General features: G+C 38.5%; 5 protein-coding genes across 8 annotated transcripts; 1 reads left to right on the top strand and 4 right to left on the bottom strand.

Moving 5' to 3' along the window:
- Window positions 1–34697: 34697 nt before the first annotated feature.
- Window positions 34698–40634, bottom strand: LOC124159830 (G-protein coupled receptor Mth2-like). The gene is made up of 4 exons (XM_046535736.1): window positions 40170–40634; window positions 39446–39618; window positions 38392–38560; window positions 34698–34995 (listed from the first exon to the last, which is right to left on the bottom strand). The coding sequence occupies exons 1-4, from the start codon at window positions 40184–40186 to the stop codon at window positions 34725–34727; spliced, it is 630 nt and encodes a 209-aa protein (XP_046391692.1). The 5' UTR covers window positions 40187–40634; the 3' UTR covers window positions 34698–34724.
- An 11682-nt stretch (window positions 40635–52316) lies between these two features.
- Window positions 52317–56185, bottom strand: LOC124159829 (probable G-protein coupled receptor Mth-like 1). The gene is made up of 4 exons (XM_046535735.1): window positions 56108–56185; window positions 55586–55764; window positions 54140–54308; window positions 52317–52691 (listed from the first exon to the last, which is right to left on the bottom strand). The coding sequence occupies exons 1-4, from the start codon at window positions 56134–56136 to the stop codon at window positions 52346–52348; spliced, it is 723 nt and encodes a 240-aa protein (XP_046391691.1). The 5' UTR covers window positions 56137–56185; the 3' UTR covers window positions 52317–52345.
- A 312-nt stretch (window positions 56186–56497) lies between these two features.
- Window positions 56498–61965, bottom strand: LOC124159701. The gene is made up of 3 exons (XM_046535611.1): window positions 61943–61965; window positions 60080–61530; window positions 56498–56685 (listed from the first exon to the last, which is right to left on the bottom strand). The coding sequence occupies exons 1-3, from the start codon at window positions 61963–61965 to the stop codon at window positions 56498–56500; spliced, it is 1662 nt and encodes a 553-aa protein (XP_046391567.1).
- Window positions 61966–69885: 7920 nt separating this feature from the next.
- Window positions 69886–81242, bottom strand: LOC124158920 (G-protein coupled receptor Mth2-like). Its single transcript, XM_046534344.1, has 5 exons — window positions 79798–81242; window positions 76588–76666; window positions 76065–76243; window positions 74419–74587; window positions 69886–72971 (listed from the first exon to the last, which is right to left on the bottom strand). The coding sequence occupies exons 1-5, from the start codon at window positions 81221–81223 to the stop codon at window positions 72626–72628; spliced, it is 2199 nt and encodes a 732-aa protein (XP_046390300.1). The 5' UTR covers window positions 81224–81242; the 3' UTR covers window positions 69886–72625.
- Window positions 81243–81844: 602 nt separating this feature from the next.
- On the top strand, window positions 81845–111418 carry LOC124158919 (G-protein coupled receptor Mth2-like). Of its 4 annotated transcripts, none has more exons than XM_046534343.1 (7): window positions 93339–93465; window positions 95750–96593; window positions 98270–98348; window positions 104091–104275; window positions 104429–104591; window positions 107831–108011; window positions 111167–111418. In XM_046534343.1, exons 2-7 carry the CDS (start codon window positions 95759–95761, stop codon window positions 111248–111250), a joined length of 1527 nt encoding a protein of 508 aa, XP_046390299.1. In that variant the 5' UTR covers window positions 93339–93465; window positions 95750–95758; the 3' UTR covers window positions 111251–111418. The 4 variants fall into 4 exon arrangements, with proteins under 4 accessions (XP_046390297.1, XP_046390299.1, XP_046390298.1 ...); XM_046534342.1 differs by having other exon boundaries at window positions 93340–93465; window positions 107831–108140; window positions 111167–111253; XM_046534341.1 differs by lacking the exons at window positions 93339–93465; window positions 111167–111418 and adding an exon at window positions 81845–81913 and having other exon boundaries at window positions 107831–108617.
- Window positions 111419–112090: the final 672 nt, after the last annotated feature.

Genomic DNA, 112090 nt, shown 5'->3' with positions numbered 1-112090 from the left:
TTTCACTGAAAATAGGTTAAGCTATGCTTCATTGCCTTTGATTCATTAAAAAAAAACAATTTTTAAAATTATTTTTATTTAAGATTAGTTAAGACTAGTATTCTAGTCTTGCGGAAAATATTACGTTTTACTTGACATAACCCCCTCTCCCCCACGTGAGATTGGGCGATAAACGGCTTGACCCCCGATTCCCCTGAACGCCTCACATAATTAATGGATGCCCCCTAGTCAGGGCATGGTTGTTTGTGGTTGTCCTATGTTAATTCTTGTAAAAGTTCCGATCTAAAGGCCAAATAGTGCTGTTTTCGGGGCGATGGAAATAAAGAAAGAAATATTCAAATGTTTCTTATAATAAGACTTCGCCTCTGTTTTCTTCGCTTAGGTCATGTATAACAAGCCTTGGAAAATGAGTCCTATTTAATGCCTTCAATTTTTAAAAAGTTGTCATTAAATTTTTAGAAGTTTTATTAGAGAGCATTAGAGCATTTGGATCAAGTCCAGCTAGTGCTGTGGTTCTAATTGGGTGGATGAAATCACAATGGGGTGTGGGAAGTAGAGTTAACCATGTGTATACGCAAGCGTCATGCCCCTTTCAGGTTAGTGCTGTTTATCTATTCCAACTGGTGCTTTGGGTCTAGTCCAGCTAGTGCTGTGAGTCTAGGCCAGCTAGTATTGTGGATCTAGTCCATCCAGTGCTTCGATTCTTGTCAAGCTAGTACTGTGGATCTAATTGTGGATGAAATCGCAATGGGGTATTTCACTAAGATCCGAAGTCGTAATTTATGTAAAAAATTCAGTGGCTTTAAAGGGTAGGGTACATCACGACAAGTAAAGAGTAAATTTTAAGGGTCGTAAGTTTAGACGAAAAAAAGTCTTACCAGTCAGGCATTATCCCTTCATAGCTGTGCATGAAATAAGTGACATTGTATGCAGTCACTCGCACAGGTGCAAAGTCATATACACCAAGGATAAAGTTAGCGATGAAAAAATATATGGCTTAGCTTTTAGAATTCGAACCTGGTTAGGTATCCTAGCCAGTTACACCACCAAGTCGTCTTGTCAGAGGGAATGTAAGGCTTAAAATAAGAAGTCGGCTAAGTTACTGCCGACTTTTCAAGAGTTAGTGACGTCATCACAGTTGAGAAATTGCTTATATAAGCGTCACCACCCTTTAGGGCTAATCTTGTGGATCTAGTGTAGCTATTGCTGCGGATCTAATTTTTGATGAAATCGCAATGGAGTATTTAAATCAAATAAGATGTCACATTTCATTTCAATTATTATAAAGGAGAAAGATAAATTTCTATCGGATATTTTTCATTAAGTTTAAAATAAGAAAACTCGAAAATTGGCGCCCCTTTGTCAGTAGTTGGTGACGTCATTGGCGTTCTGAATAATTAACTCTGACAAGGAGAGCCTTTCTTTTAAGGAAGAGATCGTTCACCGGATGTAATCAACAGCAAACCACATGAGGACCATGCACATGGCCGTGGAGTAACTGAGAAGCGGTCACCCACTCGGCGTGAGTCCGTGACGTCACCGCATTTTCTTCAAAAGGGTTGAGACCATCCATCGGAAAAGTAGGCGAGGCACAATGGCCTAGGATACCCATTTCCGCGGACAAAAGTCGATTTTTCGTAGTTGTTCAAACTACCAAAACAATATTTTGGAGAGCCTAAAACTTATATTCATGACAAATTAAATCTTTGATCTTCCTTCACTTCCCATTTTTCTAAATAAAGGAATGATTCTAGCGGAAGTTGGTCATGTGAAATTCGTCAATTTGTTAACCGATGAATAACTTTGAAATAACAATGCGTTATTATAAATGTTATAATTTTCTCTGAGTATTGTGAGCTAGTTTACTTCTCAATGATCCATTTACAGCATGTCTTATGTTATTATGCTGTCCTTTTTCTAAGGATTACGAATTATAATATTGTGCTATTTTTTTATTTCTAACAATTGGAGATATTAATATACCACGGGAAACCACAAAGTACTAGTATGATACAATGTAAAGAAAACACTCCCCCTGAAGATTTTTCGAAGTAATTATCTACCTTCAGTTGCTACTTAATTTTTATTTACAAGCCCTAATTTGTGTAATAGCGATTTGGCTACCGTAACGCCATAGAGTAGGGACCTGCGGAATATAATAGTAAAAATGTTTATTGTTCCACACAAATATAAATGTTAAATAATACATGGTTGCAGGAGCATAGGTACCCTTTGGAGTTAATGCTCCATTTTGGGGTTACCGACTCGCTCTTCAGTTAGTGCTTTGGTACATATTACACAAAAAAATGTTACCATGCTGGAAGTACGTATTAAATATGAAGTCACTAACTAAGACAATCATTGCACCTCATTCCATTCATCACCATACCTCATTCATCTAAGCGAATGTGAAACATCATTATGTGCAAACAACCTCATCTTTACCCTTTTGCAATATCTGTATTCATTCTTTTCGTCAGTTATGTATTTTGATGACTTACAGTAAATTTTCGGTCCCAAGAATAGGACAATTTGTTTAAATAGTTACATTCTTAGTCTGGGCATGTGAACAGTATAGCAATGACGGATATAATGTATTCTTGGTAAGTTCTTTTCACCACATCTAATATAAAATACCCTAAGAAACTTACAAACAAATAAATACCTCAAAGGCAAGATGTTTATTTTTTGAATAGGGGAAAGGAATACGTTAAATTTGATGCCCTCAGCATTTCTCTTATCACCTTTTTCTGGGATACCAGGAGTGGTTTCAAATTAGTCAAGTATGCTCCACCCCAACTCACAATTCCGTATTGTAATCTTGAACTAACTAAGGCATAGTACACCATTCTGAGAACAGGCACTGGACAAATATATCTCAATAAGTAAAGTTTCCTAATTATAGATGTCATCTCTGCTCTTAATTTACCAGTGTGCTGTTTCCAGATAAATCTTTGATCAGTGTAAATTCCCAGGTATTTAATACAATATGATAAAACCTTCTCGGAATTGGCAGCGTGTAAGGCTGTTTAAGGCCAACGTTTCGATGAGAAGCTCCTTCATCGTCATCAGGGCTAAGATTGACCGTTGAGCTTGGTCTGGGTATTTATATTGAGCTAGCCAAAGGGCGGTTAAGACCCATTGTTGGCCAGGCGATTCAAGTTGGCTCAAAGAGGGTTGGAATTTTTATTGAGCCCACGATCGTTGCACTTTATATATATCAACGGTCTCCGTATTTGGCTGATGTTCTGCCGGGAGAAAAACGTTGGTTTTTATAAAAAAATATTTAAATATCGTTATATTATTATCTTTAACATCCTGAATAGTCTGTCCTACGTAACTCATTCCGGGCCGTACCTTGCCCTTCTTCCCACCCTCCCCCCCAAAAAAGACTGTCGTCGGAATCAATCACACAGACCCATCAGGGATCACGTGATTTCGGTTTCCGCCATTCTCATCTAGGTCGCATGGGAAGAGTCCGAAAATCGCCATCCTTTATTTGTACTCGGAGCTGACCGCATCCAAGCTGACTTCGATATGCTTCCCCTCACCAAACTAATGGATGAGGTGCTCTTCACATCCATTAGTGGACGCGGCATTCCAAACTCTTTAGTGACCCACTCACTCTTGTCGCACCAAAAACTTTCAGGCTGCTGAGTACTGCATATTGTTCCGCATTTATACTCACGCTGTGAAATTAAAAAAATCAATGTCGCTGCAAGAATGTGGAGTTGCGTTAAGTGCTCTCGAAGTCATTATTACTGAGTAATGACAATGTTCTCTTTATTCCACGAAAAGTTGCCCATGAGTTCGTTCAACCAAAAAAGATATTTTAGCTTCAGTGTGTGCGACTAGCATAGAAATGGAAAGTACTCGCATAGCCAGTTATATCCCTCCCAGTTATATCCCATGTTATATCCCATGTTATATCCCTCCAACTTTCCAGTGACTGAGAATGTTGCTGATTGGTAGTCTCCGTCTACAGTATTCTTCGATTTGTGGCGGTGAGTTAATTTCAATTTATTTTACAATACTTGAAGAAAAACCATTAGATAACCTCTAAGTAACTTTCAATTTCTTTTTTTCTTCCATTCAACTTGAGCCAATTACCAGGGGAATTAAGGTTAATTCCTAAAGCGAATATTTTCTGGGGCAATAATAAAGATATCAATACTTTTACGCAAGAAATAAAGATGGCTTTAATGAATGTCATCTGAAGTTAACTTTTAATTCAAAGGAAGGCTCTGCTATCATGGAATAAAGATGGCATATTTGACAGAAATTATGACGCTGTACTTCTATACCTGCGCACAAACAGGCCTCGAAAAAATACTTCGTTTGGAGGAGACTTATAGGTGATTGAAGATAAGCTCGCAAAATTAATATCTAAACATTATAAAGAGCCTCGCTTTGTTTCTCAATTGATAAAAAGCTTATAATAAATTTTTTATTATTTTTTTTTGAAAAAAAAGCATATTTTTTAATAATTGTCCTTGCTATAATTTTATTTTTTACGTTTTACTGTTTAATCATGTAATTGATTGCACCAAATCTGTCAAATAAATATTTTCCAAAAAATTGCAACAATTAAGATGCCAATACTTAACTAGCAATCAATTCTCAATTTCTCCTAGACAAAATTCGAAAGTATAGAAGGTTTTGTGCAAAAGTTATTGGCGTCGTTTGTCGCGTCATTCTCTTCGGGAGAGCTTTCGAAATTTAAGTTTGCGATGAATGCATTCATAGTTTGACTAATATTCCATTACTTATCAATTTTTTCTTTCCTCGATATTATAAGAAGACAATAGGGTGGTTTCCTTTTTCTTTTTAATTGCCTAAATCGAAAGATTATTACTCCTGGAGTATTTATTTCACGCTTTTAGACTTTTAGATGACGAAATATATTTTTCGCGATTAAATGAAAAGTGAAAAATTTCAAGCGCATGAAAACGCGACGGCTAAGTATGAACGCTGGGAAAATCCCGTGTGAGGCCACCTCGGTGTTAGGCTATGAGCGTCGCTACGATGCAGGCTGCTACCAGGTAGCAGAGTACCCAGCTGACAGGTAGCGCTTGGCTTAAATAAGGAATACCCTATCAAACGAAGGAAACTTTCCAACCTTAGGCAATTTTAATAGGAAATAGGGTAGTTTCCTTCATCAAAGAAAACGATAGGCATTGATTGCGATTCGTTGCCCACCATTAGTGTATTCATAATACACAAATTATTTGGTTTTTGAAATACCGGTTTAGACGAATGGCAAGGGTCAAATTTTATCCTCATTTGAAAAAGGCCAGATTGGCGCCCATGCGATTCCGCTCCGCGTGACGTCACAGGGACCTAGTTTCTACACGAGAGGATAGGAGTTATACATCGTCTGAGGTTACCAATGCATGCATGAGGCACAGAGCTCAGGGAAACATGTCTTAATAATCACCTATTAAAACTGGCTAAGGTCGGAAAGTTTTCTTCGCTTGATAAGGTATTAATAAACTTTTTTTAAGCCATGCGCTACCAGACAGGAAGGTACTCAGCTACCTGCGTCCTATCAGCGCTCAGAGCCTCGATCAAGGTCACTTCACAAGGAGAGAGGGGGAACCAGAAATGCGGCGCACGGACTTTCCTACTTACGCGTCGCGTTTTTGCGCGCTTGAAATTTTTCACTTTTCATTTAATCGCGAAAAATAGATATCATCATTTAAAAATCTAAAAGCGCGAAATACGTACTCCAGGAGTAATAATCTTTCGATTTAGGCAATAAAAAAATAATAGGAAACCACCCTATTATTAAGAGATGTTTCCCTGAGCTCTTTGCCTCATGCATGAATTGGTAATTTCAGACGATGTAAAATTCCTGACTACTCTAATAGCATCTATGTCCCTGTGACGTCACGTAGAGTGGAATCGCATGGGCGCCAATCTGGCCGTTTTCAAATGAGGTTAAAATTGACCATTAATATTCGTATAACTGGGATTTCTAAAACCAAATAATTTGTATATTATGAATACACTAATGGTGGGTAACGGATCGCAATCAATGCCTTTCGTTTTCTTTGATGAAGGAAACTACTCTATCAATACAGCTTAATAATAAGTATATTAGGCGCAGGCGTGATAAGCCTGGAGGAATTTTTCGGAGAATATTCTGAGGAGTTGGGGTCGAAAAATTCCTGCACAAAAAGACCCAAGTATATTAAGGCCAAAATATTTTAAAATTATTATAGTTTGTACCCATATCAATTATGCAACCAATTTCAATCAACATTTATTAATTACCCTGGTAACCGTTTATTGACTAATTATATTCAAATTTTAATGCTAGGCATTATCGTTTCAAAGAAATTATTATATTTCGGTTTATTTAAAATACACATTGCAGTTCCAACTCTATAAATTATTACGATGGGTGTTCAAGTATTAGGGCATATACACGGTTGCATGTATACTACATCGTACTCATATGGAGATGTTAAGTATTGGAATTGCCGACTTTACTGAGGTGCACGCTGGACTACCATAAATACAGGGTAGAGTGTTCTCGTACGAAGAGGTGGAACTGCTGCAATTATTCAACTCATGGCCCTAATCCCGAAGAAGTACGGACTTTTTGTACTATGAGTGTGACGAAAAGGCAAGCTTGTGAACCCAGGAGGTTTTAAGTATCTGGAGGCGCTGTTTCCAAGTTTTTGGCGTGGTCAAATTTCCGCCATCTTAGCTTGACAATTTTTGGACTTAGTCTCCGACTGATATTTTGGTGTGGTATGGTATTTGGAGGAGGCGACCGACAGCTGAGGTCATTTGCGCCATGAGGGAAGGGTGTGGAAGTAAGGGTGGAGAGAAACCCGGCGTCGGCGTTAGCCTGCTCTTAACGAAAGGCGCCAAGGGGACCGAGGCTTAACATCCCATCCGACGGACGGAGTGTTGCGCTTGAAATGTCCTCCACACAACATTCAAGCAGGGATCGGGCAGTCTCTGAAAATTCTCTCCCACTGCCGGGATTTGAACCCGAGCCCGCCGGGTGGGAAGCCAACACTCTAGCCACCACACCAACCCGATCCCCCACTAATTATTTTAGGTGGCTAAGTTTTGTTCTGAAAATGAACTGCATTAAGTGAAAAATACTACCATAATCATTACTATTTCGCCGGTTATTGTCATAGTATTTTTCCCGTCATTCGCGATACTTCTATTTATGTATAAACTCTGTGTCTGTTAGCCACTTTACTGGTGAGGATATCCTTGAAAATATACTGTATTACTCTAATTATTAATTTCCGTTGGCTATTATGAAATTCAATACCAGTATAAGTGCAGGTTAGTGTCTAGTTTACTCTCGTAAAATTTTATTTTAAGCTGAGCTGGTTGCAGAGCATAACCGTGATGATTGATAATAATTTTTCCCTGGGAAAAGATGTTTGAGTCATAACTTCGCGAAGCCTACCAATGACATAAGAAAAAAAGTTTGAATTGTGCGTTCCATAGTGTATTTTAATTTATTACCGAGTTATGAACAAAAATTTCACCAAATAGTAAGCATTGACCCCTAAGGGATTGTTAATGTTTTGGTCAAAGTGGGCGTGGCTTGTTCTACCCAAGCAACCCCATTCCGGCCACACTTCGCTCCACGCTCGAAACTAGTGGTGCCCCCACCAGATATACACAACTTCCTTGACGTCAATCAGTTTATTTATTCCGATGGTGGCCAACTGGGAGTAAAAACATCCGGAATCAGTGACGTCGAGTTCACTTATCATTCATATTCCCTCAGTTTACCGTTGTTCTCGAGTAACTTGGAAAAGTATTAAATAAATTATTGGATTCGCTGAAAAAATAAGGAAGCAAAAGTATCTGTCTTCGGAAAATAGATATAACTCAATAAATGACTCGAGGATATCTTGATGAATAGGGAAGATGGATGTTTCTGGTGATTCTTTCCTGGTTGAAGTTTGCAAAATTCCGTCGTTTCAACAGCTGACTCAGCGGTCTTTCTCTGGTGGATGTATGCCGTCTCATCATTCAGCGGACGTCATCGGAGTTGAAAAAAAACGACGCTAAAATATTCAAACCAAAACTATTCCAGGTAGAATCTCGAGAAACATTCAAGCCCGTTTTACACGAGGCACGTAATTCCAACACCTAACGAACGCTAGATAGCAAGGAAATCTCTACTATTACGATTCTAAAGTTCTTGCACGCCCGAGTGAAAAAGATGCAGCTTCAAGGCAGGGATGGCAATTGAAACGAAAGGAAAATATTTCCTTTCAACCCGGAGGGAAACGAAAATACGAGTTCTAGGCTTAGTTTCGTTCCTCCACGAAATTAAAATCACCAAGGAGTTTAGTTTCGACCCGGGACGAAACTTTACTCTCAGGAACGAAACTAAATAAATCGAAACCCCGCTGCTCATAGTAAAGTTTCGATCCCAAAAGTTGAGTGGAGGGGGATAAGAGGGAATAGTTTCGACCCATCACGCTTGACAAACGTGTAGAGAGGTTAAAACATTGAGATTAAAAATCGAATGACCAGTTTGCGTTCACCGTTATCCTGTTATTGGTAAAAATATGAGTGCCCCATGCATCTAATGGCGGTAGGCTGAACCTCTACTTAATTCAATCATACTTCGTACTCGGTGTGTGGGTCGAAACTAAACCGTTCGAAGAAATAACACGTGGTCCCTCCGGTGCGAAAAATTATCTGCGTTTCGTTTCGTCCCGGAATTTTAGTTTAATTTCGACCCGAAGTTGTTTTGACTCCGATTTCATTTCGACCCTGCTTTTAGCTCCCTGGGTTTGAATTCGTTTCGTTTCTACATTTCGCTCAAGGAACGAAACAATTGAATTTTTACTGGTTTTGACTTTCGTTTAGTTTCTGTTGCCATCCCTGCTTGACGGTGTGCGATATCGTGCCCAGTATAAAATAGGCTTCACCACTCGAGGACAGCATTTTCCCACGTATAGAAAGAGGAAAAAATGTTCTCTTATCAGTTTTTTTTAGGGGCTGAGACATATTCAGCTTCCTGTTGATAATGTGAGAAAAAGAATCCCGAAGCTTCCTCGAAAGGAATGTTGTGGATTATTCCAAAAGGAAGGGATGTTGCCGTTCTTTAACAGAACAATGACAGAGATTCATGCTATCGTCACGATAAACTCAAAAATATTGAGAATATCCAATTTTAGGGGCTGAGACATATTCACCTTCCGGTTGATAACGTGCGAAGAAGCCGTGAGCTTCCTCGAAAGGAAAAGTGTGGATTATTCCAAAAGGAAGAGGTTTTGCCGTTCTTCAACAGGACAATGACAGAGATTCATCCTATCGTCATGATTAACTCAAAAAATATTGAGAATATCCAATTTTAGGGGCTGAGACATATTCACCTTCCGGTTGATAACGTGCGAAGAAGCTGTGAGCTTCCTCGAAAGGAATAGTGTGGATTATTCCAAAAGGAAGAGGTTTTGCCGTTCTTCAACAGGACAATGACAGAGATTCACACTATCGTCTTGATTAACTCAAAACATATTGAGAATATCCAGGTTGTTAGTTGTGTTTCTTTTTTTCAACTTCATTTTATCAGTCAACCCGATTTAAAGAAAAACAATTTGATTATATGTGATGAGAAAACCGTTTTATATTCGGGAGGCACCTCCTGTTTGGAAAAATAATAGTAACATTACCTCATTCTATAATTATGCCTTGTGTCCTCAGAAAGCCATCTTTGGGCTTTATTTTAGTATTCTACAAGAAGTTCAACATTTTGATTAGATGCGAAGACAGAACTTTGTCGCAATATTTAACATACCAATTTTCATCTATTTTCAGTTTTGTATCTCCGTAGCATTAGGTATCTATGGATCTATTAGGCATCTTTTGTTTCCAAATTCTCTTAGAAACCCAAATGGGCTTGTGATCGACGTCTAAACCGTGTAATGCGATTTCAGAGTCAACCGTAAAAAAGCGATTTTCTATATATACTAACAAAAAAACTTATTGGAATTTATTACAGGTTAAATTATCCTGCTCGCTGGCTAAGCTTTAAGCCACCGAGTGGGTCCACCGGGTTGCAGATCAGGGGGGGTAAACCTCTAGATATAGAGATTACCTGTGATTTAAGCGGGTTTACTTGTCGAATAAGCAGTCGTGGAGAAAAAGCGGCGGCATTCCGAGGTGGTATGGGTTTATCCCTGGGTAAAATAGGCTATCTAAATGATACATCAAACCTGTGAAGATGCCGTGACTTGACGATGGGAGGCAGCCAACAATTATGCCTCACATCACCCGGGGGAGAGGGCAGCAGCTCTTCTTCATATGAGTGAAGTTGGAGACCACGGTGGTCAGTACAGCGACACTCATTTCACTGCAGGCGTGGTAACATTTACTTTAACAGCTGTAGTACTGCGATGTAGAAGGCAAGGGGAAATCACCACATTATTATCCCGAGGAGTCGCAGCTACTACAAATTTAAGTAATCTGACGTGATGGAATCCTCTCAGGTAAAAAATTCCGCGGGTAAACTAGTCCCCCATGTGGATCTCCAGGCGGGGACTACCCGAGAGTGTACACCGGTAAATTGTGGTTAAAGTTATGCGGATAGGTACATGGAACGTGAGATCACTTAGGACTTGCGGTAAGCTAGAAAAGCCTAAGGTGGAAATGCAAAGATTGAATATCGACGTGTTAGGAATCAGCGAAATGAAGTTGATAGAGGAGGGAGAGTTTTGGAGTGGAAGCTAAAGGATTATACACACAGGATCTCTAAACGGTAGCGCTGGGGCTGGGATATTGCTAAGGAAGAGCGCCAGAATGCGTGTGAAAAGCTTCCTACAGTACAATGAAAGGATAGTTATGGTAAAGTTAGAGACTAAGCCGGTAGATACCGTAGTGGGACAGGTTTACATGCTTACGACAGACTACGAAGATGAAGAAGTTGAAGACGTCTACGATGATATCGGAGAAGTAATAAAGCAGGTAAGGGGTCTGACCTTCACTAAAGACACTCAAAGGTGACCTCGAGAAGAACATCATCGTTCCCATACCCAAAAAGAAGAGAGCAGAGAAGTGCGAAGACCTTAGGACCATAAGCCTGATGACACATGCGTCGAAGATTCTGACAATAATCATTTACAGGAGAATAGAACGGAGAGCAGAAGAATTCCTGGATGAGGACCAATACGGATTTAGGAAAAGCAAGGGCACAAGAGGAGCAATTTTGGCTCTTAGGCTGCTCGTAGAGAAGAGAATGGAGAAAAACAAACCGACTTTCATAGTATTTGTCGATTGAGAGAAGGATTTTTGATAACGTGGAATGGATCTTGCTAGTTGCTTTCAGGAAATTCCGCGTAGGTAACCTTTTTTTACTTGACGTTTCACTCCTCCTACTGGCGTGAGAGCGTTTTTAAGAGAATGAGAGGGAAAACGTTCTCGTCCCGGTCTACTATAGGTTTCGTTAACCCATTTTTGATCCGATTTGAATTTCCCACGGAAGGCGATAGCCGTTAGTCATTAGGTTGGTCCAGGAACCCTCTCCAAATGTGGCTGAGGTTATAGCCATCCTCCCTATTGAAATTATTTGTCCTTTACGCTATTTCGTCGGCTTCACATATAAGGCGTGGATGGTAATCTTCCGTATTCTGTATCGTTAAAGATTACTTTATGCCCAGGGCTGGAGGCGTAATGTTCAGCGACCGCTGATATGTCCCGATGATGAAGTTTCATCGCTCTGTCATGCTCTTTAAGCCTTTAGGAGATAGAAAGCTTGCTCTGCTGTAGCAGCAGGGCACCTCATACATTCCCTCATACAGGATGGCTATCCTTCGGTGAAGGTAAGACATTTTCAATTTTCTTCACCGTGCAGAAGCGAGTCTTGATATTGCCTTTTTTGAAGAATTCTAGCGATTCTATTTGTGAGATGTATGGGAGGTAAACGCATGCTAAAGGCTTTTTCTCTTTGTGGTCGTCATCTTGAAGCGGGTGTCTTTATTTCATCGCTCTTTTTATGAAAGAAACACTGTAGCCATTACCTCTCAGTGCTCACATAAGGTGTCGTATTTCACTTTGGATATGCTCCTAATCACGCTCGATTTTGGCTCGGTTCTGGGGCCGTATTCTGTAACTCCAAACCGATCGGTGCGGCACCGATTCGTCGGGTGCGACGTCACACCGACTCCCGGTAAGAAGTCGTGCGATTCTGTACGAACCCGATGGATGCGGCACCGACGAGAGGGCGGAAGATCGTCGGTAGCCGTACCGACAGCAAAAAGGTGTCGATACGGCCACCGACTAGTGGGTTTCATGGGTGCGCATTGTACGTTTTATTTTGTTTTTACCTCATCACCGAGTAAATAATGAGGTTTTCTGCAATGTTATCTTTTTCTGCCCCTTCGAATACGCCTCTATATAATTCACTGTGTCATCATCTATATTAATTACCTTGACAGAAATATAAGATAATGGTTAATAAACATGAGGTTTGCTAACATATAATGACTTTCTCTCATTTATGTTACCACTTAAGTGAAATTTCAGTCGCTTGTAATAGGCTTTATTTCTCTCTATCATCATTTCTTTGCTCCTTTGACATAAAAAAGATATTTTTGATTTAATACGAGTTTTGCCGCAATGTTATCACTTTATATCACTCTGAATAGGCGACTGTTATTTCACTCAATCATCAATTTGGCGTTTCTCTCGGAATAAGATAAGATCTTTTTATTTAAGTATGAAGTTTGCCACACCGGTATCAGTTTCTTTCATTTGTAACAGGCAACTATATTTCATTTCGTCGTCAGCCATTGATTCCCTTGACGATAAAAGAAGATATTTGTTAATAAGTATGAGGTTTACCGCAATATTATCATTTTCTCTCACTTGGAATGCGCAACTTATACATATGTATTTCACCCAATCACAGTTTATTTACTTCCTCGTCATTACACTTCTTTTAATTACACCCAGCTCCATATTTTTATAACAATTTCCTAACTTGTTCCCCTAATATGACATTTACATTTGAATCCTACGTTCACGTTCCATGGTATGTTATTTTCGTCTGCTACGGTGCCAATGGCATAACCTCCCGTTGATAACATTTAGACGGAACTTACTTAATGACAACTATATTACCAAATCATGAATAAATAGCATTATACGGAACCAATATTTAAAAAATGAAACTACGATCTTAAGGATAGTTTCAATAATTCATTCCAGCATCAACAATCTCCATCACATGCAAACTTTATTGTGATGTTGTAATATTGTTTCCTTCGATTCTGTAGGTACAGCATTGCTACCACACATCATATAAGCATTGTTAACAACTTATCCAATATCGATTATCTTAATCTAGCAATAAGTCGTAATTTCCGCAAATAAAAAGATTGAGAATGACGACAACAAACTGTGCCAATGAGTCTTCACTTGTTTTTACCCTTCTTTCATTGGTGGAGACACGTTTAACTTCGGATATATTCGGATTTTCCCTGTTTGGGAAGGAGAGGGAACCGTACCGACTGGATTGAAACCGACGACCTTAGAGAATCGCTGAAAGTGCCGTCGTCGGTACGGAAACCGTTGTCGGTACGGAATGATGTGCTGTCGGTGGGCTGGGAAGGGAAACCGACCGGTGCGGTACCGACGAAATACAGAATACGGCCCCTGAAAAGGGCAAGAGACGGTCGCGAATGAGTGACATAGGACAGGTTATAAATGGCGTAAAAGAGAAGAAATAGGTCGCTATGAAAAAGCTAGCGAATAGGAGAGAGGAATGGAGAGCTGCGTCAAACCAATCTTAGGATTGTTGACTAATGATGATGTCTCTTTCCGCAGCATCAAGTTATGATCTTAAAACTAAAGCTCCCAGGTCATCTGTATCCAGTGGATGTATATAAAATCAGAAATGATGGGTTGAAATCGAATAAAATATATACAAGCTTATATAGACTTACCTTTTTGTTTCCGGCGTATCCTGAAATTTGAATGCCAAAGCAAACCAAATGCTTCAATTATTTGCACAGAAGAAGCTTCTCTAGCAATCAGATTTAATACAATTCGAAGCACAGCACTTCTTCACTAAGCAAATCATTAAATAAAACTGAGTGGGAAATATTCACCACATCCATGCAATGGTCATGGTGAAATAGGCCGTCATCCTCATTCCGTTTTTATATAAGAAAAATAGTGCTCATGCAAGATGCACGCACCCTTGGTGAGTTTACCCGAATTTTTCCCCCCTCATCCCATCTCATCTACATGCACGGGCTGTTGAAATGATCCTGTGAACAATTCTTGGCGGCGTTGGGGCGGCAAGGGGTTTAAGGAGCATTTATTTCTCCCAGCGCCAAGACCTTATTTCGGAATAACGTGCTGACAGCGCTGTCCAGCATGTAAGGGATCTCATCTCTATAAAAATATGAGGAAATTTTTGCAGAGAAAAGCATCTAGCGGTCACTGTAAATTTCTCGCAAAGTGACTTATGTAGTCGCTTTTGATCACGTGTAATTTGTCTTATTGAGAGCATGAAAACTAGCCCACATTGGTTTCATGAATATTTGAAGGAGAGTGTACATACGAAAAGTGTTTGTATGATATGCGTGAAACACTTGAAGCACGAAATCTTGCAGGATGTAGAATTATGTTAAGTATACGCCATGCGAGTTTGACCACCGATACAGGAATATTTGAGCGATAATGTCATTCGGTATTCCGCCGGTCAGCCGCCCTCAGCGGAACAGTGCACCACTCAACTTAATACCCTCTAGATTTCGGATAGGCAAGTATAGGCAAGATTTTTTTCTACATCTTGTTCTATATACTCTTCCCAAGGATTCCGCATAGGAATCTTCGAGGAGCACGGAGGAGCAGAGAACTATATCGACACATTTATCTAAAAATAGGCCAAAAAATAGCTAACATTATAAATAATTGAATATTGTTATAAGAAATACTGAAACGAACAAAACTTACCTTGATATTATGCAAAAATATGCAAAATTATCGGAAAAAAATTGAACGATGAATCCCATGAAATTAAAATAGTCTAACATCCCTAACATGGACTATTTGTACGCGCCGGGCGTTTTGGGCTGAATATGCCCATGCTTGGCGGGTTACACAGGTCAGCATAATAATTACAGAAACCAATCAGGCACGAAATATTGTAGGCCATATCCTGCAGGATCCGAGGACATTATTAAAATCTTCCTTACAAAAAGTCGAAAAATGACTATTGGCCATTTTTTTGGATTTGGGTGCACTGTGCAGCACTGCTAAAGTTAAAGAAAAAAGTACTCGGGATTTACTCGAAGAAAATCCGAAATCTTATGGTCGCATATGAGAGAGCTTCAGGGAAAATCTTCAACCGTAGATTTGTTATTTGTCAAAAATGGTAAACTTGTCACCGAAAATGTTGACAAAGCTAACACGTTAAATTCCCACTTCGAAAGTGTATACACTACTGACGACAATGAATTTTATTTACACATCTCATGTTCTGAGGAACCGATGGAAGAAATCTCTATACAACGCGATGGGATAACTAAACAACTTCAATCGATAAAGAATAGTAAATCGCCGGGTGCGGAGGGAATACCCGCGCGTATCCTCAAGGAGTTCACAGATCGCACCTTGCTTAGAGATAATATTCTAGAAGTGACTATCTGAAGGAAAGTTACGGCTATACTGGAAAATTGCAAGCGTCAAACCGATATTCAAAAAGGAAAACAGACATGACCCAGGAAACTATCGTCCAATCTCATTAACATCGATTATTGGCCAGATACTTTAGCGTATCGTCGTAAAACTATCATGGCTTTCTTAGACACTCGTAACTTCCTCCATGGCTGTCAGCACGTATTCCGAAAAGGTAGATCATGCGAAACACAGATCGCACTCTTTCTTCACGACGTTCTTAAAACTGGTGAATTTAAAAGACAAGTTGATGCATTATTTCTAGATTTTAAGAAAGCTTTCGACACAGTTTCTCACAATAAACTTTTGTACAAATTACAGTCGTGCGGATTAAACGAAAGGGTGGTAAACTGGATAGACGGCTTTCAGAATGATCTTTAACAAAAAGTATTTCTTGACGGAATTAGCTCTGATGTAGTTAAAGTGACATCAGGTGTTCCACAAGGAAGCGTTTTCGGCCGCCTTTTGTTCATCATATACATTACTGACCTCTGCTCCCGAATTAGCAGTAAAATACGTTTATTTGCTGACGACGCTGTCATCTGCCGCGAAATTAGTGATCACTCTGACTATGAGATTCTATCATCAGATGTAAACAACGTTTATCTGTGGAGCCAAGAGTGGGAACTCGAACTTAACCTGAGCAAATGCATGTCGGTGCATTTTTTGCAGAGTTCGTCCACGTTAACCATATTTATGCTGTGGATGGTATTAACACAAAAGCAATAGACGAAGTGAAGTACCTAGGAGTTACGATAACCTCGAACCTCACGTGGGGAACTCATGTAAGGAATATTTGCGGAATAGCCCTGAAGAAATTAGGATTCGTCAAGCTATGCTTAGATTGTCGAATAATTTAAAATGGATATCTTTAAGAGTGACACGGAGAACATAATATTTGAGCCCCACTATATTTCCAGGTCCAACAGAAGCGATAAATTAAGAGACATATTTTGCCTAACGGATAGATATGTGAATTCCTTTTTCCCCCGAACCATAAAGGACTTTAATAAATGCCAGTCGTAATTTTGGTTGAGCATTTCCTTTTAATGTGCAAATGGCTGGTGTCCTAACACCCCCTGCCACACGCCTTTTAATCGGCTTGCTGGGTAGTATGTAGATGTAGATCAGTAGCGGATTATTTAGCATATCGAATACAGCTTTGATGCGGTCAGCTCGGAAGGCGATTTTCGAACTATTCACATGCGACCTGAAAATGGCGGAAACTAAAATCACATGATCCCTAATGGGTCTGAGTGATTGATTCCAATAAAATATTTTTCAAGCGGGGAGAAGGGCATGGCATGGACCGGCTGAGTTACGAAGGACTGGTTATTTAGGATTATTATTAAAGTATTCTACCGATTTAGGTGTGTATGGAGTATTTAGGTATTATTCGGGCAGTCTACCCCTACTTTCATGAACAGCTTTCTTCTATTCGTAATAAGGCGTACTCCAGCACAGAGTAAAGCAAAATAATATCATAATTTCGAAAATCATTTAGCATAATCAAGAATACCGATCTTGTAGAATTCACATGCAAAAACACATTACACTTTATAGCCTGAAGAGCACGTTAATTCGCACCTTGTTGGATCGGTTGGGGGCCGTATGACGGCGTACAAAAAGGCCTGTGCATAGCACGTAAGACATCATCGAAGTAAATTTCAAAAAATAATGGGCCATGTCGCCACGTCAATTTTCTGGTGGCCCTAACGTTTCCCGACAGAGGCTGGTCGCTTTTTCAAGGGAATCTTCCTTCCAACCCGAGAATTGAAGCGGCGGCATGGCATAGCACAAACGTTTTTTTTAACTAACGTGACGATTTCCTACCCGCGAAAGTTTTAACGAAGAATTATACCATTCAAGTTTTAGAGTACGCAAATAATGGTGCTTTAAACTTGCACCACTACATCTACATAATACCGTGCGAGTCACCTCTAGAGTTTTTGGCATGGGGTGATATATCACCAGCATGCAATAGGATTCCCATATGCACACCACGCGGTATAAAAACGTAACGGAGACTAACAAATTATGCTTCTACATTCACGCAAAGGCAAAACTTTCCAACTACTCATTAAGGCAATGTGCAATAAAAATAAAGTATTCCGTGACGAATGCGTAGTACAACTGGAGTGGAGCTCATGGAAATCAAAGCTCCTTTCCCGAAATTCTAGATAATCTGCCGCTAGATAAGAAGGATCTGAGGAAGGTATGGTCGAAGAAATTTTAGGCCTCCGCGGAACATTCTCAATTATTTAATTGGTGCATTCCTTTTTAAGTATCTCTGTCTTTCTGACTTAAGTTTCGCTGTCATTTATGCATGGGAAGGGTCTTTCTATTAGAGTATTCAAAAAAATGGTGGAATATTGTCATAATAAAAAGATATGGAAATCACGCACGTTATCAAAATGTTAACTACCCACTCGATAGTATAATCTACATCTACATAATACCCTGCGAGCCACCTCTAGGGTGTTGGCAGGGGGTGATCAATCACCAGCATGCAATTGGATTCCCACATTCACACCACACAGTCCTAAAAACGTCACGCATTTTAACAAATTATACTACCTAATTACTACAAATTATTATTACTATATTACTGCAAATAATATTACTACAAATTATACTACTTAATTTGTGTGTATGATTGGAACTGGCAAGTGCTAAGTACTTCAAAGTACGTATCATGCCGTGCTCCGAACTTATGTGTTAATGCTAAGAGTTAATATTTTTCGCATGTGTGCCTATCTGGCGCGTTGCCAGAAGTTCAAATATTGCGCCTGAAGGAAGGTAGGGAAGGATTCATTTCGCGCGGCAAAGGAAAACGGCACCCCGCTGTCCTCACAAATGCGAGTGAGACTACACGGCGCGAATTCTTCGAAGGGCCGACTTATAGCCTTGCAATGACGTCTGGGTTTTCCCGCTCGACCTGAACCGCCTAAGGCAGGAATGCCACCCGGATAGATTAACTTACCTGCAGTGTCTCGCCTTCCCCGCATGCGGTGTTAAGTAAGGTCACGTGACAGGGAAACAACCTCTCGGCCAAAAATATACCCCCCTAATGAGAAGGGACGATGTCTGTCAACACGACAAACGCAATGGGATATGTATAGATTCATAATATTACAATCCTGAGGATGATGCACCGCAGACCTCTATTTCTCCCTATCACTAACTTTTTCCTTCAGCTGCCTGATGTTCTTCAGCGTTGTGCCGCTTTTTTGTCTTTTTACTTGATGGCAATAAAAAATAAACGGAAGTCAAAGCCAGTAAAATTTCAGTAGTTTCGTTCCCGTAAGCGAAATGTAGAAAGGAAACGAAATGGATTTAAATCCGGGGAGCTAAATCGGGCGAAACGAAATCGGGCTCAAAACTAGTTCGGGTCGAAACTAAACTAAAACTCAGGGACGAAACGAAACGCAGATGTTTCGCACCGGAGGGACCACGTGATTCACCCTCGAACAGTTTAGTTTCGACCCACATCGAGTGCGAAGATTGGTTGAATGAAGTAAAGGTTCGGCCTACCGCCATTAGATGCATGGATCACTCATATTTTTACCATTAACAGGAGAACGGTGAACACAAACTGGCCATTCGATTTTTAAGCTCAATGTTTTGACCTCTACATTCTGTCATGAAATGGGTCGAAACTATTGCCTTTTCTCTCCACTAAACTTCTGGGAGCGAAACTTAACTATGAGCAGCGGAGTTTCGATTAATTTAGTTTGGTTCCCGGGAGTAAAGTTTCGTCCCGGGTCGAAACTTAACTCCTTGGTGATTTTAATTTCGTGCGGGAACCGAACTAAACCCAGGCCTCGTATTTTCGCTTCCCCTCCGGATCGAAACGAAAAATTTTCGTTTCGTTAACCTTGCCCTCTTTCCCTGCACCTTTTATTCACTTTTTCCGCACTGCTCATCTCGTCTGTGAGTCTTGTTTCATCGATGGAAACTTGTAATTGATATTTAAGCCCAGTTCTCATCGTCGGTTCGGCTTAAAACTTTGCGTACTTAATTCTGATGATAATACAATATTCTGTAATCCGGAATTTCAAAATATGCTCTATTGCGTTATAATTAATTAACTAAATTTCCATTTAGAAAAATAAGTTTTAAACTTTCTCAATAAATGGCGGTAGCTATGAATGTTTTGGTAGAAATTTCTTTAATAGCTCTGGTTTAATTTATCGCATGTTTCTACTCTAAAAATAAAATGAAATTAAATTGAGTTTTTTAACACGCTTTTTCCAAATTCAGTATAAAACGCACTAAAAAGCATAAAATTAGCTTTCATCAGTCGGAGAATCAAGCGTGGGTACTGATTAGGTTTAAATTTTAATATTGCTTTCCAATCCTTACGCACCTATCACGCTCTTCGACAGTCATTTTAAATAAACCCAAACAGCACCCACCATTCATTCTTCGAGTGATTAAAAGCTTTTTTTTTTACTTTTTAGTGTCTGTTATACTTTTTTTGGATAAAGCGTATTTTTTTAATATTTATTTATTTCCAAGTGATTATCCCTAGGTCTTCCTCGTGGGGCTTTTCCTTCAATAGTTCACTCCATTGGACGTCTCACGTAATTGCCATGTCTTATGACGTCACCTATCCACCTGATCCCTCTCCGGAGTAGGGTACTCCACAGTTCACATTTTTCTCCTATTTTTTCACTACACTTCCTCGTTTCTCACTCTGTCTGTTCGATCTACTATTACAACATTCGATCTACAGCACTATTTCTGTATGGCTTCAAGCCTTCTTCACTGGTCATATTTTACAAAGTTTTCGAGTTTTTAATCAATTAAGTGGCGCGGCCCACAGGGATATTTTCACGTACTGTTGGTATATGGTATTTGGAGGAGGCGACCGACAGCTGAGGTCATTTGCGCCATGAGGGAAGGGTGGAGAGAAACCCCGCGTCGGCGTCAGCCTGCTCTTAACGAAAGGCGCCAAGGGGACCACGGCTTAACGTCCCATCCGACGGACGGAGTGTTGCGCTTGAAATGTCCTCCACACAACATTCAAGCAGGGATCGGGCAGTCTCTGAAAATTCTCTGCCACTGCCGGGATTTGAACCCGAGCCCGCCGGGTGGGAAGCCAACACTCTAGCCACCACACCAACCCGATCCCCCACGTACTGTTTCCGTGATTCAATTCTAATGGATGCCATGACTCATGCATGAATAAGTTACGACGCTAACATTTCGTTTTCTATTACTGACTGGTATAAATATTTTCATGGTAGCATGCTTATGTCCTTAGCACTCCCCTAGTTTCTGGTGACCTCATCTCGCTATCCTGTGTGCCCGGTAATCGAGCGCGTTACTGATATTATCTTATGAATAAATAAACATTTATGTATAAGATAATATCAGATCAGACAATATACTTCAACAGTCAACTGATTCAGGCGTAAGTATTGAAAAATTGGCACATTACCGAAACAAAACTCAAAAAAATACTTCAAGCATCGAAAAATTTGTATACAGCATCTTGCTGACGGTCTCCTCTTTCAAAGATCTCATCAACATCAAGTTAGTAAGACCTGCAAAATCAGCGTACCACTACCAAGATATCAATAGGTATTTATAAACAGTGAAATAAGATGGCTTTGAATAATCACTTCAGAAGGTAACATTTAATGGGTATCCAAAACCAGGGGGAAAATTTTTGAAAAACAAGGTACTACTAGTAAGTAGAGGGTTTTAAACTAATTTTAACTCCTTTCATAATCGATAAAACTTCGTTTTTCAAAGAAATATTTTTCATGATTTTTTATGCATGCAATTCATGATTTTTTTAGTGTTTAGTTTTCTTTTATGAAGCAAAGTAATTGTGTTTTTGTAATTCGGGGAAGAGGGGGATCTGGACGCCCTAGACCCCCTTCGCTACGCCACTGACTTGGTACATACTGTTAATACCTATATTACATTTACACTGTAGCATGCACGATTTCTGGGTAGTTTCATTTTCATATCAAATTTTACTTTTATTCCAATGATACCTTGGCTTATTATTACGAAGACTGGAGAGGGGGACGGAAAACCTTCGGTATACTCTCTTCCACTCTAGGGAATCGTCTAGTAAATTGTACTTATGGAAGGCTCGTGAGAAGCTATCCCCGGTAGAATGCTGGGAGAAACTTCAACTTAGCTTTATCTACACATTTAATTACTAAGTTCATTTGTAACTAAGCAAATCCTGTTTCTCTCAAAGTTCAATGTTTAATTAGAGCCGTAACTCTAGCCCGTCCCTAGAATAGTAGCTCCGCACACATTAAAATCAGATTTCAAAATTTCCACTTTTCACGAGGAAACACACGACTGAAACATGTAACTGAGCTAATAAATCATTTAAACCACACTTTTAACGCATGTGAGACGTTTGTCAACTAAAAGCGACCACTTCCACAATGGTTAATATGGCGAAAATCTCACTGAACGAGATACAGCTGCACAGTGGAGCCGCCGAATAAAATGCGCGTGAAACGGCAACTTATATAAAACGCTTCGCCGCCATATTCTTAGACCTCCTCTAATGTAGTCCGCTTTGTTTCACTCTCTGCTCCTTGTTTCGTCCTCCAACCCCTCGCCTCACTCTTTTCTTCAGTCAATGTCCTTCTTCCTTTCCAACATCCTACTAATGGTTTCCTTATCCACTCACGCCTCAAGCAGCAAACTCTTCTCCTCTCCCTCATGCTTTAACGAACCCATAAAACCCAATTACGGAGCGCTCTCGCTGCGAAATTGACTGTGTTAATTTACCATTTTAACTTCCCATGACATCATCTTCAATGAAAAAAGGACGCGCACCCGAAAGCGAATGCTTTTTTTTCTATTAATACCTATTTCTTTCTTCTTTATGTCCATTTTACCATGTCCGACGGTCGTAAAGACGTTGTGCGCCGGAATTTTGGGGTTTCCGTGGTTAATGAAAGCAAAGTACTTCCTCAGCAATTCTCTCATCAGTGGTGCTCCGAGTAGAATGGAGAACATACACAATTACGGCTCTTCTCTCGGTCACTCGGTCAGATTTTTTGGAGATCAAAACTGTCTCAAACACTGTAAGAAGGTTTGGTGAAGTTGTTATCATAGCATCAAATTTGAATCTTGGATGGTAGGTATAAAAATTTTAATGCAATATTTGTCGACGTTTCGAACTATTCATAAACCGTCATCAGGGCTTGAAATGAAAATGAGCATATAATTTTGATATGAACGAAATTAAAGGGTTACAGCAATATTTTATTACAATAATTAATATAATCAAAGAAAGAAACATCCATGCACAAGATAAATTCACAAAGAAACATTTGGCCCTGATGATGAAGTGCGACTCGTACCCTTAAACGTCGGCAGCCATGAAGGAGATTACCCGGTGGAGCACCCGAACAGCCTTCTCTACCAAAGAAACATTCAGTTGTAAATTGAAAAAAATTGCATTTCATTTAGGATCTTGCAAGATTCAAATTTAATATTAAATATAGAGGTCAGGGAAAGGAAATAATTCGTTTATTGACGCAATAGGTTACAGGACTCGGAGAGAGACATTTCTAGGGAAGCGTGGAAGTACAGTGGATAGACCGTTGGGATGCTGACCGAAGAGTCCCTGGTTCAAATCACGGAGGAAGCCTTCGGGCACCGCAAACAAAAATCCTCGGAAGTGCTCGGAGGGCCCAGGCCCAGGGAGAGGAACCCGCCCCCTACCCTATCATGTGGTATCAAACGCATGTGGCTTAATCAGGGTAAGATATACCCTCACTTATTCAAACCAACACCAGATTTGTTGAGACGAGAATTTAGTTAGGGCGGTAGGCGTGATAATAACTTCCTCTCACAAACGACCGAGTTTCATCCGCATCTATAATACCCACTGGCGTAATTATGGAGTGGAATAGATCCCCCCATAAGCCTTAGAGAGTCTGAAGCAAATTTTATAGTATACTATTGTTTCCTCTGTTGTGATGATTTCCCTGAATGCGAGTGAAACCCAAATTTTAAGTTCCAAAATAATGTAAAATGTATTTAAAGGCGTGTCATTTTTCAAACATTTTCGTCGGGCGCCCCCGTTGCCTGGGGATTAGCGCCCTCATCCTTATCATTCCCTACAAAGCATATTCCCAGCTACGCCACTGCTGATACCAATTGGCGTATGGTAGGGGTACTCCGAAATTAGGCATCAACTTAAAGAAAAAACGGCTTTTGTTGTGCGATGTGAGTGCATTGTTTTGGACCGAATTTCTATCATTTACTATCTGCTGGAAAAGGTAAACCCCCCTCAACCGGGATAATACTTTGATATTGATAGTTATTCTTAGTTTTGAACATTTTGAGGGATTACATGCAATGAAAACATAGCTGGGGGTGTGTACATTTAAATATATCTTTTTGATGTTCTTCTCTCTAAATAACCATATTAAGTTGCGAGAGTTGCAAAAGTAGCATACTACTACCAAGAATACTTAAAAGCAAAGAAATGGCGTCAATAAATCTCATCAGAAGGTAACATTTAATTCGAAGAAAGGCTGAACTACCATTGATTCAAAATTGAAGCCTTGGAAAACGTATGTCTCTGTACTTCAATACCCAGACACAAACAGGGCTCGACGAACTAGTAAATTCATTTGATTCAGGCGCAAGTATTGATAAATTGGCACCGGACACAAAAAGGGCTTGAAAAAGTTCTTTAAATACTGAAAAATGTATCTTTCTAACAGCCTCCTCCCTAAAGAATCAAATCGATATTAAGTTGATAAGAGTTGCAAAATCAGCACAAGATCGCTCGGTATCCTCTCAGTCTCAGTCTTTTCAATTCGTCCCTTGCCCTTTCAACCCAAACGCCCATCAATAATAACCTTAAACGTCGTCTCCTTTGAATTATATCAGCTGTCTCCCAAACTAACCGATAAGCCCATCCCATCCCAACCCAAGCCCATCCCCGCAAGCCGATAAGAACGGTCATTGCCGCAGGCTTCGACGCAGTCGTTCTGGGGAAGACCTCGCGCTGTTTCACGCCATGCCGGACGAACAAGGAACTCCATTGTTCGGAGGACGCGATATGAATACCATAGCATTCCTCTTCGGAAGCGCCGCCTCGTCACTCGCCACTCCAGCTTCCAGAAAGCGATTGCACGTGTCCCCCTTAGTCGGTTACCGCTTTTAAGGAATTTATTTTGAAGTATAAAATTTTTTAACTGCCCGAAATCTTTTTGACGAGGAACAAAGAGTGAGTTCGTAATATCCAGAAAAACTGTAATGCTGTACCTATAACTTATTAGGGCTCTGTCGAAATTTTTTGACGAGTAAGAAAGAGTTCGCGATATCCATAAAAACAGTAATGCTGGATCTCCATAACTTATCAGGGCACAGCCCATACTTCAGGTGATTATTATTAACTCTTTTCGTGCAATGGGCGTTATTTACGCCATGCGAAACCGTACGATTTACTACGGGTGTTATATTGCGTCACCCTTTCTTTTGAAAAATTGTAGTTTTCCATTTTTTACAAAGCGTTATTAATATCTAAATGAGCTATTGAAATAAAGCAAAAGTAAAATTGATTCTTTAAAATGATACCAAACACTCATTCCTCGAATCAAAGGTTGGTTGTTAAGAAATTGAACTAAAGTATTGAAAATGTACTGCACTAGGGTACAGTTCTACAGTACTAAGATCAGCATGGTAAGTGTTAAAGTGCTCCATCGCTTTTTTTAGGTTTACACTATTACATGCGCACATGATGCATCATTATGGCCTGCCTTCCCGCCCAAACTGAACGTCTTTCATCGATTCACAATAAAGCCATTTCAACTTCTTTCTATCTATAACTCTTATTCTCTTACCCCCTCTCCTCATTACCTTACTCACTTCGTCCCTCTTCTCAACTTACCCCACATTCTTGTCATTAGGGCAGCTTTTAACATCCCCTTCCACCTTAGGGCTCACTCCATCACTTCTTCTAATAGGGCCGTGGAATTGCGACAAGTTCATCCATAATGTGGAGTGTTGGCCTGCCTTGAATTTCCTGAAATAAAAATCCATGGATGGGGTTACATCCGGGCGAGTCTCCCCCCCCCTTCAATGGAACTACGTCAGGTTTCCCGAAAATATTGTATTGTATTGCTATTAAATCACAGCGCGTCTCATTTTCACAATATTCCTACTGATAATATTACATATACCAACACTTTCTTCGCTTGTCGGCCTTGGTGGCGGCGGGGATAAGTCCTCGCCTACAATAACAGAAGGTTGCGGGCTCGAGCCCGCATGGATAGGTTGCCCCTTCCAGGACATGGGTATGTGTGATCGTCTTTTGTTGATTGTTTAAACACCCGATGTAAAAACCTCATTGAGCTGTTTTTGAGGGTAATGGAAATAAACAAGTAAATAGATAAATATTTTTCGAAACTGACCAGAAATCATCTAATGTATCCTCATTATAGCGATTTTCCTGGAATGATTGGCAGTTATTATCATAAAATACCTTGGCTTGTCACAGCATTGAAGATTAGCTTGACACAGCATTCCACTCCGCTCTCCTCTCTGCTAAACTTTTCAGTATGTACGTATTATTTTGTTCCCCTTTCACGTCCGTAATAACTCTTCCCAGAAAAGTCATTTCAGGAAGTTCTTCGCCATTTTGCCTGTCCAATGTCTCACGACGACTTTATTCATCAGTCCTACCTGCTTCCTTATTTCGCCGATTAAAAATTACCATCTTCTTCTTACAGTTTTCCGAAGAATTTCTTTTTCCCCCACTCTTCTGAGCACTTTCTAATTACTTGGTCGATCCATTCTATTTTTATCAGTATTCGTTGGCACCACATTAATTCACCTTTCCTTCCTGACTTTACTGCCGCTGTTTAAGTCCATGCCTCGCTCCCTTAAAAAAATATGCCCAAAATATTGAATGGCAGCATCCATATGAAATTTTCACGTAGGCTCACTCGCACACTACTCCAGATGTACAGACCCAAATTTTCAATTACCAAGGGCTCCCTCATCTTCCGCACCTCCCTAATAAACTCACTCGCGGTCAACACTGACCCATTTTTACTTTCTCCCAACACCTTTACCAGCCGCGCTCTTTCGTATCTTCATCACCATTACCGGTCAACAGTTGTACGATTAGTGTGACGCAGCTCTCCACTCAATTCTCCTATCAGCAGCAATATTTTCACACCCACGTATTTCTTCTCTTTCTCATTCTTCTTTACCTGCTCCATATATTTTATTCGAGGTCTTCCTTTTCCGTTCCTACCATCCACTTGTGGTCCCTCGACGATAGTTCTCATCAGCCCATCATGTTTCAAGATATGTCCTATAAGGTTGTTACGCCTTCTTGTAATATTTTCATGATTCTATTCATATCTTTGTAAATAACAAAGCTTCAAGGAAGGCAATCATGCTGATTAATGTGACCCTGACGGCTAATGAACATTTGCTTGTCACATTTTTGAATTTGCATATGGACAAAAATTTATTTCGGGTGGTCAAGATAAATGGGACACCCTGTATAATACCTCCGCAAGCTATTTTTTGAGATGCGGTTGTTGAATTTGAGCACCGTATGTTTGCTATTAGGAAGTTTTATTATTATTTAAATTTAATGAAAACTTATTAACTAATAATGAACATCATATAATTTCATTAGAAAAAACTATATAACTATTTTAATAAACTTTTCAAATTTTGCCTCTCCCTGAAATCTGCCGCCCGGGGTACGTGACCTCCTTGCCCCACCCTAGTTCCGAGCGTGCGTTAAGCGATTTAGCGAGGCATACATGGACAGCTCTCTATAAGAACGTATAATTTCCCCCTAACTCTTGTCAAGGGTAAAAAATTGATTAAAAAAAACGCCAATGCCCAGAATTTGATTCGGAAAATTATGGTAATAAGTTTGCATTTCAGAGATCATGCCAGTCAAATCTTCCCTAAAGGCCTGTGTACACGGTACATTAACCCGTTCGAGTTAATGTCTAAATGTATGGACGCGTGAATGAACACGAAAATGCACCCTGTAACCACCCAACTTGTGCGAATGTATGAACAGAAAATAGAACCTGTTCTAATTTGGTTCATGAATTCGTACATGTTCCGTTCCGGTCCAATAAAATCATTCATGCAAACAGACATTAACTCGTGCGTGTTAATGTATCGTGTATACAGGTCTTTATAGTCAGGTCAGGAGTTGGATCGGAGGCGGAAGGTCTTACAAACCAGCAAAGGTTTAGGTATTAAAACATTTGGTTGTGCAGGCACATTGAGCATTTCCTCACCACCGCCTTATCATTGCCCTGATAAATTTAAAATTACTGCGGAGAGCAGGTTCAATTATTCGGGGTGAAATGGGTCACAAGTTGATTCCTCGTACACTTGAGATCGAAAGAGCGGAGGAAGCGATTCCTCAGTCCATTAATTACCGAGTCACATCGAGGAAATATAATGAAACAAGGAAATGGTCATGTTTCTGGTTTGGAAATAGAATTTGAAGGCGAGAGATTCCAAAGGAAGTGTTGTGAATACTTATGGGCAAGTAGAATCATGAAACTGACGCAAGTGCATGAATGATGCAAATCTGAGTGTGGAGATGCAGCTGACTTTGTAAGAAATGCCAGTCGCGTCAACGGTGCCATCCTTGGTTTTGCGACACATAATGGTTTAAGATTCCTTCACTACATTATCTTTTGTTTTACTTCTCGCGCGACGATCAGAGCTACTTCAAAAGTATTTTACAAATGTATTTTTTATTTTAGAATGGGAAAATACCAAAATTCGTATTTGAAATACAAGGTTCATGCAGGTCGCGTATTTGAAATACCAAACACAAATTAGAAACGTGTTTCAAATACGTATTTAAAAATACTTGTATTTGAAATACTGCCCAGCCATGCACGAAGCCACGCTGGCCCCCGGACAGTGGTTCAGGTCATTAGATTGTGTAGGTGTTGTAAGCTCATACCGCGAGCATTAAAATAGCCGATTTATGCAGTTTTGAACTCTACTTCAAAAATACAAATCAATTTTTGAAAAATGTAGATTACTTAATACAAAAAAGTTTATTAAAATTACTCTCATTCATTCCAAAAATCTCTGTGTGACTCTATTCTCTGAGTTTTCAACGCTTGGTACTTTCATGGTCCCATTTCCGCTCCTTCTCGCAATGGTAGTAAGGGTCACTGCTTACAATTCCATGAAGCCGCTAGTTAGACGGCCCACGAACCGAAGTTCGGCGCGCATAAATATATATTGGATTGAAAAGAAAAAATAACTAGTGACGTATGCCACTCTTCAAGATTCTTAGTATTTAAATATGCATATAATAATACTGATACGTACTGAATTGAATTGAATCTAAAATCTCAATCACACGATCGTTTATCTTATATGTACTAGTTAAGGGATGGCGGCAATTACAGGTCAAATGATGACTCTCGGACGTCATCATCTTCAGGGATGGTAGTAATGATAGGTATCACCTCATTCCACAATTTGGTACCGTCGAGTTTACCATTGCTGAACACCTACTGCTGCCAATCAGCAGATGAGACCAAATTCATGTTGTTGCGACCCCATTGAGCTTCTTTATAACGTCCTTTATGTTTATGTAAAAAAATTGGCTGAAAACAGGCTCCGCCATTTTGTTATGTATCTAAGATTAATAATTACATAAAATCTTTGGTAACCCTCTAAATGGAAGTAAAAGAATTTTTTATTAAAATCTTGTAGCATTTTTATTCATAAAGCAATCCGTAAAACCAATTGCACTAGTGGGTATAAAGTTAGCAATTTTCAGAAAAGAATCGAGGGTGGTCGTTTTTCGCTTAATTTGTTCAGCTTTGACCTCATGTGTATTGTTAACGGGAAGGCACACGAAATAATAATTTGGGAAAGCTATACACAATTGATTTGAGATTGTGCATGCGAATTTTCAATTTCCTAGCTAAAAATAATCGTTTTTAATGTTTTGGTCAGCTTTTTTCGAATTCAGCCCACTGTGGGACGCCTCAAACGACCGCGTTATACAGATAGTAATGGCTCAAGCAATCATTTTCCCTATCATTCATAAGCATAGCTGAAATGATCAGGCGAAACGTGGACCCAGCGTTGGCTCGCGGTGTTTCACTCCTGAGGGCAGGGACTGTAAGTCCGAGACTTTTCACCCACACTCTTCTGGAGGGGAAGGAGAGAGGAAGGGAAAAGGAAAGGAGGCGCCGCGATGAGAGCCCGATGATGCCTCCTGGGAATGGATAGGGATGGAAGGACTATAGCGTAGGGAATTTCCAACGCCGTCACTAGAGCGACGCGACTTGGGCCACTACCAGCGAAATCATAATTTAATGTTTCTACGGTAAGGAAAGATTTTTCTATGGAGAAGAAAAACCAGACGATTTTCCGTTGATAGCTGCTAGCTACTTTCCTATTTCGAGGCGAGTCGGTTGATGGCAGTGCCATGGATAAAAATGCCAATTGACCGCCAAATTGACAGTGGTTCACTTTGGAATATGGGTCATCGGCATTGGGTGTTGGACTGAAGAGGAGCTTAGTCTGAGAAAAATGGTACGTGTCATTTTCATAAAAACTATGAAATATGTTCAAATTATACCCAATCGACTAGCCATCACGAGATAAAGGCTTTATTTCCCAGAAACTGTTTGATGAAATCCTCATTTTTATAGGTTCTTCCGGCAACATTCGTGTACTCATACGGGTAATATTGATGGATGTAAGGGTGGCCATTTCATTTTGCCACAACTCTGATACACTTTCAACGGACTACTTTTCGGCTCTTTATCAAATAAATGCTGAAATCAAAGTCAAATCACGTTTGGTACCTACATGAAATTGGCGCTAGGGTGGGCTCAAATATCTGGAAAATGTGCTAGCCTAAAAATGAAAGAACTAAATGATCCTCATTATTTAGGGGTGTCCTTTTTTTACCTCAATGGATGTTGTTCAAGGGGGCAAATTATACTATAAACAGAGAAAAACATGTTATTAGAGCGCAGTTGCAAACCAACCTTCGATTTTCCAAAAAGCGAAAGCGTCGCGACTGACTCCCTCGTTGATTCTGAATGTTTTTCGGGCTTCCACTCGGGTAAAGCCGGAGAAACATTCGGTGCTTACATGCGCAGGAAAAGAGTGTCTTTATGTGCCACTGTGGATGATTGAGTGTCGATTGCGAAATTATAGTCCTAAAACAGCTTGAAAAACATCATCACTGGTCACCAATCCTAAGATTGATTTTGACGCAGCTCTCCACTCAATTATCCTATCAGCTAATCTTTTCACGCCTACGTATTTGTTCTCTTTCACATCTTTCTTTACCTGTTCCATATATTTTGTTCGAGGTCTTCCTTTCCTTTTCTGCCATCCACTTATCCCTCGATGATTCTCTTCATCATGTCTCAAGATGTGGCCTGTATGGTTGTTCCGTGTTCTTGTTAAGGTTTTTCATAAGGCTTCTCTTCTCTGCCACGCTTCTTAGGACTTCCTCGTTACTAACTCGGTCGATCCATTTGATCCTCATCATTCTTCTGTAGCACCACATTTCGAAGGCCTCTTTCCTTGTATTCTCCGCTGCGGTCATTGTCCATGCCTCATTCCGTATACGAGCATACTCCAAATGTAGGTTTTAATAAATTGTTTCTTTACTTCCATATTTAAGTTTCCCACTGTAAGCAGGTCTCTCTTTTGGTTGAATGCTCTCTTCGCTTGGGCTATTCTGCTGATAATTTCTTTCTTGCTTCTCCCGTCGCTAGTGATCCTGCTTCCCAAATTACAGAATTCATCCACCGCCACCAGTGTTTGCTTCCCTATTTATAATTTGAGTTTTGAGTCCTGCTCTCCTGCTGCATACTGATATCTTGGTTTTCTTTGTGTTTATTTTAAACTGATATTTACCCTATACCCTAACCATATTAACCAGAATATTTTTCAAATCCTTATCCGTATCTGCTATGACGGCTATGCCATCGACAAATCTTACTCGACTTTTTTTCCTTCAGCTCGATGAGGAGGGCCACGTGGTGTGCCGAAATATGGATTCGACCTGTTCCTCGACCCCTTTCTGATCTTTGGCTACGCTCTTCTTTGCGCTATTTTCTCCTGGAATTTTAAAGCCATCCATGGGTGACTGAATGTGTTTGTGTGTGACTGTTTCCCGAATGCGTGTGTATATACCTTTAAAAAACCAGGCAACCTTTGCAGGGTCTCTACAAGCCTGAGAAGATTCGCTGGTTGTAGACCTAACAGCTTTGTAGTTTGGGGCCCTGCAGCTCTCACAAAGGATTCTTGTTTTGGTGCGAAGACTTCCGCGGTGCGATGGTAATGAAGACTGCATTTTTTTGTTTCACCGCGTCGTCGTTGTGATGGAGACTACAGTTTCTTCCGCGTTCCAGTAGGCGTCTTCAGGTCGATATGCTCGATGACGTGCTTTGGCCGCCGTTATATAGGCAACCCGGTAGTTTGTGTTGTCGCTGATTGGTCGCCTTGCGACTAATAACGTGGGAGTATGGGACGAAGAGTTTCCTCTACGTGCTGTGGAGGAGCATTGGGACATATTAACCGGCCATTTGAGTCTTTTCTTTCCATATTTTATACTCGACTCGCTTTTGTTTCGCGACCTGACGGTGCAACGCGAAGGATAATGTCACGAGGAAGTTAGTATTCACTCGGGAATCGATAAATACCTTTCAATAGAACATTAGTCATTTCTACAAGCGTCAATCAGTGGCGGGTACACATGGGGGCGCACGCACCCTCCCCTTGCAGGGCCGCCCGCATTGCCTAACATTGCAGAACCACAATTGTAACTTTTTATTTCATAAGATAGTATTGCCTTGTATAAATATATAATCAGTTTACATAAAAATACATTAAAATTGACATGAGACCTATTTTTCATTAAGATAAAAGCAAAGGTAGCTCAAGATATACTTTGCCCCCTTTTTTCTGTATCCGCCGCGGGCGTCAATTCTCTTAATCAGTTCATTAGAAACGTCACGCTCCGTCTGTCTCGGCTACGCCAACATAGATGGATAATGCCATAGGATAGACCGAAGAGTAGATACGTGGTGTCTCAAAATGAATAGCGGGGTTTTGACGCGTTATTATATTTATTGCACTTCACTTACAGCTACAAGTGATGCATCAAAATAAAAGATAAACTCAAACTGTTTTATTTGTTGTAAACAATGTATGTGCACCCAATGTTTTCGCCGTCATCTTTTAGAAATCGCTAGCAGCAAAGATGGCCACTAGTGAACAGAAAGCTCTTTGTATTTTACAGATTACTAAGAAGGCATCTGAAGTTATTGTGCAATTTTCACTCCGTATTAAGTTCGGGTGTGATTCTCCAGGTGATACTTATATCCGTGCCTCCAGTATTAGCTGACCTTTCCGAATTAAGAAACAGGATTTAAGTAGCTGTTGTAACAATTACTCGAGAGACTCTAATCAACATTTGGGAAGAACTCACATATCCCCTTGACTTGTTCCGGGTGACAAATTTTGCTCTTATTGAACTCTTATATGCGTTGCTCTTTCATTTGATGTCTGTTTTATAGCTGTAAGTTTCTTAGAAAGCGTGAAAACCCCGCTATTAATTTTGAAACACAACCTTTGGCGTTCACTGTGGCTGCGCAGTAACCATAAGCTGTGACTGATCTTGAGACACCAATTTATAATCAAAATTCTTAATATTTCTCCTTCTTTTTGAGTGTAAAATTTAGTGTAATTAAAAAACCAATAAAAATAAACGCCATGGAAACAAACGCTATTGTCGGAGTTAGCCAATCAGACCCGTCACGCGATCTCGAATTTTTCCGCTTCGATCGTGATCGGATGCGCAGGACCCGAGTATTATTATTGTTCTGTAATTACCCATTAGCTGGCCATAAAATTTGTTGCGGCAGTGAACATGGGTTACCGGAATAGCTTTGAACGCACCTGTGGCTCGTCAAATGATGTAAAGCCCATTAGCCGGCTATAAATTTTGCTTCAGCGACGTTCATGAGTATTTTTCACGCCTTGGGTGATGCAATGTTCCTATATCATAAGTGAAAGGTAATTAATAGGAAAATTACAGTTTATCTTGAATAAACCACATTTAATTAACCAATGCTTAGGAATTTACCATTGAAGCACAGCAAGAAAATGACCACATTTGTTAATACAGTTAAATTACTATTACAGTCGAAATAAAATTACAGATTAGAGTTAAATTACCATTGCACTGCAGAAACAAGTGACTTTGTACGCAGTCATGCGTACGGGTGCAAAGTTAAATACACCAAAGAATGAAGTTCGCCATGAAAAAATATTTGATTTAGCCGGGTGACCGACAATCGGGAGATCTGGGTTCTAATCCAGTCACCCAGCTGGGTCAAACATTTTTTCATGGCGAACTTCGTCCATTGGTGCATTTTAATTACCATTGTTTGGACATCACATTGTTTGCATAATGTACACATATGGATGGCACAAAAACCAAAGAAGTTTTATCGTTGCAAGCAGCTACTGTAGCACACATTCACGTCTCAATTTCTTTTTTCGAACAACAGGAACGCTTTCAAGTAAATTCAAAAGAAAAAACTTCACAGCTTTGCTAAAATCTTAGTGACCTCCAGTCTTTTGTGGTATCTGCCAGTTTTCTATGACATCTACATCCAGGCACTTAAATGCTTTCCGTAATTCTTTAGGAAACCCAATACATAATACTCTTGAATTTGTGCCAGAGTGGAGTAGGTATCTCAAAATTATGAGGAAACATAAATTTAAGTTTTATATTCCCTCATGTTTTACCAAGGAAATCTATAAAACACAGGTGATCAAACGAGGCTTGCTATATTTTCTGTTTCTACTTCTATGCGTGTAAATCAACAAAATGTTTTAAATATATGTCACCGATGGATTCAAATCCTTATTTAGTGTATCTCAAGCGGAGGTGAGGCGATGTCAGCCTTACTCTGGGCACTCCCGACTCCGACCAGAAGTTCTCTCTCTGGTCACGATCACAGATATAGACGAAGCTACATCTAGACGGAACTTCTTGTAGTGTGCCCGCTAGAAGATATACTTTGCAGGAAACTGCCTCTCTCGCGGCTCATGATGGAATGAATTCTTTTCTTTATCAACTTCTTTACGTTACTCTTGCATGTAGTGATTAAGAAGATGAAAACGCCTTGTAGAAGGTTCACTGCGTCTGGTAAGAACCAATAACAGTCGGATCCACCAACGGCAAAGTAGATGACCTCCGAGATCCATGAGATTCCCATAATCAGGGACAGTTTGATGTAAAGCTTGAACCTGGTGATGGGAGACACTATAGTTAGATCATTAATTTTTTCATCAATAAAATCAATGCTTATAGCGTAGATCAGGGCTCCCCAAACTTTTCAATGTAAGGGCCACATTGTATATTTCCCGCATTTATGCGGGCCGAAGGAATGAAAAATAATGAAAAAATAAATCAGTGCCAGTAATTTAACTTCCTAAAAATTGGAGTATAAACATGGAAATATTAACAAAATATCGTGTTGGAAAAAATCAGGGTAAACTGAATAGAATCCTACCTTAAGATTTAGGCTACCAAATTAGTGTGGCGAATGATGCTGTCGGTTTGACTTGAAGATTTCACTAAAATCAGCTTTCAGATTAGATGAGCCAATTGTAAGAATTGATTTCAAATTATCATCAGACAAATTTGCGCGTTTGTTAGATTTCACATAGATATGAATAATAATTCACCAGCTTTGAATAATTCAGCGACGCCAGCCGCGCGATAATTATTTTTTCAAGGCCAACACACAAGGATTTGTTTGACGGGGCGGATGAAATTATGTGTCGGGCAGGATGTGGCCCGCATCCCATAGCTTGGAGAGCCCTGACGTAGATTGATTTTCACTTAGGAGTTTCCGTCGCGACTAAAGTGGCCCATACACGGTCGTGCGCCGCACGACTTGCTCTGCCCGCTATGCAATGCACGGCACGCCAAAAACGTTTCTACTATCTACGGTCATGCTACTCCGTCGAATGTGTCATGCCATGGAGTGACAATTTCAATCAAAAAAATAATTATTGCAAGTTTTTATTAATTGATTGTGAGTGTGATGGTGAGCCACGGAAAAGAAAACGGAAGATTTGGTATGAAGGTTGGTTCTTGAAAAAGCATCGGTTCTAAGACGTGAGCTGTTTGGGGGCACTGAAAGAAAACAACCCATTTTTTTGTTTTAGTACTCCTTTAATTTTATCAACCACAAACAGCGATTAATTCTGTATTCTTTCGTGAAGTTCGGCAAAAAAATTTACTGGCATAAATGTGTTAGTCAGTCATGTTTCTAGAAAAACTTCACTGTCACAATCAAGTATCGAGAACGCAGTCACAACTGACCTCTCTCCACGATCACTCCCGCAGGTATGCCTCATAGTAGACCATACACGTGACTGATGGCCCATCATGCAGCGCTCGTCACGTCTAAATTTGTAACTAGTCCAGATTTCAGAGCTGCGCGCCGTGCGGCGCACATTGTACTCCACACGAGAAGATTTTTAATCCAGCATTGCACGAACGTGCAGCGCACGACAGTGTATGGGCCGCTTAAGAATACCAAATAAATGCCAACTAAAATCATACTTTCCACATGAAGACTCCAGTAGTTGCGAAAAGTGTCCCTTTCATTGATGACATCCCTTATCGTTGGATTGCAAATTAGGATATTTATCAGGTAGATATGCCCATGAATATTTTTCAAAATAAGTCCTTTTTCTAGCAGCAACAATTAATGGAGTGAAAACAGTAAAAACCACATCAAAATATAGTTATCACAATTTTCACCTTAGAAAATCCATTAATTCGGTGAGGCGTTTAGGGGGGAGGTCCAGCCAATTCTCACCCTATCTCACGTGGGAAGTTCTTGGCAATATCGCCTAATTTTTTCTCCGCATGATAAATTGTAAGATGTGAGTCTAGACTGTTATCTTAGCAATCTTAAATATTAATCCTAACTAATCTTTGAAGGTATACAAAATAGAATATCTGTTTGTTTGTCCGCTATGCGTTTCCATGCGGCTGCACGGATTGCGACCAAAGTAAGCACATAGGTGTATCTTATGCTTTCTAACCCCGTTGTTTTACTTTTGGTTGTGTCCGACGCGTAGTTTGCGTACTTTTCTCATTATCCTTTGTTACGTGACGTCATACAACTTATGCGGTTGTAGATCCTGCCGATTAGGCATACCACTGGACACGTTCTATCGGAAAGCATAACATGTAGGATTCTAAACTTAACTACGTATTAATCCTCTCGGTGCACCCCTTTTCGGAGAGGTACGCGTTGGCACGACGCTTTTGGTCTGCGTACGCGCTGAAGCATAACGGAGTGCGGTAAAAGCTAATACCGTGCACGGCATACGGAAATAGTTTTTTCCAATGTTTGCTGTTCAATGCCTAGCACTCACTGTCGTACTCCAATTTTCAGTCCACCGCTGGACACTTTAGGGGGGATGCGGTTATCATATATACCTTGACTGTGCTTACTTTGTTCATATACCTACAAATCCTGCCACGAATTCCAAGTTCTACGTTTCCCACTTTTCTGTGTACTATCCTTCCTGAGCAACGTCGGTTGGCCTGCTAGTCTTGAATAAAAATAATAAAAAAATCTTTTTATTAAATACAACGCAATGAAGCGTACATTAACGGATTAACACTGAAAATACGCATTTTGAACAATGTCACGTGAGATTAGAGGGAGGGGGTCGAGCCAAATCTCACAATATCTCATTAAAAGGGGAGGGGGCAGAAAAATCGCCAAAAACACTCATGTAATTCATGGAAACCCCCTTAGTAGTTCCGCTACGATTTACACAATTCCACATGCATTAAGTTACATATAGTACTAAGTAGAATACTAGTTTAGTACTGAGGAATTTTGGCCAACGTTTCAAAGGGGCTATTCTCCAAAGTATTGAAAGTATGAGCAGTTTTTTTGTACATGCATACGTATGAGCCTCGCTTCCTAGAGTAATTCTCGAGTTTGTTGCATGAGCTATGGTGGACTATTGTCCAATTGAAAATTACAGAGAAGAAAAGCTTGAGAGACGCCAAAACCCACTGTTTCAACTTTTATATCGTTACGAAAATCGTGAAATTCATTTAGAAATTTTTGGAGGAAATTCCAGTAGTCTTCATATTGATTAGACAGATTTCATAACTCAAATATACCAAGTATACTCAAATATACAAGCTCTACACTTTAGGGTAAAGGTCGTCAACCGGCGGGCCGCCGGGTAAAATCTTGCGACCCCTGGAGGCTAAAGAAAATATAGTATCACGAACCAAATATCGACACACTCACTACAAATAAACAATGTCAAAAATCGCGTTGATTTTCTGAACTTTTTAACCAATTAACTAAATCAATTAATAATTTCACTTTGAAATTATGTTTTTTAATGTATTTTATTAATGTGGTGGTAAATTAACGTGGAGCATTGTGGCCCTGCGGTCGATGTGAAATCGATTTTTGGCCCTTGCATAAAAAAAAAAGTTGAAGACCCCTACTTTTAGAGCATTTGCTAGAAATAACTAATAAGGATATCATATTTCCAGCAATCGCTGATGGGTGAAAAAAAGTAAAATTCGCTTGAACGAGAGTTGGGCTGTTCCGCTTTTGTTTTGGAATCCATTGCAAGGTGCAGTACCTGGCTTTGTCGTCACTCTGTTGATGCCTCCTACTATCCCCTTTCGTCAGGACTTGAGTTTCTTTTTCAGCTCTTGAGATGGTGCGAGCAGTGAGCAGAAAGAGCATCAAATTTGTCGAGACGATGATACCCATGGGAATGACGAAGTACTCCAGTTTACTAGCCTCCGCTGAAAGAAAAATTATACTTATATCAAATTAACAAGCACATGAAATCAAGAAAGTATGTAAATGTACTTCGACATCTTCATCTCATTCCTAAGGTTTTGATTTTCCGAGTCGTACAACGAAGTAATAGTAGAAAAAATTTATCGATATTACAGTTATTTATTTCATTTATAATAGCTGTATATTGCTTATACGAGTAGTTATTGTTTGAACCAAATCCTACAAAACCACAGTACCTAATGGCTAAACTCAATAGGACATTATCATTGGCTGAAATCAACTTAGAAGCATCAGAAGCTATTTAACACAGTTACTGTTATAACCGCGAGCACAAAAATCAAGCATAATATCTGAGGGAAATATCTTTTACTGACATTAAATCCCAGCTGTGATTTCAAGGATTGAAGGTCACGTCGAAAAGCAACGAACATGACGCCCTTGTTTTAAATTAACGGCAGCAAGTATTTCTGTGTTGAAAACTATGCACAGATAAAATTAGAATAAACATGGCATAAAAATAACAGATTATAAAAATGTCTTATACGCGGAATCGTAGAATAGACATTACTCCACTTGACTTTTTTATAGGGCTGTATCAAGGACAGTCTTCACCACACCATTTGCTGACGTCGACAGATTACAAATTTACAAGAAATATAATGCAAAAAATGAACAAAAACAAAAAATAACTTCGAAATATTACACAGAAATGAACAATTTTCTCATTATTTATTACTAGAATTCGTATTTATGGATAAGGGAAGAAATAAATTTACAAACGAGTACACTTTACTATCTTGTTTCTCTATCGGTTAGTGCTGGTTTTGCACACCTGATCATAAACACAAAATGGACTCTTGGGGTTAGTGACGCTAAAAATGACTCACTGATCCAGCAGTTCCCTTTAAACTTCGGTCTAAGGACCCACTCTGGAAGATTGGGGTAAAACTCCAGGAAAAGGACTATCAGCAGCATGATGAAAGGTATACCCCAAGCATATGCCATGTAAGCATAAAATTTCTTCCTCTGTGTGAAATTTCTTCTTGTGGGCAGCATTCCACTTGAAAAACAACATAAGCATCACTTACAAGAACTGCACATACACATTCAATGTTCATTAAAGCTTCAACAAATATTGCGAGTATTATTTCAGTTTTTTACAGCAATCATGCTATGCAGAGAAATTTTTGAGCATTCGATTCTTAAAAATATAATTTCATGAACGCTTTACCGTATTAAGAACCGCTCAAGTGAAGTAATGAATAATTTACTGGTGCCTGCTATGGAAGCAGTCGCGAAAGCACAAATTGATCGTTTATATATAATAGATTTGTGAAATTATTCGAAATAGAAGGATAGTTAATAAGCCAATAAGCAGCTGTGAAGGCCGAACGTGATTTTATGCTAGAGGTATTGACTCCACATAGTCGCTTTCACATAACACATAGTTTTCTTTCCGTTCATTCCAAAATTTAAAGTATTGGTAAAATCATTACTGACGTAAGAAGTAAACTTAGACATGAAGAGGCATTGATAGTATGTACATGCATGGTTAAAATTTTCTTCTCAAAAATTTAGTACGCCAAACAGATGAACATATTTTTATCTTACCGAAACGCTAGGAACATGTCGATGCACAAAATATTCAGCCATAAAAATGTGCAAAACAGTGCCCAGTAAGCTAAAACTCCTGAAAAAGAAATGGCCGTATTATAGCGTAACCACTATTAGTTCAAAATAGTATTTGTTTTTCATAATATACAAAAGCAGTCAATTTGCCCAATTTAAACACGAAGAATGCAACGCCAAGGATGAGAAGATTTTTGCAAAAGTGTGCAGATGAAAAGCTGACGTTACTAACAAGCTGACATCATTCAAGATGAAAGTTTGGGGCTTATGGGTGTGTCCCTGAAATTACTCTATCACCAGCAGAGAAAAGCGTGGTTTAAGCCCGTACTCGTTCTGTATGAATGATACACCCTCCGTTGATACGGGGATTCCATTAATTACGTAAAGTATTTTTGGATTCCCCTCTCCCTTACCGAGATATCGTGAGATTTGGCTCGACCCCTTACCCCCTCTCTTTAATCTCACGTGAGATTGTTCAAAATGCGTATTTTCGGTGTAAATACGTTAATTCATGCTTAATTGCGTACTTTGTGACGTTCGTTTAATATTATTGTGTTGGAGCTAGGCATATTTTTATAGAGAAACACGTTTTGCTCAGTTCAACCCAGGTTTCTCGCAATTTTATGCTGTTTGCTGCGGAAAAAATGACGTGTTTGTTTCGAGGACTCCCCTTTTCCCCAACGTGTGATTGGGTAAAAATCGACTTGACCCATTTACCCCCATAAACACCTCTCCTAATTAATGAATGCCCCATCAGCATCAGTGCTTGTCTTGCGGTGCATTTAGGAAAGGTCATATGTACTTAACTGCAATTTTCCGCGAGTCTTCGACGTGCAGGAAATTGCGCCGCAAATATTATGATTGGGGTGCTTACGGCTTCACGGGACATTCTGTTTACAAGCTCTCCTCCCTCTAAGCTAATAGACCCCGACTTCTAGATAGACATAGAGCTCTGCACAAATTAAGTCCATTGCAAGTGACTTCAGTACATGACAAAAAGGATGAATTCGATGGCAAGTAATGTTAACACATAGAGCATAGATGAGTCGGCATCTTTTATTGAGCCGCCTTGAATACCAGATTTTGTTTAGAGTATCAAGAATTTTATTCAGTTATGATTATTTTGGACTAAAGCGATCCCCGAATTCCAATATGGAACCTCGATTTATTACCTCTAAACAATTTTGCGACCAACTTAAGCTGTGGAGAGGGTGTTCAAGCAAAAAATATACAATATTAAATAACTTGCCAAAAGTTACGCAGGTTCCTGTGTTGAATCGGTTCCCAAGTCCCTGAATTGCCGCCGAGGCGGTGTATGCTACCAGCAAGCTCACCATACAACAGATGAGGCATTTTCCGTGCATGTTTCGCAATTCTGGCAACCAGCAATGGACGATCAAAGATACGAGGAGGAAAAATACCGACAGGAAGAATGCGACAGGGTAGACGGCGTAACGCAATTTATAGCAAAGACCACGCTGGACCACAAGTGGTTTCTTTCTTCCAGTGCCGTAACACCAGATGGGGATGTACTCGTCGATGTCCGGGAAGTATTCGAGACAGAACTTATCCGCTTTCAGATTCACTTCCCTCTTGTACAGATTCAACGTCCCATCCTTCAGGCTCAGGTAATACTTGTCATCCGGGTAGTCCTTCGGCTCGCCCAATACGATATTCTTGCAAAATATCCCGTACGTCAGCGTGAAATGATCGTGTGCGATTTGCACCACGTTCCCTTCCATGTCGATGGACACATTCGGCCTGAACCACGGCCTCGGCTCGTCGTACCGAATGCATTTGAGGGTTTTGTCGTCCATCGCCTGATCCTTGTCGCAACACTTCCTCAGGCAAGGCTTCCCCAGCCCGCAAGGGCAACCGTAGATCACGGACGTTCCGTTCTCCGTCACAAGCTTCCAGTGAGCTCCCTTGGGATACATGGTTCCCTCCTCGGGGTCCCACGCACTTCCGTCGGGGAGGATCGTTGCATTTTGAAGTTCCACTCTCTCCCAAAGGCTTTTGCATTCGCCATCAGGGGCGGCACGGGCAAGCACGACCAGGCAGAAGCAGCAGATAATCTTCCACTCGATATCCTGAATCATTTTCAACCGTCCTGGTGGGGAATCAAGAGTTGAGATTGAGATCAAAAGCGCATGTAAACTGCATAATTTTAGCAATGGTTGTACATTTTCATCAGACTAAGCATATTGCATTACCATTAAAATGTGCGAAAAACATATTATCTTGCCATGTATCCCTTCTAATTGCATTCCATTGCTTAAAGAAATCAATTAACTCTTTCGTTCACTATTTGAATAATTATCCTTAGAATTATCCTTAGAAAATAAAATAAATATCCTTAGAATTTTGGTTACAGCTTGACATGCAGCTATTGATTAAAGTCATGTATTTAAATGCCTAAGAATATCACATACCGTTCAGCATGTATCACTGTAAGCAGCGCATCCTCTCCGCAATTCTGGTCAAAAAATGGACTCTGATGTTAAACCATTTCCCCGGTACGTTGCATCAAATGGGCTATTTCAAATCATTATTTGGAAATATAATGTCTATGGTCATTTAAGACGTGACAATGCTAGGGACTGAGGGCTGGAGTAACTAAAGAAAAGTACAGGTTTTTTCGACCCTTTCCCTTGCGCTACAACCTTGCCGCGGTGGAAAGGCTCACGTGTTCCAAAGACACCTATAGCTGTGCTGCGGAGTTTAATTCACAGTCACTCCAGGTTGGGCCATCCATGCCATAAAGGGTAAGCGAGGCGTGGGATGAATTGGAAGCTGGAGTAAAAGTGGGGGGATGATTTTTAAATCAGTGAGGTTCGCGAATGATCAGGCGTTGATTAGATAGTCAGCGAGGGGGCTGAAGGCTCTATTCGATGCTCTAAACAAGTGTTGCAATGGGTATGGCATGAGGGTTAATCTCAAGAAGACAAAGGTTATGCGGTTTTGTAAAGCATCACGAGCTTGGAATACGAAATTAATGATAGCAGTAGGTGGGCAAAAACTTGAGCAGATAGAACAATGCATCTCTTTGGGCATCACATCAAAGAAAAACGGAAACAGCTGTAAGGATATCAGGAAGAGAATTGCGCGAGCAAAGGAGGCCTTCATGATCAGTAAGGAGCTTGCGAGAGACTGATATTATTATCCCCTACCATACGAAGATCACGTATTACTTTACCAAGGACCAACCTTACGCTGTATAAACGTTGTTTCTTGTTTATAGGGCCAAAAGTGTACAACTTATTACCCGATTCATGTCTGAAAGTAAAAAATAATAACGTAATTATGAAAAATATTCAGTCTTGGTTGCTTAGAATGCAAAGTGTGGAGGATTTTTTTCTATGATATAATACCATGTAATATGTATACGTACTTGCTTCTATTCAAATATTGTGCTTGCTTCAATTCAAATGTTTATATGTCAGCATGACCCTATGTAAATGATGGTAGCCAAAAAACAGGTTGTCCTTAATGGCTACCTAAAGTTACTCCGTTTTATGTAATTAAATCTATTCTGTACTTTTATTTGTTGGAGTAATAAACAATTATATTATTATTATTATTATATTGTACAAGTTACAAGTTGCAAGAGTTTAAATAAAATGTTAGTGAAGAGTCTGATTTGGAGTGTAACGCTTTACTGTGCGGTAACATGGACAGTCATGAAGGAGGGTGAGAAAAAATTGGAGGCGTTCGAGATGTGGGTGTGGAGAAGAATTGAGAAGGTGAAGTGGATGGAGAGGAGGAGAAACGACGAAGTACTGGACATGGTGGGCGAGGAGAGGCAGCTTTTAGATGAGATACAGAGGAGACAGAAGGTATGAATGAAGCGAGTGATGAGCGGGGAGGGGATGATGTAAACATTGTTGGAGGGTAGAATGTTGGGTAAACTAGGGAGAGGGAGGAAGAGAATAGGATTTTTGATAGAATAAATGGCAGTAGGCCTTACTATGAATTAAAGCGGGAAGTCTATGTAGGGAGCCAGAATACTTCTCAAAAACTCAATGGAAACATACCTTAATCGGTAGAAAGCTTTAATAAAAGGGACTTCATCTATCTTAAACTAGTAGGTTGAGGAATTTACTCATGATTTTTTTGTGGGAGGTGCCAGGATGACCGTACAAGCGGAGCGTCTTCACATGATGTTAGATCTTCCCTTCTTATCCCAATCTCACTGGTGCAGAGACACATGACATTTAACACTTTGAATGAATATCCCTAGTCTGTTATGGTTTTTTAGTATTAATTTCCCCTCCGTTCATCCGACCGAGGATAGATGTATAGTACTAACCTGTAAGTGAATTCTGTGTTAACCCAGGAATAACTCTTCTCACAGCTTACCGACGAATGTTGCTGCTGAAATTTTGACACAATGAAGGGTAACCTTCGTTAGGAGTGTTACATTAGGATGGTTTAAAATATGTGACAAATACTTGAGTGTGACAAGTAACGAGTGGCAGTTAATGAGTAACAGTTCCAGCGAATTATCAATACGTTGTTTAAAAAAATTCGTTACTTATAAAGACAAATATTGTACATTGGACACCTCTACAAAGGGTACTTACTTATTACATTAGAATACGAATTAGTGGGTTGAAATTTGAAATTAGAGGGTAGATACTTTGTACTAACCTGTAGGTAGATTCTACGTATGTTGACCAATGAATTCTCCCTCTCACAGCTGACTCACAAATGCTGCCACTGAAATGCTGACAGAGTAAAGGGTTTCCTCAGCGAGAGCGTTAGATTGGGATGGTTTAAAATATGTGACAAATACTCGTGATAATGAGTTACAGTTCTGGAGAATTATCAATACGTAGTTTAAAAAAATGATTGAGAAGTCCTAGGTTAAAGAAAACTTTTGTACCCATAACATCTCTACGAAGAGTACCTACGAATTGCAGTAGATGAAGAATTAGTGGTGATAAAATAAATATACTTTGTTCTATTCCACACTTTATTTGTGTTGTTCCTAATTTGTTTGAGTTTGAGTAAAAAAAGGAATGTGAATATGTGAATATATAAAATGTTAACTCGTTGGACTAACTGCTAGAGTTTTATTTCTGAAGTGAACCGAAATTTAAAACGTAAAAGTAATGCTAGAGAGGATTCTAGCGTCGTATTCTAACAATTTGAAATAGTATGACCCGGATTTCTGCATATCATGCTATCATCAGGATATATATGATATGCAGAAACCCGGGTCGTACTATTTAAAATAAAGTGTGGAGTAGAAAAAAGTATATTTATTTTATGATGAAGCAGTTCCACAAAGTAACGCCGGAGACCGCGTCTTGCATTAAGAATTTGCCGGTTGAAGTGATGCATCTAAAGGTACTTGGTTAAGGAACTTACTCTTGATTTTTCTGCGGAAGGTGCTGGGATGAGCGTACAAGCGGAGCGTCCTCACGTGATGTCAGGTCTTCCCTCCGTATAGCACTCTCACTGGTACACGGTCTTCACCAGAACTACCCCGCATATATCCCGCGCCCTCTCGCCGGCTCGTGAAATTGCGCGCGGCCAAAGAAGGTAAATATTGGAGAGTAGCCGCCATTTCCTCAGCCAATTTCATATAACCTGTTTACCTCAAGTGTCTCTGCAAGAGTATGCTCAGCGAAACGGCGAAAATAGAATAATAATACTCCCGTAAGAGAAGTGGATGTGATGTTTTTTTCTTTTTCAATTTTTCGTCGAATTTTTTTTTCTCTCAACACGAAACTTAGGGTCGAAGAGGTTTATTTGCTTTCTCTCCAATGTCGCGAACCAAACAACAACACCTCTTAGTGCAAATCCCTTTGCAAAGCGCAATATCGCGGGGGAGTGATTCTATTAATTGAATTAAATGATTCACCGGTTTATGAGTATTCTTATGTCCAGGCGTAAGTACTTTCATTACTTATATCATATCATCAGTTTAGTGCAAGGAGTCATGGGCGTACCCAGCGGGGGACAGGTGGGGGAAACCCCCCCCCCCCCGCGAATCAAAAGTAAATTTAGTTCATAACGAAATTTTTGAACAAATTTTCTCTAAATCCAAGTAATTAATGTAAGTACATACAAATGTAAAACATATAATTTAAATCAAAAAATATTTATAGTACTCGCAAATTATTAAAAAAATAAAGCGCTTTAATAATTTTATTGAAATTTTGGTTTCATAGCCTTTCCTGAGTCACAACTTAAACGACGATTGCTTGACCACCTATAGTTTTTATCCTGGGTGCGTCCTTACAAGGAGGAATGAATAAACTTTATTTGAGCAGTCTTTCTTAAAGATTCTCAATGATAAACATAAAATGGAATTCCCGAGTACCTAGTAACATATTGATGATTGGTTCGAAAATTTTCGCGGCGTTGATCAGATGATATCTCCATTTTCTTCGGGTTCCCACCGTTTCCGTTGCGCCTACGTTGATAAAACATTTCGCTGACATGACGGTAAGCGTCTTCAGGTCAAGCATGTAGAGTAGGAGTTTTTAGCTTCACTCTACTACCGGCGCAAAAAAAGTGAGAACGCTTAACTTTAAGCATCAGTATGCAATTCTGCCGAAGCTCCATAGGGTCGTACAATATATCATTTTACTAATTTTTTATTCGACTACAACAATGAATCATTAAACAGAGTCTAAACGTTTACGTTTATACTCTGTTTATGATTCATTGTTGCAGTCGAATAAACAATAGTTAAAGCGATATATTACTCTATTCCTTGGAGCTTTGGCAGAATTTCATGCAAGTGCTTAAAGTTCAGCGTTCTACCTTTTTTGCACGGATAGTATTAAATTCACTACGGAAACCTTCGACCTGAAGGCGCTGACTGCAATAACAGCGAAACCGTTGTCAGCAAAAGCCAACGGACGCGTTGATAACCGAAGAAAATGCTCAAGTCAGTTACACATTGAAGTTGAAAGTTAAGTTAAACTAAATTGCGTTCTTCCTCAGGACCTTCATCTATATTATACACAGCCCTTTGTGTGACTCACAGTATCTGTATTATATTTATCCTGTTATACGATGCTTGCCATTGTCGCTGTTCATAATGCATGCATCAATCTTATAAATGTTTTTTTTCCATTCCTAACATTATCTATATGATATTTATCCTTTGTAATACTATGAAAATTAATTATTCGTTTAGATTATCTCATAAAATTTACTAAATGTGTTATTATAATTTTGCAAAAGTTGTTTACAGAATTGTTATTGTATAATATTTAATGGGTTATCATACTGTGATAATACCACGAGCGGTTCGATCAATTATTCATATATTTTGCTAACCTAACGACTGAGTGGACCGGTCTATTTAATTAAAGTGTTCGATTGGTTCTTTTGTTTGAGATTTATTTTGAGAAAAAAACTTGTGTTCCAAGTCCCACTCAAAGGCACCAGCGGCGACATATTCCTCCATTGTACTTAAACCCTGGAGTACTTTACTTGCACCTTCTCCAGCATATTCTCTTAAATGATATTCTGAAGATTAGTGCCTTCCCTGAAAATCGTCTTAATTGACATGATACTTCCGCCTGACGCTGTACCATCGCGACTGCCTAGCTGCAAAAAGTACTAAACATTACAGTTGAAATTACTTAAATGTCATGAATTTCAAAGAAAAATGGGAGAGTTAATAGATTAAGCTCATCTCTAGGAAGCCGTTAATTCCAGTTTCCTACGTGTAATTGGCGTATGCCGTTCGTAAGTTAAGGAATTAAGTACACAGCAACTGGCATATTGAAAGCCTTATATCTGAAATGGATGATGCATCTTTAGAAAACATCATAGGAGTTATTGGAAACTAAATTATGCAAGCTTTCCTCTGTAACTTCAGCGTCAATTTTCGAGTCACCCAAACACATAATATTATATTTATTCACATTATATTACCCTTTTCACGAATTCCACTGCAGTAACTAGCAGCACGGACTCACTTTGGTTACTGGAACTACCCACATTTTACTAGTTGTGCCACGATTGAGGTAGTGGTATTGTAAGTGCTGTCATCATTTGACCACGTGGGCGGATTAACATGGTAAAAATTGAATTTTTTTAACTTTTTTACCGTAGATAATAAACATCGCTGAAAATCCCTAATGAACGTTTTAAAATATACAAAAATGAAAACAATTATTGTAAAATAAAAAAGCCTTTATTTATTATGTTTGTTTTAGTCCTATGGTACATTTTATTTCCTCGAGAAATTTAAGAGGAAAATATGCTATTTTAAAGAAGGAAAAACCTTGGAATTCAAGCGAAACATCCTCAAGTAGAAATAATTTCAGCCGAAGTTTACATTTTGCCTTCTTTTTGCCGTGGCCGTCCTTCTGGAAAATGGAGGAGAAATCACAATTTCTCCGGTGCGTTTCCTCTATAAGTTAACGACTGACGGATATTATGGAAGCAGGACATGTTTCACTGTACTTTTAAAGGGTTTTTAATCAAGATTGCCTTGACCTTTTTGGGTGAATCACGGGAATTCCCGGGATGATGAGGGAATCACGGGAAGGGGCTGAAAGTGTAAGTGTTCAGCTTCCCGGCGACCTTTTAAAATGGATGCGGCCCTAAAAGGAGATGATTTCGTTCCATACAAAAATAACAAGGTAATAGCTTTTATTGTGCAAGTTTTTAAATAATATACCCAGTTTTTCATAAATAAGCAAACTATTGTACATTTAAACTTTTACTTTAGTGCCTAATAATTTTGCGCAGAATTGTCTCATTTGAAAGAGTCGTCGTTTTGCATTGATATCATGTTTTCATTTCAAAATTATTTTCCGAATCTCTTGAAAATAATAGTTCAGTATTATTCATCCTAGGACGCCTTTTAAGGGTAAAAGAATCCATTATGGTTTGAGATCATTGATTGATTAACAATAGTAAATGAGTCCATCACAAATAAAAGATGGTGTATTTTACTTTCTTCACGAGGTATCATCCAATAAAAGAGTCTCAAAACTCATAAGTGCTAAAATTGGAAGAGGCGAACACGACCTGTGAATACAAACACTCAGTAATACATCCGGAGGTTTCCTTACTGAAAACATTTTTGTCTTAAATGGCTTAAAAAGTTTTTTTCTCCGAGTTCACCGCCAAATGCTCTTCTATGAGCGCATGGGAAGAAATTCCTCAACGGACTTAACTCTCTTGGGAGCAGTTTACATCTTCTCACAGCGGACATTAACAGCGTGATTTCAGATTAGATTCGTGGATGTCGAAAATGCTAAAATAATGTATGAATTACATTGCTACGCCGTCTTGAAGAAGATCAATTTTTTCCAGTAGGCAACATTTTACAGACCCTTTCTTTTGGTTTGGCAAACCGTTGGAGCTATATCTAGAGCAAAAATTCTAGGCCCATGGAGTCGAAATATTATATAACACCAGAAATAATTACATACCTGACTTCAAAACAGACAATTCAACTAACACATGCAGCAAAATTAGCAGCTATGGCGAGATAAATGGCTGCCATATCATCACAGATGTAGAATCTAGCCGCATGTAAACGACAATAAACTCATTATACTTAATTTCATCATCAACAACATGATCAAGAGATTGTATAAGAAATACATCTGAAGAAAGCCAGATCAATAATTATCAATCTTCAGCAAGTTCATATATGGTGAAGGTTGGGCACTTACAGTGACGTCATGAACTCACATGTCGAGCACGGAAGAGCACTCGTGGTTTAAAAAGAAAGTATCAAAATTTTAGGTTAAACAATATATCTTGAATTGCAGATTTACTTCCATTCTAATCCAAATCTCTTCGATTGAATGAATTTTCAGAGTGTATTTTTCATGTCAAAGAGTCTTAAGCATTCCATTTCCATGGTATTTGACGAAATGGTACGAAACTATGAACACTCCTTCACTGTCTACAAGTTACTTCTGTTTTTCTTTTCTCCGCTAACAAGGATATCACGTCAAATTATGAATACTAGAGCCAATGGCAAAAGCAAATAAAACCTAAGTACAGTGGAATATACGAGGGGCATATGAAAAGTAAAGTCTCCAAAGCCTAGGCGTCCCAGCATGCAGCACTAGGCAAAATCTAGCCCCTCTGTCGTGTCTATTGGTCCTTCCCCCTTTCCGTCACATAAACAGTTTAAAATTTGCAAGATAATTATCGGTGCGGAATCCATTCGCGATGGACCCGATTACGGCTCCCGCCGGGTGTGAACTGCTGTCCGTCATTAAGTTTCTGCATCCAAAGATGGCTGCTCCGATTGAAATTAATCGCCAATTGGAAGAAGTGTGTTATCTGAAGTGCATAGACTCAAAAAATGTACGGAAGTTGAGCAGAAATTTCCTGCTTGCCGCCTCAAAGTTCATGACGAGGAGTGGAATTCTCAAAATCAGCGGTCAAGACTATGGCTACCGCCTTCTGGGATAGAAAACATTTCCTGCTGGTCGATTTCATGCCTAAGGATACAAAAATCAACCACGCGAGGCCAGTGGCGGATACAGAGAAAATTCAAGGGGGGGGCGCAAAAGACATCTTGAGTTACCTTTACTTTTATCGCAATAAAAAATAATCAAGTCACATGCAGAGCTTCAGAAGTTTTAACTAAAGTGATTTAACACACATTCAAGACAATGCCATCTTATGATATAAAAAAGTTAAAATTATGGTTCTGCTATGTTTGGCAATACGGGTGGCCCCGCAAAGGGGGGGCGCGCGCCCCCTGCGCCCCCCATCTGTATCCGCCACTGCGCGAGGCACTATGACACCCTATGCAAACTTCGAAGGGCTATCCAGAACAAAAGACGCGGCAGGTTGACAAAACACTACATCATGACAAGGCGTGAAAGGGACAAGGATGTGGCCCACAAAGACACGTCACTCATCGAGAAATGTGGATGGAAGGCGGATGATCTCCCCTCTTACAACCTATATATCACTCCCTGTGAATGTCATCTCTTTCCGGCCCTAAAAAAGAGATTTGGTGGGTGGCGAAAACGACGACGAGATTCAAGAAGCGGTTCTTGCCTGCCTTCGGGAAGCAGCGGGGCGCTGGTTCGAGGAGGGAGCACAAAATTTCGTCGCACGGATGTGGAAAGTGATCGAGCACAAGGGTGAATACATTGAAAAATAGCTCTAAGTTACAGCTTTCTAACTATGTAATGTGCATTGGCAAAAAATCTCAGCCACTATGAAAACAAAATTTGGAGATGTTACTTTTCATATGTCCCTCGTATTTTGCCGTCACGTTTCAATTCCTTTTATTATTAATATATGTATTTATGTGGGGCATGTTCTATTTTATAAGCGTTTTATATTAGGGTAAGACTCTCACTCATAAGATCCTTATTCCATAACCTCTGGAGCCACCAGGCAGTGGTGTGACATTGACAAAAAATGAGCATCTTCAGCAGAATTCCGCAGCGCATCTTGGCTTCATTGAATATAAGTTTATTATGACATCAGCCAGAGTCTTTCCATTGACGGTTTGTGCTACGTTCTTTATGGTATTCAGTATCTGATGATATCACACAGGTGGTCAATATTTCATCAATTACCAGCTTCAGGGACTGCACTATAAACACCAGTTGCGTAACTAGGAATATGCTCACGGGGAACCTGGGGGACGATCCCCCCCCCTCAGGAAACGGTGGGTCCAGGGGTTAGTCATCGGTCGGTATTCATTGACTCGTCTCACAGCCATGATATTAGTAAATGATCTTTAACTTTGAGTAGTTTCAGTTACTACATGTGAGAACTAGACAATAGTTTTAAATGATTTTTTTATGTATATGAGGCTTTGAGGGGGATATATCCCCTCATACCCCGCCCATCCCATATTTAAGCCCCTGATAAACACCATTCAACCTTTTTGCCTGCTTAGGTTAATGACAAATCAGCCAGCCAGGAAGCAGTAATAGATGAATTTGTACGTAGGCGGCTAAGACCATGAGGATGAAACGTGGTGCTCTTTTTTTAGGTCAGCGGCTTCGATTTGGCGGATAACCGATACCTCCGCATGAAGAGGAAGCCTATAAATTATGAGCACAAGGCCATCGATTAAAACTGTGGACACTGAAACAACCATACCTAGATGCCCACGTCTTCTTAAACAAAAGATAGACACTAATTGAATAGTCTCCTCTTTTTGCTCCATGGTATAAAGTTCACTGCTCTTAGAACCCTTTTCTCTGAACTCCGACGGAACCACCGTGAGAATCTGAGACTGAAGTAGATGCGGTGGTAAGATGCGTGTTCCTCGATGACCGGGCATCGGAGGACGCTGATGAAGTGGCAATATTCCCCCTTTGCCTTCTCGCCAAACTCGGACAGAGCTTCTTGATAAGCATCTCCTTAACCTTCTCCTTGCAGACGAAAATGATGAATATGAAGAGGCCTTGAAGGATGTTCATCATATCGGAAAACATCCAGTAGCATTCCGACCCTCCGATAATGGTGGCTATGATTTCCATGGCCCAAGTAGCTCCCATGACGATGCTGAGCTTGATGTACAGGTTGAATCTGCGCCGGGCACCGTCATGTGTGAGGAAATTGACAAGTTTGAGAAAACATTAAATAGCTTCAGCTTTACGTGGTGAAACTATACATGCTAAAGTGTAAATAACTAATGGTAGTTTCCGCTCATTAATACAACACTCCAACGCCGACCATGGTCGGTAGTGAAGTATAAAAGTATGGAAATCACTATTGGTGTTTACGAGTACCGTTCGATGTTCAAAAAATTGTAAGTAAATGTTTAGTTTGAAATTGCACATTTAATGATAGGCTGTGATAGTTTTAGTACCAATTTTAGACTTAATACAATTATTTAATTAATGCAGTAAAAAACAGAGAAGCTAATTCCAAGGTATTCATAATAACAGGGTAAGCAATTAACAAATATTAAGGAAAACGCTGAAAATAATGAAGAAATAATATTCAACAATATTATCAATTAACAAACTAAGGATGGAAGTATTCATAGGGTGGTGAGAGGAGTAAGGGGAAGAGAACTATGCAGGTGGCGGATAATAAATGAGAGATTAAATAGGATCAAAATTGGGAACACATTTTGAGTAGGAGTTAATGAAGGAAGGGAGTATGAATAAAAAAGAACGTTTTGAGACAGAAAGGTGGGGGGTGAAACAAGGAAATACTCTACCCCATCCGTTCACTAAGGAACATGATGAGGAAAAGATAAAGAAAGTAGATCATCTGCATTCAATTTATACCTATCGTTATCTGTCCAATTAATAAAAATGATTAAAAGAAGCCTTCAAGAATTAAAAACTATGAATTCACCATTGATCTGTAGGTATAGAATATCGTCAACGAAATCATAATCATGGATATTTCAGAACATAGTAGAAGTAATGGTAGCTTATGGTCACATTAATAAATGCAAAACTTATCTGTAATGGGCAACATAAATGGAAAACTTTTAGATGAAAAAAGTTGTAGGTAAATGGACAACTTAAAAAGATAAAATTATTAGATATCAAAAGAGAACAAAATGGGAGAAAATTGAAATAGAAATTAATTTTTTTAAAGCCGTCATCGACATCCCTTTCTAAATCTGATAAATATTTTGGTCTTATAAATAAAGGGAAATTCAAAATTGAAATGCCGATGATTTCTCTTTAATTTGAGCCAATTATTTGACCCAAATTTTGACACTGAAAATTTGGGTCAAATAATTTTGTCAGCTCACTTTATTGTTTTGGTTATGCCCGAGTTCAGACCGATCTCAGTTTGGTTGGTAAATGTTGTGAACGCTGTATATGGTTAATTTTTTTACCAACAGGGCAATAACAGACTCGGCATGTATTAGATATTAAGCTTGCTTTTCTAACAGGCATGAAAAATAAAATTTAAAAAAATATATCTGATGACATGAAAGGCAACGTGACTCAATTTACAGCCCACCAACTTAATAAAATGATTCATTCTCTCAATTGATCTCATCTCACCTGTTTTGGTCTTCCTTCTGATCGTGTCGCTTGCTGTCTCCCTTCTTCAGCATTCGCGTTTCTCTACTTATTCTGTAAATGTTAATGGACGTAACTACGAACAGCACTACATTACTCGTCGTTATGAGGCCAACTGGAATTATGTAATACCATAACTTGCTGCCTTCTCCTGTAAAAAGCATGTAAACCGATCAATTGAAATAGTAATATGGTTGACAATTGCGAAATTAATGTAAGTTATTATGTCCCATTTCTCTGCACAATTTGCTGTGGATTTACTTATTATGAAACCTTTTTACAAGGTCGCATCTGAAATTTTTAAGTGGATACGATTGCATTGACACACAGAAGTTGTTCTTTCTTCAAGACCTAAATTAACCTAAGTGTAACTATGCACAATTAAGGCAGTCTATTATTTATCACAAACTGGAGCAGAAATTTAACCAGACGAATGCAGCTGTTAATTTTAATGACTAGCTCTCCATGAACAAGTTCATACCACATTGTATACCCGGTCATTTACCGCTCAAAATAAAAATAATTGCACAAATTTCATATATGCAAGATGAAAAGCATTTATGCACACTATGTGCAGGGGCTTCCTTATTTCCTGACATTAAACATTTTGAACTCTCATCCCTCAATTTTTTTGCAATGCATCTACAAAATACCTATCAATGATTAAGTGGAAAATTATTAATTCCTGAATTTTACCGTAACTTAATAAAACAACAATCTCTCCTGATCCCCCATTTAAATTCCAATTTAATGATGTCATGGCTGAGCAACAAATGAGTGAGAAAAAGAAAATAATCAGGGTGGTGGGAGCAATAATTTTCACAAAAACATTTTACCCACATAAGGGACATATTAGGGTACACTGTCTTAAACAATGGTCACTTTGATAAAACTTTTCCTTTATTACATGCGGTAAACGGGGTAACTTTGTCCCTTTCCAGGTAACTTTGGACCAGAGATGTAAAGAGATTCATAGTTCTGTGTTTTGCCATTTGTATTGAGTTATCGACTTAGATTTTTTATCAGTTGACTGGCAGCAGAACTGACTTCACTCCTGAATTAGTTTGTGTTTTAGTCTAAGAGATATTTTGTGTGGGTATCTTTGCTCCAACTCGTAGTTTGTAACAAGATTTGTATGCTCTTATTAGGGCCTTAGTTTCCCTAATTCAAGATAACTTTTTTTTTTAATTGAAAAAATTCACCCTAGTTGTTAAAATAGTTAAGAGGATCAATAACTGCCTTTAATTAGAGGTACATGATCAATCATTGATCATTCATTAATTTTAACGACTTCATATGCATTATTTATTAATTTAATTAGATAAGTGTATTTGTTTCTATAAAACAATATAAAGTTGTTACAAAGTTACCCCAGTTGATTGGTATTACTGGTACAATTTAAATGTAATTAAAAGCAAATGTTATTACGGAACCAGCAGGTTTTCTTGAATCCTGGTCGGAGGGCCCAGTGAGGGAGATATGGGAAGAACTCCATGAAAATGGTGATCAACAGGATGACGAATGGAATTCCCCACGCATACATCACGTACAAGCGGAACTTCTTTGTATCCCTCTCCTGAGCATTCCCTGCCATGGGTTTCATGCCACTAGAACATTTCATGCGGAAGTTAAAACATGTGATAAATTACTTTATGACCTCAGGTGACCGAGGTATCTCTTGAAATTATGGCCTCGGTGTATAGACTAAAATTAAGACACCATTAATGTTTAAGGCAAAACATTTAATAAGACGGGGATTACGTATAATTCATTGGAATGCAATAAAAATCATATCAATTCAGAAAGAATATTAGTGAAGAAATTAAAATCTTGGATCAAAGATTCAGATCTAAGATCACAAAAAATTACGAGGGCACATTAAATTATAATATGGAACGGAAATACCTCCAAACTTAATAAGTTTTCGCTATTAAGTGGCAGGAAACTTACCTAAATGCCACGTATATGTCGATACACATTATGTTCAGCCAGAAGAAGGTACACAGCAATGAAAAGTAGACGATAAAACCTGAAAATATGAAATAATTCTGGAAGTAGTCATTAAGTTTGAATTTATTGCGATTGCACTTCACGAAATACTCCAAAAGTCATGGCGAATATAATTTATAAAGTCATGAAATCAGGCGAACTAAAGCAAAATCGAATAAAATATAACGGATGCATAAGGAACGGAAAGCATTAGCATTTTACTTTAAATTCTGTTCAATTTTACGTAAACTATAAAGAAGGTATGATGGAAGCAGTAATTCCTCAATGACAAAGAAAAGAGAGTCATTAGTTACATCAGTTTTATACAATCGCAACCCTCTCACAGTGGTATCACCCGAAGAAGCTTTGTTCGCGTCGCTGCCACTTCTGCACTTTCCTGCACCTTTCTGCCACATTTGAGTTCGCGTCGCGGAAGTTGCACGTGACGAACGCTGTTCGCGTCGCGGGTGCAGGTTCAAAAGGTGCAACTCTTATCTGCACCTTTTGCACCAGCTTCGGAGGTGGAGCAAAAGGTGCAACTTCAGGAATCATGGGAAATAGCAGACGAAAACCGGCGGAAAACAAATGGCCATTATAGAAAATTGGAAGATATTTCATTTTGACGTTACTTCTTCGAAAATAAAACATCTGGTATCTGAAATACATCTGACTGGGTGATATTAATAATAATAAATTTTTTTAAGTGGTTAAATAGTAAACGAATGCAAACTTATGATATATAGTTAAATGAAATGGATGTTTCTCACTAAACGTAGCAAAAGTGCAAAATGAATAAAATATTGCAATGACAATGTTAACTCTATGTATGAAAAATTAGGAATACTTAATTTAAATAATCCTTATAGATATGTATTAATAATAAATAACTATTTCAGTGGAAAACACAATATACATAAGAATTATGCACATAGGATGGATAAAAGATATGTTACTTATTACCATGTTCCTAAATAATATAATAAATACGGAAAGAATGTAATGAGTGGTAAGATACCAATGACACTCAATGGCTTACCACATAGTTTAAAGAAAATAGAATCAACTGAAGAGCTGAAAATAAATACTAAAAATTACCTTTTGAATAGGGAAACATCTCATTAATTCATTTTATTCTGATGACAATACACAATAATTGTAAAACATTTAAAATTATCACCTTAATATTTGTTTAATAATACTTTTGCGTTTTGTTTTTAATTTTAGCTATTTTTTTAGCTTTTTCCTGCATTTTATTCTTATGACAATGCATGTAAAATTGTAATATATTTTAAAATATCACAATTTCTGTCGTTTTTTTACTCTGTGTTTTTTTTTAATGTTAGCTATTTCTCTGCATAAATTTTTTAATTGTGAAACTAGCATGTGCATATGTGTAAAAAGTTGTAAGTAAATATGTAAATGATTCATTTTGTCTCTTGTGACAGTGCTGATACAAATGTAAATATTTTTAATACTATTACCTTATGTTTAAATTTTACTTTTTGTGAATTTTTTTAGTCATTTTTGTGCATACATTTTATAATTGTAAGCATATCCATTTGTGTAAAAATCTGGAACCTGCTGATAGGCAATTGCTTAGCAGAACAGAAAGTTCTTTTTTCTTTTAATTGCTTCAATGAGTGTTTGTATTCATATAAAATAAATAAATTATTAAATTATTAAAAAATATTATCATCATTATTATTATTGTTATTATTAACCTTAAAACCTTATTCTTGATAATGGAAGATGTTGAAGCATTTGCAACTCAATACCAATACAATCAAATAACAAACAAACAATAAACAAATGTGTTCAATATCAGTTCAACCAGCATCATAAGAAACCCGAGTAAATCGTAACAATTACTGGAATAACACGTTATCCTTATCCCGTGGCTGAATTAAAGCTGGGAAAATAACATTTCAGTCTTCATAAAAGTCCTCCTCGACAATGTTTTCTAAAATCATGTCCCTCGCCATTTTTGTTTTTACACAACCGTTCGCGTCGCCAGAGTTGAACCTTTCTGCACCCGCCTGATTTTTAATGCTCCTTCTGGTGCAGAAGGTGCAGATGCAGCAAGCGACGCGAACAAAGCTCTGGTTTGCATTAATGAGGGTAGAGCTCATCCCGGAATTAAATAAACCGGAGTGAGTTTTCAAAGTAGTGGGCAAAGACCTTTCCCTATCCGACCCTCGTCGAAATATTGAAGATCACTGACCCACCGGTGACCTTAATTTTCTTAAAGAGTCGTCCCGAAAAGACTTTCAACTTCCAACCCTCGTCTCAGCTACCAACCTTGTTTAACGATAAGTATACACTTGCCCCATCCTCGACGAAAACTACGGCTCAATTGACTACATCAAAACATATCATCAAAAATAATAAATAACCCCTCTGCAGCATCGGTATACATCCCGATTTACCCATTACGTTGCCCGCATATCTTATTGCTGAGCAGAGGCATCCAATATTTTTAAAAGCTTAGGTTATATTCCTTCTCCTAAAATAAGTATCATTTATCCACCAGCTCAGCCCAGCTCATCCAACAAAACTTCACGGAACTAAACGCCATAGAAAAATGCGCGAAAAATGTTTACTTTATGGAAGCTTTCAAGTAGAGCCTCGAAAATCGAATTAACTGCTCATCCATCAGATCCTTATGGTTAAGACTTAATGAAGGAAGATAATGGGAAATCGATCTTCATAAAAACCTCGCAAAGAAAGGCAGGAAATTTTGTATGCTTATAAGATGAAGAATAATAATTCCTGATGCAAGCATGAATACAAGGGGAAACAATAGATTGGAAATATTTAGTACAAGCTAGTAGTTAGGATGGCCAGACCTCTATTTTTACCATTGCGTGAGAGCCCGGCTGGCGGAATTTCTCTATTTAGCCGTTCTCTTATTTAGGCTTTCTGCCTTTTTCTTAGTATTATTAACCCATTATAACCCAATGTTGCTTCTAAGCAACATCAAAAATATTTATAAATTATCTGCTCTATTTAGGATATATCAAAACCACGCATTATTTTGCGGTGCACATGGTAATGACGGAATATTTAGCTGCCACGATAATCATGATTGAGAGCAAATTTTTCAAGTTTTCAGACTGAAACTTTTTGAAATTTGATGTCTCCAGGAAGGAGCTCTGGGTTATAAAGGGTTAATGACCCTATGCTAATGTACCGCATGTATTGAAATATGCAAGGCTATCTTTATAATTTTTCATCTGTTTATGTGAAACATATGCAATTTGAAGGGAATGCAAGAGAACACAAAATAAGAATTTCAGTCCTACTTTCGAACGATCAGCCGCAAAACTCGCACATAATGCTCTAATTTAGGAACCATTGATTTAACCTTTGATATCACAGCCTAACATTGTACACTAGGGCTCAACTTGACACATTTGCCACTATTTTCAAAGCAGTATTGGGAACTTTCCCCTTCCTGAGAGTAGGAATATTGAAAAACTACATAAATAAAACTTCAAGAACTACTTATGCATTGTTTCCTATGCTTTGATTTGATTGAATTGAAAGAATATTAACATACTATCCGGCTTTCTTTCAAATCCCTTTATATTTTCCTTCGATATTTTTTCCTTTGAAAATGTTTTCTAGGTCATTCTAAGTAAAGCGTTGAGATAGACGATTTTGAGACTAAAAAAGTATTACCTGAAAACTGGTTGTGGAGGATGGTTATATTTTGTCTAAAATTTTCGTTGTCGACTTTGAAATTTTTCATATGCTTCCTTATAAGCTCTCACCAGAGCTGTACTTTGAGCTGAAAATCTATTTAAGGTTCGCAGGGGTTTCAAGAAATGCATTTTCCCTTCCAAAACCGACCGAAAAATAATACTGATTATGGTCAAGCTTTTCTGCTGGAAAAAAAATGAGAAAAAGAGTTTGAAACTGCAATCCACTCACCCGAAGCCCAGCACACACTTTCACCAAAGTGAGTTCCGAATCCTTGAACGGCAGCGAGAGCGACAAAGGCCACAAGTGCACTGATCATGTGGCAAATGAGGCACTTCCCGTGCATGTTTCTCAAGTCAGGCAGGATCAAGTATACGAACAATGAGACGAAGAGGAAGAAAATGGACACGGAGAACGCCACCGGATACAGGATATACCTCACTTTATAGCAATAGTTTATCGCCTTCTTCGTCTCTTCTGTTCCTCCCAATTTGTAGAAGCACTTGTAAGGAAGATAATCATCCACAATTGGATAATATTCCATACAGAATTCATCTGGGCCCATCCTGAGATTCCCCTTCAAGACGTTCAGCGTTCCGTCCGAGAAGTTCAAAAAGAATGCGTCTTCGGGGTACATCTTAGGCTCCAGCGGAAAACCCCAGCAGTAGTTCCCGTAGATCAATGCAAAGTGATCGCCGCTGGCAACGCTCACCTCACCATCGACGTCAGAGGTGACATTGGGACGAAACCAACCCGAAATTTCGTAGTCCACGCTTCTGCCATTCGTTTTGACCCGTGATTCTGCGTAAGGAATGCAATAAAGCTGGTCGAATTCCATCGCTTCATCTTTACCGCAACACTTTCGCAGACAAGGCTTTTCCAAGCCGCAAGGACATCCGTATATAACCATGGATTCGTTCACGACATCTGTCCAATACGAGTCTAAGGGGTAAAGAAGCTTCATACTTTCATCCCATACACTGCCGTTGGGCATGAAGACAGGGTTTGTTATCTCGCTCCTTTCCCAAGCCGGACACTTAGACTCCAGTAGCTTCATATCAGGTTCAAGTGGCTCCAGACACAGGAAAGGCAAGTACGCCTCAGACTTCGGCACGTATTCCAGGCAGAATTCATCCGGACCCAATGCTTCACCCACGCGGTCCGGAAGGTTTAAAGTTCCGTCGGTGAAATTGAGAAAAAATCCGTAGCCATCTCTCGGGTGAGTCAGAAATCTTCCCTCGCAGTGCTTTCCGAATACGAGACGGAAGTGGTCGTTTTCAGCCCTGCCCAAATTTCCTTTAAAATCAGAGACCACAATAGGGCGGAACCATGGCCAGGGATCATCGTGAACCTTGCACTCGTGAGTATCGTAGTCCATGACTTGATCCTTCAGGCAACACTTCCTCAAGCATGGACCTTGCAGACTGCATGGACAGTGGTGAACGGAGAAACTGCTTTCGTAAAGTTCGGCCCAGTAAGACCCAAGAGGGTACAACGTGCGTCCATCCGGGTCCAATACCGTACCGTTTGGCAGAAAGATACTATCTGAAACTTCATTTCTCTCCCAAGAGTTGCAATCTTGATAACTCGATATTCTTTCCGCCGAAATCAAGAAGAATAACCAGAATAAGAGTTTCGAAGTCATCGCATCCATCATCACTGGCACTTCTACCGCAGCGAGGCTGTAAGAGAAAAAATGCACTTAGTTTACCCAATGGATGTAGGTGATGATAATAATAAAAATAATATATATTTTCTTCCATGCTTACAAATGTAGGTACGTATTACGCTTACCATTTAAAAAAAAATTAAGGTGAATGGTTTTATTCAATACGCCTGCAGCTTATGAACCAATTTTAACTTTTCTTCACATAGAATTCTTATCATAAAGACTAAAAGTAAACCAAAACACCATATGTTATCGATGAAAAAGATGGGCAGATGTCATTTCATAGTGCAATATTTTTATGGAACGTGAAAAGAAGTCTTTTTTATGGCAATATACAGTAAATTTAGAGTCCTTCTGCATCATAAAAATCTTGAAATAAATACTTCTGTTTAGTCTAATAAAAATACTTGCATCTGGTGATTCACCTGGACCTTGGGTATGTTCCCATTTATATAAAAACCTATCCATTGCACGTTCACCCCGTCCGCATCACCAGCAACCCTAGCTATTATGGTACCCGCATTCGCGAGCATTGTGTTGCTGAGCAGGTGAGGCAAACCCGCCGGAATATAAAACATTCGAGGAAGACAAGCACACGATCTCATAACGCTCAGTTGGAGAAGACCCCTTGGACTGAACGCTGGAAGGCAGGGCTGTACGTGCAACGCGGCGCGCAACGGTAAAGTATTATCCTTCAACTATCCTTTCTATCTCCATGTTATAGAATTTTTAGTTACATTAGTGATAATATATGATAAGGGTCTTCAACCCGCGGACCCCCGGCTAATTTCATGTGGCCTCCAGAGACTACAGAAAATATTGTATCGCGAACCAAATATCATTACACTAGTCAAAACTAGACAATGTCAAAAATCGGATCAACTCATTGATTGATAGAACTTTTTAACCAATAAATGTTATTGTATATTGAAATTATGTTTTTTTAAATTTTATTAGTGTGGTGGTAAAGTGACGTCTCTTTGGGCATCACATCAGAGAAAAACGGAAACAGCTGTAAGGATATCAGGAAGAGAATTGCGCGAGCAAAGGAGGCCTTCATGATCAGTAAGGAGCTTGCGAGAGATTGATATGAAAGAGTTTAAATAAAATGTTAGTGAAGAGTCTGATTTGGAGTGTAACGCTTTACTGTGCGGTAACATGGACAGTCATGAAGAAAGGTGAGAAAAAATTGGAGGCGTTCGAGATGTGGGTGTGGAGAAGAATTGAGAAGGTGAATTTGATGGAGAGGAGGAGAAACGACGAAGTACTGGACATGGTGGGCGAGGAGAGGCAGCTTTTAGATGAGATACAGAGGAGACAGAAGGTATGAATGAAGCGAGTGATGAGCGGGGAAGGGATGATGTAAACAGTGTTGGAGGGTAGAATGTTGGGTAAACTAGGGAGAGGAAGGAAGAGAATAGGATTTTTTGATAGAATGAATGACAGTAGGCCTTATTATGAATTAAAGCGGGAAGTCTATGTAGGGAGCCAGAATACTTCTCAAAAACTCAATGGAAACATACCTCAATCGGTAGAAAGCTTTAATAAAAGGGTCTTTATCAATCTTTAACTAGTAGGTTGAGGAATTTACTCATGATTTTTCTGTGGGAGGTGCCAGGATGACCGTACAAGCGGAGCGTCTTCACATGATGTTAGATCTTCCCTTCTTATCCCAATCTCACTGGTGCAGAGATACATGACATTTAACACTGTGAATGAATATCCCTAGTCTATTATGGTTTTTGAGTAATAATTTCTCCCCCGTTCATCCGACCGCGGATAGATACATAATAATAATATCGTTTATTTTCGTAGGCACTGGGGCCCATGAGAAAATATAAGTACATCTTTCTACATTTCATATTGAGATAGATAAATAAAAGTAAATAAATATATATACATATACAGTCAATGTGAACAGTGCATATCGCCTAGTACATGAAAGAAACAATACAATATTTTCGACACAAAAAAATAATAAATAATCGCACTTCGATATAACACACTAATTACAAAATTTAAGGTTACAGACAAAAGAAATATGAACAAGAGATATGAATATAAGAAAGTGAATATAAACAAGAAATATGAGCATAAGAAAGTGAACATAAACAAGAAATATGAACATAAGAAAGTGAATATAAACAAGAAATATGAACATAAGAAAGTGAATATAAACAAAAGAAATTTAATTTGAGGATAAGGAGGCATTCTTCAGAAACCCATATGTGCTGTGTTTGAACCTATTGATATTTGTACTGCTTCTTATTTGGGCTGGGAGAGAGTTCCATATTTGTGAGGCGGTTACTATGAATGATTTGTTCATATGAGGCGTGTGATGTTTTGGAATATGGAGGTCAATGTTATGATTTCGGGTAGGTATATCATGAACCTCAGATTTTCTAATGAATTTCTCATACAAGTATGGCGGGTAACCGGTCGTTAAGATACTAAAGGCTAGAGTTATTATGTGAAGGGTGCGACGCTCTTTATACTTAAGCCAGTTGAGGTGATTGTAATAGTTACTGATATGGTCCCATTTTTTTAAATCGTAAATAAACCTTACAGCTGAATTCATGGCCAATTGGAGTTTATTATTGTTTGCGTCGTCTTGGTTAGTGAATAAGGCTGTGCAATAATCCAAGTGAGGGAAGACTAGTGTTTTAACTAATGAAATTCGTATGTCGGGTGTAAGTATTTCTCTGGCTCTGACAAGTTGATGTAGTGATCCCAAAATTTTACGCCTCGCATAGTTTGTTTGAGGCTTCCAGCTAAGGGTTCGATCGAATATGACTCCAAGGTTTTTTACTGTTTCCTCATAAGGTATATTGTGGCTACCGAGTCTTATTTTAGGTAGATTTTCATGGTCTAATTGGGAAAAGAAATAATTGCTCCCTATAATTATTGCTGTTGTTTTCTTGTCATTGAGAACCAAATGATTAGCCTGCGCCCAACTGTTAATTCTCTCGATGTCCTCATTGATAAGTGCGATTGAATTAATAAAATTGGACGGCGATGAATGACGATAAATTTGAAAATCGTCGGCGTAAAGGTGGTAGTCACAATGCAATACATAGTACTAACCTGTAGGTGAATTCTATGTTAACCAAGGAATAATTCTTCTCACAGCTTACCGACGAATGTTGCTGCTGAAATTTTGACACAATGAAGGAGAACCTTCGTGGAAGTGTTACATTAGGATGGTCTAAAATATGTGACAAATACTTGAGTGTGGCAAGTAACGAGTGGCAGTTAATGAGTAACAGTTCCAGCGAATTATCAATACGTTGTTTAAAAAAATTCGTTACTTATAAAGACAAATATTGTACATTGGACACCTCTACAAAGGGTACTTACTTATTACATTAGAATACGAATTAGTGGGTTGAAATTTGAAATTAGAGGGTAGATACTTTGTACTAACCTGTAGGTAGATTCTACGTATGTTGGCCAATGAATTCTCCCTCTCACAGCTGACTCACAAATGCTGCCACTGAAATGTTGACAGAGTAAAGGGTTTCCTCAGCGAGAGCGTTAGAATGGGATGGTTTAAAATATGTGACCAATACTCGTGATAATGAGTTACAGTTCTGGAGAATTATCAATGCGTAGTTTAAAAAAATGATGGAGAAGTCCCAGGTTAAAGAAAACTTTTGTACCCATAACATCTCTACGAAGAGTACCTACGAATTGCAGTAGATGAAGAATTAGTGGTCATAAAATAAAAATACTTTGTTCTATTCTACACTTTTTTTGAAATAGTACGACCCGGATTTCTGCATATCATGCTATCATCAGGATATATATGATATGTAGAAACCCGGGTCGTACTATTTAAAATAAATTGTGGAATAGAAAAAAGTATTTCTATTTTATGATGAAGCAGTTCCACAAAGTAACGCCGGAGACCGTGTCTTATATTAAGAATTAGTCGGTTGAAGTGATGCATCTAAAGGTACTTGGTTGCGGAACTTACTCATGATTTTTCTGCGGAAGGTTCTGAGATGAGCGTACAAGCGGAGCGTCCTCACGTGATGTCAGGTCTTCCCTCCGTATAGCACTCTCACTGGTACACGGTCTTCACCAGAACTACCCCGCATATATCCCGCGCCCTCTCGCCGGCTCGTGAAATTGCGCGCGGCCAAAGAAGGTAAATATTGGAGAGTAGCCGCCATTTCCTCAGCCAATTTCATATAACCTGTTTACCTCAAGTGTCTCTGCAAGAGTATGCTCAGCGAAACGGCGAAAATAGAATAATAATACTCCCGTAAGAGAAGTGGATGTGATGTTTTTTTCTTTTTCAATTTTTCGTCGAATTTTTTTTCACTCAACACGACACTTTGGGTCGAAGAGGTTTATTTGCTTTCTCTCCAATGTCTTGAACCAAACAACAACACATCTCAGTGCAAATCCCTTTGCAAAACGCAATATCGCGGGGGAGTGATTCTATTAATTGAATTAAATGATTCACCGGTTTATGAATATTTTTATGTCAAGGCGTAAGTACTTTCATTACTTATATCATATCATCAGTTTAGTGCAAGGAGGCATGGGCGTACCCAGCGGGGGACAGGAGGGGGAAAGTGCCCCACACCCCCCCCGCGAATCAAAAGTAAATTTAGTTCATAACGAAATTTTTGAACAAATTTTCTCTACATCCAAAAAAGTGATATAAGTACATACAAATATAAAACATGTAATTTAGATAAAAAAATATTTATTGCACTAGAAAATTATAAAAATAAAATAATAAAGCGCTTTAATAATTTTATTGAAATTTTGGTTTCATAACCTTTCCTGAGTCACAACTTAAACGACGATTGCTTGCCCACCTATAGTTTTTATCCTGGGTGCGTCCTTGCAAAGCGTAATGAATAAACTTTATCTGAGCAGTCTTTATTAAAGATTCTCAATGATAAACATAAAATGGAATTTCCGAGTACCTAGTAACATATTGATGATTGGTTCGAAAATTTTCGCGGCGTTGATCAGATGATATTTGCATTTTATTCGGGTCTCACCGTTTCCGTTGGCCTTTGTTGATAAAACATTTCGCTGACATGACAGAAAGCGTCTTCAGGTCAAGCATGTAGAGTAGGAGTTTTTAACTTCACTCTACTATCGGCGCAAAAAAAGTTAGAACGCTTAACTTTGAACATCAGTATGCAAATCTGCCGAAGCTCCATAGGGTCGTACAATATATCCTTTTACTCATTTTTTATTCGACTACAACAATGAATCATTAAACAGAGTCTAAAAGTTTACGTTTATACTCTGCTTATGATTCGTTGTTGCAGTCGAATAAACAATGAGTAAAGCGATATATTACACTATTCCATGGAGCTTTGGCAGAATTTCAGGCAAGTGCTTAAAGTTCAGCGTTCTACCTTTTTGGCACCGATAGTATTAAATTCAATACAGAAACCTTCGACCTGAAGGCGCTGACTGCAATGACAGCGAAACTGTTGTCAGCAAAAGCCAACGGACGCGTTGATAACCGAAGAAAATGCTCAAGTCAGTAACACATTGAAGTTGGAAGTTAAGTTAAACTAAATTGCGTTCTTCCTCTGGACCTTCATCTATATTATACACAGCCCTTTGTGTGACTCGCAGTATCTGTATTATATTTATCCTGTTATACGATGCTTGCCAATGTCGCTATTCATAATGCATGCATCAATCTTATAAATGGTTTCTTCTATTTCTAACGTTATCTATATGATATTTATCCTTTGTAATACTATGAAAATTAATTATTCGTTTAGATTATCTCATAACATTTACTGAATGTGTTATTATAATTTTGCAGAAGTTGTTAACAGAATTGTTATTGTATAATTTTTAATGGGTTATCATACTGTGATAATACCACGAGCGGTTCGATCAATTATTCATATATTTTGCTGACTTAACGACTGAGTGAACCGGTCTATTTAATGAAAGTGGTCGATTGGTTCTTTAGTTTGGGATTCGTTTTGAGAAAAAAACTTGTGTTCCAAGTCCCACTCAAAGGCACCAGCGGCGACATATTCCCCCATTGTACTTAAACCCTGGAGTACTTTACTTGCACCTTCTCCAACATATTCTCTTAAATGATATTCTGAAGATTAGTGCCTTCCCTGAAAATCGTCTTAACCGACATGAAACTTCCGCCAGACGCTGTACCATCGCGATTGCCTAGCTGCAAAAAGTACTAAACATTACAGTTAAAATTACTTAAATGTCATGAATGTCAAAGAAAAATGGGAGAGTTAATAGATTAAGCTCATCTCTAGGAAGTTCCTACGTTTCCTACGTGTAATTGGCGTATGCCGTTCGTAAGTTAAGGAATTAAGTACACAGCAACTGGCATATTGAAAGCCTTATATCTGAAATGGATGATGCATCTTTAGAAAACATCATAGGAGTTATTGGAAACTAAATTATGCAAGCTTTCCTCTGTAACTTCAGCGTCAATTTTCGAGTCACCCAAACACATAATATTATATTTATTCACATTATATTACCCTTTTCACGAATTCCACTGCAGTAACTAGCAGCACGGACTCACTTTGGTTACGGGAACTACCCACATTTTACTAGTTGTGCCACGATTGAGGTAGTGGTATAGTAAGTGCTGTCATCATTTGACCACGTGGGCGGATTAACATGGTAAAAATTGAATTTTTTTAACTTTTTTACCGTAGATAATAAACATCGCTGAAAATCCCTAATGAACGTTTTAAAATATACAAAAATGAAAACAATTATTGTAAAATAAAAAAGCCTTTATTTATTATGTTTGTTTTAGTCCTATGGTACATTTTATTTCCTCGAGAAATTTAAGAGGAAAATATGCTATTTTAAAGAAGGAAAAACCTTGGAATTCAAGCGAAACATCCTCAAGTAGAAATAATTTCAATCGAAATTTACATTTTTCCTTCGTTTTGCCGTGCGTCTTTCTGAAAATAGAGGAGAAATCACCATTTCTCCGGTGCGTTTCCTCTATAAGTTAACGATTGACGGATATTATGGAAGCAGGACATGTTTCATTGTGCTTTTAAAGGGTTTTTAATCAAGATTGCCTTGGTCTTGATGGGTGAAACACGGGAATTCCCGGGATTCACGTGATGCAGAGGGAATCACGAGAAGGGGCTGAAAGTGTAAGTGCTCAGCTTTCTGGTGACCTTTTAAAATGGATGCGGCCCTAAAATGAGATGATTTCGTTCCATATAAAAATAACAAGGTAATAGATTTAATGTGCAAGTTTGTAAATAATATACCCAGTTTTTCATAAATAAACAAACTATTGTGCATTTAAACTTTCTCAGTACCCAATATTTTTGCGCAGAATTGTCTCATTTGAAAGAGTCGTCGTTTTGCATTGTTATCATGTTTTCATTTCAAAATTATTTTCCGAATCTCTTGAAAATAAACGTTTAGTATTATTCATCCTAGGACGCCTTTTAAGGGTAGAAGGATCCATTATGGTTTAAGATCATTGATTGATTAGCAATAGTAAATGAGTCCATTACAAATAAAAGTTGGTGTAATTTACTTTCTTCACGAGGTATCATCCAATAAAAGAGTCTCAAAACTCATAAGTGCTAAAATTGGAAGAGGCGAACACGACCTGTGAATACAAACACTCAGTAATACATCCGGAGGTTTCCTTACTGATGGCTTAAAAAGTTTTTTTCTCCGAGTTCACCGCCAAATGCTCTTCTATGAGCGCATGGGAAGACATTCCTCAACGGACTTCACGTTCTTGGGAGCAGTTTACATCTGCTCACAGCGAACATTAACAGCGTGATTTCAGATTAGATTCGTGGATGTCGAAAATGCTAAAATAATGAATGAATTACATTGCTACGCCGTCTTGAATAAGATCAATGTTTTTCACTAGGCAACATTTTACAGATCTCTTGTATGATGTTAGGTACGATGTGGTGGAAGTTCGTAATATTGTTGAAATGACACATTGCAATATCTCCACTTATAGATTTATTTTACACTACGCGTTTCGTCGTTACGACATTTTCAAGTGTGAAAAAAGTCTTAAATATTTTCCTTATATATCTTGGTGCTTGAAGGGGGGGGGGAGTAAGATGGAGAATGGGGTTTGGGTGACGAGAGGTGAGGATATTGAAGGCTGTGGGGGGGGGGGGGGGGTGAAGGGTCGTTTTTAGGGTCTCGAACTGAAGCAGGGTGATGGGGAAGGAAAGAAAGGTTCTAGGATGGGTGAGGGTACCCCGCGCTCATTCACTGTCTTCTTTTGGGTTGTGGTTGTCCGGATGGAGTCCTCGTCCAGATGATCTTCTCCTCCTGGTTAGTTGACCCCGTGTCCTTCTTCTACTGTTCTTCTGCGGTGTGAAAGTGGGGGTGTAGTGTGGAAAGGGTTCGTACAATAATTTTTTTTTTTAAACCTTGGGATATAGTAACGTATTTTTTCGGGGTCAACTGTGACGGTTGGGAATCTAGGGTCCAAACTCAGATGTGTCAAGAAAAAAGGGGGGGCGGCTGGGAATGGCTTTTGGTGTTTCATGGGAGATCTGTATTCTGTATGTGCCTGTGTTTTTGATATTGTATCGCCAGTTGGCAACCCGTTGGAGCTGTATCTAGAGAAAAATTCTAGGCCAATGGAGTCGAAATAAAATATAACACCAGAAATTATCACATACCTGAGTTCAAAACAGACAATTCAACAAACACATGCGGCAAAGTTAGCAGCTATGGCGAGATACATGGCTGCCGTATCATCACAGATGTAGAATCCAGCCGCAAGTAAACGACAATATACTCATTATGCTTAATGTCATCATCAATAACATGATCAAGAGATTGTATAAGAAATACATCTGAAGAAAGTCAGATCAATAATTATCAACTTTCAGCCCGTTCATATATGGTGAAGCTTGGGCTTTTAAGGTGACGTCATGAACTCACATGTTGAGCACGGAAAAGCACTCGTGATTTCAAAAGAAAGTAACAAAATTTTAGGTTAAACAATGTACCTTGAATTGCAGATTTATTTCCATTCTAATCCAAATCTCTCCGATTGAATGAATTTTCAGAGTATATTTTTCATGTCAAAGAGTCTAAAGCATTCCATTTCAATGGTGTTTGACGAAATTGTACGAAACTATGAACACTCCTTCACTGTCTACAAGTTACTTCTGTTTTTCTCGACTAACAAGGATATCACGTCAAATTATGAATACTAGAGCCGATGGCGAAAGCAAATAAAACCTAAGTACAGTAGAATATACGAGGGGCGTATGAAAAGTAAAGTCTCCAAAGCCTAGGAGTCGCAGCATGCAGCACTAGGCAAAATCTAGCCACTCTGTCGTGTCTATTGGTCCTTCCCCCTTTCCGTCACATAAACAGTTAAATTTGCAAGATAATTATCGGTGCGGAATCCATTCGCGATGGACCCGATTACGGCTCCCGCCGAGTGTGAACTGCTGTCCGTCATTAAGTTTCTGCATCCAAAGATGGTTGCTCCGATTGAAATTCATCGCCAATTGGAAGAATTGTGTTGTCTGAAGTGCATAGACTCGAAAAATGTACGGAAGTTGAGCAGAAATTTTCCTGCTTGCCGCCTCAACGTTCATGACGAGGAGTGGAATTCTCAAAATCAGCGGGCCAGGTTATGGCTACCGTCTTCTGGGACAGAAAACATTTCCTGTTGGTCGATTTCATGCCTAAGGATACGAAAATCAACCACGCGAGGCACTATGACACCCTATGCAAACTTCGAAGGGCTATCCAGAACAAAAGACGCGGCAGGTTGACAAAACACTACATCATGACAAGGCGTGAAAGGGACAAGGATGTGGCCCACAAAGACACGTCACTCATCGAGAAATGTGGATGGAAGGCGGATGATCTCCCCTCTTACAACCTATATATCACTCCCTGTGAATGTCATCTCTTTCCGGCCCTAAAAAAGAGATTTGGTGGGTGGCGAAAACGACGACGAGATTCAAGAAGCGGTTCTTGCCTGCCTTCGGGAAGCAGCGGGGCGCTGGTTCGAGGAGGGAGCACAAAATTTCGTCACACGGATGTGGAAAGTGATCGAGCACAAGGGTGAATACATTGAAAAATTGCTCAAAGTTACAGCTTTCTAACTATGTAATGTGCATTGGCAAAAAATCTCAGCCACTATGAAAACAAAATTTGGAGATGTTACTTTTCATATGTCCCTCGTATTTTGCCGTCACGTTTCAATTCCTTTTATTATTAATATATGTATTTATGTGGGGCATGTTCTATTTTATAAGCGTTTTATATTAGGGTAAGACTCTCACTCATAAGATCCTTATTCCATAACCTCTGGAGCTACCAGGCAGTGGTGTGACATTGACAAAAAATGAGCATCTTCGGCAGAATTCCGCAGCGCATCTTGGCTTCATTGAATATAAGTTTATTATGACATCAGCCAGTCTTTCCATTGACGGTTTGTGCTACGTTCTTTATGGTATTCAGTATCTGATGATATCACCCAGGTGGTCAATGTTTCATCAATTACCAGCTTCAGGGACTGCACTATAAACACCAGTTGCGTAACTAGGAATATGCTCAGGGGGAACCTGGGGTCGAACCCCCCCTCAGGAAACGGTGGGTCCAGGTCCAGTCATCGGTCGGTATTCATTGACTCGTCTCTCAGCCATGATATTAATAAATGATCTTTAACTTTGAGTAGTTTCAGCTACTACATGTGAAAACTAGACAATAGTTTTAAATGATTTTTTTATGTATATGAGGCTTTGAGGGGGATCTATCCCCTCGCCCACCCCATAGTTACGCCCCTGATAAACACCATTCAACCTTTTTGCCTGCTTAGGTTAATGACAAATCAGCCAACCAGGCAGCAGTAATAGGTGAATTTGTACGTACGCCATGAGGATGAAACGTGGTGCTCTTTTTTTAGGTCAGCGGCTTCTATTTGGCGGATAACCGATACCTCCGCATGAAGAGGAAGCCTATAAATTATGAGCACAAGGCCATCGATTAAAACTGTGGACACTCAAACAACCATACCTAGATGCCCACGTTTTCTTAAACGGAAGAAAGACACTGATTGAAATGTCTCCTCTCTTTGCTCCATGGTATAAAGTTCACTAGTCTTAGAACCCTTTTCTCTGAACTCCAACGGAACCACCGTGAGAATCTGAGACTGAAGTAGATGCGGTGGTAAGATGCGTGTTCGTCGATGACCGGGCATCGGAGGAGGCAGATGAAGTGGCAATATTCCCCCTTTGCCTTCTCGCCAAACTCGGACAGAGCTTCTTGATGAGCATCTCCTTAACCTTCTCCTTGCAGACGAAAATGATGAATATGAAGAGGCCTTGAAGGATGTTCATCATATCGGGAAACATCCAGTAGCATTCCGACCCTCCGATAATGGTGGCTATGATTTCCATGGCCCAAGTAGCTCCCATGACGATGCTGAGCTTGATGTACAGGTTGAATCTGCGCCGGGCACCGTCATGTGTGAGGAAATTGAGAAGTTTGAGAAAACATTAAATAGCTTCAGCTTTACGTGGTGGAACTATACATGCTAAAGTGTAAATAACCAATGGTAGTTTCCGCTCATTAATACAACACTCCAACGCCGACCATGGCCGGTAGTGGAGTATAAAAGTATGGAAATCACTATTGGTGTTTACGAATACCGTTCGATGTTCAAAAAATTGTAAGTAAATGTTTAGTTTGAAATTTCACATTCAATGATAGGCTGTGATAGATTTAGTACCAATTTTAGATTTAATACAATTATTTATTTTATGCAGTAAAAAATAGAGAAGCTAATTTCAAGGTACTCATAATAACAGAGTAAGCAATTAACAAATATTAAGGAAAACGCTGAAAATAATGAAGAAATAATATTCAACAATATTATCAATTAACAAACTAAGGATGGAAGTATTCATAGGGTGGTGAGAGGAGTATGGGAAAAGTACTATGAAGGTGGCGGATATTAGATGAGAGATTAAATATGATCAAAATTTGGAACACATTTTGAATAGGAGTCAATGAAGGAAGGGAGTATGAATAGAAAAGAACGTTTAGAGACAGAAAGGCGGGGGGTGAAACAAGGAAATACTATACCCCTTCGTTCGCTAAGGAACATGATGAGGAAAAGATAAAGAAAGTAGATCATCTGCATTTAATTTATACCTATCGTTATCTGTCCATGTATAAAAATGATTAAAAGAAGACCTCAAGAATTAAAAACTATGAATTCACCATTGATCTGTCGGTACAGAATATCGTCTACGAAATCATAATCATGGATATTTCAGAACATAGTAGAAGTAATGGTAGCTTATGGTCACATTAATAAATGCAAAACTTATCTGTAATGTGCAAATTTAATTGAAAACTTTTAAATGAAAAAAGTTTTAGATAAATGGACAACTGAAAAAGATAAAATTATTAGCTATCAAGAGAAAACAAAATGGGAGAAAATTGAAGTAGAAATTAATTTTTTTAAAGCCGTCATCGACATCCCTTTCTAAATCTGATAAAAAGTTTGGTCTTATAAATAAAGGGAAATTCAAAATTGAAATGCCGATGATTTCTCTTTAATTTGAGACAATTATTTGATCCAAATTTTGACTCTGTGAAAATTTGGGTCAAATAATTTTGTCAGCTCACTTTATTGTTTTGGTTAGGCCCGAGTTCAGACCGATCTCAGTTTGGTTGGTAAATGCTGTGAACGCTGTATATGGTTAACTTTTTTCCATCAGGGCAATAAAAGACTCGGCATGTATTAGATATTAAGCTTGCTTTTCTAACAGGCATGAAAAATAAAATAATAAAAACATATATCAGATGACATGAAAGGCAACGTGGCTCAATTTACAGCCCACCAACTTAATAAAATAATTCATTCTCTCAATTGATCTCATCTCACCTGTTTTGGTCTTCCTTCTGATCGTGACGCTTGCTGTCTCCCTTCTTCAGCATTCGCGTTTCTCTACTTATTCTGTAAATGTTAATGGACGTAACTACGAACAGCACTACATTACTCGTCGTTATGAGGCCAACTGGAATTATGTAATACCATAACTTGCTGCCTTCTCCTGTAAAAAGCATGTAAACCGATCAATTGAAATAGTAATATGGTTGACAATTGCGAAATTAATTTAAGTTATTACGTCCCCTTTCTCTGCACAATTTTCTGTGGATTTACTTCTTATGAAACCTTTTTACAAGGTCGCATCTGAAATTTTTAAGTGGATACGATTGCATTGACACATACAAGTTATTCTTTCTTCAAGACCTAAATTAACCTAAGTGTAACTATGCACAATTAAGGCAGTCTATTACCCATATTTATCACAAACTGGAGCAGAAATTTAACCAGACGAATTCAGCTTTTAATTTTAATAACTAGCTCTCCATGAACAAGTTCATACCACATTGTATACCCGGTCATTTACCGCTCAAAATAAAAATAATTGCACAAATTTCATATATGCTAGATGAAAAGCATTTATGCACACTATGTGCATAAATGACTTCCTCATGACATAACTTCCTTATTTCCTGACATTAAACATTTTGAACTCTCATCCCTCAATTTTTTTGCAATGCATCTACAATATACCTATCAACGATTAAGTGGAGAATTATTAATTGCTGAATTTTACCGTAACTTAAGCAAAAAAAAAAAACAATCCCTCCTGATTCCCCATTTAAATTCCAATTTAATGATGTCATGGCTGAGCAACAAATGAGCGAGAAAAAGAAAAAAATCAGGGTGGTGGGAGCAATAATTTTCACAAAAACATTTTACCCGCATAAGGGACATATTAGGGTACACTGTCTTAACCAATGGTCACTTTGATAAAACATTTGCTTTATTACATGCGGTAAACGGGGTAACTTTGTCCCTTTCCAGGTAACCAGGTAACTTTGGACCAGAGATGTAAAGAGATTCATAGTTCTGTGTTTTGCCATTTGCATTGAGTTATCGACTTAGATTTTTTATCAGTTGACTAGCAGCAGAACTGGCTTCACTCCTGAATTAGTTTGGGTTTTAGTCTGAGAGATATTTTGTGTGGGTATCTTTGCTCCAACTCGTAGTTTGTAACAAGATTTGTATACTCTTATTAGGGCATAAGTTTCCCTAATTCAAGATAACTTTTAAAAAATTGAAAAAATTCACCCTAGTTGTTAAAATAGTTAGAGGTTCAGTAACAGCCTTTAATTGGAGGTATATGATCAATCATTGATTAATTTCAACCTCTTCATATGCATTATTTATTAATTTATTCAACTATACCGGGAATTGGACTGGGGAATTACACCTCGGTAGCTTTACTGGCTAAAGCACTCGGCCGGAAATAGAGGGATCCGGGTTCGAATCCCGGTCAAGGCGAATGATTTTTCCTCTGTGTATTTTTCGCATTATTAATTAAATTAATTATTAATTTAATTAGATAAGTGTGTTTGTTTCCATAAAACAATAAACAAAAGTTGTTACAAAGTCACCCCAGTTCACGGTATCAGCATTACAGGTACAATTAATATGTAAATAAAAGCAATTGTTCTTACGGAACCAGCAGGATGTCTTGAATCCTGGTCGGAGGGCCCAGTGAGGGAGATATGGGAAGAACTCCATGAAAATGGTGATCAGCAGGATGACGAATGGAATTCCCCACGCATACATCACGTACAAGCGGAACTTCTTTGTATCCCTCTCCTGGGCATTCCCTGCCATGGGTTTCATGCCACTAGAACATTTCATGGGGAAGTTAAAACATGTGATAAATTATTTTATTACCTCAGGTGACGCTAGGTATCTCTTTAAATTATGGCTTCGGTGTATAGACTAAAATTTTGGTACCATTAATGTTTAAGGCGAAAAATGTAATAAGACGGGGATTACGTTTAATTCATTGGAATGCAATAAAAATCATATCAATTCAGAAAGAATATTAGTGAAGAAATTAAAATCTTGGATCAAAGATTCAGATCTAAGATCACAAAAAATTACGAGGGCACATTAAATTATAATATGGAACGGAAATACATCCAAACTTAATAAGTTTTCGCTATTAAGTGGCAGGAAACTTACCTAAATGCCACGTATATGTCGATACACATTATGTTCAGCCAGAAGAAGGTACACAGCAATGAAAAGTAGATTATAAAACCTGAAAATATGAAATAATTCTGGAAGTAGTCATTAAGTTTGAATTTATTGCGATTGCACTTCACGAAATACTCCGAAAGTCATGGCGAATATAATTTATAAAGTCATGAAATCAGGCGAACTAAAGCAAAATCGAATAAAATATAACGGATGCATAAGGAACGGAAAGCATTAGCATTTTACTTTCAATTCTGTTCAATTTAACGTAAACTATAAATAAGGTATGATGGAAGCAGTAATTCCTCAATTACAAAGAAAAGAGAGTCATTAGTTACATCAGTTTTATACAATCGCAACCCTCTCACAGTGGTATCACCCGAAGACTGAGCTTTGTTCGCGTCGCTGCCACTTCTGCACTTTCCTGCACCTTTCTGCCACTTTTGAGTTCGCGTCGCGGAAGTTGCACGTGACGAACGCTGTTCGCGTCGCGGGTGCAGGTTCAAAAGGTGCAACTCTTATCTGCACCTTTTGCACCAGCTTCGGAGGTGGAGCAAAAGGTGCAACTTCAGGAATCATGGGAAATAGCAGACGAAAACCGGCGGAAAACAAATGGCCATTATAGAAAATTGGAAGATATTTCATTTTGACGTTACTTCTTCGGAAATAAAACACCTGATATCTGAAATACATCTGACTGGGTGTAATATTAATAATAATAATTTTTTTTAAGTGGTTAAATAGTAAACGAATGCAAACTTATGATATATAGTTAAATGAAATGGATGTTTCTCACTAAACGTAGCAAGAGTGCATATTGGATTTTAAAATACCTTAGTTTTAACATAGTAACCCATCAATAAACAATTTAAAAAAAAGATTCGTTCGTATCGTCGACTATACTTTTACTATAACTCCAGTGAGGGACTGAGGCCAACCCAATAGCAATTTTTAAAATCGAACCGTAGGTATATTCTTTTCTCTTAATGAACCAGTATCTAAAGTGGATCCATGTAGTGCTGTTAAAATGACCTATACCAATTGTGAACAATGAATTACCCTTTGATGAGGATGGAGTGGTATTTGTCGTTATGGTAGGTGATATTGTGATTCATAAAAATGATTTTTTGCCACAACTGACACTTAGAACTATGACTTCGAATAACATGACGTCTTTCACATCACCAACTTTCGCAATGAAATGCACTGATATCTCGTTAATTCGATTCATGAACGTTAATAAATATTACCGCAGTATTGAACGAGTTTTTCATTATTTTTCTTTTTGATTCCTATGAAATAAGTGGTCGTTTACGAGGATAAAAATATTATCTAAGCTTAAAACCTTAATTACACTTATTATATTATTATTATTATCATTACAAAATAAAACAATCAAAATGATTTATAAAATTTATGATATTATGCATTTAGAAAATGACTCCAACAGCTCTGGTTTGCATTAATAAGGGTAGAGCTCACCCCGGAATTAAATAAACCGGAGTGAGTTTTCAAGGTAGTGGCCAAATACCTTTCCCTATCCGACCCTCGTCGAAATATTGAAGATCAATGACCCACCGGTGACCTTAATTTTCTTAAAGAGTCATCCCAAAAAAGAGACTTTCAACTTCCAACCCTCGTCTCAGCTACCAACCTTGTTTAACGATAAGTATACTCTTGCCCCATCCTAGACGAAAACTACGGCTCAATTGACTACATCATAACATATCATCAAAAATAATAAATAACCCCTCTGCAGCATCGGTATACATCCCGATTTACCCATTACGTTGCCCGCATATATTATTGCTGAGCAGAGGCATCCAATATTTTTAAAAGCTTATATTACATTCCTTCTCCTAAAATAAATATCATATATCAACCAGCTCAGCCCAGCTCATCCACCAAAACTTCACGGAACTAAACGCCATGGAAAAATGCGCGAAAAATGTTTACTTTATGGAAGCTTTCAAGTAGAGCCTCGAAAATCGAATTAACTGCTCATCGACCAGATCCTTATGGTTAAGACTTAATGAGGAAGATAATGGGAAATCGATCTTCATAAAAACCTCTCGAAAAAAGGCAGGATATTTTGCATGCTTATAAGACGAAGAATAATAATTCCTGATGCAAGCATGAATACAAGGGGAAGCAATAGATTGGAAATATTTAGTACAAGTTAGTAGTTAGGGTGGCCAGACCTCTATTTTTACCATTGCGTGAGAGCCCGGCTGGCGGAATTTCCCTATTTAGCCGTTCTCTTATTTAGGCTTTCTGCCTTTTTCTTAGTGTTATTAAACCACGAATTATTTTGTGGTGCACTTGGTAATGACGGAATATTTAGCTACCACAATAGTTGTGATTGAGTGCAAATTTTTCAAGTTCTCAGAGTGAAACTTTTCGAAATTTGATGTCTCCAGGAAGGAGCTCTGGGTTATAAAGGGTTAGTGACCCTATGCTAATGTACCGCATGTATTGAAATATGCAAGGCTATCTTTATAATTTTTCATCTGTTTATGTGAAACATATGCAATTTGAAGGGAATGCAAGAGAACACAAAAGAAGAATTTAAGTCCTACTTTCGAACGATCAGCCGCAAAACTCGCACATAGTACTCTAATTTAGGGACCATTGATTTAACCTTTGATATCACAGCCTAACATTGTACACTAGAGCTCAACTTGACACATTTACCACTATTTTCAAAGCAGTATTGGGAACTTTCCCCATCCTGAGAGTAGGAATATTGAAAAACTACATAAATAAAACTTCAAGAACTACTTGTGCATTGTTTCCTATGCTTTGATTTGATTGAATTGAAAGAATATTAACATACTATCCGGCTTTCTTTCAAATCCCTTTATATTTTCCTTCGATATTTTTTCCTTTGAAAATGTTTTCTAGGCCATTCTAAGTAAAGCGTTGACTTACACGATTTTGAGACTAAAACAGTATTACCTGAAAACTGGTTGTGGAGGATGGTTATATTTTGTATAAACTTTTCGTTGTCGACTTTGAAATTTTTCATATGCTTCCTTATTAGCTCTCACCAGAGCTGCACTTTGAGCTGCAAATCTTTTGAAAGTTCGCAGGGGTTCCCCTTCCCAAAACCGACCGAAAAATAATACTGATTATGGTCAAGCTCTTCTGCTGGAAAAAAATGAGAAAAAGAGTTTGAAACTGCAATCAACTCACCCGAAGCCCAGCACACAGTATCACCAAAGTGAGTTCCGAATCCTTGAACGGCAGCGAGAGCGACAAAGGCCACAAGTGCACTGATCATGTGGCAAATGAGGCACTTCCCGTGCATGTTTCTCAAGTCAGGCAGGATCAAGTATACGAACAATGAGACGAAGAGGAAGAAAATGGACACGGAGAACGCCACCGGATACAGGATGTACCTCACTTTATAGCAATAGTTTATCGCCTTCTTCGTCTCTTCTGTTCCTCCCAATTTGTAGAAGCACTTGTAAGGAAGATAATCATCCACAATTGGATAATATTCCATACAGAATTCATCTGGGCCTAACCTGAGATTTCCCTTTAAGACGTTTAGCGTTCCGTCCGAGAAGTTCAAAAAGAATGCGTCTTCGGGGTACATCTTAGGCTCCAGCAGGTAACCCCAGCAGTAATTCCCGTAGATCAAAGCAAAGTGATCGTCGCTGGCAACGCTCACGTCACCATTGATGTCAGAAGTGACGTTGGGACGAAACCAACCCGAAATTTCGTAGTCCACGCTTCTGCCATTCGTTTTGACCCGTGATTCTGCGTAAGGAATGCAATAAAGCTGGTCGAATTCCATCGCTTCATCTTTACCGCAACACTTTCGCAGACAAGGCTTTTCCAAGCCGCAAGGACATCCGTATATAACCATGGATTCGTTCACGACATCTGTCCAATACGAGTCTAAGGGGTAAAGAAGCTTCATACTCTCATCCCATACACTGCCGTTGGGCATGAAGACAGGGTTTGTTATCTCGCTCCTTTCCCAAGCCGGACACTTAGACTCCAGTAGCTTCATATCAGGTTCAAGTGGCTCCAGACACAGGAAAGGCAAGTACGCCTCAGACTTCGGCACGTATTCCAGGCAGAATTCATCCGGACCCAATGCTTCACCAACGCGGTCCGGAAGGTTTAAAGTTCCGTCGGTGAAATTGAGAAAAAATCCGTACCCATCTCTCGGGTGAGTCAGAAATCTTCCCTCGCAGTGCTTTCCGAATACGAGACGGAAGTGGTCGTTTTCAGCCCTGCCCAAATTTCCTTTAAAATCAGAGACCACAATAGGGCGGAACCATGGCCAGGGATCATCGTGAACCTTGCATTCGTGAGTATCGTAGTCCATAACTTGATCCTTCGGGCAACACTTCCTCAAGCATGGACCTTGCAGACTGCATGGACAGTGGTGAACGGAGAAACTGCTTTCGTAAAGTTCGGCCCAGTAAGACCCAAGAGGGTACAACGTGCGTCCATCTGGGTCCAATACCGTACCGTTTGGCAGAAAGATACTATCTGAAACTTCATTTCTCTCCCAAGAGTTGCAATCTTGATAACTCGATATTCTTTCCGCCGAAAGCAAGAAGAATAACCAGAAGAAGAGTTTCGAAGTCATCGAATCCATCATCACTGGCACTTCTACAGAAGCGAGGCTGTAAGATGAAAAATGCACTTAGTTTACCCAATGGATGTAGGTGATGATAATTATAAAAATAATATATATTTTCTTCCATGCTTACAAATGTAGGTACGTATTAAGCTTACTATTTAGCAATAAATTAAGGCAAATGGTTTTACTCAATACGCCTGCAGCTTATGAACCAATTTTAACTTTTCTTCTCATAGAATTCTTATCACAAAGACTAAAAGTAAAACAAAACACCATATGTTATCGATGAAAAAGATGGGCAGATGTCATTTCATAGTGCAATATTTTTATGGAACGTGAAAAGAAGTCTTTTTAGGGCAATATACGGTAAATTTAGAGTCCATCTGCATCATAAAAATCTTGAAATAAATACTTCTGTTTAGTCTAATAAAAATACTTGCATCTGGTGATTCACCTGGACCTTGGGTATGTTCCCATTTATATAAAAGCGTATCCATTGCACGTTCACCCCGTCCCCATCACCAGCAACCCTAGCTATTAAGGTACCCGCATTCGCGAGCATTGTGTTGCTGAGCAGGTGAAGCAAACCCGCCGGAATATAAAACATTCGAGGAAGACAAGCACACGATCACATAACGCTCAGTTGGAGAAGACCCCTTGGACTGAACGCTGGAAGGCAGGGCTGTGCGTGCAACGAGGCGCGCAACGGTAAAGTATTATCCTTCAACTATCCTTTCTATTTCCATGTTATAGAATTTGTAGTCTAATTAGTGATAATATATGATAATGGTCTTCAACCCGCGGACCCCCGGCAAATTTCATGTGGCCTCCAGAGGCTAAAGAAAATATTGTATCTTGAACCAAATATCATTACACTACTCAAAACTAGACAATGTCAAAATTCGGATCAACTGATTGATTGATAGAATTTTTTAACCAATAAATGTTATTGTAGGTATATTGAAATTATGTTTTTTTTTAATTTTATTAGTGTGGTGGTAAAGTGACGTAGAGCGTTGTGGCCCTCTGAACGATGTGACATGGATTTTTTGCCCTTGCATTAAAAAAAAGGCTGACGACCCCTGATGTATTGGGTGCAACTGGTAATTTCCCACCGTCTGTCTCGTACTATTCCTAAACCCAACTCATCTGCGATCAGCTAATTTTTCCTCATTTATTATTCATTGAATAGAATTTTTCTGGCGTCTACATCATGAATCATCTCGTAATTTTTGTTTTTTTTTCCCGTCGAACAATTGCAGTGAAGTTTTCTCGGGTTTCTCATCATCTTGTCCACACAGTATTCATGGATGTGAACCTTTTATTAAACTTTCAATTGCTCCCAATCTCTCTCTCTCTCTCTCCCAATTGCTCTCTTTCTCTCTCAAAACATTCTCCTGTAGACCGATCACTTTATGTTTTCCGCGAAAAAACCTTTTTTTTCCCCTCGCAATGGTTTATATTATTGTTGCTTATTGAGTACACTGAAATATTTTTTATGTCAGATTCTTCTATTTTCTATCACTTCGGGGAAGAAAAAAAATTTAGCGTAGAATATCGTTCCGTATCCGCATCTAATCATCCCTATGCCTGTGTTTGCATGAATTTCACTTCTATTCACAACGTAATACTCATTATACAACCGCCTCCTTTTTCACCTAATGCGCAATAAAGCAAAAGTCAAGGAAAATAATATATTGAAATATTTAACAACGGGGGTCAGAGAGTTGGGGTCAAGGAAGGTTTATTGATTCGAAAAATACGATTCAGGACTGATACTGGGATTGAGAAAAGATCTGGATTCGAAAATACCATGATGAAAAGTAAGTTCAGGTTTGAAAGATGTTTGGGGAGATAGATTTTTTGGCCTTCCCAGCCAGTGGTAGTGTGGTTTCGCAGTAGCGACTTTTCGTAGGATGTCGCCCACGGTCTCCAACGCCAATGACATTCACCTTGACTAAATGTACGAAGTGGAAGTCTTAACGTTGGCGCGGCATAGTGATGAGCAGGAAAAATTCAACGAGCCCAATATCGGAAAGCCCGAAATGTCTGAATGATTTGGCACCAGATTTTGCGACCGTAAAGAAACGCAGCTACCAACCAACCAACGACTCGTACAAGTATACGGTCCTTGGGCTCCAAAATTCACGAAAAGTATGTGATACACATACCAGTTAAATTTTGAAAAAGAATCAGAGGAATGGTTTATTAGTATTCCAAATACTTTAACCGTGGACTTGAATCAACAACATACGTATAACAGCGGGGAAAATATTGCTAAGTGTACAAAATAAATCGAGAAATTAGGACAAGCATATGATTGGTTTGGAAATTAATTGAAAAATTGGGCAAAAGCCACTATTGGGCACTGAAATAAAGCAATAGACAAGGAGTCACGCATAATAGATATTTTAGAAGCAAACTCACATTTAGATATTGTTGCTGAAACAAGATATGCCCACTTATTCCACCGAATCCTTTTAAAAATTAACGGTACAAATTACACAGTATGAGATACAACTTAAATAGTTAAGCCTAGAATTTCAAAAGGAATGCCAGCAACTAACAGGTGCGCGCGCTCGCGAATGTAAAAGTAAATAGGCCACACCACATACGCGGAGGAAAAGCTTACCGGCAAGAGTCATGTGAAGAGGAGAATCGCTCACTTTCTAAAACCACGTGAGTCTCTCCCGTCGGCTGCCCATGGCAAGGCGAGGAATTGGGAGACACCCACCCGTTTATCACCGGTCGAGCAGTTGGAAAAGCTGGTTCCGACGCGCGTGGATATGAATCCTCCAATCCTCACTGAAGTCCACGGAAGACTGAATGAATAGAGTTGTTACCGCCTTCAACGCACCCATTGACTGAGGAAACCTTCACTGCGTCGACTCTCTCCCTAATTAAATGTAGTGCAGCAAATTTTACTCAGATACCTCCAGCTCATAACTCTTAACCACGCTTTTAATCACCGGATGTGCTTCCCAATTTATTATTTAAACTATTAAGCCTGACTGTTCACGCGACGTCAGTCAACCAGACGAAGATTATGAGACTTTCCCATTCTTTTGCTCCAGATTAATTCTTAAAATGAGAATTTTGTCATTTTTAAACCATATTTTTGTCGCATAAATTATTTTTAATTGCCGGCTGGAAGCCGTTTTCAGACAATATGTCGCTAGTTTCATTAGAAACTAAAACTTCCGCCCGTCATTTAATAAACGTAAAAGACATCTTCCTGGGGTGTACCTCGAATACTAGGTCTGTAATCCACTTAGGTCTAACAAGTTGATGCGTTATGATTAAAATGTTCTGGGCGTGCCCCCATCTAAGCAGCGTTCGTGACTCAATTTTTGGGAACCGAGAGAAAAATATTCCTTTAGTGCGGAAAAACTCTTCGGATAATAATTTGGGTGGAATTTAGAGTGGAGCTCATGCGCGCAGTACGTTAAGAGCGAAGTCCAATTGTTTAATTAAAAATATTATTTTGAAAACAATCATCAAAACGTAAATTTAATAATATTATACGAATTATTTATTTCTAACAAGCACAATCAATGAAATAGACTGACTTTGTTGCAACATTCCATGTTTTCCTAAAAAAATAATGGAATATAAAATGCAATTTAAATGTTAATGCCAGTCTTTTATAATACTCGTATATTCCTGGCATAAAAATTTTAAAATGATATATTATCCGACGTGTATTTAATGATTAGCTCAAACGACGGTCAGATTATCTTTATACGATACCAGAACTTACAACTTACTTAGAACACAGCAATCCTAAATTTTAGTGGAGACTTACTCGAATTCACACTATCGCTAATTATGCAATACAAAACCGGCGTCAATATAAGTTTTCCAACATCTGCATAACTTCTGCATAATTTAATTGAGGTCGTTAAAAGTAGGTTCAACTGAAAATTGTTAACCGAGTTTTTCGGGAATTATCAAACAAACATTTTTGGTGAAATTATAGAAGCACGATTATCAATTTAGGATGGTAGGGCTCACTCTACTAACTCATGCTTTTAGAGTTAGTTTCTTTCTCGTTTCCTTCATGCGATTTCCAATACTTACAAGGCATCTGTTCACCACATCTTTTTAGACGTTAAAGCATAGTATATAACATGTAACGCAAACGGGAATACCCCTTAGCCCAACAGCCCTCGCGTCATCAAATATCCATTTACTTATAGACGTATAGAAGAAAATATCCTCCAATTATCGGATCCACAACATATTTCAGCTGGATGACAGCCCATCCATAAAACGAAGGCCACGTAAATGTATTCGAAATACTTTGTTATCGTCAAATCAAATATATAGCTCTCCAGTGACTTCTCTCATGTCATGAGGGGCCCGTATACACGACAAAAACTCACGTGATACATTCAGAACCCAATCAACATCACATCAATGGAATTTCCCAAATCAAAAGGAAAATGTAGTACCCGATGGGAGTGTGTACCTAAGAAAACTTTCAAACGACCTCGAAGCCAAAACATTTTTAGCAGGGGTTGCTCGCTAAAAAAATTATCAAAATGTCTGAGTTAATTGGAGCAGCGTATAAGACGTCAAGCTAAAATATCAGTCTTAAAACATTCGTACTAATACAGGTGACGAATATTAAAAGTAATTTTTGATTTTGCGAAAAGGTTTGAATCTTCATCGTCAATTCCAGACCATTCTAGGATTCCATAGTCAAGAGACTCAGGAGAATTACGAACCATTTTCGATAGTTTACTTTGCTTTAGTTAAATAAGATTGACAAGATGAAACAGGCCAATGATGACAACTGAAATGTTTAGGATTCAATTCTAAACAATTCAACAATTGTATAATTTTTTTCTAGCTAGAAACCAATTGCTCTCGAAAATGGCAGTCTGAATTGATATAAGCGCCGTAGAGTCCGATGTGCATAAATTCTAGGATATCTAAACCCTTAACTTATTAAATTGACCCACCAATATTCTGAGAGCATGATGCGTCAAATGTCATTCACTAGAGAAAATGTTTGACTAAATTCTTGGTGCGAAAAATCCACAGAGAAAAAAGCATTCGCCTCGACCGAGATTCGAATTTGTATCTTATACTTATTGGTGTGCTATATGTGCTTCAGCCAGTTAAGCTACCGAGGACCAACGCTGACTAGGTTATATGAACCTCTGAGCGTATGATGCGAAAAGCAGTCTAAGCCACTGTAAAGCAAAGCCTGAATTTTGAACACATAGAGGTTTTCGCTCTTGACTAATTTAATAAGAGATGATCACCATGGCTAGTCCCGGTATTCTTAAATTAAACTCTTAGTGGCTGAATAACTTGAGTTTTCACCTTCTGCATTTTGATCAAATTGAGAAAGTCCGATATCTACCCTAAAATCTTCCATTTACTATGCATAGACTCCTAAAGCATTTCGATGAAATTTCAGTTCCTATGGGAGACCAACAAGATACTTTTAAGTTGAAAATGAAGAATGCCGTGACTTTATACTGCAGAAAATTTTCGATTCGGTGTCTACTGAACGAAATACAGTGCTAATATTTATTTACGTGAGGTGTAAAATTTCAGCAACTATTTCATAAATATTAGCAAACCTGTAATTGGCCGTTAAAATTTGAAACAATATTCAAGGAATAATTCTGAGGATTGTTAAGCAGATCAATTTTGCCCGTCTTACAGCATAGTACTGGGTTATTATCTCCAAATAGAATTTGAATCGCTCTTGACGACTTAAATTACGATGCTTGTCTGCATGTAGAAAAACATCTGCTTTTCATCCAACTATCAAGTGCAAAATGTGTGGGCAAATAACTAACAAGGACAGCATGGAATTAGGCGTATGTTAAAAATGAAACATACAGGCACCTCGCCGTACCGAGTTAGTATAAAATAAATACTCTAATCGACGTGAAAATTCAATAGTTAAATTAAAAGGCGCCTCTTTATAATGAAAGTGATGGAAACTTCAATTTATTTTTATTTATTTATTTATTTATCATTGCATATTGCCATAAGTGGTATAAGTATATTACCTGGTGGCAGCATGAGATTTGAATAAATGAATGAAAAGTTTACTTACCTAAGGACAGAGTAAGATCACAGAAAATGCGTCTATTGTATTTAAAAAATACATAAATTCGAATACCATACAACAAACGAATGATGTATGAACCAAATACCCCAATTTCCAACTCTCCCATATTAATCACCCCAGGAATCGATGAACAGCTACTCGTAAAATTATTAGCGTTTGGGGAGATCTTAAATATATCTTCAGGTAGGTCATTCCACTCTTTTATTCCTCAATGCAGGAAGGAGTTTGTTCAAAATGTCCGTTCTCTACTTCTTGAACTTAATTTTGAATTTTTAATCCTTTCTTTCTATGTAGCAAGGTGAGTCCAGCTTTTGACCTATTTTCTTCCAACCGCGCCCTTTTATGGAGGATTTATAGACCCCACATAAGCTAGTTAAATCGATGGTTATGTTCTAACAACACGTATCTCAAATTCGGCTGATTTAAGACAGGTATCTTAAAAAAAAGTGCAACATAAAAAATACAAAAGCAAAAAACAACTCTTTGTTTGCAAATGAATGCTTATTTTTCAGTTTTATGAACTTTTGGTTTTTAATTACAGTGTACAAGTGAAAAACATTAATCGGTTTTTTTCCTCTTCCGAAAAGTTGCTATTTTTTGAGATACGTGTTGTTAGAACTTAGCCGTCGTTATGGTTCTCTTTACTTTTAATGGTTTCCATCCCGAGCACCCTAGCATAGCTGCGACACTGTCCCTTCTATGCTTCCCTAGAGTATACCTGGCTGCCTTTAAATTTATAAGTATGTGAATTGGATGACCTGGATCTTTCCCAGTGAATTAACAGGATAAAGGTCTCTGGGGTTTTCAACTGGGTGAGAGAGTTCACTATGTCCAACGTTTCGAAGTACATCGTCTTCAGGGAATTATAGTGCTGCTATGGGGAATAGCATCACGGCACCACCAAGGCACCCTACGGCACCACCAAGGCACCCTACGGCAACAACATCAGTCTTTGAAGACGAAAAATGTGACGTACTCCGAAACGTTGGGCATAATAAATTCTCTCACCCGGTAGAAAACCTGAGAGCACTTTATCCAGAATATTTTAACTAAATCTTCCACGTTTCCCATCGCGAAATACCGCAAAATCACGAAAATACATCAAAGTATAAGTAGAATTTATTGTATGAAATAATTTAAGTGGTGCAGTGATGGCACAAAAAACTATTAACTTGAAACGAGAGAAAATTGATCTCCTCGTAAGTTCTCAACGCCATCATACTGGCGCGCCATTTCGTCATCGCTGGGCTTGAATATTTAACATTTCCAACAAAGGTTGACTCTTATTTATTAGGGATGAACTATGAGAGCAAATTATATGAAAAAAGCGGTTGCATTCATAGAGTTTTTTTGTTTCGACGGGTAATGCATTACGATACAACTATTGCTAAATTTCCGTTCTGGGTATAAACACGCACATCTTACTTCCTTTCTACTCTATTATCAAAGCTAGTCTTAAGCTTTGGCGGCTATCAAAGGTTGAGAGAACTATCGCTGTAGGCACGCCATGCCTAACCGCAAGGAAGCAGGACGGATTTCATGGTCAAGAAGGCATAAAAACATTGCGTCAAGGCGTGAAAAATAAGCATTCTCCCCTCGCATATGCACTGCGTAAAACGGGAAAGTAATCCGAGGATGCCATTACAGCTTCGAAACTTTCGCACCACGAGCTTTAGATCATAACCACGGTTAATTTTTTTAAACACGAAGGGTAACTATAACAGAAAGGATTCTCGGGTTTCCCACCGGTTAATTGTCTGCATTTCTCCCGACGTTTCGAAGAACGACATGCTAATCATCCTTAGGGGATCTTCTGAGTGAATTCTGATAATTGATTTCCTGGATGAATTTTGAAGTCCTAAGGATGAATAGCAAGTCATTCTTCGAAACGTCGGGAGAAATGAAGACAATTAACCGGTGGGAAACCCGAGAATCCTTTCAGTAATAGTTACGTTTCATGTTAAAAAAATAAACTGTGGTTATGATATAATGCTCGTGGTGCGAAAGTTACGAAGCTGTAATGGCATCCCCTGAGGATGAATAGCAAGTCGTTCTTCGAAACGTCGGGTGAAGTACAGAAAATTAAATTACCCGTTGGAAAACCCAAGAATCCTATCTGCACGTGATTCGCCGGAAAAATCTAAGATCTTAACAAACGTAACAATGTTTCCTGAGATCACAAACAGCTCCTATATTGTGCGAAAAATCCACAGAGGAAAAAATTATTCGCCTTGACTCGATTTCCAGCCGAGTGCTTTAGCCAGTTAAGCTACCGAAGCATCATTCTCTCATGTAGAAAAACTACCGACTGTGGTTTCAACATATTATTGGTTTCAACCAGTGGCGTAGCCAGGAATTTCGTTCGGGGTAGGGGGGGTTCCAAAACAAGGGGGCGGAAATTTTTGAAAAACAGGAATCTAAATAATGGGTTTTCAAACTAATTTGAAAACTTTTCATAATCGAAAAAACTTCATTTTTTAAAGAAGTATTTTGTAAATTCATGATTTTACAATATTTTGTTTTGTTTTATGAAGGAAAATAAGTTTGTTTTCATATTTCGGGGGGGGGGGGGGGTCCGGATCCCCCGGACCTCCCCCCACCCCTGGCTACGCCTCTGGTTTCAACATGATTTATGATGATCAGTACACTGAGAGAGTGCTTATTTTATCGATTTGAAAATGACATGAAATGTTGAAAGCCTGGTCGATAGTTGACTTTTGTATTAAAGTTTAGAAATTACCATTTGTAGTTTTTATCGTGGATGCTGAAATGGCTCTCATAGGGGAATATAATTGACCTGTAAATTTTAACTGTGTTTTTTTGTTGAAATTATTGGTTATATAAAAATATGAGGTGTGATTCGAGGGTAGCTCTCGATAGACTATAACACTACAAAAGTTATATTGAATTCTGAGACACGCTTTTCGGACACTTCCCTTGTGAATGCGCCCGCCCATACCAACAACGGTGACGTTTCGCCGGAAAGTGTTCCTCACAATTTTAGAGAAAATCCCATTGAGTCACAACGCATGGTGGTCCGGAAACTGAGGCACGCCATTCATAAATGCAGCGTAATGATTTGAATTAATTTCATTCGCACATAAATGGTATAAAACTGTTGCGTTACAGAACAGAAATACAGCATTACTAGTAATACGTTTTTGCCGTCGTATTTATAGGCATCTTCTTTTTTCTTCCTTGCTCTTTTTTCATCTATTTCAGATATGAGCGCATGCATTACGTCAATGAGTAGTGCTTATCAGATCATGAAATTATTTGTGGCACTCGCTAGGACGGCTGACTTTATTTCTTGTTCTTTTTCCATTTGTATTTTATGTGTTCTTACTGCATTTTTTCTTCGTGTTATCATTATTGAATATCGTTTCACCTTTATTTATTCGTGGTTATCTCTTCGCTTGATTCTATCTCTGCATGGATATACTTAAATCAATTAGTAAGCGATCGCAATGTGTACCTTACCATGTAAGTATATTTGTATTATATTCTCGGATTGCATACACGCTTGGAGGGGTACCTCACCAGCTGAATGATTGCGTACATGTTATATTTATTATTCTATACTACATAAGACCATGTATGTTCATGTGGGGAGCCTATAAAATGGCTGGTGATCGGTCACTCGCTGCTAAAGACCATATTTGTGAACCTTACAGTTTGTTCTTTTATTCTCCATAATGGAAAAGTTTCACAAGGTTAAGCCTAAAGTTATAACTTAGAGGTGACTCAGAGGCTATTACGCAAAGATAAATTATCACTTGCAAATAAGAAAAATTAAAAATTATTATAAATAAAAGGTTATTTGAATTATATTCATCGAGTTTTTTTTTCAACTGAACATAAAACCGTGGGGTATTATCATAAAAAATAAACTTATATAATGAACTCAGACAAAATACGTTGGAGGAATCAAAAAGTAAACGAAAAGGAGAGAAATAATCACCATACACGCTGGACACGCAAGACACACTAGCGGAACATCCCTTATCGCCCTTCATTAATCTTGAGCTCTTAACCTTGAAAAGCTGGAACCACTAAAGTTTATTAAGAATCCATCTAGTAAAATAGCTGATGTATCAACGATCAATTCGTCTTTCCGTGGTTCTCGCGCAATTTTACTATCAGAATGTCGAAACCTTCGACTTATTTGGTAGAATTTTTAGCGGATATGATAGCCGTGGACACGATTAGATGGATTTTTGGGAGAGAAGGAGGAGAGTTCATGTGAATTGGGAATATTTCAAATGAAAGTTGGCAATGTCAAGGTCGCGTTTAGCTCGGTAGTTCGTTAACAATTTGAAGCAATGAACTCCATTAAGAATAAATGGGGAAGAAGCTATACAATCAGATTTTGGTGGCGTAAGGAAACATCTCTCTGATCAAAAATATTGTCCCACAGCACCCTATGCTTCATTCACGAGGCCTGCATAGAGGAGGCCCGATTCCATTCCATAGAAGGCTGATTTCTGTTGCCACTTTGGTCGCATTTTAATCGGTTTGCAAAAATGTCCGCGGCGCTGTGATGAGTGCAACATTTAATCAACATGTACATAAAATTTGATTAAAACCGCTAATTCTATCTTATTTACCAGTGAAAAAGATCAATTTGTCTGTCAGCGACACGAGTGGCGGCTTTTGTAAACCCATTTAAATGCGCGGTGGTTAACAACAAATTTAGAGGCCTACTTGAGGATCCTCTTTTGTAATATTCGTGGTTTCTTCGGTTTCGAAACAATTTCTCTGAGTGTAAAAACCTATAATTCTTTTCATAGAAATTGTAATTGAAATGAAAGCATCGAGCCTGATTAGAAGGGTTTGTGGGAAAGATGGGAGGAGGCTTTCGTGCCTGGGAAATGTTTGCGATGAGAATAGGCAGTGTAAAGAGCGTGATAAGTTCTGTGGGCCGATCAATGTTCGAAAAGATAAGCGCTAAAAAGAACACATGGAAGCAATACAATCAAGTACGTAGATTAATCATTGGCATTTATTGCCAATATCAATAAAAAAGACACATAAATATGAATGAGTTTGAAAAAAGGATGAATATTCAATCCTTGTCTATCCAGTGGCACGCGGAGATGGGAGATGACGGTGAAAGACACGAATTATCTTTGTACTTACGTTCTTTATTCTCATTTGCACGAATGCCTTTAATCAAAATTAAAAACCGTAATGACTACTCAACAGCTGAAATAGGAAGAAATATACTTACTTTAATCACCACGTTATATTATTTAAAATTTACATACAATTTTTAAAAATTAATTGATTATTTTGGTCGTAAAACATTCCTTGAGGTCATAGCTGTCGACGGATTATCTTTCAACGCCATCCGTGTATTCTGGCGTTCCACCTCAAAATTTGTCTCTAAATTTGGGCGCGATAATTACTCTACCCATCCCCCTTATCTCAGTGGCTGAATATGCTGGTGACATAAATAGGCTAATAACAAAACTGTCGATTAAAATATAATAACTGATGTAATAATTCATAACTATTTTATTTACCAATCGATACTTACGTATATTAATTGATAGATATAATAGCTAACCACATTCCCGTCTACCCGTCCTCCTTATCTCAGTGGCTGAATATGCTGGTGACATAAATAGGTGAATAACAAAACTGTCAATAAAAATATAATAACTAATGTAATAATTCATAACTATTTTATTTACCGATCGATACTTCTGCATATTAAATGATAGATGTAATAGTTAACCACATTCTTTGCGTAATCTCCCTTTAATTCTCTAATCCAAGAATTTTTTATTAGTTTGGTCGTAAGACATCCCTTGAGGTCATTACTGTCGACGGATTATCTTTCAAGGCCATCCATGCATTTTGGCATTCCACCTCAGAGTTTGGTCTCAAAATTAGGGCACGGAGACTACTCTACCCGTCCCCATTAGCAATTCCTCCTCCTAGGCGCGCAGGGAGGAAACAATGACGCATCACACTCTCTAGCCATTGGGTGACTTAAAAACCTCAGTCCAAGTTCAGAGGGAGAGCGAGAAAAACCAAAACAGGAAACGCCCCACCATTCTTACAGTCATTCTACGATGATAGAAGAAGAAACACGCCACAGGGGGCTTCTCTTAACTCGCGAAGGACAGTTTATGGCTACTTGAATCAAACACACCAGGTGAGTGAGTACTTCCACATTGTCAAATTTGTTGCGGCACTGAGTATATTGGGAGAGTACTTCACCTTTTTTATTCGTGGTTAACTCTTCGTCTAATTCTTACTCTTCGTTGCAGTATGTACTATATACTTGAAGCCGATTACAACCTAACACTAACCGATTGCAAATTGTACCTATCTTTCATCTCTAATATTTTAGGTGAATACTTACCGTGCTGAAATTAGTACTGTAGATGTGTGAGATGGCATTTTCAATACTTCTGTGTTATTTCTTAACAACCAACCTTTGATGCCGGAAATAAGTGTTAGGTATCATTTTAAAGAATGAATTTTGCTTTTGTTTTTTCATTTGTTTGTTTATAAGTTAGATTTGAAGGTGTACCACTTTATTGAAAAATGGCAAACCACCATTTCTCAAAAGATGGATGGCGTAATACGATTGTTTCACCCATAGAACGCAAAATTTCAATTTAAAAAAAATCCACCATGTCGGCCTTGCCATTATGGTGTCATGGGTTATTGTAACCAGGGAATAGCAAAATAGACGCACATTAGGCACGTCGTTATGAATTTTTAGAGAGTATTGTGACGCCTATGAATTGGAGGAGTACGCCGCTCTGGTGTAAGAATTGTTTTCATAGTCTTGGTTGGTAAGAGCTAAAGGAGATAGGTTTGGAATTGTGCGATTCCAAACAAATACTTTTCGCACAATTAATAAATATTCTTCCATCTTAGACAACATCCATCGCGGTAACAATGCAAAATTAGGCCACAGAGAATATGGTTAATTATTATACCTATAAATCAACATATATGTGTCGATTGATAAATATGATATGTAGTTATAAATTATAATATTGGTTATTATATACTTAATCGACAGTTTTTATGCTAACTGAGCAAGCGGTAACAACTTATTTATTTTAAACCACTTGATTTTACTTCAATTTTACTGACGGAAACAATGATTAAAACCCATATCCTATTAATAGCAAATACGTATTTCATAATTATGGAAAAAAAATCGAGTGTCGCCTGTAAATCAACACTGTATTTATTTACCAAGATGAAAAAGACTAAACATCTACGGACCCGTGACATAATATCACTCTTATGAAAGGTTTAATGTGTCATAGAAAATTTATGAAACGAAATAGATAATAAAGTGGGGTTCATTCGTCATTTTGCAGGATCATTCGTTGCGTAATAACTTCATGGTATTGCCCTGACACGGAAGAATTAATCATATCCACAGGAAGGAAACAATGAGACAAGAGCATATTACGAGTTTATCTCAGTGTAAACTTATGCAAGAGCGCATATAGTGGCTACACAATAAAAAAACAGGAGGCCAATAGTGACACCTGAGCTTCAGTATTATTATGGAAAATGAAAAAAAAAGTTGGCATATAACATACTTCGAATATGTTTTATTGAAATTCTGGTACTTCTGTCACAATTTAAGTATTCAATAAAGATAAGTTGATTGGAAATAAAATATACGATAAAAATTCATAACATCAAAGCAAATGATATCGTTGCACTCAGACAATCCAGCCTATTACGTGATTTCAGATTTTGCCGTTTCATTTTAGCTCGCACGCACAGAGACCGATAATCCCTCTAGCTTAAATAACTTTGTGATGTAGACAGCGTACTTCACTGGTGTCATCATAACAAGACGAATATGTAAAACCATATTGACATTACGTGTTGCCACCCAATGATGATGCTATAGCATCATTGGTAAGCCTATAGACTTATTACCAAGATGGAAAATTAATTCTTATTTCAAACTCAATAATATTTATGAATGCTTATTTTTTTATTAGAATTGACACAGAAATGTAAATGATTATTCCAAAAATATGAAATTTTCAAATAATTTCATTAATTAGTGGATAATATTTTCTGATAAGAAATCCACCTTGACGGGGCCCTGCCCTTGACGTATTATCATTGGTTATTGTAACCAAGGGATACCACGGGATGGAGTTGAGGGCGCACAGTAAATACGTCATTGAAAATTTGGGTGGATGACCTGTAAAAATAAATTTGGGAGGGGAGAAAATGGAATACACAAAATAATATACTAAAAACAGACGTGTATGCAACAAATAGTGGCGTAAAGAAGCGTAAAAATTTGGAAAAAGTGGGAGAGTAATCTGTTTGGGTTGGTTTCCGCATTTGTTGAGAGTGGTAAATTGCCCTGCAAAATGAGTGGGAACTCATGCTGTGCTCACGATTTTAAATTAATTACACAATTTATTTTATTTGCATATTAGGTGTACTAGATGAGCAGAGCAACATCATTGACCTGCTCTGTTTTGTTCCTGTTGATGACTACATCTACCGGACACTCGTCCATTGTTTGCAGCCCCTGGACAGCGGTAAATATCAGCCAAGGCACGATATTTCGCAACGGCAGTGCCTGGGATCCGGACGACAATGTCCTATATCCAAAGGGCACCTACTGGACTACGTCCATGGATGGAAAGACCTACCTCTATGGCTGTCCTTGCAGGCTGGGCAGGCCCTGCCTCAGGAAGTGCTGTAAAAGGGACGAAGCCCTGAACAAGACTACACAAGAGTGTGTCCCATACAGAAAGAAATGGCGTTGGTTTCGCCCGAAAGTGAGCGCAGACGTGAGCCTGACCGTACGTACGGCAGAGATTGATCATTTCGGGCTATTGTACGGGAACACCTGCTTGGGCTACTTACTTGACCCTAAACAAAACCTGGAAGATAAATTTTTCCTAAACTTCACCGACGGGACACTGTCAATTCCCCCCATTAGGAAAACGGGGATTGATAACTCTGGGTTCTGCCTCGAATACCTCCCCGAGTTGGACCAATACCGCCCGTACGTGTGCCTGAACGACATTTTTCCGGAGGGTCCCCCAGACGTTTGTGATAGCATACGAGAGGTGGTGTACCCCCTCGGGATTTCTGTTTCCATCTTTTTCCTCCTAATTTCACTGGCAGTTTACCTCACCACGTCGGAACTGAGAAATTTGCACGGAAAGTGTTTGATTTGCCACATTGTGAGCCTTCTTGGTTCATATGTACTGCACTTGACATCCAGAGCCGTCCGGGAAGACTTGTCTAGCACCGCGTGCAAAGCAATCGGTAAGTAGCATAAAAAATTAATGTTCACATTTTCACCTAAACCCAAGGAAAACTAGTTGCCTTAGTGAAGGTAAAACACTTACGATATCAAGCAGAGCGGAAATACATAATCCTCATCGAGATATTTCAACTGCAGTATACCTTAATTAAAAATATGTTCCTGCTTCAATTTTACTAACGGCTTTTTTCTGGTGTCTTTCATCGCTTCGAACTCGGCTTGCCATGAAATGAAATTCATTTACTCCGTAAAGCTTTTGTCTCTTTAGTTTGACATTAGTCTTAGCTCATTATATGCTGCAGTACCTATACTAATTACTTAATAGTGCAGTCTTCTTCTCGGTTTTCCGCTCATTCGTGTCCGTTGTCATTTCCATATTTAATTGAGTCTCTTTTAAATCTTTCTCCGTCTCCGCTGATTACTTTGTGGCCGGAAAATTTCAGCATGATAACTTTTTCACTGCTAAATTCATCTCTTATATTTCGTTAAAGCCTTTATCAATGCATACATTAAAAATTTAGAACTTAAAATAATAAAAAAATTATTACTCTATTGAGCGTAGAAGTACGCCAAACCAGTCTTATGATTGCTGGAAGTTGATGATGATGATCCATATCTAGCTGCAAAGACTTTGTTTTTGTAAGCACTAAGTATCCATCCATCTTCAGCCATTTTCAATGGCTCTCCATTATTTTCGAGAATTGAATTTCAATATTTTGCGTCGAAGCGTTGTCGAAGTCTGCAAACGCAGTGAACGCCGACTTCTTTTTCCATTCCATTTCTCCATTCTGTTCTCATCGCGCAGTCCTTGTGACCCAGCCTAACTCAAGAGCAGCCTAAGGTCTCGCCTTCTAATTTCAATGCTATTTGAAAAATAGCAATCAGTGTTAGAAAAATACAAAATTAGGTTTATAATCGCGGTATTGTAAACTATAGGGTCGGTCTTAGAAAAATCAAGAAAGATAATACCGGAAATTTAATTAAGATTTAATTTAAAATATGATTAGTGGGTTCTGTAGCATGTTCATTTTTTCGTGAATCGGTCTACTCAATACGGGAATACCAATTCTTAAATTGAAACATTGTACACAAATCTGAATAATGAACGCATAAAGAAAGAAGCGATCCATGGACTGATTTTACCATATCATACAAAGCCACCAACGTGGGTAATGAGTGCTACTGATATTGCAAGAGTCACAAGTCCATTATTAAGAAATGACTATCAGTTTTCAAAATGCATATTTGAGACAACGGTCATGATGCAACCTTGCATGAACCTATCAATTAAAAGAGGATAAATATTTCGTAAACATAAAGTAAGTGGTGATTTCCAAATGCGATCTTAAAGTTAAACAAATTTAGTGAGCTCTCGACATCAATTTGCATTTTCAATAGATGTGATGTCAATTTTGTCGTAAGAGATGTTATTCATTTCATTTTTTATTTTCATCCGACCAATTTCTTCAACCCTCGCGAGGGTTATTAACAGAAAATAATGCACTAGAACTTTTCATTTACTAAAAAATCAATTTTAAAAACTCATTAGCAGCGAATACTTTTTCGCACTCTAAAGAGCTCAATATTTCATTTCGATATAGTACAGCTGTATCATATAGAAGTGATAATTTAATTACAACCTAAAATTTAGCCAACGTTTATGTCCTTTTTTTTACAGAATTCATCGTGTATTTTGGTCTTTTGTCTTCCTTCCTCTGGCTGAATACTATCTCGATTGACATTTGTTTAAGATTCAGGTATGTATTGAAAATGTACATCATTACTTTTACATGAATTTAATCGTTTGATGCACTATTTCTGCGATATTTTTAAGTTGTTGTTTAGTCGTTGCAAAGTAACACGATTTTCTTTCGTAACATAGGTTCACTTTAGGGAAAGAACCCGCGCATTTTGTAAAATAACTATATTTTGTCCTAAGTAGCGCTTTCGATCAAACTAATTGTTAGTAGTAAATATGGTTACTACCCTAATCTTGTTTCTGACGTACACAAAAAAGTATAACTTTTTGTACAAATAGGCGCCAAAGATAGTTTGAATTGGCCAAGTAACCAATCATCAACCAACGAAATCCTTTAATTTTCTCATATTTTTCGTTTAATTGGGTAATTTCGTTTCACAAAATATAAAATTCAGTCGAATGTATGGTAATTGAACAGTTAAAAAAAATATATTGCGGTCAGTTTTCCAATTCAACAACTTTTTTATCATTTACATCAAAATCTTTTTCACCGTAGTACGTGATTTCACTCGTATAACTAAATTGGCGTGAAAGAGATAAGGTGGCGTATTTTAATGGGGCTAAATTTTACTGGTGTAATATTTGTGTGAGGATGGTAATTAAGGACGAATCTGTTATCATTTTACATGATATGGCCACGAATTTCCATAGCAGTTTTAAAAAGCTTCTACTTTCTGTGAAAAGAATAGTATCATTGGAACCCAACTTCATAGCCCAGAACTGATTTTATTGCTCCTCTGTTAAATAGCTTCCTTTGTGTAAATGCAGGGAATTATGTAGTAAGCTTCTTATTTTATCTTTTCTATCGGATCGAGATAAAAAGTGAGGTTCTAATGCCTTTTTACATTACAATTGTCCGAGCGATCGTCCTAACGATAGTTGGCCGAACTAGCCGTGTGAATACGTGTCCTGACAATATTTCACGTAGTTCCGAACGTTGCCACTTTACAATGGTTAGGCGCTGGGAGACCGGAAACGGAAGCGACAAGAGAAAGACGAAAAGTTCGTGAAGCTCTCTTCGCTCTATTTTTTCATGGATTTGTCCTAGGAAGGAAGAATATGGGCGGAAGAAAAATTATTCGGTAGATACACGTTGAACACAGTAATATCTTGACCCTGCATACCTCAACAGCTTTGCTAACCGTCAATTTCTCGTTCACTTTAGAGGGCAGCACAGGTTTTAACCATCGTCGTTTGAATGTACGATTGTTCCGACGATTGCGGAAACAATCGTAATCTGGGGGGTGTTTCAGAGTCTCCCTTTCCGAGCGGATCGGGAGACTTGACGCGGATTCTACGTCACTTACTATCGGCCAGGCAATCCGTGCGTTTCAGACTGGCTTCCTATCGACTCAAGGCCGGCTTTCCTATCGGATAGAAGTCGAGTGGGCTAGAGGTGCCGGAAACTCATTCCGGTGGCGAGTGGAGATATGTTATATTGCTGTTTTTTATTAAGTATTTGGCTATAATAAAATCATACCACTTTATTTCATGAGTGCTGATATATGTGGATATTATGATAGAGTAATATAAGTGCAAGTGACTTTAATTCTCGTGTAAATTAGGCGATAAATAGGCAGACTGTATCACTGACGGTACAAGTTCGTTTGCGTTGTTATTTGGACGAGTAATTTGGCAAAAAGAACGTGAAACAAGTTGGAATGCATGGCGTAATGACTTACAAATATGCAGGTAGCATAATGCATTGAATACGTGTCCGTGGGTTAGGAATTATAACAATTTGTATAGTTTGAAATGATTGTGTGTATGACTTGGCATCGTAGTCACATCGAAATTAGACGTGATTATGTACCTAATTCAGTTGATTCCATGGTACATGGTTTCAGTACATTCCATGTACATTCTAAATATTCATTTTAATACGAAATATTAGTTCAAGCATAACGGGAATAGCCACGATAACAACTATACCGAAGCTCCCTCATGCCATCCTTTTATTTATAGTTTACAAATTTCAGCCTTCTATCAACAATTGACGGTGGCGCAGCGGGTAAAGGCAATATGCAGCGACGTAAAGGTTATGGGTTCGATTCCCTTTTGCAGCGAATTTTTTTTTCTTTGTGTAATTATCGCTCACTGAAATATAATTTAGAAGATGTATTTCAAGGTGCATCAATGGCAACAATTTGTCATTTTCGTACCAAATAAAATGGTGTTATAGAAATAACCGAGAACGTGCAAAACAGATAACAAACTAGCAAAATTATTTTGCGTCATTTAAGCGTACATAACTCGAGCCATCACTATTAATGGACACTATTCAACCTAATGTAATCACTGTATTTTCTTCCAGCGTAGCTCCACTTTCACGGAAAATTTGTAAGACGTTTACGGCATATCATGAAGGCCATAATATCATTTATGATGATCAATATTCATATTTAATTGAGATACTGAATGAAAATATGACAATTTGGTTAAAAAATAGAGTAAGTAAACCATATGTTGTTGGAAAAAATGATGGATATCGCGACTTCCTGTAGTTTAGTTCTTAAAAACAATCAACTATGCTCTCACGAGAATGACAGAACAAACTCGTTCCAAATTTTCCTTCATTCCCGTAATTTGCTCAAAACGACAGGGTATTACGTTAAAAAAAACTACATACGAACAATTCTAAAATTATTTTACCCGGCAACAGCGTCCATTATGTGACAATGTATCAATTAGCACTTATTTATGCCCGTATATACCTTTCGCCTCCCTTGTGAAGTATCAAATCTTGCGGGAGGTTATTTTCGCTGCTCACTTGTCACTTGAAAATTGTGACGTTTTCTCGTTTCCCGGAGGAGGATGACTGTTGACGTCATACCAAAAGCGGAACGCTTTCCGATAGTATGTGTGAAACGCACGGAAGACGAGCGTAGGATAGGTTCCCGATCGACTCGGAATGAATCCGTTTCCGACGCCGCCAATCCTACGAGACTCTGAAACACCCCCCTGAACGAGGTATAAATGTAAAAATGTAGCGATGTAAAAATGTCGGTCGAGATCGATTTTTAATCGAAATGAAAAGTTCGACTTTTCAACAAAAATCGAAACTTTAACCAAAAGATAGATTAATTTATCGATTAATCGATAAAATAATTAATCCACGGTTCTTTTTGAAAAAATGGTTCATGAAACATATGTTCATTATTCATTCAATAAGCAATTAAAATTAACATTTGAGAAGTAGAAAAAATCCCAAAAAATTTACTTATAATCAAAATACATAATTGAATTATTGTTATGAAAATTATACAAATGTGCCCGCATTAAATTTTTGGGATCGCCGCTTGGAAGCATTCAGCTCCACAACATTATTGAGAAAAGATCAACTGATTGAGATGCTTTTCCGAGGACCGAGGGCGTTCCTTAAGAATTCTACCGGCCTTAGTGAAAAGACGATCACATGGGACTGATGGCGTTGAATAGGCCGGTAGTGTCGGTTTTGAGATCGTACGAAATAGTCAAGATCGAGGATGAAAAATCGAGTTTCGATCGAACTTCGAAAGCGGGGATTCGAACTTCGAAAGCGGGGATTAGAGTTAACTCGTAGTCGATCGACTTATATTGAATCGAATGTGAGTTTCGACTCCACTTGGATCCTCTTGCCCCGTTTACACCACGATCGTACCGACGTTGATCGCGACTACTGCACGTTTACACGTCTAAAAGTTACCATCGTAACTCAGTGCTGCCCTCGTTGTGGAATTGTGTCAGATAACAACTGACGACGACACTGCGTGAGAAAATTGAAATCCTGGAAATTAAGAAGCAAAAGAATATTAATGTTTTCATGTGCTAAAACTGAAGCTAGACCGAACTGTCGGTAAAACGTTAAAGAATGTAGGTTTCTTTATGGGAATCTGTCCAAAGTTTAGTAATATTCATGCGGTAAAGACAGTAGATATGTCTCCTTGCTACGTTCCAAATTGGAATATTTTGCTAACTGGTCACTTTATTATAATATCGACTCAATCCGAATTGAACGTGTCCAAAATAAATTTTTCAAATTAAATAATTGCGATTTATTAATCTCTTTGTCTGATTACAACACTTCATATATTCTTTCCCTAGTTAATTTGAAAACTCTTGCACGACCAAGGATCCTCCAACTAAGGCATATTCCTCTACAAAATTATCAATTAATATTTAGATTGTTCCTATCTCCTTTATTAGTAACTTTTAATGGATCCCGTCATAGCTATATAAATCCTCACCTGCTTGTTTTTAATTACCATAGAGCAAATTTTTTCTTCAACTCCCAGCTATGATGAGATAAAACTAAAACTAGTCACAACAGTCCGTGAAGTCTTTAAGAAACTAGATTCTTCGAGAGAATATCTCAAAACATTCAAGAATATTCACGCATTAAAGACAGTACATATTGCTGTTATAATTTAACTATAAAAAGCTTAGATTTCGGCTTGATTTGGCACAAGTATTGATATCTCCACGTCCTCATCTAAATGTTATGGTTATTTCTGGCGAATTTTGTTGTGAAATCCTTTATACAATGATTTAATTGGTTAACATTTTGTGCATGTTTGTTATTTTCCATCATCTGTGAAGTATAATGTAAGGATACATGGGTATGGGTTAACCTGTAAATAAAGAAATGCATAAAACTGGTATAGTATAGAATATCCGATATCATTTGGTAAATAGAACATCAGAAAAAACTTTCCCATCACGTCCTTCCATTACCTGCTCAATAATGTCTTATTCGTTACCATATATCTTTGATATATTAGAGTTATTTATGAAATATCAATTACTGTATCAAGATTGCAACGGCGCGAAAGAATCGTATATGCATCGATCTTCATTTCGATCTCTTTTTTCTTGGCACACTAGCGCTAACCATCGTAAGTTCGGCAGTGTTAGGTACTAAGGCCTACGATGGTAACTCTGCGCGTCTACACGACGTTTTGAGGTTACGATCGTAAGGATCAACGTCGCGACGATCGTTGTGTAAACGGGGCATTATAATCCCCGCTGAAGACCATGACTCGATCTCTATTTCCTCGATCCTTGACTATTAAAACACGATTATCGACTATAATAGAATACGATATTTCCATCACTGGTTCTATAATGGGTCTTTCTGCGACGGATCCTTTATTGCCGAGTATTCGATGTGCGGCCTAATCATAGGAAATTACCATTTCTCTTACTTTATTTCATCCGAAACCCTTTCTGCTACACGAATGAGGAATCTTAGCTTTTTCAGGGCTCTGACACTCGTATTTCCTATGTGTTCCCCTTGATAGCTTTGACGTTATCGAGTATTCCAGGCATTGGGGGGGGGGGGGGGTTATCTGGGTCCTCCCCTTGAACCTTTAAAAGAGGCGCCAAACACGAGTAAGATGGTCTCAATAAATGACTTTTATTTAATACTCGTACAAAATTACTATTTTAGTGTCCTAAAAATTACGTTTTCAGCATCAAAAATCTCAAAATTTTCCGGGGCAGGACTCCCATCTTCCCTGGGGTATTTTCCATGCACCCCAGAAGGCCCCAAAATCTCTGGTAAACCCTCCCTCCCCCATTTCAAAATCCTGGCTACGCCACTGAATTTCCAGATATTAAAAATCTGCTGGATTAAGAGACCATTAAGTTTAAACATTATAATTTGAAGTTTATATAACCTGTTTGAAAAAGTAAAAAAGTAACGTATAAAATGAAGTACAACTTATTACAACCTAATTATTGTCTTTTCTTTTACCTACAGGCATCTCCGAATGAGATCAGACCGCATCGATCAAGAAGGAGACTCGAAAAAGTTCATTTGGTACATGCTGTATGCATGGGGACTACCATTGTTAATAATCATAATAACGGCACCTCCAGCATTTCATCCAGCCTCTGCAGACTACTTCCTTGTCCCTGAATTCAGAACAATATGCGGTTCTGCTCGTAAGTCATAAAAATTGAAAATATATGATCCCATTGCCATGATTGCACCATAAAAATACAACAAACATTGGCCTAATGATGCGACCTAGATACAAGTGAAGGAACAATTTTATACCGGCAGAATTAAAACAGAAAATTTTTCTCCTTTCATAGGTGGAATAAGCAGATTGGCATACTTTGTGATTCCAATGGGAATAATTATAGTGCTGAATATAGTCCTTTTTTCTGTGACAATTTACAACATTCACAAAATAAATGAGGAGACATCCATACTAAGAGGAGAAGGGAATGTCATGACACGGGCAGACAGAGAAAGGTGAGTGAAATTACAGGTTTAGTATTTAAGTACAGGCATCATTTTTTTATTTTACTCTAATTTTTCATGTTTCAAAGCAGAAAAATTTAATCGCAAAACCAACAAGCTCCAAGAATATGTTAATTGCTCCTAAAGATTCCAATACTGAGTGCTATCGATTCACAAATTTTTTTATTTTTTTTTAAATTTTATTCCCAATCCACCGAATACAGCTCATGTTGGCCATTTTACATCGGGGTATTCAACAAATTTAATAATTAAACGCACACGAACAACCATGCCCTGGGCAGGGGCAACCTACCCAGGCGGGACTCGAACCCGCGACTCCTTGTTTGGCAGGCGACCCTGTCGATTTCTGTAACAATAAAGTCTGTTCATTGTCTGTCAGTTGGCTGTTCGTTCCCTGTTCCCTGGCCAAGAGAGAACAGGCAGGCGACTGTTCGTAGAATGTAAATTGGAACGCCTTGTCTGTTCCTTGTCTGTGAGAAAAGGGTTACTTGTCTGTTCCCTCCCTGTTAAGAAAGCGGCATTCTCTGTTCCTTACCTGTTGGACCACAGACAATGAACAGGCAGGGGACTGTGCGCTGTCAGTTCATTGCCTGTTTTCTTAGGTTGTTTGTTCCCTGTTCCTTGACCAAGAGAGAACAGGCAGGCGACTGTTCGTAGAATGTAAATTGGAACGCATTGTCTGTTCCTTGTCTGTGACAATGTGGGAAGACGGTTATTTGTCTGTTCTCTCCCTATGCGCATACTTTGTTCCTTAACTGTTCGCTGTTGCTAAGTTGGACATAATAGACAAGAGATAATTTATGTTAAAATAGAATTAAAAGTTGAAATTCATTTGAATGATTGTAAGAAAAACTTTTATTGTGCTTTTCCACATATTCCATTAGTTATAAAAATCTTGAATAGTTGCAGAAAAGCAAGCTTTGTCATCATTAACAGAACAACCACTACACCAACAAATATTTCACATGCCTTCATCAAAGAAATATGTACTTCCTTAAATTAATACAACTCGGATTCTGCACTATGTCAATATAATACGTGCGATTTTAAAAGAGAAACACGCCTTTAAAGAATATTTATGAACACGATGATTTCACTTCTCACAAACAAACCTACAAGAAAGACAGTCCTCTGACAATGTTTGTCGGTTCTTATTGGCGACGTAACGCACATACGCATAATACAAATACAATACAAATCTCAGTACTTGCTCAAAAACTTAAGAGACACAATAAATTATTAAATACACACTCAAGAACAAATATCACTTCACGACTTTCACTATCACTGAATGGATGCACGAATTACTTAATTCGTCACTGCGGGCATTTAGCACAGGTTAAATAATAATCAAATAAATAACTGTTTTCTCCGCAACCAACAACTTCACCACAACACAGTTGACCATGTGCTCGTAAACTGTCCGGATAACGGTATCGGTTATTGCGGTTATATCTTCTATAGGTAGGTAGCAGCACCACGCTATCTTTCCGTCCTTGTTGAGAACCTGTTCACTAGCTGTTCACTGTTTTCTGTTCGTACCCTGTACCGTGAAACGGACTATCAACCGGCCCTTGCCTGTTGACTGTCCGTTCACTGTTGTCTGTTCGTTCCCAGTCCGCTGAAACAACAGAGTACATACTCTTTGGCTGAAACATACGGCCCCTGCCAGTAATTGGCGAAGTAAAGTACTAAACGTGCGTTAGCCGAGCAGATAGCTAATATAATTTGCGTGCTCACTTCAATAACCGTCATCCGTGGTTGATGGTAATCGTGATAATGAATTCAACCGTATATAATTACTGTTTAAGTAGATGATATTTTCTTTGGATTCAATTAAACTTCCTTTCACTCAATTAAATTTGGATTAATCCAAATTGTTGTCCAAATTCCGAAACTTAAAACAATTGTTCGTACGTTGTTCATAATCTGTTCTCAAAATCTCCAAAAGGTTCCAAACTGACAGCGAACAGGCATTATTTTTACGTAAATCGATAGGGTGTTTAGTGTTTGTTCACTGTTGTCTGTTCATTCCCTGTTCGGTGAAACATACTACCAACCGGCCCCTGCCTGTTAAAAGCTTGTTCACTATTGTTCCCGAAATGCTTGTTGCCTGCCTGTTAAGGAACAAGCTGCAAACAGAGTACAAACTGTTGGTAGGCTGTTCGTAAGTTGTTCCTACTTGTGAGTGACCCGAGATTGTTCGTTGGCTGTTTATACTCTGTTCACTAATCTCCAACAGGCTATCAACAGACTTCAAACGGACAGCGAACAGGCATTGTTGTTTCAGAAATCGACAGGGGAGGACGTTACCCCGCCGCCACCGAGGCCGGCGAAATATATCGAGTTCACTGGAACAGAGACGAAAAATCATATATAATCTTGAAGCATCAGTCAGTCTCATAGATAATTAATCTATTACGCAGCCCATTTCCAACTACCTAATTTCTTTTCTTTAATACCAACTTTATTACTTATGAAAATCCACAGTTGTACTTCCACTTAGGTTGTGGTACTCAAGCTGATACACTAGCATTCACCTAATTCTAAGAGATGCCTCACTGCCAGTAATGAGTCACAGCCATCATAACAAGGACCTGTTTTCTCTGCCATTAACCATGACCAGTCAAGCAATAGTTCACTATCCTTCCCCCTTCTCTTTCGCTTACGTAACCATTACAGGCTTGTTCACAAATATTTCATTCACTATCTTGTTTGAAGAGACCCGCATTTTTTCATTTTTTTATTAGTCGCCTTCTTCCAGAGCTATTGGCAGCAAAAAATCAATGGCCTTGACACTTTAACAGATGAGTTGTTAACGTCACCAACTGAAACCGAGCGGATCACCCCTTCATTTCTTCCTCGTGAATTATTCTCAAGTGGTTTGTAGCTCTTTCCACTGTTGTCAGCAATTCCCTCCATCAATGAGCGGTTCTCCCACAAAGAGCCGAGGGACCAAAATGCTAATGGCATCACCAACTCATGAGATATGGGCCAAACTTTTGCGTATTTTTACCTCACGAAGAATGGCCAAATGCTGGAAGTTTATACAGTCATAACATAAATTTTTCTTCAATGTACCAACTTCTGAGGGGTCCCCAAAATAATTATGATAAATGTTGAGCTTAGAAATCATAAGCATTACAGACGATTTTATCATGCTATAATTTTTCAAAGTGTAATCAATTTCTACACCTCCGAATCAGCGTCTCCATCCTTTTCTCTTCTAGAAAACAACTGTTCATGAAACTCATGATTTTGATGGGAGTAAGTTGGATCTTCGGGAGCTGGCTACTGGAGCTGCTGAACGTTGTGTTCGGGACAATTAGCCGCTGCATGTGGCTATTTACGGATACCCTGAATGCATTGCAAGGCTTCTTAGTGTTCATCATTTTCATCTGCAAGAACAACGTGAGGAGATTGATGAGAAAGAAGATGAGGCATCTCGTAACTTCCATGGCCCCAAATGCACCAATGTTTCTACATAATTTGGCAGGGGTTGGGGAAATGTCGACATCTCAATCAGGGTCATGATCTAAGGTTACTTTCTCCTCTCTCTGATTGCTTGCATAGTTATGAGGATCACATTGATTAGCATGCATGTACTAACTATGCAAAACTACAGATAAAAAGGAGAAGTTACCATATATGTGCCCTCAATATTGAGACATCCATTTTCATGGTATTAAGAAAGAAAAAATATTAAGAAGTAGCTTAAGGAGTGTAATGTCTTACTAAACATGATTTCATTCCAAAGAATGATGATATTATAATCTGATACCAGCCATTCACTCTCAATCCTGGCTGAGGGCAATGCAGCTCTAAACCAAATATAGGCTTTGTAAGCAAAATTATAGCTATTCTTTTAATATATTGTACGTAAAATATGGATTATTTCTATTATAATCACACAGATGTCAATGATGAAATCAAACCTACCTACCTTACGTTATGTACGTAATTACGTTATGTCTTGATTGCTTACAATTCCTTTTGATTAAAATATTTTCTAGACAACTTTGAAGCTTTCTGAAGGATTTCAGTGTGTTCCTTATCAATTGTTGAATGAAGGATTTAATGTTAGAGGTGAAGAACTATTTCTGTCCAGAAATTTCTGATGATTCAAGGCCGGATCCAGAATTTTTTCTGGGGGGCGCTAGGGCCTGACAGACAAACGGTCTTCATATTTTTGGGATATTACAGTTACCATGTGACATATTCTCTTTATTTTAATATGAAAGTTATTAATATGAAATTAAGTGATTAAGGCTCCATAATAGACTAAACTAAACAAATGCAATGATAACCATATTAAAAATCTTGTCTATGTTTTAAGCATCTGGGGGAATAGGGGGCAAGTGGTACCCGTGCCTCACCTTAAATCGGCCTATGTGATGATTCATTTCACTGTTTTCCTCTCCCTTAGATCAACTCTCGAGGGTTACTCAATTTCTTGAATGCAATGCTTCTGGGGAAATTTTGACCATTCATAGATAACTCGTATCCTTAAATCATTTCTTTTCTTTCACTTCCCGGGTGCATCCAAAGATAAGGCAACTATTGAAAGAGTTGCTCAGGCCTAGCTACTGACTGGGAAGAGTAATGACTGCTTAATAGGGGGTTATATTACATTGGGCTGATTGGGAAAATTGTTATGTTCCCAGAAAAAATGGCTGTGTAACTAACCACTAAAAGGAGGTTGTCGAAGAGATTTTATTGTAATTTTAAGACAGATGCATAGAGTGGATAAGGTACCTTATATCAGTCAACGAAGGTTTGCAGTGGCTGGTGGGTGCAATTAGTATGCAGAATTAGCAACCCGGCATAGGGTTCAATCACAAGGAGAACTAAGATAAGCAGTTTGGTAACATTTTGAGACAAGGGAACTTGAGGTTTAACATAAAAGAAAAGAATGCCACAAGTTTGATTAGGATGAATGATTTCTTTAATTTGTGTGCAAATTGAAGGAAAAAAGACACCCCAGAGATCAGGAAGAAAATTCTGTCGACGAAGGAGGCGTTTAGAAAAAAGAAAAAGCTGAAGGGAAGAAACTAGTGCAGCATCGAAAAGAAAATATTTTCCATGAGTCTTACATGGAGCACATTCTTCCATGCCTCAGAAATGCTGATGCTAAGGTAGGCGGATGGTAAGAGACTCCAGATGTTAAGAAATTTAGTTAAGAAACACATTTAGCATGGAGAAATAGATAGAGAGGAAGTTCTAGATGATGCCGGAGAGTAGACAAAAGGGCATGAAGAGGGTGTACCTAGGATTTGGATGGAGCATAGAGCAGACTGAAACTGTTGATGGTGGCCATAATAATAATAATCATAATAATAATAATTATTCCACAGTCCTTCCTTGTTTTTCCAGTTTACAAAATAATATTACAAAAATGCATAAATTTGTTTACAGTACAGTGACCACTTCATGGTAAAAATTAAATGTACGTATATGTATAAATTTTAATTAATTTGATGATATGCATTAATATGAAATTGAGACTTAAGAAGATAAATACATAATTATTCATAGCTAAGCGAAGGACAACATTTTGATGCAATGGTATCATAGTATTATGTATCACACTGTTACATTATGTAATATAATTTCTTAAAACTTGAGGATGAAGAATGAAAACTATCAAAATTATCGTAATGTAAATTACAATCAGTCATTGCTCTGTTAATGCATAGCGAGGTTTTTGGTGTAGTTCTTGGGCTGGTCAGGGAAAAAGTTATTAACCCCATAGTAAGTGGGGAAGGGAAAAAAGAAAACAAGATTCTAGGATAGAATAAAATGTACATGCAATAGACTGAGCATTACTAGAAAATTCAATGTGTGAAAGGGGATTGGTGGGAGAGATCATAAGTCATGGTGGGTCGTGTTCAAGGCCTTAGTGGTTTAAGGGTTCAGCCCTCCCTAGAAATTTTTGGGAGATGCCGTCTGAGGAGTAACCTCCTACAATGATTCACCCCAAAATGCATTCTCCCCCATGGAAACCCCCATCCCTGAAAAATGTTTCTGGCTACAGCCTTTGTCGAGTGTATGTCAACCAAAATTGTTACAAAAACAGTGACAATGTGTTTTATAAATGGAGCATTATGACCTCATCTATCAGCAGATCACATCTTACAGCACCGTAAGACATGTACAATTGAAGTATCAAACATCCTGAGACTGCAGCCACTATCTTAGTTTTTCAAATTATGATGGAAGATAATGCATGCATTGCAGTACCGTAATATACACACCAAGGCAAATTCTGTGCTAACGATTGCAACTCCAAGCATCAACGGTTGGACTTTACAGATGTGGTTCTTGTTCAACATGCAAGGGGGGACAAATCATCAACAATAGTTGTCCCTATTCCACTCTCATTAGTCAATTATAACCGACCAGCATGCAAAATATTTCTGCCTCGATAAATAGTTTGACTAAAATGCATTCTTGCTTCATACCTATAAATATTTAAATAAGCCTATTCAATAATTTGAGACTGTTTTAGTTACTAAAGAAGTACAACAACCAGCTCATATGTCTAAAATTCTCTCTTATTCTTGCAGAACACCATGAGGCTAATCTACTTGTATGTACCTGTGAGGTCACCACGTCGGCATAATGGTCTTAATCTAAATATTTTTCACTAAAACAACCAACGGACCATCACAATTAATAGTCCATTTGGCCTATAAATCTTGTCCCTTTTCTGCAGAGGGCGCATCAATGGTTTTCCTAAGTTGCTGTTTTTTAAAGGCACACCTGAATCACCACTGTATCATAATTTAGCCAAAATCCATCATTATTTATAGCTCTTCTACCATTTCCTACATGTAGGGGAGACTGGGGCACAGTGGGACAGTTTTAGCATTTCATTTTTATTTCCCAGATAATTATTAGAAAATGGAAGATTTTGGTGCCATTGCTTAAAGAGTATATTCCTCAACTTATTAAAAAATTCGCAAGTAATGCAACTAACTTAAAGTAGTTGAAATACTCAAGTTTCTCCTTTGTTGAAAAGTGTCCCACTCTGCCCCAGGCTGGGGCAGAGTGGGACAGTGCACGGGGCAGAGTGGGACAGGCTTGCATTACTCAATAAAATACAAAGTTTAAAGTAATTGAGGGTACAAATGAATTAATCAACATGAATAGGTGAAGTATACATGCAAGCGAACATTTTAATCAAGAAATTTTTATTCAAGATACATGTGCTGATAAAAAATATTAAGTCATGTAATTATAAACTTTAAAACACTGCATGCAATGTTTTTCATCAACATTTAATTACGCTAATGGCTGAAGTTCTGCCAACTGTCCTTGGTGGTAAATTTAGTCACTTTATTCTGAAACTGTAGCTATATCTTCCATTTCCAATCTTTTTTTTAGTTCTTTAATGTGAAAATCTTAAATTTTCTTGACATTTTATCGCTCATTTTTCAACATTTTCTTATGACCAGGCTGTTTTTTCTCTCTTTCCTTTGATGATATTA

The sequence above is a fragment of the Ischnura elegans genome, chromosome 5 (assembly GCF_921293095.1).
Source record: "Ischnura elegans chromosome 5, ioIscEleg1.1, whole genome shotgun sequence".
In the NCBI taxonomy this organism is placed as follows: Eukaryota; Metazoa; Arthropoda; class Insecta; order Odonata; family Coenagrionidae; genus Ischnura; species Ischnura elegans.
This window is presented reverse-complemented; position numbering and strand designations above follow the sequence as displayed.

Coding starts and splice junctions, on each gene's coding strand:
- LOC124159829 (XM_046535735.1), bottom strand. CDS start 56,136: ATGTGTATCGACATATACGTGGCATTTAG. Junction 55,765..56,107: donor GACATATACGTGGCATTTAG/GTAAGTTTCCTG, acceptor GAAATGTTCTAG/TGGCATGAAACCCATGGCAG. Junction 52,692..54,139: donor CAGAAGGAAGACCAAAACAG/GTGAGATGAGAT, acceptor TGCCCGGCGCAG/ATTCAACCTGTACATCAAGC.
- LOC124159830 (XM_046535736.1), bottom strand. Junction 38,561..39,445: donor TAAAGGGAACTGCTGGATCA/GTGAGTCATTTT, acceptor TTTTTCTTTCAG/CGGAGGCTAGTAAACTGGAG. Junction 34,996..38,391: donor CAGAGTGACGACAAAGCCAG/GTACTGCACCTT, acceptor TCCCATCACCAG/GTTCAAGCTTTACATCAAAC.
- LOC124158920 (XM_046534344.1), bottom strand. CDS start 81,223: ATGATGGATTCGATGACTTCGAAACTCTTCTTCTGGTTATTCTTCTTG. Junction 74,588..76,064: donor CAAGACATCCTGCTGGTTCC/GTAAGAACAATT, acceptor TGCTTTTTACAG/GAGAAGGCAGCAAGTTATGG. Junction 72,972..74,418: donor CAGAAGGAAGACCAAAACAG/GTGAGATGAGAT, acceptor TGCCCGGCGCAG/ATTCAACCTGTACATCAAGC.
- LOC124158919 (XM_046534342.1), top strand. CDS start 95,759: ATGAGCAGAGCAACATCATTGACCTGCTCTGTTTTGTTCCTGTTGATG. Junction 96,594..98,269: donor CACCGCGTGCAAAGCAATCG/GTAAGTAGCATA, acceptor TTTTTTTTACAG/AATTCATCGTGTATTTTGGT. Junction 104,592..107,830: donor ACACGGGCAGACAGAGAAAG/GTGAGTGAAATT, acceptor TTTCTCTTCTAG/AAAACAACTGTTCATGAAAC.
- LOC124159701 (XM_046535611.1), bottom strand. CDS start 61,965: ATGGGAACATACCCAAGGTCCAG. Junction 61,531..61,942: donor GGAACATACCCAAGGTCCAG/GTGAATCACCAG, acceptor TTTCTCTTACAG/CCTCGCTGCGGTAGAAGTGC. Junction 56,686..60,079: donor AAGTGTGTGCTGGGCTTCGG/GTGAGTGGATTG, acceptor TGATTCCTGAAG/TTGCACCTTTTGCTCCACCT.